Consider the following 135,044-nt stretch of genomic DNA (forward strand, 5'->3'; position numbering starts at 1 on the left):
TACAAGACCAGGGAGAGAGGTGGACCCCTGGGTAGCTTGCTGGGGTCAGAGGCCCCTAGGTTGAGGGCCAGGGGGGACCCTGGGGCCTCTACTGCAAGTCAAAGGACAGAGGTGGACCCCTGGGTAGCTTGCTGGGGTCAGAGGCCCCTAGGTGGAGGGCCAGGGGGCACCCTGTGGCCTCTACTGCAATTCCAGGGAAAGAGGTGCATCCCTGGGTAGCTTGCTGGGGTCAGAGGCCCCTAGGTGGAGGGCCAGGGGGCATCCTGGGGCCTCTACTGCAAGTCCAGGGAGAGAGGTGGACCCCTGGGTAGCTTGCTGGGGTCAGAGGCCCCTAGGTTGAGGGCCAAGGGGCACCCTGGGGCCTCTACTGCAAGTCCAGGGAGAGAGGTGGACCCCCGGGTAGCTTGCTGTGGTCAGAGGCCCCTAGGAGGAGGGCCAATGGGCACCCTGGGGGCCTGTACTGCAAGTCCAGGGAGAGAGGTGGACCCCTGGGCAGCTTCCTGCTGTCAGAGGCCCCTTGGTGGAGGGCCAGGGGGCATCCTGGGGCCTCTACTGCAAGTCCAGGGAGAGAGGTGGACCCCTGGGTAGCTTGCTGGGGTCAGAGGCCCCTAGGTTGAGGGCCAAGGGGCATCCTGGGGCCTCTACTGCAAGTCCAGGGAGAGAGGTGAACCCCTGGGTAGCTTGCTGGGGTCAGAGGCCCCTAGTTGGAGGGCCAGGGGGCACCCTGGGGCCTCCACTGCAAGTCCAGGGGGAGAGTTGGATCCCTGGGTAGCTTGCTGGGGTCAGAGGCCCCTATGTGGAGGGCCATGGGGCACCCTGGGCCTCTACTGCAAGTTCAGTGAGAGAGGTGGACCCCTGGGTAGGTTGCTGGGGTCAGAGGCCCCTAGCCGGGGGGCCAGGGCGCACCCTGGGGCCTCTAATACAAGACCAGGGAGAGAGGTGGACCCCTGGGTAGCTTGCTGGGGTCAGAGGCCCCTAGGTTGAGGGCCAGGGGGGACCCTGGGGCCTCTACTGCAAGTCAAAGGACAGAGGTGGACCCCTGGGTAGCTTGCTGGGGTCAGAGGCCCCTAGGTGGAGGGCCAGGGGGCACCCTGTGGCCTCTACTGCAATTCCAGGGAAAGAGGTGCATCCCTGGGTAGCTTGCTGGGGTCAGAGGCCCCTAGGTGGAGGGCCAGGGGGCATCCTGGGGCCTCTACTGCAAGTCCAGGGAGAGAGGTGGACCCCTGGGTAGCTTGCTGGGGTCAGAGGCCCCTAGGTTGAGGGCCAAGGGGCACCCTGGGGCCTCTACTGCAAGTCCAGGGAGAGAGGTGAACCCCTGGGTAGCTTGCTGGGGTCAGAGGCCCCTAGGCGGGGGGCCAGGGGGCACCCTAGGGATTCTACTGCAAGTTCAGTGAGAGAGGTGGACCCCTGGGTAGCTTGCTGGGGTCAGAGGCCCCTAGGTGGAGGGCCAGTGGGCAGCCTGGGGCCTCTACTGCTAGTCCAGTGAGAAAGGTGGACCCCTGGGTAGCTTGCTGGTGTCAGAGGCCCCTAGTTGAAGGGCCAGGGGGCACCCTAGGGTCTCTACTGCAAGTCCAGGGAGAGAAGTGGACCCCTGGGGAGCTTGCTGGGGTCAGAGGCCCCTAGGAGGAGGGCCAGGGTGCACCCTGTGGCCTCTACTGCAAGTCCAGGGAGAGAGGTGGACCCCTGGGTAGCTTGCTGGGGTCAGAGGCCCCTAGTTGGAGGGCCAGGGGGCACCCTGGGGCCTCTACTGCAAATCGAGGGAGAGAGGTGGACCCCTGGGTAGCTTGCTGTGGTCAGAGGCCCCTAGGAGGAGGGCCAATGGGCACCCTGGGGCCTGTACTGCAAGTCCAGGGAGAGAGGTGGACCCCTGGGCAGCTTCCTGCTGTCAGAGGCCCCTTGGTGGAGGGCCACGGGGCACCGTGGGGCCTCTACTGCAAGTCAAGTGAGAAAGGTGGACCCCTGGGTAGCTTGCTGTGGTCAGAGGCCCCTAGGAGGAGGGCCAGGGGGCACCCTGGGGCCTGTACTGCAAGTCCTGGGAGAGAGGTGGAAACTTGGGTAGCTTGCTGGGGTCAGAAGGCCCTAATTGGAGGGCCAGGGGGCACCCTAGGGCCTCTACTGCAAGTCCAGGGAGAGAGGTGGACCCCTGGGTAGCTTGATGTGGTCAGAGGCCCCTAGGAGGAGGGCCAGGGGGCACCCTGGGGCCTCTACTGCAAGTCCAGGGAGAGAGGTGGACCCCTGGGTAGCTTGCTGGGGTAAGAGGCACCTAGGTGGAGGGCCAGGGGGCATCCTGGGGCCTCTACTGCAAGTCCAGGGAGAGAGGTGGACCCCTGGGTAGCTTGCTGGGGTCAGAGGCCCCTAGGTTGAGGGCCTAGGGGCACCCTGGGGCCTCTACTGCAAGTCCAGGGAGAGAGGTGGACCCCTGGGTAGCTTGCTGGGGTCAGAGGCCCCTAGGTGAAGGGCCAGGGGGCACCCTGGGGCCTCTACTGCAAGTCCAGGGAGAGAGGTGGACCCCCGGGTAGCTTGCTGTGGTCAGAGGCCCCTAGGAGGAGGGCCAATGGGCACCCTGGGGCCTGTACTGCAAGTCCAGGGAGAGAGGTGGACCCCTGGGCAGCTTCCTGCTGTCAGAGGCCCCTTGGTGGAGGGCCACGGGGCACCGTGGGGCCTCTACTGCAAGTCAAGTGAGAAAGGTGGACCCCTGGGTAGCTTGCTGTGGTCAGAGGCCCCTAGGAGGAGGAACAGGGGGCACCCTGGGGCCTCTACTGCAAGTCCAGGGAGAGAGGTGGACCCCTGGGTAGCTTGCTGGGGTCAGAGGCCCCTAGGTGAAGGGCCAGGGGGCACCCTGGGGCCTCTACTGCAAGTCCAGGGAGAGAGGTGGACCCCTGGGTAGCTTGCTGTGGTCAGAGGCCCCTAAGAGGAGGGCCAATGGGCACCCTGGGGCCTGTACTGCAAGTCCAGGGAGAGAGGTGGACCCCTGGGCAGCTTCCTGCTGTCAGAGGCCCCTTGGTGGAGGGCCACGGGGCACCGTGGGGCCTCTACTGCAAGTCAAGTGAGAAAGGTGGACCCCTGGGTAGCTTGCTGTGGTCAGAGGCCCCTAGGAGGAGGGCCAGGGGGCACCCTGGGGCCAGTACTGCAAGTCCTGGGAGAGAGGTGGACCCTTGGGTAGCTTGCTGGGGTCAGAAGGCCCTAATTGGAGGGCCAGGGGGCACCCTAGGGCCTCTACTGCAAGTCCAATGAGAGAGGTGGACCCCTGGGTAGCTTGATGTGGTCAGAGGCCCCTAGGAGGAGGGCCAGGGGGCACCCTGGGGCCTCTACTGCAAGTCCAGGGAGAGAGGTGAACCCCTGGGTAGCTTGCTGGGGTCAGAGGCTCCTAGGCGGGGGGCCAGGGGGCACCCTAGGGATTTTACTGCAAGTTCAGTGAGAGAGGTGGACCCCTGGGTAGCTTCCTGGGGTCAGAGGCCCTTAGGTGGAGGGCCAGGGGGCAGCCTGGGGCCTCTACTGCTAGTCCAGGGAGAGAGGTGGACCCCAGGGTAGCTTGCTGGTGTCAGAGGCCCCTAGTTGAAGGGCCAAGGGGCACCCTAGGGTCTCTACTGCAAGTCCAGGGAGAGAGGTGGACCCCTGGGTAGCTTGCTGGGGTCAGAGGCCCCGAGGAGGAGGGCCAGGGTGCACCCTGTGGCCTCTACTGCAAGTCCAGGGAGAGAGGTGGACCCCTGGGTAGCTTGCTGGGGTCAGAGGCCCCTAGGTGGAGGGCCAGGGGGCACCCTGGGGCCACTACTGCAAGTCCAGGGAGAGAGGTAAACCCCTGGGTAGCTTGCTGGGGTCAGAGGCCCCTAGGCGTGGGGCCAGGGGGCACCCTAGGGATTCTACTGCAAGTTCAGTGAGAGAGGTGGACCCCTGGGTAGCTTGCTGGGGTCAGAAGCCCCTAGGAGGAGGGCCAATGGGCACCCTGGGGCCTGTACTGCAAGTCCAGGGAGAGAGGTTGACCCCTGGGTAGCTTGCTGGGGTCAGAGGCCCCTAGGTTGAGGGCCAAGGGGCACCCTGGGGCCTCTACTGCAAGTCCAGGGAGAGAGGTGAACCCTTGGGTAGCTTGCTGGGGTCAGAGGCCCCTAGGCGGGGGGCCAGGGGGCACCCTAGGGATTCTACTGCAAGTTCAGTGAGAGAGGTGGACCCCTGGGTAGCTTGCTGGGGTCAGAGGCCCCTAGGTGGAGGGCCAGTGGGCAGCCTGGGGCCTCTACTGCTAGTCCAGTGAGAAAGGTGGACCCCTGGGTAGCTTGCTGGTGTCAGAGGCCCCTAGTTGAAGGGCCAGGGGGCACCCTAGGGTCTCTACTGCAAGTCCAGGGAGAGAGGTGGACCCCTGGGTAGCTTGCTGGGGTCAGAGGCCCCTAGGAGGAGGGCCAGGGTGCACCCTGTGGCCTCTACTGCAAGTCCAGGGAGAGAGGTGGACCCCTGGGTAGCTTGCTGGGGTCAGAGGCCCCTAGGTGGAGGGCCAGGGGGCACCCTGGGGCCTCTACTGCAAGTCGAGGGAGAGAGGTGGACCCCTGGGTAGCTTGCTGTGGTCAGAGGCCCCTAGGAGGAGGGCCAATGGGCACCCTGGGGCCTGTACTGCAAGTCCAGGGAGAGAGGTGGACCCCTGGGCAGCTTCCTGCTGTCAGAGATCCCTTGGTGGAGGGCCACGGGGCACCGTGGGGCCTCTACTGCAAGTCAAGTGAGAGAGGTGGACCCCTGGGTAGCTTGCTGTGGTCAGAGGCCCCTAGGAGGAGGGCCAGTGGGCACCCTGGGGCCTGTACTGCAAGTCCTGGGAGAGAGGTGGACCCTTGGGTAGCTTGCTGGGGTCAGAAGGCCCTAATTGGAGGGCCAGGGGGCACCCTAGGGCCTCTACTGCAAGTCCAGGGAGAGAGGAGGACCCCTGGGTAGCTTGATGTGGTCAGAGGCCCCTAGGAGGAGGGCCAGGGGCACCCTGGGGCCTCTACTGCAAGTCCAGGGAGAGAGGTGGACCCCTGGGTAGCTTGCTGGGGTCAGAGGCCCCTAGGTGGAGAATCAGGGAGCACCCTGGGGCCTCTACTGCAAGTCCAGGGAGAGAGGTGAACCCCTGGGTAGCTTGCTGGGGTCAGAGGCCCCTAGGCGGGGGGCCAGGGGGCACCCTGGGACCTCTACTGCAAGTCCAGTGAGAGAGGTGGACCCCTGGATAGGTTGCTGGGGTCAGAGGCCCCTAGCCGGGCGGCCAGGGCGCACCCTGGGGCCTCTAATACAAGTCCAGGGAGAGAGGTGGACCCCTGGGTAGCTTGCTGGGGTCAGAGGCCCCTAGGTGGAGGGCCAGGGGGCAGCCTAAGGCCTCTACTGCTAGTCCAGTGAGAAAGGTGAACCCCTGGGTAGCTTGCTGGTGTCAGAAGCCCCTAGTTGAAGGGCCAGGGGGCACCCTTGGGTCTCTACTGCAAGTCCAGGGAGAGAGGTGGATCCCTGGGTAGCTTGCTGGGGTCAGAGGCCCCTAGGAGGAGGGCCAGGGGGCACCCTGTGGCCTCTACTGCAAGTCCAGGGAGAGAGGTGGACCCCTGGGTAGCTTGCTGGGGTCAGAGGCCCCTGGGTGGAGGGCCAGGGGGCACCCTGGGGCCTCTACTGCAAGTCGAGGGAGAGAGGTGGACCCCTGGGTAGCTTGCTGGGGTCAGAGGCCCCTAGGTGGAGATTCAGGGGCACCCTGGGGCCTCTACTGCAAGTTCAGGGAGAGAGGTGAACCCCTGGGTAGCTTGCTGGGGTCAGAGGCCCCTAGGCGGGGGGCCAGGGGGCACCCTAGGGATTCTACTGCAAGTTCAGTGAGAGAGGTGGACCCCTGGGTAGCTTGCTGGGGTCAGAAGCCCCTAGGAGGAGGGCCAATGGGCACCCTGGGGCCTGTACTGCAAGTCCAGGGAGAGAGGTTGACCCCTGGGTAGCTTGCTGGGGTCAGAGGCCCCTAGGTTGAGGGCCAAGGGGCACTCTGGGGCCTCTACTGCAAGTCCAGGGAGAGAGGTGAACCCTTGGGTAGCTTGCTGGGGTCAGAGGCCCCTAGGCGGGGGGCCAGGGGGCACCCTAGGGATTCTACTGCAAGTTCAGTGAGAGAGGTGGACCCCTGGGTAGCTTGCTGGGGTCAGAGGCCCCTAGGTGGAGGGCCAGTGGGCAGCCTGGGGCCTCTACTGCTAGTCCAGTGAGAAAGGTGGACCCCTGGGTAGCTTGCTGGTGTCAGAGGCCCCTAGTTGAAGGGCCAGGGGGCACCCTAGGGTCTCTACTGCAAGTCCAGGGAGAGAGGTGGACCCCTGGGTAGCTTGCTGGGGTCAGAGGCCCCTAGGAGGAGGGCCAGGGTGCACCCTGTGGCCTCTACTGCAAGTCCAGGGAGAGAGGTGGACCCCTGGGTAGCTTGCTGGGGTCAGAGGCCCCTAGGTGGAGGGCCAGGGGGCACCCTGGGGCCTCTACTGCAAGTCGAGGGAGAGAGGTGGACCCCTGGGTAGCTTGCTGTGGTCAGAGGCCCCTAGGAGGAGGGCCAATGGGCACCCTGGGGCCTGTACTGCAAGTCCAGGGAGAGAGGTGGACCCCTGGGCAGCTTCCTGCTGTCAGAGATCCCTTGGTGGAGGGCCACGGGGCACCGTGGGGCCTCTACTGCAAGTCAAGTGAGAGAGGTGGACCCCTGGGTAGCTTGCTGTGGTCAGAGGCCCCTAGGAGGAGGGCCAGGGGGCACCCTGGGGCCTGTACTGCAAGTCCTGGGAGAGAGGTGGACCCTTGGGTAGCTTGCTGGGGTCAGAAGGCCCTAATTGGAGGGCCAGGGGGCACCCTAGGGCCTCTACTGCAAGTCCAGGGAGAGAGGTGGACCCCTGGGTAGCTTGATGTGGTCAGAGGCCCCTAGGAGGAGGGCCAGGGGGCACCCTGGGGCCTCTACTGCAAGTCCAGGGAGAGAGGTGGACCCCTGGGTAGCTTGCTGGGGTAAGAGGCCCCTAGGTGGAGAATCAGGGGGCACCCTGGGGCCTCTACTGCAAGTCCAGGGAGAGAGGTGAACCCCTGGGTAGCTTGCTGGGGTCAGAGGCCCCTTAGGCGGGGGGCCAGGGGGCACCCTGGGGCCTCTACTGCAAGACCAGTGAGAGAGGTGGACCCCTGGATAGGTTGCTGGGGTCAGAGGCCCCTAGCCGGGCGGCCAGGGCGCACCCTGGGGCCTCTAATACAAGTCCAGGGAGAGAGGTGGACCCCTGGGTAGCTTGCTGGGGTCAGAGGCCCCTAGGTGGAGGGCCAGGGGGCAGCCTAAGGCCTCTACTGCTAGTCCAGTGAGAAAGGTGAACCCCTGGGTAGCTTGCTGGTGTCAGAGGCCCCTAGTTGAAGGGCCAGGGGGCACCCTTGGGTCTCTACTGCAAGTCCAGGGAGAGAGGTGGATCCCTGGGTAGCTTGCTGGGGTCAGAGGCCCCTAGGAGGAGGGCCAGGTTGCACCCTGTGGCCTCTACTGCAAGTCCAGGGAGAGAGGTGGACCCCTGGGTAGCTTGCTGGGGTCAGAGGCCCCTGGGTGGAGGGCCAGGGGGCACCCTGGGGCCTCTAATGCAAGTCGAGGGAGAGAGGTGGACCCCTGGGTAGCTTGCTGGGGTCAGAGGCCCCTAGGTGGAGAATCAGGGGCACCCTGGGGCCTCTACTGCAAGTCCAGGGAGAGAGGTGAACCCCTGGGTAGCTTGCTGGGGTCAGAGGCCCCTAGGCAGGGGGCCAGGGGGCACCCTAGGGATTCTAATGCAAGTTCAGTGAGAGAGGTGGACCCCTGGGTAGCTTGCTGGGGTCAGAAGCCCCTAGGAGGAGGGCCAATGGGCACCCTGGGGCCTCTACTGCAAGTCCAGGGGGAGAATTGGATCCCTGGGTAGCTTGCTGGGGTCAGAGGCCCCTAGGTGGGGGGCCAGGGGGCACCCTGGGGCCTCTACTGCAAGTCCAGGGAGAGAGGTGGACCCCTGGGTAGCTTGCTGGGGTCAGAGGCCCCTAGGTGGAGAATCAGGGGGCACCCTGGGGCCTCTACTGCAAGTCCAGGGAGAAAGGTGAACCCCTGGGTTGCTTGCTGGGATCGGAATCCCCTAGGTGGAGGGCCAGGAGGGACCCTGGGGCCTCTACTGCAAGTCAAGGGACAGAGGTGGACCCCTGGGTAGCTTGCTGGGGTCAGAGGCCCCTAGGTGGAGGGCCAGGGGGCACCCTGTGGCCTCTACTGCAATTCCAGGGAGAGAGGTGGACCCCTGGGTAGCTTGCTGTGGTCAGAGGCCCCTAGAAGGAGGGCCAGGGGGCACCCTGGGGCCTCTACTGCAAGTCCAGGGAGAGAGGTGGACCCCTGGGTAGCTTGCTGGGGTCAGAGGCCCCTGGGTGGAGAATCAGGGGGCACCCTGGGGCCTCTACTGCAAGTCAAGGGACAGAGGAGGACCCCTGGGTAGGTTGCTGCGGTCAGAGGCCCCTAGCCGGGGGGCCAGGGCAAACCCTAGGGCCTCTACTGCAAGTCCAGGGAGAGAGGTGGACCCCTGGGTAGCTTGCTGGGGTCAGAGGCCTCTAGGTGGAGGGCCAGGGGGGACCCTGGGGCCTCTACTGCAAGTCCAGGGAGAGAGGTGGACCCGTGGGTAGCTTGCTGGGGTCAGAGGCCCCTAAGTGAAGGGCCATGGGGGACCCTGGGGCCTCTACTGCAAGTCCAGGGGGAGAGGTGGATCCCTGTGTAGCTTGCTGGGGTCAGAGGCCCCTAGGTGGAGGGCCAGGGGGCACCCTGGGGCCTCCACTGCAAGTCCAGGGAGAGAGGTGGACCCCTGGGTAGCTTGCTGGGGTCAGAGGCCCCTAGGTGGAGGGCCAGGGGGCATCCTGGGGCCTCTACTGCAAGTCCAGGGAGAGAGGTGGACCCCTGGGTAGCTTGCTGGGGTCAGAGGCCCCTAGGTTGAGGGCCAAGGGGCACCCTGGGGCCTCTACTGCAAGTCCAGGGAGAGAGGTGAACCCCTGGGTAGCTTGCTGGGGTCAGAGGCCCCTAGTTGGAGGGCCAGGGGGCACCCTGGGGCCTCCACTGCAAGTCCAGGGGGAGAGTTGGATCCCTGGGTAGCTTGCTGGGGTCAGAGGCCCCTATGTGGAGGGCCATGGGGCACCCTGGGCCTCTACTGCAAGTTCAGTGAGAGAGGTGGACCCCTGGGTAGGTTGCTGGGGTCAGAGGCCCCTAGCCGGGGGGCCAGGGCGCACCCTGGGGCCTCTAATACAAGACCAGGGAGAGAGGTGGACCCCTGGGTAGCTTGCTGGGGTCAGAGGCCCCTAGGTTGAGGGCCAGGGGGGACCCTGGGGCCTCTACTGCAAGTCAAAGGACAGAGGTGGACCCCTGGGTAGCTTGCTGGGGTCAGAGGCCCCTAGGTGGAGGGCCAGGGGGCACCCTGTGGCCTCTACTGCAATTCCAGGGAGAGAGGTGCATCCCTGGTTAGCTTGCTGGGGTCAGAGGCCCCTAGGTGGAGGGCCAGGGGGCATCCTGGGGCCTCTACTGCAAGTCCAGGGAGAGAGGTGGACCCCTGGGTAGCTTGCTGGGGTCAGAGGCCCCTAGGTTGAGGGCCAAGGGGCACCCTGGGGCCTCTACTGCAAGTCCAGGGAGAGAGGTGAACCCCTGGGTAGCTTGCTGGGGTCAGAGGCCCCTAGGCGGGGGGCCAGGGGGCACCCTAGGGATTCTACTGCAAGTTCAGTGAGAGAGGTGGACCCCTGGGTAGCTTGCTGGGGTCAGAGGCCCCTAGGTGGAGGGCCAGTGGGCAGCCTGGGGCCTCTACTGCTAGTCCAGTGAGAAAGGTGGACCCCTGGGTAGCTTGCTGGTGTCAGAGGCCCCTAGTTGAAGGGCCAGGGGGCACCCTAGGGTCTCTACTGCAAGTCCAGGGAGAGAAGTGGACCCCTGGGGAGCTTGCTGGGGTCAGAGGCCCCTAGGAGGAGGGCCAGGGTGCACCCTGTGGCCTCTACTGCAAGTCCAGGGAGAGAGGTGGACCCCTGGGTAGCTTGCTGGGGTCAGAGGCCCCTAGTTGGAGGGCCAGGGGGCACCCTAGGGCCTCTACTGCAAGTCCAGGGAGAGAGGTGGACCCCTGGGTAGCTTGATGTGGTCAGAGGCCCCTAGGAGGAGGGCCAGGGGGCACCCTGGGGCCTCTACTGCAAGTCCAGGGAGAGAGGTGGACCCCTGGGTAGCTTGCTGGGGTAAGAGGCCCCTAGGTGGAGAATCAGGGGGCACCCTGGGGCCTCTACTGCAAGTCCAGGGAGAGAGGTGAACCCCTGGGTAGCTTGCTGGGGTCAGAGGCCCCTTAGGCGGGGGGCCAGGGGGCACCCTGGGGCCTCTACTGCAAGACCAGTGAGAGAGGTGGACCCCTGGATAGGTTGCTGGGGTCAGAGGCCCCTAGCCGGGCGGCCAGGGCGCACCCTGGGGCCTCTAATACAAGTCCAGGGAGAGAGGTGGACCCCTGGGTAGCTTGCTGGGGTCAGAGGCCCCTAGGTGGAGGGCCAGGGGGCAGCCTAAGGCCTCTACTGCTAGTCCAGTGAGAAAGGTGAACCCCTGGGTAGCTTGCTGGTGTCAGAGGCCCCTAGTTGAAGGGCCAGGGGGCACCCTTGGGTCTCTACTGCAAGTCCAGGGAGAGAGGTGGATCCCTGGGTAGCTTGCTGGGGTCAGAGGCCCCTAGGAGGAGGGCCAGGTTGCACCCTGTGGCCTCTACTGCAAGTCCAGGGAGAGAGGTGGACCCCTGGGTAGCTTGCTGGGGTCAGAGGCCCCTGGGTGGAGGGCCAGGGGGCACCCTGGGGCCTCTAATGCAAGTCGAGGGAGAGAGGTGGACCCCTGGGTAGCTTGCTGGGGTCAGAGGCCCCTAGGTGGAGAATCAGGGGCACCCTGGGGCCTCTACTGCAAGTCCAGGGAGAGAGGTGAACCCCTGGGTAGCTTGCTGGGGTCAGAGGCCCCTAGGCAGGGGGCCAGGGGGCACCCTAGGGATTCTAATGCAAGTTCAGTGAGAGAGGTGGACCCCTGGGTAGCTTGCTGGGGTCAGAAGCCCCTAGGAGGAGGGCCAATGGGCACCCTGGGGCCTGTACTGCAAGTCCAGGGAGAGAGGTGGACCCCTGGGCAGCTTCCTGCTGTCAGAGGCCCCTTGGTGGAGGGCCAGGGGGCACCCTAGGGCCTCTACTGCAAGTCCAGGGAGAGAGATGGACCCCTGGGTTGCTTGCTGGGGTCAGAAGCCCCTAGGTTGAGGGCCACGGGGCACCCTGGGGCCTCTACTGCAAGTCCAGGGGGAGAATTGGATCCCTGGGTAGCTTGCTGGGGTCAGAGGCCCCTAGGTGGGGGGCCAGGGGGCACCCTGGGGCCTCTACTGCAAGTCCAGGGAGAGAGGTGGACCCCTGGGTAGCTTGCTGGGGTCAGAGGCCCCTAGGTGGAGAATCAGGGGGCACCCTGGGGCCTCTACTGCAAGTCCAGGGAGAAAGGTGAACCCCTGGGTTGCTTGCTGGGATCGGAATCCCCTAGGTGGAGGGCCAGGGGGGACCCTGGGGCCTCTACTGCAAGTCAAGGGACAGAGGTGGACCCCTGGGTAGCTTGCTGGGGTCAGAGGCCCCCAGGTGGAGGGCCAGGGGGCACCCTGTGGCCTCTACTGCAATTCCAGGGAGAGAGGTGGACCCCTGGGTAGCTTGCTGTGGTCAGAGGCCCCTAGAAGGAGGGCCAGGGGGCACCCTGGGGCCTCTACTGCAAGTCCAGGGAGAGAGGTGGACCCCTGGGTAGCTTGCTGGGGTCAGAGGCCCCTGGGTGGAGAATCAGGGGGCACCCTGGGGCCTCTACTGCAAGTCAAGGGACAGAGGAGGACCCCTGGGTAGGTTGCTGCGGTCAGAGGCCCCTAGCCGGGGGGCCAGGGCAAACCCTAGGGCCTCTACTGCAAGTCCAGGGAGAGAGGTGGACCCCTGGGTAGCTTGCTGGGGTCAGAGGCCTCTAGGTGGAGGGCCAGGGGGGACCCTGGGGCCTCTACTGCAAGTCCAGGGAGAGAGGTGGACCCGTGGGTAGCTTGCTGGGGTCAGAGGCCCCTAAGTGAAGGGCCATGGGGGACCCTGGGGCCTCTACTGCAAGTCCAGGGGGAGAGGTGGATCCCTGTGTAGCTTGCTGGGGTCAGAGGCCCCTAGGTGGAGGGCCAGGGGGCACCCTGGGGCCTCCACTGCAAGTCCAGGGAGAGAGGTGGACCCCTGGGTAGCTTGCTGGGGTCAGAGGCCCCTAGGTGGAGGGCCAGGGGGCATCCTGGGGCCTCTACTGCAAGTCCAGGGAGAGAGGTGGACCCCTGGGTAGCTTGCTGGGGTCAGAGGCCCCTAGGTTGAGGGCCAAGGGGCACCCTGGGGCCTCTACTGCAAGTCCAGGGAGAGAGGTGAACCCCTGGGTAGCTTGCTGGGGTCAGAGGCCCCTAGTTGGAGGGCCAGGGGGCACCCTGGGGCCTCCACTGCAAGTCCAGGGGGAGAGTTGGATCCCTGGGTAGCTTGCTGGGGTCAGAGGCCCCTATGTGGAGGGCCATGGGGCACCCTGGGCCTCTACTGCAAGTTCAGTGAGAGAGGTGGACCCCTGGGTAGGTTGCTGGGGTCAGAGGCCCCTAGCCGGGGGGCCAGGGCGCACCCTGGGGCCTCTAATACAAGACCAGGGAGAGAGGTGGACCCCTGGTTAGCTTGCTGGGGTCAGAGGCCCCTAGGTTGAGGGCCAGGGGGGACCCTGGGGCCTCTACTGCAAGTCAAAGGACAGAGGTGGACCCCTGGGTAGCTTGCTGGGGTCAGAGGCCCCTAGGTGGAGGGCCAGGGGGCACCCTGTGGCCTCTACTGCAATTCCAGGGAGAGAGGTGCATCCCTGGGTAGCTTGCTGGGGTCAGAGGCCCCTAGGTGGAGGGCCAGGGGGCATCCTGGGGCCTCTACTGCAAGTCCAGGGAGAGAGGTGGACCCCTGGGTAGCTTGCTGGGGTCAGAGGCCCCTAGGTTGAGGGCCAAGGGGCACCCTGGGGCCTCTACTGCAAGTCCAGGGAGAGAGGTGAACCCCTGGGTAGCTTGCTGGGGTCAGAGGCCCCTAGGCGGGGGGCCAGGGGGCACCCTAGGGATTCTACTGCAAGTTCAGTGAGAGAGGTGGACCCCTGGGTAGCTTGCTGGGGTCAGAGGCCCCTAGGTGGAGGGCCAGTGGGCAGCCTGGGGCCTCTACTGCTAGTCCAGTGAGAAAGGTGGACCCCTGGGTAGCTTGCTGGTGTCAGAGGCCCCTAGTTGAAGGGCCAGGGGGCACCCTAGGGTCTCTACTGCAAGTCCAGGGAGAGAAGTGGACCCCTGGGGAGCTTGCTGGGGTCAGAGGCCCCTAGGAGGAGGGCCAGGGTGCACCCTGTGGCCTCTACTGCAAGTCCAGGGAGAGAGGTGGACCCCTGGGTAGCTTGCTGGGGTCAGAGGCCCCTAGTTGGAGGGCCAGGGGGCACCCTGGGGCCTCTACTGCAAGTCGAGGGAGAGAGGTGGACCCCTGGGTAGCTTGCTGTGGTCAGAGGCCCCTAGGAGGAGGGCCAATGGGCACCCTGGGGCCTGTACTGCAAGTCCAGGGAGAGAGGTGGACCCCTGGGCAGCTTCCTGCTGTCAGAGGCCCCTTGGTGGAGGGCCACGGGGCACCGTGGGGCCTCTACTGCAAGTCAAGTGAGAAAGGTGGACCCCTGGGTAGCTTGCTGTGGTCAGAGGCCCCTAGGAGGAGGGCCAGGGGGCACCCTGGGGCCTGTACTGCAAGTCCTGGGAGAGAGGTGGAAACTTGGGTAGCTTGCTGGGGTCAGAAGGCCCTAATTGGAGGGCCAGGGGGCACCCTAGGGCCTCTACTGCAAGTCCAGGGAGAGAGGTGGACCCCTGGGTAGCTTGATGTGGTCAGAGGCCCCTAGGAGGAGGGCCAGGGGGCACCCTGGGGCCTCTACTGCAAGTCCAGGGAGAGAGGTGGACCCCTGGGTAGCTTGCTGGGGTAAGAGGCACCTAGGTGGAGGGCCAGGGGGCATCCTGGGGCCTCTACTGCAAGTCCAGGGAGAGAGGTGGACCCCTGGGTAGCTTGCTGGGGTCAGAGGCCCCTAGGTTGAGGGCCTAGGGGCACCCTGGGGCCTCTACTGCAAGTCCAGGGAGAGAGGTGGACCCCTGGGTAGCTTGCTGGGGTCAGAGGCCCCTAGGTGAAGGGCCAGGGGGCACCCTGGGGCCTCTACTGCAAGTCCAGGGAGAGAGGTGGACCCCCGGGTAGCTTGCTGTGGTCAGAGGCCCCTAGGAGGAGGGCCAATGGGCACCCTGGGGCCTGTACTGCAAGTCCAGGGAGAGAGGTGGACCCCTGGGCAGCTTCCTGCTGTCAGAGGCCCCTTGGTGGAGGGCCACGGGGCACCGTGGGGCCTCTACTGCAAGTCAAGTGAGAAAGGTGGACCCCTGGGTAGCTTGCTGTGGTCAGAGGCCCCTAGGAGGAGGAACAGGGGGCACCCTGGGGCCTCTACTGCAAGTCCAGGGAGAGAGGTGGACCCCCGGGTAGCTTGCTGGGGTCAGAGGCCCCTAGGTGAAGGGCCAGGGGGCACCCTGGGGCCTCTACTGCAAGTCCAGGGAGAGAGGTGGACCCCTGGGTAGCTTGCTGTGGTCAGAGGCCCCTAAGAGGAGGGCCAATGGGCACCCTGGGGCCTGTACTGCAAGTCCAGGGAGAGAGGTGGACCCCTGGGCAGCTTCCTGCTGTCAGAGGCCCCTTGGTGGAGGGCCACGGGGCACCGTGGGGCCTCTACTGCAAGTCAAGTGAGAAGGGTGGACCCCTGGGTAGCTTGCTGTGGTCAGAGGCCCCTAGGAGGAGGGCCAGGGGGCACCCTGGGGCCTGTACTGCAAGTCCTGGGAGAGAGGTGGACCCTTGGGTAGCTTGCTGGGGTCAGAAGGCCCTAATTGGAGGGCCAGGGGGCACCCTAGGGCCTCTACTGCAAGTCCAATGAGAGAGGTGGACCCCTGGGTAGCTTGATGTGGTCAGAGGCCACTAGGAGGAGGGCCAGGGGGCACCCTGGGGCCTCTACTGCAAGTCCAGGGAGAGAGGTGGACCCCTGGGTAGCTTGCTGGGGTCAGAGGCCCCTAGGTAAAGGGCCAGGGGGCATCCTGGGGCCTCTACTGCAAGTCCAGGGAGAGAGGTGGACCCCTGGGTAGCTTGCTGGGGTCAGAGGCCCCTAGGTTGAGGGCCTAGGGGCACCCTGGGGCCTCTACTGCAAGTCCAGGGAGAGAGGTGGACCCGTGGGTAGCTTGCTGGGGTCAGAGGCCCCTAGGTGAAGGGCCAGGGGGCACCCTGGGGCCTCTACTGCAAGTCCAGGGAGAGAGGTGAACCCCTGGGTAGCTTGCTGGGGTCAGAGGCCCCTAGGCAGGGGGCTAGGGGGCACCCTAGGGATTCTACTGCAAGTTCAGTGAGAGAGGTGGACCCCTGGGTAGCTTGCTGGGGTCAGAGGCCCCTAGCTGGAGGGCCAGGGGGCAGCCTGAGGCCTCTACTGCTAGTCCAGTGAGAAAGGTGGACCCCTGGGTAGCTTGCTGGTGTCAGAGGCCCCTAGTTGAAGGGCCAGGGGGCACCCTAGGGTCTCTACTGCAAGTCCAGGGAGAGAGGTGGACCCCTGGGTAGCTTGCTGGGGTCAGAGGCCCCTAAGAGGAGGGCCAGGGTGCACCCTGTGGCCTCTACTGCAAGTCCAGGGAGAAAGGTGGACCCCTGGGTAGCTTGCTGGGGTCAGAGGCCCCTAGGTGGAGGGCCAGGGGGCACCCTGGGGCCTCTACTGCAAGTCAAGGGAGAGAGGTGGACCCCTGGGTAGCTTGCTGGGGTCAAAGGCCCCTAGGTGGAGAATCAGGGGCACCCTGGGGCCTCTACTGCAAGTCCATGGAGAGAGGTGAACCACTGGGTAGCTTGCTGGGGTCAGAATCCCCTAGGCGGGGGGCCAGGGGGCACCCTAGGGATTCTACTGCAAGTTCAGTGAGAGAGGTGGACCCCTGGGTAGCTTGCTGGTGTCAGAAGCCCCTAGGAGGAGGGCCAATGGGCACCCTGGGGCCTGTACTGCAAGTCCAGGGAGAGAGGTGGACCCCTGGGCAGCTTCCTGCTGTCAGAGGCCCCTTGGTGAAGGGCCAGGGGGCACCCTAGGGCCTCTACTGCAAGTCCAGGGAGAGAGATGGACCCCTGGGTTGCTTGCTGGGGTCAGAGGCCCCTAGGTTGAGGGCCACGGGGCACCCTGGGGCCTCTACTGCAAGTCCAGGGGGAGAATTGGATCCCTGGGTAGCTTGCTGGGGTCAGAGGCCCCTAGGTGGAGGGCCAGGGGGCACCCTGGGGCCTCTACTGCAAGTCCAGGGAGAGAGGTGGACCCCTGGGTAGCTTGCTGGGGTCAGAGGCCCCTAGGTGGAGAATCAGGGGGCACCCTGGGGCCTCTACTGCAAGTCCAGGGAGAGAGGTGAACCCCTGGGTTGCTTGCTGGGATCAGAGGCCCCTAGGTGGAGGGCCAGGGGGGACCCTGGGGCCTCTACTGCAAGTCAAGGGACAGAGGTGGACCCCTGGGTAGGTTGCTGGGGTCAGAGGCCCCTAGCCGGGGGGCCAGGGCACACCCTGGGGCCTCTAATACAAGTCCAGGGTGAGAGTCGGACCCCTGGGTAGCTTGCTGGGGTCAGAGGCCCCTAGGTGGAGGGCCAGGGGGGACCCTGGGGCCTCTACTGCAAGTCAAGGGACAGAGGTGGACCCCTGGGTAGCTTGCTGGGGTCAGAGGCCCCTAGGTGGAGGACAAGGGGGCACCCTGTGGCCTCTACTGCAATTCCAGGGAGAGAGGTGGATCCCTGGGTAGCTTGATGGGGTCAGAGGCCCCTAGGTGGAGGGCCAGGGGGCATCCTGGGGCCTCTAGTGCAAGTCCAGGGAGAGAGGTGGACCCCTGGGGAGCTTGCTGGGGTCAGAGGCCCCTAGGTTGAGGGCCAAGGGGCACCCTGGGGCCTCTACTGCAAGTCCAGGGAGAGAGGTGGACCCGTGGGTAGCTTGCTGTGGTCAGAGGCCCCTAGGTGAAGGGCCAGGGGGCACCCTGGGGCCTCTACTGCAAGTCCAGGGAGAGAGGTGAACCCCTGGGTAGCTTGCTGGGGTCAGAGGCTCCTAGGCGGGGGGCCAGGGGGCACCCTAGGGATTCTACTGCAAGTTCAGTGAGAGAGGTTGACCCCTGGGTAGCTTCCTGGGGTCAGAGGCCCTTAGGTGGAGGGCCAGGGGGCAGCCTGGGGCCTCTACTGCTAGTCCAGGGAGAGAGGTGGACCCCAGGGTAGCTTGCTGGTGTCAGAGGCCCCTAGTTGAAGGGCCAAGGGGCACCCTAGGGTCTCTACTGCAAGTCCAGGGAGAGAGGTGGACCCCTGGGTAGCTTGCTGGGGTCAGAGGCCCCGAGGAGAAGGGCCAGGGTGCACCCTGTGGCCTCTACTGCAAGTCCAGGGAGAGAGGTGGACCCCTGGGTAGCTTGCTGGGGTCAGAGGCCCCTAGGTGGAGGGCCAGGGGGCACCCTGGGGCCTCTACTGCAAGTCGAGGGAGAGAGGTGGACCCCTGGGTAGCTTGCTGTGGTCAGAGGCCCCTAGGAGGAGGGCCAATGGGCACCCTGGGGCCTGTACTGCAAGTCCAGGGAGAGAGGTGGACCCCTGGGCAGCTTCCTGCTGTCAGAGGCCCCTTGGTGGAGGGCCAGGGGGCACCCTAGGGCCTCTACTGCAAGTCCAGGGGGAGAATTGGATCCCTGGGTAGCTTGCTGGGGTCAGAGGCCCCTAGGTGGAGGGCCAGGGGGCACCCTGGGGCCTCTACTGCAAGTCCAGGGAGAGATGTGGACCCCTGGGTAGCTTGCTGGGGTCAGAGGCCCCTAGGTGGAGAATCAGGGGGCACCCTGGGGCCTCTACTTAAAGTCCAGGGAGAGAGGTGAACCCCTGGGTTGCTTGCTGGGGTCAGAGGCCCCTAGGTGGAGGGCCGGGGGGGACCCTGGGGCCTCTACTGCCAGTCAAGGGACAGAGATGGACCCCTGGGTAGCTTGCTGGGGTCAGAGGCCCCTAGGTGGAGGGCCAGGGGGCATCCTGGGGCCTCTACTGCAAGTCCAGGGAGAGAGGTGGACCCCTGGGTAGCTTGCTGGGGTCAGAGGCCCCTAGGTTGAGGGCCAAGGGGCACCCTGGGGCATCTACTGCAAGTCCAGGGAGAGAGGTGAACACCTGGGTAGCTTGCTGGGGTCAGAGGCCCCTAGTTGGAGGGCCAGGGGGCACCCTGGGGCCTCTACTGCAAGTCCAGGGAGAGAGGTGGACCCCTGGGTAGCTTGCTGGGGTCAGAGGCCCCTAGGTGGAGAATCAGGGGGCACCCTGGGGCCTCTACTGCAAGTCCAGGGAGAGAGGTGAAGCCCTGGGTAGCTTGCTGGGGTCAGAGGCCCCTAGGCGGGGGGCCAGGTGGCACCCTTGGACCTCTATTGCAAGTCCAGTGAGAGAGGTGGACCCCTGGGTAGCTTGCTGGGGTCAGAGGCCCCTAGGCGGGGGGCCTGGGCGCACCCTGGGGCCTCTAATACAAGTCCAGGGAGAGAGGTGGACCCCTGGGTAGCTTACTGGGGTCAGAGGCCCCTAGGTGGAGGGCCAGGGGGACCCTTGGGCCTCTACTGCAAGTCAAGGGAGAGAGGTGGACCCCTGGGTAGCTTGCTGGGGTCAGAGGACCCTAGGTTGAGGGCCACGGGGCACCCTGGGGCCTCCACTGCAAGTCCAGGGGGAGAGTTGGATTCCTGGGTAGCTTGCTGGGGTCAGAGGCCCCTATGTGGAGGGCCAGGGGGCACCCTGGGCCTCTACTGCAAGTTCAGTGAGAGAGGTGGACCCCTGGGTAGGTTGCTGGGGTCAGAGGCCCCTAGCCGGGGGGCCAGGGGGCACCCTAGGGATTCTACTGCAAGTTCAGTGAGAGAGGTGGACCCCTGGGTAGCTTGCTGGGGTCAGAGGCCCCTAGGTGGAGGGCCAGTGGGCAGCCTGGGGCCTCTACTGCTAGTCCAGTGAGAAAGGTGGACCCCTGGGTAGCTTGCTGGTGTCAGAGGCCCCTAGTTGAAGGGCCAGGGGGCACCCTAGGGTCTCTACTGCAAGTCCAGGGAGAGAGGTGGACCCCTGGGTAGCTTGCTGGGGTCAGAGACCCCTAGGAGGAGGGCCAGGGTGCACCCTGTGGCCTCTACTGCAAGTCCAGGGAGAGAGGTGGACCCCTGGGTAGCTTGCTGGGGTCAGAGGCCCCTAGGTGGAGGGCCAGGGGGCACCCTGGGGCCTCTACTGCAAGTCGAGGGAGAGAGGTGGACCCCTGGGTAGCTTGCTGTGGTCAGAGGCCCCTAGGAGGAGGGCCAATGGGCACCCTGGGGCCTGTACTGCAAGTCCAGGGAGAGAGGTGGACCCCTGGGCAGCTTCCTGCTGTCAGAGATCCCTTGGTGGAGGGCCACGGGGCACCGTGGGGCCTCTACTGCAAGTCAAGTGAGAGAGGTGGACCCCTGGGTAGCTTGCTGTGGTCAGAGGCCCCTAGGAGGAGGGCCAGGGGGCACCCTGGGGCCTGTACTGCAAGTCCTGGGAGAGAGGTGGACCCTTGGGTAGCTTGCTGGGGTCAGAAGGCCCTAATTGGAGGGCCAGGGGGCACCCAAGGGCCTCTACTGCAAGTCCAGGGAGAGAGGTGGACCCCTGGGTAGCTTGATGTGGTCAGAGGCCCCTAGGAGGAGGGCCAGGGGGCACCCTGGGGCCTCTACTGCAAGTCCAGGGAGAGAGGTGGACCCCTGGGTAGCTTGCTGGGGTCAGAGGCCCCTAGGTGGAGAATCAGGGGGCACCCTGGGGCCTCTACTGCAAGTCCAGGGAGAGAGGTGAACCCCTGGGTAGCTTGCTGGGGTCAGAGGCCCCTAGGCGGGGGGCCAGGGGGCACCCTGGGGCCTCTACTGCAAGTCCAGTGAGAGAGGTGGACCCCTGGATAGGTTGCTGGGGTCAGAGGCCCCTAGCCGGGCGGCCAGGGCGCACCCTGGGGCCTCTAATACAAGTCCAGGGAGAGAGGTGGACCCCTGGGTAGCTTGCTGGGGTCAGAGGCCCCTAGGTGGAGGGCCAGGGGGCAGCCTAAGGCCTCTACTGCTAGTCCAGTGAGAAAGGTGAACCCCTGGGTAGCTTGCTGGTGTCAGAGGCCCCTAGTTGAAGGGCCAGGGGGCACCCTTGGGTCTCTACTGCAAGTCCAGGGAGAGAGGTGGATCCCTGGGTAGCTTGCTTGGGTCAGAGGCCCCTAGGAGGAGGGCCAGGGTGCACCCTGTGGCCTCTACTGCAAGTCCAGGGAGAGAGGTGGACCCCTGGGTAGCTTGCTGGGGTCAGAGGCCCCTGGGTGGAGGGCCAGGGGGCACCCTGGGGCCTCTACTGCAAGTCGAGGGAGAGAGGTGGACCCCTGGGTAGCTTGCTGGGGTCAGAGGCCCCTAGGTGGAGATTCAGGGGCACCCTGGGGCCTCTACTGCAAGTCCAGGGAGAGAGGTGAACCCCTGGGTAGCTTGCTGGGGTCAGAGGCCCCTAGGAGTGGGGCCAGGGGGCACCCTAGGGATTCTACTGCAAGTTCAGTGAGAGAGGTGGACCCCTGGGTAGCTTGCTGGGGTCAGAAGCCCCTAGGAGGAGGGCCAATGGGCACCCTGGGGCCTGTACTGCAAGTCCAGGGAGAGAGGTTGACCCCTGGGTAGCTTGCTGGGGTCAGAGGCCCCTAGGTTGAGGGCCAAGGGGCACCCTGGGGCCTCTACTGCAAGTCCAGGGAGAGAGGTGAACCCTTGGGTAGCTTGCTGGGGTCAGAGGCCCCTAGGCGGGGGGCCAGGGGGCACCCTAGGGATTCTACTGCAAGTTCAGTGAGAGAGGTTGACCCCTGGGTAGCTTCCTGGGGTCAGAGGCCCCTAGGTGGAGGGCCAGGGGGCAGCCTGGGGCCTCTACTGCTAGTCCAGGGAGAGAGGTGGACCCCAGGGTAGCTTGCTGGGGTCAGAGGCTCCTAGGCAGGGGGCCAGGGGGCACCCTAGGGATTCTACTGCAAGTTCAGTGAGAGAGGTTGACCCCTGGGTAGCTTCCTGGGGTCAGAGGCCCTTAGGTGGAGGGCCAGGGGGCAGCCTGGGGCCTCTACTGCTAGTCCAGGGAGAGAGGTGGACCCCAGGGTAGCTTGCTGGTGTCAGAGGCCCCTAGTTGAAGGGCCAAGGGGCACCCTAGGGTCTCTACTGCAAGTCCAGGGAGAGAGGTGGACCCCTGGGTAGCTTGCTGGGGTCAGAGGCCCCGAGGAGAAGGGCCAGGGTGCACCCTGTGGCCTCTACTGCAAGTCCAGGGAGAGAGGTGGACCCCTGGGTAGCTTGCTGGGGTCAGAGGCCCCTAGGTGGAGGGCCAGGGGGCACCCTGGGGCCTCTACTGCAAGTCGAGGGAGAGAGGTGGACCCCTGGGTAGCTTGCTGTGGTCAGAGGCCCCTAGGAGGAGGGCCAATGGGCACCCTGGGGCCTGTACTGCAAGTCCAGGGAGAGAGGTGGACCCCTGGGCAGCTTCCTGCTGTCAGAGGCCCCTTGGTGGAGGGCCAGGGGGCACCCTAGGGCCTCTACTGCAAGTCCAGGGAGAGAGATGGACCCCTGGGTTGCTTGCTGGGGTAAGAGGCCCCTAGGTTGAGGGCCACGGGGCACCCTGGGGCCTCTACTGCAAGTCCAGGGGGAGAATTGGATCCCTGGGTAGCTTGCTGGGGTCAGAGGCCCCTAGGTGGAGGGCCAGGGGGCACCCTGGGGCCTCTACTGCAAGTCCAGGGAGAGATGTGGACCCCTGGGTAGCTTGCTGGGGTCAGAGGCCCCTAGGTGGAGAATCAGGGGGCACCCTGGGGCCTCTACTTCAAGTCCAGGGAGAGAGGTGAACCCCTGGGTTGCTTGCTGGGGTCAGAGGCCCCTAGGTGGAGGGCCGGGGGGGACCCTGGGGCCTCTACTGCCAGTCAAGGGACAGAGATGGACCCCTGGGTAGCTTGCTGGGGTCAGAGGCCCCTAGGTGGAGGGCCAGGGGGCACCCTGTGGCCTCTACTGCAATTCCAGGGAGAGAGGTGGATCCCTGGGTAGCTTGCTGGGGTCAGAGGCCCCTAGGTGGAGGGCCAGGGGGCATCCTGGGGCCTCTACTGCAAGTCCAGGTAGAGAGGTGGACCCCTGGGTAGCTTGCTGGGGTCAGAGGCCCCTAGGTTGAGGGCCAAGGGGCACCCTGGGGCCTCTACTGCAAGTCCAGGGAGAGAGGTGGACCCGTGGGTAGCTTGCTGGGGTCAGAGGCCCCTAAGTGAAGGGCCATGGGGGACCCTGGGGCCTCTACTGCAAGCCCAGGGGGAGAGGTGGATCCCTGTGTAGCTTGCTGGGGTCAGAGGCCCCTAGGTGGAGGGCCAGGGGGCACCCTGGGGCCTCTACTGCAAGTCCAGGGAGAGAGGTGGACCCCTGGGTAGCTTGCTGGGGTCAGAGGCCCCTAGGTGGAGGGCCAGGGGGCATCCTGGGGCCTCTACTGCAAGTCCAGGGAGAGAGGTGGACCCCTGGGTAGCTTGCTGGGGTCAGAGGCCCCTAGGTTGAGGGCCAAGGGGCACCCTGGGGCATCTACTGCAAGTCCAGGGAGAGAGGTGAACACCTGGGTAGCTTGCTGGGGTCAGAGGCCCCTAGTTGGAGGGCCAGGGGGCACCCTGGGGCCTCTACTGCAAGTCCAGGGAGAGAGGTGGACCCCTGGGTAGCTTGCTGGGGTCAGAGGCCCCTAGGTGGAGAATCAGGGGGCACCCTGGGGCCTCTACTGCAAGTCCAGGGAGAGAGGTGAAGCCCTGGGTAGCTTGCTGGGGTCAGAGGCCCCTAGGCGGGGGGCCAGGTGGCACCCTTGGGCCTCTATTGCAAGTCCAGTGAGAGAGGTGGACCCCTGGGTAGCTTGCTGGGGTCAGAGGCCCCTAGGCGGGGGGCCTGGGCGCACCCTGGGGCCTCTAATACAAGTCCAGGGAGAGAGGTGGACCCCTGGGTAGCTTACTGGGGTCAGAGGCCCCTAGGTGGAGGGCCAGGGGGACCCTTGGGCCTCTACTGCAAGTCAAGGGAGAGAGGTGGACCCCTGGGTAGCTTGCTGGGGTCAGAGGACCCTAGGTTGAGGGCCACGGGGCACCCTGGGGCCTCCACTGCAAGTCCAGGGGGAGAGTTGGATTCCTGGGTAGCTTGCTGGGGTCAGAGGCCCCTAGGTTGAGGGCCAAGGGGCACCCTGGGGCCTCTACTGCAAGTCCAGGGAGAGAGGTGAACCCCTGGGTAGCTTGCTGGGGTCAGAGGCCCCTAGGCGGGGGGCCAGGGGGCACCCTGGGGCCTCCACTGCAAGTCCAGGGGGAGAGTTGGATCCCTGGGTAGCTTGCTGGGGTCAGAGGCCCCTATGTGGAGGGCCATGGGGCACCCTGGGCCTCTACTGCAAGTTCAGTGAGAGAGGTGGACCCCTGGGTAGGTTGCTGGGGTCAGAGGCCCCTAGCCGGGTGGCCAGGGCGCACCCTGGGGCCTCTAATACAAGACCAGGGAGAGAGGTGGACCCCTGGGTAGCTTGCTGGGGTCAGAGGCCCCTAGGTGGAGGGCCAGGGGGGACCCTGGGGCCTCTACTGCAAGTCAAAGGACAGAGGTGGACCCCTGGGTAGCTTGCTGGGGTCAGAGGCCCCTAGGTGGAGGGCCAGGGGGCACCCTGTGGCCTCTACTTCAATTCCAGGGAGAGAGGTGCATCCCTGGGTAGCTTGCTGGGGTCAGAGGCCCCTAGGTGGAGGGCCAGGGGGCATCCTGGGGCCTCTACTGCAAGTCCAGGGAGAGAGGTGGACCCCTGGGTAGCTTGCTGGGGTCAGAGGCCCCTAGGTTGAGGGCCAAGGGGCACCCTGGGGCCTCTACTGCAAGTCCAGGGAGAGAGGTGAACCCCTGGGTAGCTTGCTGGGGTCAGAGGCCCCTAGGCGGGGGGCCAGGGGGCACCCTAGGGATTCTACTGCAAGTTCAGTGAGAGAGGTGGACCCCTGGGTAGCTTGCTGGGGTCAGAGGCCCCTAGGTGGAGGGCCAGTGGGCAGCCTGGGGCCTCTACTTCTAGTCCAGTGAGAAAGGTGGACCCCTGGGTAATTTGCTGGTGTCAGAGGCCCCTAGTTGAAGGGCCAGGGGGCACCCTAGGGTCTCTACTGCAAGTCCAGGGAGAGAAGTGGACCCCTGGGGAGCTTGCTGGGGTCAGAGGCCCCTAGGAGGAGGGCCAGGGTGCACCCTGTGGCCTCTACTGCAAGTCCAGGGAGAGAGGTGGACCCCTGGGTAGCTTGCTGGGGTCAGAGGCCCCTAGGTGGAGGGCCAGGGGGCACCCTGGGGCCTCTACTGCAAGTCGAGGGAGAGAGGTGGACCCCTGGGTAGCTTGCTGTGGTCAGAGGCCCCTAGGAGGAGGGCCAATGGGCACCCTGGGGCCTGTACTGCAAGTCCAGGGAGAGAGGTGGACCCCTGGGTAGCTTCCTGCTGTCAGAGGCCCCTTGGTGGAGGGCCACGGGGCACCGTGGGGCCTCTACTGCAAGTCAAGTGAGAAAGGTGGACCCCTGGGTAGCTTGCTGTGGTCAGAGGCCCCTAGGAGGAGGGCCAGGGGGCACCCTGGGGCCTGTACTGCAAGTCCTGGGAGAGAGGTGGACCCTTGGGTAGCTTGCTGGGGTCAGAAGGCCCTAATTGGAGGGCCAGGGGGCACCCTAGGGCCTCTACTGCAAGTCCAGGGAGAGAGGTGGACCCCTGGGTAGCTTGATGTGGTCAGAGGCCCCTAGGAGGAGGGCCAGGGGGCACCCTGGGGCCTCTACTGCAAGTCCAGGGAGAGAGGTGGACCCCTGGGTAGCTTGCTGGGGTCAGAGGCCCCTAGGTGGAGAATCAGGGGGCACCCTGGGGCCTCTACTGCAAGTCCAGGGAGAGAGGTGAACCCCTGGGTAGCTTGCTGGGGTCAGAGGCCCCTAGGCGGGGGGCCAGGGGGCACCCTAGGGATTCTACTGCAAGTTCAGTGAGAGAGGTGGACCCCTGGGTAGCTTGCTGGGGTCAGAAGCCCCTAGGAGGAGGGCCAATGGGCACCCTGGGGCCTGTACTGCAAGTCCAGGGAGAGAGGTGGACGCCTGGGCAGCTTCCTGCTGTCAGAGGCCCCTTGGTGGAGGGCTAGGGGGCACCCTAGGGCCTCTACTGCAAGTCCAGGGAGAGAGATGGACCCCTGGGTTGCTTGCTGGGGTAAGAGGCCCCTAGGTTGAGGGCCACAGGGCACCCTGGGGCCTCTACTGCAAGTCCAGGGGGAGAATTGGATCCCTGGGTAGCTTGCTGGGGTCAGAGGCCCCTAGGTGGAGGGCCAGGGGGCACCCTGGGGCCTCTACTGCAAGTCCAGGGAGAGAGGTGGACCCCTGGGTAGCTTGCTGGGGTCAGAGGCCCCTAGGTGGAGAATCAGGGGGCACCCTGGGGCCTCTACTGCAAGTCCAGGGAGAAAGGTGAACCCCTGGGTAGCTTGCTGGGGTCAGAGGCCCCTAGGCGGGGGGCCAGGGGGCACCCTGGGGCCTCTACTGCAAGTCCAGTGAGAGAGGTGGACCCCTGGATAGGTTGCTGGGGTCAGAGGCCCCTAGCCGGGCGGCCAGGGCGCACCCTGGGGCCTCTAATACAAGTCCAGGGAGAGAGGTGGACCCCTGGGTAGCTTGCTGGGGTCAGAGGCCCCTAGGTGGAGGGCCAGGGGGCAGCCTAAGGCCTCTACTGCTAGTCCAGTGAGAAAGGTGAACCCCTGGGTAGCTTGCTGGTGTCAGAGGCCCCTAGTTGAAGGGCCAGGGGGCACCCTTGGGTCTCTACTGCAAGTCCAGGGAGAGAGGTGGATCCCTGGGTAGCTTGCTTGGGTCAGAGGCCCCTAGGAGGAGGGCCAGGGTGCACCCTGTGGCCTCTACTGCAAGTCCAGGGAGAGAGGTGGACCACTGGGTAGCTTGCTGGGGTCAGAGGCCCCTGGGTGGAGGGCCAGGGGGCACCCTGGGGCCTCTACTGCAAGTCGAGGGAGAGAGGTGGACCCCTGGGTAGCTTGCTGGGGTCAGAGGCCCCTAGGTGGAGATTCAGGGGCACCCTGGGGCCTCTACTGCAAGTCCAGGGAGAGAGGTGAACCCCTGGGTAGCTTGCTGGGGTCGGAGGCCCCTAGGAGTGGGGCCAGGGGGCACCCTAGGGATTCTACTGCAAGTTCAGTGAGAGAGGTGGACCCCTGGGTAGCTTGCTGGGGTCAGAAGCCCCTAGGAGGAGGGCCAATGGGCACCCTGGGGCCTGTACTGCAAGTCCAGGGAGAGAGGTTGACCCTTGGGTAGCTTGCTGGGGTCAGAGGCCCCTAGGTTGAGGGCCAAGGGGCACCCTGGGGCCTCTACTGCAAGTCCAGGGAGAGAGGTGAACCCTTGGGTAGCTTGCTGGGGTCAGAGGCCCCTAGGCGGGGGGCCAGGGGGCACCCTAGGGATTCTACTGCAAGTTCAGTGAGAGAGGTGGACCCCTGGGTAGCTTGCTGGGGTCAGAGGCCCCTAGGTGGAGGGCCAGTGGGCAGCCTGGGGCCTCTACTGCTAGTCCAGTGAGAAAGGTGGACCCCTGGGTAGCTTGCTGGTGTCAGAGGCCCCTAGTTGAAGGGCCAGGGGGCACCCTAGGGTCTCTACTGCAAGTCCAGGGAGAGAGGTGGACCCCTGGGTAGCTTGCTGGGGTCAGAGGCCCCTAGGAGGAGGGCCAGGGTGCACCCTGTGGCCTCTACTGCAAGTCCAGGGAGAGAGGTGGACCCCTGGGTAGCTTGCTGGGGTCAGAGGCCCCTAGGTGGAGGGCCAGGGGGCACCCTGGGGCCTCTACTGCAAGTCAAGGGAGAGAGGTGGACCCCTGGGTAGCTTGCTGTGGTCAGAGGCCCCTAGGAGGAGGGCCAATGGGCACCCTGGGGCCTGTACTGCAAGTCCAGGGAGAGAGGTGGACCCCTGGGCAGCTTCCTGCTGTCAGAGATCCCTTGGTGGAGGGCCACGGGGCACCGTGGGGCCTCTACTGCAAGTCAAGTGAGAGAGGTGGACCCCTGGGTAGCTTGCTGTGGTCAGAGGCCCCTAGGAGGAGGGCCAGGGGGCACCCTGGGGCCTGTACTGCAAGTCCTGGGAGAGAGGTGGACCCTTGGGTAGCTTGCTGGGGTCAGAAGGCCCTAATTGGAGGGCCAGGGGGCACCCTAGGGCCTCTACTGCAAGTCCAGGGAGAGAGGTGGACCCCTGGGTAGCTTGATGTGGTCAGAGGCCCCTAGGAGGAGGGCCAGGGGGCACCCTGGGGCCTCTACTGCAAGTCCAGGGAGAGAGGTGGACCCCTGGGTAGCTTGCTGGGGTCAGAGGCCCCTAGGTGGAGAATCAGGGGGCACCCTGGGGCCTCTACTGCAAGTCCAGGGAGAGAGGTGAAACCCTGGGTAGCTTGCTGGGGTCAGAGGCCCCTAGGCGGGGGGCCAGGGGGCACCCTGGGACCTCTACTGCAAGTCCAGTGAGAGAGGTGGACCCCTGGATAGGTTGCTGGGGTCAGAGGCCCCTAGCCGGGCGGCCAGGGCGCACCCTGGGGCCTCTAATACAAGTCCAGGGAGAGAGGTGGACCCCTGGGTAGCTTGCTGGGGTCAGAGGCCCCTAGGTGGAGGGCCAGGGGGCAGCCTAAGGCCTCTACTGCTAGTCCAGTGAGAAAGTTGAACCCCTGGGTAGCTTGCTGGTGTCAGAGGCCCCTAGTTGAAGGGCCAGGGGGCACCCTTGGGTCTCTACTGCAAGTCCAGGGAGAGAGGTGGATCCCTGGGTAGCTTGCTGGGGTCAGAGGCCCCTAGGAGGAGGGCCAGGGTGCACCCTGTGGCCTCTACTGCAAGTCCAGGGAGAGAGGTGGACCCCTGGGTAGCTTGCTGGGGTCAGAGGCCCCTGGGTGGAGGGCCAGGGGGCACCCTGGGGCCTCTACTGCAAGTCGAGGGAGAGAGGTGGACCCCTGGGTAGCTTGCTGGGGTCAAAGGCCCCTAGGTGGAGATTCAGGGGCACCCTGGGGCCTCTACTGCAAGTCCAGGGAGAGAGGTGAACCCCTGGGTAGCTTGCTGGGGTCAGAGGCCCCTAGGCGGGGGGCCAGGGGGCACCCTAGGGATTCTACTGCAAGTTCAGTGAGAGAGGTGGACCCCTAGGTAGCTTGCTGGGGTCAGAAGCCCCTAGGAGGAGGGCCAATGGGCACCCTGGGGCCTGTACTGCAAGTCCAGGGAGAGAGGTTGACCCCTGGGTAGCTTGCTGGGGTCAGAGGCCCCTAGGTTGAGGGCCAAGGGGCACCCTGGGGCCTCTACTGCAAGTCCAGGGAGAGAGGTGAACCCTTGGGTAGCTTGCTGGGGTCAGAGGCCCCTAGGCGGGGGGCCAGGGGGCACCCTAGGGATTCTACTGCAAGTTCAGTGAGAGAGGTGGACCCCTGGGTAGCTTGCTGGGGTCAGAGGCCCCTAGGTGGAGGGCCAGTGGGCAGCCTGGGGCCTCTACTGGTAGTCCAGTGAGAAAGGTGGACCCATGGGTAGCTTGCTGGTGTCAGAGGCCCCTAGTTGAAGGGCCAGGGGGCACCCTAGGGTCTCTACTGCAAGTCCAGGGAGAGAGGTGGACCCTTGGGTAGCTTGCTGGGGTCAGAAGGCCCTAATTGGAGGGCCAGGGGGCACCCTAGGGCCTCTACAGCAAGTCCAGGGAGAGAGGTGGACCCCTGGGTAGCTTGATGTGGTCAGAGGCCCCTAGGAGGAGGGCCAGGGGGCACCCTGGGGCCTCTACTGCAAGTCCAGGGAGAGAGGTGGACCCCTGGGTAGCTTGCTGGGGTCAGAGGCCCCTAGGTGGAGAATCAGGGGGCACCCTGGGGCCTCTAATGCAAGTCCAGGGAGAGAGGTGAACCCCTGGGTAGCTTGCTGGGGTCAGAGGCCCCTAGGCGGGGGGCCAGGGGGCAGCCTAAGGCCTCTACTGCTAGTCCAGTGAGAAAGGTGAACCCCTGGGTAGCTTGCTGGTGTCAGAGGCCCCTAGTTGAAGGGCCAGGGGGCACCCTTGGGTCTCTACTGCAAGTCCAGGGAGAGAGGTGGATCCCTGGGTAGCTTGCTGGGGTCAGAGGCCCCTAGGAGGAGGGCCAGGTTGCACCCTGTGGCCTCTACTGCAAGTCCAGGGAGAGAGGTGGACCCCTGGGTAGCTTGCTGGGGTCAGAGGCCCCTGGGTGGAGGGCCAGGGGGCACCCTGGGGCCTCTACTGCAAGTCGAGGGAGAGAGGTGGACCCCTGGGTAGCTTGCTGGGGTCAGAGGCCCCTAGGTGGAGAATCAGGGGCACCCTGGGGCCTCTACTGCAAGTCCAGGGAGAGAGGTGAACCCCTGGGTAGCTTGCTGGGGTCAGAGGCCCCTAGGCGGGGGGCCAGGGGGCACCCTAGGGATTCTAATGCAAGTTCAGTGAGAGAGGTGGACCCCTGGGTAGCTTGCTGGGGTCAGAAGCCCCTAGGAGGAGGGCCAATGGGCACCCTGGGGCCTGTACTGCAAGTCCAGGGAGAGAGGTGGACCCCTGGGCAGCTTCCTGCTGTCAGAGGCCCCTTGGTGGAGGGCCAGGGGGCACCCTAGGGCCTCTATTGCAAGTCCAGGGAGAGAGATGGACCCCTGGGTTGCTTGCTGGGGTCAGAAGCCCCTAGGTTGAGGGCCACGGGGCACCCTGGGGCCTCTACTGCAAGTCCAGGGGGAGAATTGGATCCCTGGGTAGCTTGCTGGGGTCAGAGGCCCCTAGGTGGGGGGCCAGGGGGCACCCTGGGGCCTCTACTGCAAGTCCAGGGAGAGAGGTGGACCCCTGGGTAGCTTGCTGGGGTCAGAGGCCCCTAGGTGGAGAATCAGGGGGCACCCTGGGGCCTCTACTGCAAGTCCAGGGAGAAAGGTGAACCCCTGGGTTGCTTGCTGGGATCAGAATCCCCTAGGTGGAGGGCCAGGGGGGACCCTGGGGCCTCTACTGCAAGTCAAGGGACAGAGGTGGACCCCTGGGTAGCTTGCTGGGGTCAGAGGCCCCTAGGTGGAGGGCCAGGGGGCACCCTGTGGCCTCTACTGCAATTACAGGGAGAGAGGTGGACCCCTGGGTAGCTTGCTGTGGTCAGAGGCCCCTAGAAGGAGGGCCAGGGGGCACCCTGGGGCCTCTACTGCAAGTCCAGGGAGAGAGGTGGACCCCTGGGTAGCTTGCTGGGGTCAGAGGCCCCTGGGTGGAGAATCAGGGGGCACCCTGGGGCCTCTACTGCAAGTCAAGGGACAGAGGAGGACCCCTGGGTAGGTTGCTGCGGTCAGAGGCCCCTAGCCGGGGGGCCAGGGCACACCCTAGGGCCTCTACTGCAAGTCCAGGGAGAGTGGTGGACCCCTGGGTAGCTTGCTGGGGTCAGAGGCCCCTAGGTGGAGGGCCAGGGGGGACCCTGGGGCCTCTACTGCAAGTCCAGGGAGAGAGGTGGACCCGTGGGTAGCTTGCTGGGGTCAGAGGCCCCTAAGTGAAGGGCCATGGGGGACCCTGGGGCCTCTACTGCAAGTCCAGGGGGAGAGGTGGATCCCTGTGTAGCTTGCTGGGGTCAGAGGCCCCTAGGTGGAGGGCCAGGGGGCACCCTGGGGCCTCTACTGCAAGTCCAGGGAGAGAGGTGGACCCCTGGGTAGCTTGCTGGGGTCATAGGCCCCTAGGTGGAGGGCCAGGGGGCATCCTGGGGCCTCTACTGCAAGTCCAGGGAGAGAGGTGGACCCCTGGGTAGCTTGCTGGGGTCAGAGGCCCCTAGGTTGAGGGCCAAGGGGCACCCTGGGGCCTCTACTGCAAGTCCAGGGAGAGAGGTGAACCCCTGGGTAGCTTGCTGGGGTCAGAGGCCCCTAGTTGGAGGGCCAGGGGGCACCCTGGGGCCTCCACTGCAAGTCCAGGGGGAGAGTTGGATCCCTGGGTAGCTTGCTGGGGTCAGAGGCCCCTATGTGGAGGGCCATGGGGCACCCTGGGCCTCTACTGCAAGTTCAGTGAGAGAGGTGGACCCCTGGGTAGGTTGCTGGGGTCAGAGGCCCCTAGCCGGGTGGCCAGGGCGCACCCTGGGGCCTCTAATACAAGACCAGGGAGAGAGGTGGACCCCTGGGTAGCTTGCTGGGGTCAGAGGCCCCTAGGTGGAGGGCCAGGGGGGACCCTGGGGCCTCTACTGCAAGTCAAAGGACAGAGGTGGACCCCTGGGTAGCTTGCTGGGGTCAGAGGCCCCTAGGTGGAGGGCCAGGGGGCACCCTGTGGCCTCTACTTCAATTCCAGGGAGAGAGGTGCATCCCTGGGTAGCTTGCTGGGGTCAGAGGCCCCTAGGTGGAGGGCCAGGGGGCATCCTGGGGCCTCTACTGCAAGTCCAGGGAGAGAGGTGGACCCCTGGGTAGCTTGCTGGGGTCAGAGGCCCCTAGGTTGAGGGCCAAGGGGCACCCTGGGGCCTCTACTGCAAGTCCAGGGAGAGAGGTGAACCCCTGGGTAGCTTGCTGGGGTCAGAGGCCCCTAGGCGGGGGGCCAGGGGGCACCCTAGGGATTCTACTGCAAGTTCAGTGAGAGAGGTGGACCCCTGGGTAGCTTGCTGGGGTCAGAGGCCCCTAGGTGGAGGGCCAGTGGGCAGCCTGGGGCCTCTACTTCTAGTCCAGTGAGAAAGGTGGACCCCTGGGTAATTTGCTGGTGTCAGAGGCCCCTAGTTGAAGGGCCAGGGGGCACCCTAGGGTCTCTACTGCAAGTCCAGGGTGAGAAGTGGACCCCTGGGGAGCTTGCTGGGGTCAGAGGCCCCTAGGAGGAGGGCCAGGGTGCACCCTGTGGCCTCTACTGCAAGTCCAGGGAGAGAGGTGGACCCCTGGGTAGCTTGCTGGGGTCAGAGGCCCCTAGGTGGAGGGCCAGGGGGCACCCTGGGGCCTCTACTGCAAGTCGAGGGAGAGAGGTGGACCCCTGGGTAGCTTGCTGTGGTCAGAGGCCCCTAGGAGGAGGGCCAATGGGCACCCTGGGGCCTGTACTGCAAGTCCAGGGAGAGAGGTGGACCCCTGGGTAGCTTCCTGCTGTCAGAGGCCCCTTGGTGGAGGGCCACGGGGCACCGTGGGGCCTCTACTGCAAGTCAAGTGAGAAAGGTGGACCCCTGGGTAGCTTGCTGTGGTCAGAGGCCCCTAGGAGGAGGGCCAGGGGGCACCCTGGGGCCTGTACTGCAAGTCCTGGGAGAGAGGTGGACCCTTGGGTAGCTTGCTGGGGTCAGAAGGCCCTAATTGGAGGGCCAGGGGGCACCCTAGGGCCTCTACTGCAAGTCCAGGGAGAGAGGTGGACCCCTGGATAGCTTGATGTGGTCAGAGGCCCCTAGGAGGAGGGCCAGGGGGCACCCTGGGGCCTCTACTGCAAGTCCAGGGAGAGAGGTGGACCCCTGGGTAGCTTGCTGGGGTCAGAGGCCCCTAGGTGGAGAATCAGGGGGCACCCTGGGGCCTCTACTGCAAGTCCAGGGAGAGAGGTGAACCCCTGGGTAGCTTGCTGGGGTCAGAGGCCCCTAGGCGGGGGGCCAGGGGGCACCCTAGGGATTCTACTGCAAGTTCAGTGAGAGAGGTGGACCCCTGGGTAGCTTGCTGGGGTCAGAAGCCCCTAGGAGGAGGGCCAATGGGCACCCTGGGGCCTGTACTGCAAGTCCAGGGAGAGAGGTGGACGCCTGGGCAGCTTCCTGCTGTCAGAGGCCCCTTGGTGGAGGGCTAGGGGGCACCCTAGGGCCTCTACTGCAAGTCCAGGGAGAGAGATGGACCCCTGGGTTGCTTGCTGGGGTAAGAGGCCCCTAGGTTGAGGGCCACGGGGCACCCTGGGGCCTCTACTGCAAGTCCAGGGGGAGAATTGGATCCCTGGGTAGCTTGCTGGGGTCAGAGGCCCCTAGGTGGAGGGCCAGGGGGCACCCTGGGGCCTCTACTGCAAGTCCAGGGAGAGAGGTGGACCCCTGGGTAGCTTGCTGGGGTCAGAGGCCCCTAGGTGGAGAATCAGGGGGCACCCTGGGGCCTCTACTGCAAGTCCAGGGAGAAAGGTGAACCCCTGGGTTGCTTGCTGGGATCAGAATCCCCTAGGTGGAGGGCCAGGGGGGACCCTGGGGCCTCTACTGCAAGTCAAGGGACAGAGGTGGACCCCTGGGTAGCTTGCTGGGGTCAGAGGCCCCTAGGTGGAGGGCCAGGGGGCACCCTGTGGCCTCTACTGCAAGTCCAGGGAGAGAGGTGGACCCGTGGGTAGCTTGCTGGGGTCAGAGGCCCCTAAGTGAAGGGCCATGGGGGACCCTGGGGCCTCTACTGCAAGTCCAGAGGGAGAGGTGGATCCCTGTGTAGCTTGCTTGGCTCAGAGGCCCCTAGGTGGAGGGCCAGCGGGCACCCTGGGGCCTCTACTGCAAGTCCAGGGAGAGAGGTGGACCCCTGGGTAGCTTGCTGGGGTCAGAGGCCCCTAGGTGGAGGTCCAGGGGGCACCCTGGGGCCTCTACTGCAAGTCCAGGGAGAGAGGTGAACCCCTGGGTAGCTTGCTGGGGTCAGAGGCCCCTAGGCGGGTGGCCAGGGGCACCCTGCGGATTCTACTGCAAGTTCAGTGAGAGAGGTGGACCCCTGGGTAGCTTGATGGGGTCAGAGGCCCATTGTTGAAGGGCCAGGGGGCACCCTAGGGCCTCTACTGCAAGTCCAGGGAGAGAGGTGGACCCCTGGGTAGCTTGCTGGGGTCAGACGCCCCTAGGAGGAGGGCCAGGGGGCACCCTGTGGCCTCTACTGCAAGTCCAAGGAGAGAGGTGGACCCCTGGGTAGCTTGCTGAGGTCAGAGGCCCATAGGTGAAGGGCCAGGGCGCACCCTGGGGCCTCTAATACAAGTCCAGGGAGAGAGGTGGACCCCTGGGTAGCTTGCTGGGGTCAGAGGCCCCTAGGTGGAGGGCCAGGGGGGGACCTGGGGCCTCTACTGCAAGTCCAGTGAGAGACGTGGACCCCTGGGTAGCTTGCTGGGGTCAGAGGCCCCTAGGTTGAGGGCCACGGGGCACCCTGGGGCCTCTACTGCAAGTCCAGGGGGAGAGGTGGACCCCTGGGTAGCTTGATTGGGTCAGAGGCCCCTAGGTGGAGGACAAGGGGGCACCCTGTGGCCTCTACTGCAATTCCAGGGAGAGAGGTGGATCCCTGGGTAGCTTGATGGGGTCAGAGGCCCCTAGGTGGAGGGCCAGGGGGCATCCTGGGGCCTCTAGTGCAAGTCCAGGGAGAGAGGTGGACCCCTGGGGAGCTTGCTGGGGTCAGAGGCCCCTAGGTTGAGGGCCAAGGGGCACCCTGGGGCCTCTACTGCAAGTCCAGGGAGAGAGGTGGACCCGTGGGTAGCTTGCTGTGGTCAGAGGCCCCTAGGTGAAGGGCCAGGGGGCACCCTGGGGCCTCTACTGCAAGTCCAGGGAGAGAGGTGAACCCCTGGGTAGCTTGCTGGGGTCAGAGGCTCCTAGGCGGGGGGCCAGGGGGCACCCTAGGGATTCTACTGCAAGTTCAGTGAGAGAGGTTGACCCCTGGGTAGCTTCCTGGGGTCAGAGGCCCTTAGGTGGAGGGCCAGGGGGCAGCCTGGGGCCTCTACTGCTAGTCCAGGGAGAGAGGTGGACCCCAGGGTAGCTTGCTGGTGTCAGAGGCCCCTAGTTGAAGGGCCAAGGGGCACCCTAGGGTCTCTACTGCAAGTCCAGGGAGAGAGGTGGACCCCTGGGTAGCTTGCTGGGGTCAGAGGCCCCGAGGAGGAGGGCCAGGGTGCACCCTGTGGCCTCTACTGCAAGTCCAGGGAGAGAGGTGGACCCCTGGGTAGCTTGCTGGGGTCAGAGGCCCTTAGGTGGAGGGCCAGGGGGCACCCTGGGGCCTCTACTGCAAGTCGAGGGAGAGAGGTGGACCCCTGGGTAGCTTGCTGTGGTCAGAGGCCCCTAGGAGGAGGGCCAATGGGCACCCTGGGGCCTGTACTGCAAGTCCAGGGAGAGAGGTGGACCCCTGGGCAGCTTCCTGCTGTCAGAGGCCCCTTGGTGGAGGGCCAGGGGGCACCCTAGGGCCTCTACTGCAAGTCAAGGGAGAGAGATGGACCCCTGGGTTGCTTGCTGGGGTAAGAGGCCCCTAGGTTGAGGGCCACGGGGCACCCTGGGGCCTCTACTGCAAGTCCAGGGGGAGAATTGGATCCCTGGGTAGCTTGCTGGGGTCAGAGGCCCCTAGGTGGAGGGCCAGGGGGCACCCTGGGGCCTCTACTGCAAGTCCAGGGAGAGATGTGGACCCCTGGGTAGCTTGCTGGGGTCAGAGGCCCCTAGGTGGAGAATCAGGGGGCACCCTGGGGCCTCTACTTCAAGTCCAGGGAGAGAGGTGAACCCCTGGGTTGCTTGCTGGGGTCAGAGGCCCCTAGGTGGAGGGCCGGGGGGGACCCTGGGGCCTCTACTGCCAGTCAAGGGACAGAGATGGACCCCTGGGTAGCTTGCTGGGGTCAGAGGCCCCTAGGTGGAGGGCCAGGGGGCACCCTGTGGCCTCTACTGCAATTCCAGGGAGAGAGGTGGATCCCTGGGTAGCTTGCTGGGGTCAGAGGCCCCTAGGTGGAGGGCCAGGGGGCATCCTGGGGCCTCTACTGCAAGTCCAGGTAGAGAGGTGGACCCCTGGGTAGCTTGCTGGGGTCAGAGGCCCCTAGGTTGAGGGCCAAGGGGCACCCTGGGGCCTCTACTGCAAGTCCAGGGAGAGAGGTGGACCCGTGGGTAGCTTGCTGGGGTCAGAGGCCCCTAAGTGAAGGGCCATGGGGGACCCTGGGGCCTCTACTGCAAGCCCAGGGGGAGAGGTGGATCCCTGTGTAGCTTGCTGGGGTCAGAGGCCCCTAGGTGGAGGGCCAGGGGGCACCCTGGGGCCTCTACTGCAAGTCCAGGGAGAGAGGTGGACCCCTGGGTAGCTTGCTGGGGTCAGAGGCCCCTAGGTGGAGGGCCAGGGGGCATCCTGGGGCCTCTACTGCAAGTCCAGGGAGAGAGGTGGACCCCTGGGTAGCTTGCTGGGGTCAGAGGCCCCTAGGTTTAGGGCCAAGGGGCACCCTGGGGCATCTACTGCAAGTCCAGGGAGAGAGGTGAACACCTGGGTAGCTTGCTGGGGTCAGAGGCCCCTAGTTGGAGGGCCAGGGGGCACCCTGGGGCCTCTACTGCAAGTCCAGGGAGAGAGGTGGACCCCTGGGTAGCTTGCTGGGGTCAGAGGCCCCTAGGTGGAGAATCAGGGGGCACCCTGGGGCCTCTACTGCAAGTCCAGGGAGAGAGGTGAAGCCCTGGGTAGCTTGCTGGGGTCAGAGGCCCCTAGGCGGGGGGCCAGGTGGCACCCTTGGGCCTCTATTGCAAGTCCAGTGAGAGAGGTGGACCCCTGGGTAGCTTGCTGGGGTCAGAGGCCCCTAGGCGGGGGGCCTGGGCGCACCCTGGGGCCTCTAATACAAGTCCAGGGAGAGAGGTGGACCCCTGGGTAGCTTACTGGGGTCAGAGGCCCCTAGGTGGAGGGCCAGGGGGACCCTTGGGCCTCTACTGCAAGTCAAGGGAGAGAGGTGGACCCCTGGGTAGCTTGCTGGGGTCAGAGGACCCTAGGTTGAGGGCCACGGGGCACCCTGGGGCCTCCACTGCAAGTCCAGGGGGAGAGTTGGATTCCTGGGTAGCTTGCTGGGGTCAGAGGCCCCTAGGTTGAGGGCCAAGGGGCACCCTGGGGCCTCTACTGCAAGTCCAGGGAGAGAGGTGAACCCCTGGGTAGCTTGCTGGGGTCAGAGGCCCCTAGGCGGGGGGCCAGGGGGCACCCCAGGGATTCTACTGCAAGTTCAGTGAGAGAGGTGGACCCCTGGGTAGCTTGCTGGGGTCAGAGGCCCCTAGGTGGAGGGCCAGTGGGCAGCCTGGGGCCTCTACTTCTAGTCCAGTGAGAAAGGTGGACCCCTGGGTAATTTGCTGGTGTCAGAGGCCCCTAGTTGAAGGGCCAGGGGGCACCCTAGGGTCTCTACTGCAAGTCCAGGGAGAGAAGTGGACCCCTGGGGAGCTTGCTGGGGTCAGAGGCCCCTAGGAGGAGGGCCAGGGTGCACCCTGTGGCCTCTACTGCAAGTCCAGGGAGAGAGGTGGACCCCTGGGTAGCTTGCTGGGGTCAGAGGCCCCTAGGTGGAGGGCCAGAGGGCACCCTGGGGCCTCTACTGCAAGTCGAGGGAGAGAGGTGGACCCCTGGGTAGCTTGCTGTGGTCAGAGGCCCCTAGGAGGAGGGCCAATGGGCACCCTGGGGCCTGTACTGCAAGTCCAGGGAGAGAGGTGGACCCCTGGGTAGCTTCCTGCTGTCAGAGGCCCCTTGGTGGAGGGCCACGGGGCACCGTGGGGCCTCTACTGCAAGTCAAGTGAGAAAGGTGGACCCCTGGGTAGCTTGCTGTGGTCAGAGGCCCCTAGGAGGAGGGCCAGGGGGCACCCTGGAACTGTACTGCAAGTCCTGGGAGAGAGGTGGACCCTTGGGTAGCTTGCTGGGGTCAGAAGGCCCTAATTGGAGGGCCAGGGGGCACCCTAGGGCCTCTACTGCAAGTCCAGGGAGAGAGGTGGACCCCTGGATAGCTTGATGTGATCAGAGGCCCCTAGGAGGAGGGCCAGGGGGCACCCTGGGGCCTCTACTGCAAGTCCAGGGAGAGAGGTGGACCCCTGGGTAGCTTGCTGGGGTCAGAGGCCCCTAGGTGGAGAATCAGGGGGCACCCTGGGGCCTCTACTGCAAGTCCAGGGAGAGAGGTGAACCCCTGGGTAGCTTGCTGGGGTCAGAGGCCCCTAGGCGGGGGGCCAGGGGGCACCCTAGGGATTCTACTGCAAGTTTAGTGAGAGAGGTGGACCCCTGGGTAGCTTGCTGGGGTCAGAAGCCCCTAGGAGGAGGGCCAATGGGCACCCTGGGGCCTGTACTGCAAGTCCAGGGAGAGAGGTGGACGCCTGGGCAGCTTCCTGCTGTCAGAGGCCCCTTGGTGGAGGGCTAGGGGGCACCCTAGGGCCTCTACTGCAAGTCCAGGGAGAGAGATGGACCCCTGGGTTGCTTGCTGGGGTAAGAGGCCCCTAGGTTGAGGGCCACGGGGCACCCTGGGGCCTCTACTGCAAGTCCAGGGGGAGAATTGGATCCCTGGGTAGCTTGCTGGGGTCAGAGGCCCCTAGGTGGAGGGCCAGGGGGCACCCTGGGGCCTCTACTGCAAGTCCAGGGAGAGAGGTGGACCCCTGGGTAGCTTGCTGGGGTCAGAGGCCCCTAGGTGGAGAATCAGGGGGCACCCTGGGGCCTCTACTGCAAGTCCAGGGAGAAAGGTGAACCCCTGGGTTGCTTGCTGGGATCAGAATCCCCTAGGTGGAGGGCCAGGGGGGACCCTGGGGCCTCTACTGCAAGTCAAGGGACAGAGGTGGACCCCTGGGTAGCTTGCTGGGGTCAGAGGCCCCTAGGTGGAGGGCCAGGGGGCACCCTGTGGCCTCTACTGCAAGTCCAGGGAGAGAGGTGGACCCGTGGGTAGCTTGCTGGGGTCAGAGGCCCCTAAGTGAAGGGCCATGGGGGACCCTGGGGCCTCTACTGCAAGTCCAGAGGGAGAGGTGGATCCCTGTGTAGCTTGCTTGGCTCAGAGGCCCCTAGGTGGAGGGCCAGCGGGCACCCTGGGGCCTCTACTGCAAGTCCAGGGAGAGAGGTGGACCCCTGGGTAGCTTGCTGGGGTCAGAGGCCCCTAGGTGGAGGTCCAGGGGGCACCCTGGGGCCTCTACTGCAAGTCCAGGGAGAGAGGTGAACCCCTGGGTAGCTTGCTGGGGTCAGAGGCCCCTAGGCGGGTGGCCAGGGGGCACCCTGCGGATTCTACTGCAAGTTCAGTGAGAGAGGTGGACCCCTGGGTAGCTTGATGGGGTCAGAGGCCCATAGTTGAAGGGCCAGGGGGCACCCTAGGGCCTCTACTGCAAGTCCAGGGAGAGAGGTGGACCCCTGGGTAGCTTGCTGGGGACAGAGGCCCCTAGGAGGAGGGCCAGGGGGCACCCTGTGGCCTCTACTGCAAGTCCAAGGAGAGAGGTGGACCCCTGGGTAGCTTGCTGAGGTCAGAGGCCCATAGGTGAAGGGCCAGGGCGCACCCTGGGGCCTCTAATACAAGTCCAGGGAGAGAGGTGGACCCCTGGGTAGCTTGCTGGGGTCAGAGGCCCCTAGGTGGAGGGCCAGGGGGGGACCTGGGGCCTCTACTGCAAGTCCAGTGAGAGACGTGGACCCCTGGGTAGCTTGCTGGGGTCAGAGGCCCCTAGGTTGAGGGCCACGGGGCACCCTGGGGCCTCTACTGCAAGTCCAGGGGGAGAGGTGGACCCCTGGGTAGCTTGATGGGGTCAGAGGCCCCTAGGTGGAGGACAAGGGGGCACCCTGTGGCCTCTGCTGCAATTCCAGGGAGAGAGGTGGATCCCTGGGTAGCTTGATGGGGTCAGAGGCCCCTAGGTGGAGGGCCAGGGGGCATCCTGGGGCCTCTAGTGCAAGTCCAGGGAGAGAGGTGGACCCCTGGGGAGCTTGCTGGGGTCAGAGGCCCCTAGGTTGAGGGCCAAGGGGCACCCTGGGGCCTCTACTGCAAGTCCAGGGAGAGAGGTGGACCCGTGGGTAGCTTGCTGTGGTCAGAGGCCCCTAGGTGAAGGGCCAGGGGGCACCCTGGGGCCTCTACTGCAAGTCCAGGGAGAGAGGTGAACCCCTGGGTAGCTTGCTGGGGTCAGAGGCTCCTAGGCGGGGGGCCAGTGGGCACCCTAGGGATTCTACTGCAAGTTCAGTGAGAGAGGTTGACCCTGGGTAGCTTCCTGGGGTCAGAGGCCCTTAGGTGGAGGGCCAGGGGGCAGCCTGGGGCCTCTACTGCTAGTCCAGGGAGAGAGGTGGACCCCAGGGTAGCTTGCTGGTGTCAGAGGCCCCTAGTTGAAGGGCCAAGGGGCACCCTAGGGTCTCTACTGCAAGTCCAGGGAGAGAGGTGGACCCCTGGGTAGCTTGCTGGGGTCAGAGGCCCCTAGGTGGAGAATCAGGGGGCACCCTGGGGCCTCTACTGCAAGTCCAGGGAGAGAGGTGGACCCCTGGGTAGCTTGCTGGGGTCAGAGGCCCCTAGGTGGAGGGCCAGGGGGCACCCTGGGGCCTCTACTGCAAGTCCAGGGAGAGATGTGGACCCCTGGGTAGCTTGCTGGGGTCAGAGGCCCCTAGGTGGAGAATCAGGGGGCACCCTGGGGCCTCTACTTCAAGTCCAGGGAGAGAGGTGAACCCCTGGGTTGCTTGCTGGGGTCAGAGGCCCCTAGGTGGAGGGCCGGGGGGGACCCTGGGGCCTCTACTGCCAGTCAAGGGACAGAGATGGACCCCTGGGTAGCTTGCTGGGGTCAGAGGCCCCTAGGTGGAGGGCCAGGGGGCACCCTGTGGCCTCTACTGCAATTCCAGGGAGAGAGGTGGATCCCTGGGTAGCTTGCTGGGGTCAGAGGCCCCTAGGTGGAGGGCCAGGGGGCATCCTGGGGCCTCTACTGCAAGTCCAGGTAGAGAGGTGGACCCCTGGGTAGCTTGCTGGGGTCAGAGGCCCCTAGGTTGAGGGCCAAGGGGCACCCTGGGGCCTCTACTGCAAGTCCAGGGAGAGAGGTGGACCCGTGGGTAGCTTGCTGGGGTCAGAGGCCCCTAAGTGAAGGGCCATGGGGGACCCTGGGGCCTCTACTGCAAGCCCAGGGGGAGAGGTGGATCCCTGTGTAGCTTGCTGGGGTCAGAGGCCCCTAGGTGGAGGGCCAGGGGGCACCCTGGGGCCTCTACTGCAAGTCCAGGGAGAGAGGTGGACCCCTGGGTAGCTTGCTGGGGTCAGAGGCCCCTAGGTGGAGGGCCAGGGGGCATCCTGGGGCCTCTACTGCAAGTCCAGGGAGAGAGGTGGACCCCTGGGTAGCTTGCTGGGGTCAGAGGCCCCTAGGTTGAGGGCCAAGGGGCACCCTGGGGCATCTACTGCAAGTCCAGGGAGAGAGGTGAACACCTGGGTAGCTTGCTGGGGTCAGAGGCCCCTAGTTGGAGGGCCAGGGGGCACCCTGGGGCCTCTACTGCAAGTCCAGGGAGAGAGGTGGACCCCTGGGTAGCTTGCTGGGGTCAGAGGCCCCTAGGTGGAGAATCAGGGGGCACCCTGGGGCCTCTACTGCAAGTCCAGGGAGAGAGGTGAAGCCCTGGGTAGCTTGCTGGGGTCAGAGGCCCCTAGGCGGGGGGCCAGGTGGCACCCTTGGGCCTCTATTGCAAGTCCAGTGAGAGAGGTGGACCCCTGGGTAGCTTGCTGGGGTCAGAGGCCCCTAGGCGGGGGGCCTGGGCGCACCCTGGGGCCTCTAATACAAGTCCAGGGAGAGAGGTGGACCCCTGGGTAGCTTACTGGGGTCAGAGGCCCCTAGGTGGAGGGCCAGGGGGACCCTTGGGCCTCTACTGCAAGTCAAGGGAGAGAGGTGGACCCCTGGGTAGCTTGCTGGGGTCAGAGGCCCCTAGGTGGAGGGCCAGGGGGCACCCTGGGGCCTCTACTGCAAGTCCAGGGAGAGAGGTGGACCCCTGGGTAGCTTGCTGGGGTCAGAGGCCCCTAGGTGGAGGGCCAGGGGGCATCCTGGGGCCTCTACTGCAAGTCCAGGGAGAGAGGTGGACCCCTGGGTAGCTTGCTGGGGTCAGAGGCCCCTAGGTTGAGGGCCAAGGGGCACCCTGGGGCATCTACTGCAAGTCCAGGGAGAGAGGTGAACACCTGGGTAGCTTGCTGGGGTCAGAGGCCCCTAGTTGGAGGGCCAGGGGGCACCCTGGGGCCTCTACTGCAAGTCCAGGGAGAGAGGTGGACCCCTGGGTAGCTTGCTGGGGTCAGAGGCCCCTAGGTGGAGAATCAGGGGGCACCCTGGGGCCTCTACTGCAAGTCCAGGGAGAGAGGTGAAGCCCTGGGTAGCTTGCTGGGGTCAGAGGCCCCTAGGCGGGGGGCCAGGTGGCACCCTTGGGCCTCTATTGCAAGTCCAGTGAGAGAGGTGGACCCCTGGGTAGCTTGCTGGGGTCAGAGGCCCCTAGGCGGGGGGCCTGGGCGCACCCTGGGGCCTCTAATACAAGTCCAGGGAGAGAGGTGGACCCCTGGGTAGCTTACTGGGGTCAGAGGCCCCTAGGTGGAGGGCCAGGGGGACCCTTGGGCCTCTACTGCAAGTCAAGGGAGAGAGGTGGACCCCTGGGTAGCTTGCTGGGGTCAGAGGACCCTAGGTTGAGGGCCACGGGGCACCCTGGGGCCTCCACTGCAAGTCCAGGGGGAGAGTTGGATTCCTGGGTAGCTTGCTGGGGTCAGAGGCCCCTACGTGGAGGGCCAGGGGGCACCCTGGGCCTCTACTGCAAGTTCAGTGAGAGAGGTGGACCCCTGGGTAGGTTGCTGGGGTCAGAGGCCCCTAGCCGGGGGGCCAGGGGGCACCCTAGGGATTCTACTGCAAGTTCAGTGAGAGAGGTGGACCCCTGGGTAGCTTGCTGGGGTCAGAGGCCCCTAGGTGGAGGGCCAGTGGGCAGCCTGGGGCCTCTACTGCTAGTCCAGTGAGAAAGGTGGACCCCTGGGTAGCTTGCTGGTGTCAGAGGCCCCTAGTTGAAGGGCCAGGGGGCACCCTAGGGTCTCTACTGCAAGTCCAGGGAGAGAGGTGGACCCCTGGGTAGCTTGCTGGGGTCAGAGACCCCTAGGAGGAGGGCCAGGGTGCACCCTGTGGCCTCTACTGCAAGTCCAGGGAGAGAGGTGGACCCCTGGGTAGCTTGCTGGGGTCAGAGGCCCCTAGGTGGAGGGCCAGGGGGCACCCTGGGGCCTCTACTGCAAGTCGAGGGAGAGAGGTGGACCCCTGGGTAGCTTGCTGTGGTCAGAGGCCCCTAGGAGGAGGGCCAATGGGCACCCTGGGGCCTGTACTGCAAGTCCAGGGAGAGAGGTGGACCCCTGGGCAGCTTCCTGCTGTCAGAGATCCCTTGGTGGAGGGCCACGGGGCACCGTGGGGCCTCTACTGCAAGTCAAGTGAGAGAGGTGGACCCCTGGGTAGCTTGCTGTGGTCAGAGGCCCCTAGGAGGAGGGCCAGGGGGCACCCTGGGGCCTGTACTGCAAGTCCTGGGAGAGAGGTGGACCCTTGGGTAGCTTGCTGGGGTCAGAAGGCCCTAATTGGAGGGCCAGGGGGCACGCAAGGGCCTCTACTGCAAGTCCAGGGAGAGAGGTGGACCCCTGGGTAGCTTGATGTGGTCAGAGGCCCCTAGGAGGAGGGCCAGGGGGCACCCTGGGGCCTCTACTGCAAGTCCAGGGAGAGAGGTGGACCCCTGGGTAGCTTGCTGGGGTCAGAGGCCCCTAGGTGGAGAATCAGGGGGCACCCTGGGGCCTCTACTGCAAGTCCAGGGAGAGAGGTGAACCCCTGGGTAGCTTGCTGGGGTCAGAGGCCCCTAGGCGGGGGGCCAGGGGGCACCCTGGGGCCTCTACTGCAAGTCCAGTGAGAGAGGTGGACCCCTGGATAGGTTGCTGGGGTCAGAGGCCCCTAGCCGGGCGGCCAGGGCGCACCCTGGGGCCTCTAATACAAGTCCAGGGAGAGAGGTGGACCCCTGGGTAGCTTGCTGGGGTCAGAGGCCCCTAGGTGGAGGGCCAGGGGGCAGCCTAAGGCCTCTACTGCTAGTCCAGTGAGAAAGGTGAACCCCTGGGTAGCTTGCTGGTGTCAGAGGCCCCTAGTTGAAGGGCCAGGGGGCACCCTTGGGTCTCTACTGCAAGTCCAGGGAGAGAGGTGGATCCCTGGGTAGCTTGCTTGGGTCAGAGGCCCCTAGGAGGAGGGCCAGGGTGCACCCTGTGGCCTCTACTGCAAGTCCAGGGAGAGAGGTGGACCCCTGGGTAGCTTGCTGGGGTCAGAGGCCCCTGGGTGGAGGGCCAGGGGGCACCCTGGGGCCTCTACTGCAAGTCGAGGGAGAGAGGTGGACCCCTGGGTAGCTTGCTGGGGTCAGAGGCCCTTAGGTGGAGATTCAGGGGCACCCTGGGGCCTCTACTGCAAGTCCAGGGAGAGAGGTGAACCCCTGGGTAGCTTGCTGGGGTCAGAGGCCCCTAGGAGTGGGGCCAGGGGGCACCCTAGGGATTCTACTGCAAGTTCAGTGAGAGAGGTGGACCCCTGGGTAGCTTGCTGGGGTCAGAAGCCCCTAGGAGGAGGGCCAATGGGCACCCTGGGGCCTGTACTGCAAGTCCAGGGAGAGAGGTTGACCCCTGGGTAGCTTGCTGGGGTCAGAGGCCCCTAGGTTGAGGGCCAAGGGGCACCCTGGGGCCTCTACTGCAAGTCCAGGGAGAGAGGTGAACCCTTGGGTAGCTTGCTGGGGTCAGAGGCCCCTAGGCGGGGGGCCAGGGGGCACCCTAGGGATTCTACTGCAAGTTCAGTGAGAGAGGTGGACCCCTGGGTAGCTTGCTGGGGTCAGAGGCCCCTAGGTGGAGGGCCAGTGGGCAGCCTGGGGCCTCTACTGCTAGTCCAGTGAGAAAGGTGGACCCCTGGGTAGCTTGCTGGTGTCAGAGGCCCCTAGTTGAAGGGCCAGGGGGCACCCTAGGGTCTCTACTGCAAGTCCAGGGAGAGAGGTGGACCCCTGGGTAGCTTGCTGGGGTCAGAGGCCCCTAGGAGGAGGGCCAGGGTGCACCCTGTGGCCTCTACTGCAAGTCCAGGGAGAGAGGTGGACCCCTGGGTAGCTTGCTGGGGTCAGAGGCCCCTAGGTGGAGGGCCAGGGGGCACCCTGGGGCCTCTACTGCAAGTCGAGGGAGAGAGGTGGACCCCTGGGTAGCTTGCTGTGGTCAGAGGCCCCTAGGAGGAGGGCCAATGGGCACCCTGGGGCCTGTACTGCAAGTCCAGGGAGAGAGGTGGACCCCTGGGCAGCTTCCTGCTGTCAGAGATCCCTTGGTGGAGGGCCACGGGGCACCGTGGGGCCTCTACTGCAAGTCAAGTGAGAGAGGTGGACCCCTGGGTAGCTTGCTGTGGTCAGAGGCCCCTAGGAGGAGGGCCAGGGGGCACCCTGGGGCCTGTACTGCAAGTCCTGGGAGAGAGGTGGACCCTTGGGTAGCTTGCTGGGGTCAGAAGGCCCTAATTGGAGGGCCAGGGGGCACCCTAGGGCCTCTACTGCAAGTCCAGGGAGAGAGGTGGACCCCTGGGTAGCTTGATGTGGTCAGAGGCCCCTAGGAGGAGGGCCAGGGGGCACCCTGGGGCCTCTACTGCAAGTCCAGGGAGAGAGGTGGACCCCTGGGTAGCTTGCTGGGGTCAGAGGCCCCTAGGTGGAGAATCAGGGGGCACCCTGGGGCCTCTACTGCAAGTCCAGGGAGAGAGGTGAAACCCTGGGTAGCTTGCTGGGGTCAGAGGCCCCTAGGCGGGGGGCCAGGGGGCACCCTGGGACCTCTACTGCAAGTCCAGTGAGAGAGGTGGACCCCTGGATAGGTTGCTGGGGTCAGAGGCCCCTAGCCGGGCGGCCAGGGCGCACCCTGGGGCCTCTAATACAAGTCCAGGGAGAGAGGTGGACCCCTGGGTAGCTTGCTGGGGTCAGAGGCCCCTAGGTGGAGGGCCAGGGGGCAGCCTAAGGCCTCTACTGCTAGTCCAGTGAGAAAGGTGAACCCCTGGGTAGCTTGCTGGTGTCAGAGGCCCCTAGTTGAAGGGCCAGGGGGCACCCTTGGGTCTCTACTGCAAGTCCAGGGAGAGAGGTGGATCCCTGGGTAGCTTGCTGGGGTCAGAGGCCCCTAGGAGGAGGGCCAGGGTGCACCCTGTGGCCTCTACTGCAAGTCCAGGGAGAGAGGTGGACCCCTGGGTAGCTTGCTGGGGTCAGAGGCCCCTGGGTGGAGGGCCAGGGGGCACCCTGGGGCCTCTACTGCAAGTCGAGGGAGAGAGGTGGACCCCTGGGTAGCTTGCTGGGGTCAAAGGCCCCTAGGTGGAGATTCAGGGGCACCCTGGGGCCTCTACTGCAAGTCCAGGGAGAGAGGTGAACCCCTGGGTAGCTTGCTGGGGTCAGAGGCCCCTAGGCGGGGGGCCAGGGGGCACCCTAGGGATTCTACTGCAAGTTCAGTGAGAGAGGTGGACCCCTAGGTAGTTGCTGGGGTCAGAAGCCCCTAGGAGGAGGGCCAATGGGCACCCTGGGGCCTGTACTGCAAGTCCAGGGAGAGAGGTTGACCCCTGGGTAGCTTGCTGGGGTCAGAGGCCCCTAGGTTGAGGGCCAAGGGGCACCCTGGGGCCTCTACTGCAAGTCCAGGGAGAGAGGTGAACCCTTGGGTAGCTTGCTGGGGTCAGAGGCCCCTAGGCGGGGGGCCAGGGGGCACCCTAGGGATTCTACTGCAAGTTCAGTGAGAGAGGTGGACCCCTGGGTAGCTTGCTGGGGTCAGAGGCCCCTAGGTGGAGGGCCAGTGGGCAGCCTGGGGCCTCTACTGGTAGTCCAGTGAGAAAGGTGGACCCATGGGTAGCTTGCTGGTGTCAGAGGCCCCTAGTTGAAGGGCCAGGGGGCACCCTAGGGTCTCTACTGCAAGTCCAGGGAGAGAGGTGGACCCTTGGGTAGCTTGCTGGGGTCAGAAGGCCCTAATTGGAGGGCCAGGGGGCACCCTAGGGCCTCTACTGCAAGTCCAGGGAGAGAGGTGGACCCCTGGGTAGCTTGATGTGGTCAGAGGCCCCTAGGAGGAGGGCCAGGGGGCACCCTGGGGCCTCTACTGCAAGTCCAGGGAGAGAGGTGGACCCCTGGGTAGCTTGCTGGGGTCAGAGGCCCCTAGGTGGAGAATCAGGGGGCACCCTGGGGCCTCTAATGCAAGTCCAGGGAGAGAGGTGAACCCCTGGGTAGCTTGCTGGGGTCAGAGGCCCCTAGGCGGGGGGCCAGGGGGCAGCCTAAGGCCTCTACTGCTAGTCCAGTGAGAAAGGTGAACCCCTGGGTAGCTTGCTGGTGTCAGAGGCCCCTAGTTGAAGGGCCAGGGGGCACCCTTGGGTCTCTACTGCAAGTCCAGGGAGAGAGGTGGATCCCTGGGTAGCTTGCTGGGGTCAGAGGCCCCTAGGAGGAGGGCCAGGTTGCACCCTGTGGCCTCTACTGCAAGTCCAGGGAGAGAGGTGGACCCCTGGGTAGCTTGCTGGGGTCAGAGGCCCCTGGGTGGAGGGCCAGGGGGCACCCTGGGGCCTCTACTGCAAGTCGAGGGAGAGAGGTGGACCCCTGGGTAGCTTGCTGGGGTCAGAGGCCCCTAGGTGGAGAATCAGGGGCACCCTGGGGTCTCTACTGCAAGTCCAGGGAGAGAGGTGAACCCCTGGGTAGCTTGCTGGGGTCAGAGGCCCCTAGGCGGGGGGCCAGGGGGCACCCTAGGGATTCTAATGCAAGTTCAGTGAGAGAGGTGGACCCCTGGGTAGCTTGCTGGGGTCAGAAGCCCCTAGGAGGAGGGCCAATGGGCACCCTGGGGCCTGTACTGCAAGTCCAGGGAGAGAGGTGGACCCCTGGGCAGCTTCCTGCTGTCAGAGGCCCCTTGGTGGAGGGCCAGGGGGCACCCTAGGGCCTCTATTGCAAGTCCAGGGAGAGAGATGGACCCCTGGGTTGCTTGCTGGGGTCAGAAGCCCCTAGGTTGAGGGCCACGGGGCACCCTGGGGCCTCTACTGCAAGTCCAGGGGGAGAATTGGATCCCTGGGTAGCTTGCTGGGGTCAGAGGCCCCTAGGTGGGGGGCCAGGGGGCACCCTGGGGCCTCTACTGCAAGTCCAGGGAGAGAGGTGGACCCCTGGGTAGCTTGCTGGGGTCAGAGGCCCCTAGGTGGAGAATCAGGGGGCACCCTGGGGCCTCTACTGCAAGTCCAGGGAGAAAGGTGAACCCCTGGGTTGCTTGCTGGGATCAGAATCCCCTAGGTGGAGGGCCAGGGGGGACCCTGGGGCCTCTACTGCAAGTCAAGGGACAGAGGTGGACCCCTGGGTAGCTTGCTGGGGTCAGAGGCCCCTAGGTGGAGGGCCAGGGGGCACCCTGTGGCCTCTACTGCAATTACAGGGAGAGAGGTGGACCCCTGGGTAGCTTGCTGTGGTCAGAGGCCCCTAGAAGGAGGGCCAGGGGGCACCCTAGGGCCTCTACTGCAAGTCCAGGGAGAGAGGTGGACCCCTGGGTAGCTTGCTGGGGTCAGAAGCCCCTAGGAGGAGGGCCAATGGGCACCCTGGGGCCTGTACTGCAAGTCCAGGGAGAGAGGTGGACCCCTGGGCAGCTTCCTGCTGTCAGAGGCCCCTTGGTGGAGGGCCAGGGGGCACCCTAGGGCCTCTATTGCAAGTCAAGGGAGAGAGATGGACCCCTGGGTTGCTTGCTGGGGTCAGAAGCCCCTAGGTTGAGGGCCACGGGGCACCCTGGGGCCTCTACTGCAAGTCCAGGGGGAGAATTGGATCCCTGGGTAGCTTGCTGGGGTCAGAGGCCCCTAGGTGGGGGGCCAGGGGGCACCCTGGGGCCTCTACTGCAAGTCCAGGGAGAGAGGTGGACCCCTGGGTAGCTTGCTGGGGTCAGAGGCCCCTAGGTGGAGAATCAGGGGGCACCCTGGGGCCTCTACTGCAAGTCCAGGGAGAAAGGTGAACCCCTGGGTTGCTTGCTGGGATCAGAATCCCCTAGGTGGAGGGCCAGGGGGGACCCTGGGGCCTCTACTGCAAGTCAAGGGACAGAGGTGGACCCCTGGGTAGCTTGCTGGGGTCAGAGGCCCCTAGGTGGAGGGCCAGGGGGCACCCTGTGGCCTCTACTGCAATTACAGGGAGAGAGGTGGACCCCTGGGTAGCTTGCTGTGGTCAGAGGCCCCTAGAAGGAGGGCCAGGGGGCACCCTGGGGCCTCTACTGCAAGTCCAGGGAGAGAGGTGGACCCCTGGGTAGCTTGCTGGGGTCAGAGGCCCCTGGGTGGAGAATCAGGGGGCACCCTGGGGCCTCTACTGCAAGTCAAGGGACAGAGGAGGACCCCTGGGTAGGTTGCTGCGGTCAGAGGCCCCTAGCCGGGGGGCCAGGGCACACCCTAGGGCCTCTACTGCAAGTCCAGGGAGAGTGGTGGACCCCTGGGTAGCTTGCTGGGGTCAGAGGCCCCTAGGTGGAGGGCCAGGGGGGACCCTGGGGCCTCTACTGCAAGTCCAGGGAGAGAGGTGGACCCGTGGGTAGCTTGCTGGGGTCAGAGGCCCCTAAGTGAAGGGCCATGGGGGACCCTGGGGCCTCTACTGCAAGTCCAGGGGGAGAGGTGGATCCCTGTGTAGCTTGCTGGGGTCAGAGGCCCCTAGGTGCATGGCCAGGGGGCACCCTGGGGCCTCTACTGCAAGTCCAGGGAGAGAGGTGGACCCCTGGGTAGCTTGCTGGGGTCAGAGGCCCCTAGGTGGAGGGCCAGGGGGCATCCTGGGGCCTCTACTGCAAGTCCAGGGAGAGAGGTGGACCCCTGGGTAGCTTGCTGGGGTCAGAGGCCCCTAGGTTGAGGGCCAAGGGGCACCCTGGGGCCTCTACTGCAAGTCCAGGGAGAGAGGTGAACCCCTGGGTAGCTTGCTGGGGTCAGAGGCCCCTAGTTGGAGGGCCAGGGGGCACCCTGGGGCCTCCACTGCAAGTCCAGGGGGAGAGTTGGATCCCTGGGTAGCTTGCTGGGGTCAGAGGCCCCTATGTGGAGGGCCATGGGGCACCCTGGGCCTCTACTGCAAGTTCAGTGAGAGAGGTGGACCCCTGGGTAGGTTGCTGGGGTCAGAGGCCCCTAGCCGGGTGGCCAGGGCGCACCCTGGGGCCTCTAATACAAGACCAGGGAGAGAGGTGGACCCCTGGGTAGCTTGCTGGGGTCAGAGGCCCCTAGGTGGAGGGCCAGGGGGGACCCTGGGGCCTCTACTGCAAGTCAAAGGACAGAGGTGGACCCCTGGGTAGCTTGCTGGGGTCAGAGGCCCCTAGGTGGAGGGCCAAGGGGCACCCTGTGGCCTCTACTTCAATTCCAGGGAGAGAGGTGCATCCCTGGGTAGCTTGCTGGGGTCAGAGGCCCCTAGGTGGAGGGCCAGAGGGCATCCTGGGGCCTCTACTGCAAGTCCAGGGAGAGAGGTGGACCCCTGGGTAGCTTGCTGGGGTCAGAGGCCCCTAGGTTGAGGGCCAAGGGGCACCCTGGGGCCTCTACTGCAAGTCCAGGGAGAGAGGTGAACCCCTGGGTAGCTTGCTGGGGTCAGAGGCCCCTAGGCGGGGGGCCAGGGGGCACCCTAGGGATTCTACTGCAAGTTCAGTGAGAGAGGTGGACCCCTGGGTAGCTTGCTGGGGTCAGAGGCCCCTAGGTGGAGGGCCAGTGGGCAGCCTGGGGCCTCTACTTCTAGTCCAGTGAGAAAGGTGGACCCCTGGGTAATTTGCTGGTGTCAGAGGCCCCTAGTTGAAGGGCCAGGGGGCACCCTAGGGTCTCTACTGCAAGTCCAGGGAGAGAAGTGGACCCCTGGGGAGCTTGCTGGGGTCAGAGGCCCCTAGGAGGAGGGCCAGTGTGCACCCTGTGGCCTCTACTGCAAGTCCAGGGAAAGAGGTGGACCCCTGGGTAGCTTGCTGGGGTCAGAGGCCCCTAGGTGGAGGGCCAGGGGGCACCCTGGGGCCTCTATTGCAAGTCGAGGGAGAGAGGTGGACCCCTGGGTAGCTTGCTGTGGTCAGAGGCCCCTAGGAGGAGGGCCAATGGGCACCCTGGGGCCTGTACTGCAAGTCCAGGGAGAGAGGTGGACCCCTGGGTAGCTTCCTGCTGTCAGAGGCCCCTTGGTGGAGGGCCACGGGGCACCGTGGGGCCTCTACTGCAAGTCAAGTGAGAAAGGTGGACCCCTGGGTAGCTTGCTGTGGTCAGAGGCCCCTAGGAGGAGGGCCAGGGGGCACCCTGGGGCCTGTACTGCAAGTCCTGGGAGAGAGGTGGACCCTTGGGTAGCTTGCTGGGGTCAGAAGGCCCTAATTGGAGGGCCAGGGGGCACCCTAGGGCCTCTACTGCAAGTCCAGGGAGAGAGGTGGACCCCTGGATAGCTTGATGTGGTCAGAGGCCCCTAGGAGGAGGGCCAGGGGGCACCCTGGGGCCTCTACTGCAAGTCCAGGGAGAGAGGTGGACCCCTGGGTAGCTTGCTGGGGTCAGAGGCCCCTAGGTGGAGAATCAGGGGGCACCCTGGGGCCTCTACTGCAAGTCCAGGGAGAGAGGTGAACCCCTGGGTAGCTTGCTGGGGTCAGAGGCCCCTAGGCGGGGGGCCAGGGGGCACCCTAGGGATTCTACTGCAAGTTCAGTGAGAGAGGTGGACCCCTGGGTAGCTTGCTGGGGTCAGAAGCCCCTAGGAGGAGGGCCAATGGGCACCCTGGGGCCTGTACTGCAAGTCCAGGGAGAGAGGTGGACGCCTGGGCAGCTTCCTGCTGTCAGAGGCCCCTTGGTGGAGGGCTAGGGGGCACCCTAGGGCCTCTACTGCAAGTCCAGGGAGAGAGATGGACCCCTGGGTTGCTTGCTGGGGTAAGAGGCCCCTAGGTTGAGGGCCATGGGGCACCCTGGGGCCTCTACTGCAAGTCCAGGGGGAGAATTGGATCCCTGGGTAGCTTGCTGGGGTCAGAGGCCCCTAGGTGGAGGGCCAGGGGGCACCCTGGGGCCTCTACTGCAAGTCCAGGGAGAGAGGTGGACCCCTGGGTAGCTTGCTGGGGTCAGAGGCCCCTAGGTGGAGAATCAGGGGGCACCCTGGGGCCTCTACTGCAAGTCCAGGGAGAAAGGTGAACCCCTGGGTTGCTTGCTGGGATCAGAATCCCCTAGGTGGAGGGCCAGGGGGGACCCTGGGGCCTCTACTGCAAGTCAAGGGACAGAGGTGGACCCCTGGGTAGCTTGCTGGGGTCAGAGGCCCCTAGGTGGAGGGCCAGGGGGCACCCTGGGGCCTCTACTGCAAGTCCAGAGGGAGAGGTGGATCCCTGTGTAGCTTGCTTGGCTCAGAGGCCCCTAGGTGGAGGGCCAGCGGGCACCCTGGGGCCTCTACTGCAAGTCCAGGGAGAGAGGTGGACCCCTGGGTAGCTTGCTGGGGTCAGAGGCCCCTAGGTGGAGGTCCAGGGGGCACCCTGGGGCCTCTACTGCAAGTCCAGGGAGAGAGGTGAACCCCTGGGTAGCTTGCTGGGGTCAGAGGCCCCTAGGCGGGTGGCCAGGGGGCACCCTGCGGATTCTACTGCAAGTTCAGTGAGAGAGGTGGACCCCTGGGTAGCTTGATGGGGTCAGAGGCCCATAGTTGAAGGGCCAGGGGGCACCCTAGGGCCTCTACTGCAAGTCCAGGGAGAGAGGTGGACCCCTGGGTAGCTTGCTGGGGTCAGAGGCCCCTAGGAGGAGGGCCAGGGGGCACCCTGTGGCCTCTACTGCAAGTCCAAGGAGAGAGGTGGACCCCTGGGTAGCTTGCTGAGGTCAGAGGCCCATAGGTGAAGGGCCAGGGCGCACCCTGGGGCCTCTAATACAAGTCCAGGGAGAGAGGTGGACCCCTGGGTAGCTTGCTGGGGTCAGAGGCCCCTAGGTGGAGGGCCAGGGGGGGACCTGGGGCCTCTACTGCAAGTCCAGTGAGAGACGTGGACCCCTGGGTAGCTTGCTGGGGTCAGAGGCCCCTAGGTTGAGGGCCACGGGGCACCCTGGGGCCTCTACTGCAAGTCCAGGGGGAGAGGTGGACCCCTGGGTAGCTTGATGGGGTCAGAGGCCCCTCGGTGGAGAACCAGGGGGCACCCTGGGGCCTCTACTGCAAGTCCAGGGAGAGAGGTGAACCCCTGAATAGCTTGCTGGGGTCAGAGGCCCCTAGGCGGGGGGCCAGGGGGCACCCTGGGGCCTCTACTGCAAGTCCAGTGAGAGAGGTGGACCCCTGGGTAGATTGCTGGGGTCAGAGGCCCCTAGCCGGGGGGCCAGGGTGCACCCTGGGGTCTCTAATACAAGTCCAGGGAGAGAGGTGGACCCCTGGGTAGCTTGCTGGGGTCAGAGGCCCCTAGATGGAGGGCCAGGGGGAACCCTGGGGCGTCTACTGCAAGTCAAGGGACAGAGGTGGACCCCAGAGTAGCTTGCTGGGGTCAGAGGCCCCTAGGTGCAGGGCCATGGGGCACCCTGTGGCCTCTACTGCAATTCCAGGGAGAGAGGTGGATCCCTGGGTAGCTTGCTGGGGTCAGAGGCCCCTAGGTGGAGGGCCAGGGGGCATCCTGGGGCCTCTACTGCAAGTCCAGGGAGAGAGTTGAACCCCTGGGTAGCTTTCTGGGGTCAGAGGCCCCTAGGCGGGGGGCCAGGGGGCACCCTGGGGATTCTACTGCAAGTTCAGTGAGAGAGGTGGACCCCTGGGTAGCTTGCTGGGGTCAGAGGCCCCTAGGTGGAGGGCCAGGGGGCAGCCTGAGGCCTCTACTGCTAGTCCAGAGAGAAAGGTGGACCCCTGGGTAGCTTGCTGGTGTCAGAGGCCCCTAGTTGAAGGGCCAGGGGGCACCCTAGGGTCTCTACTGCAAGTACAGGGAGAGAGGTGGACCCCTGGGTAGCTTGCTGGGGTCAGAGGCCCCTAAGAGGAGGGCCAAGGTGCACCCTGTGGCCTCTACTGCAAGTCCAGGGAGAGAGGTGGACCCCTGGGTAGCTTGCTGGGGTCAGAGGCCCCTAGGTGGAGGGCCAGGGGGCACCCTGGGGCCTCTACTGCAAGTCGAGGGAGAGAGGTGGACCCCTGGGTAGCTTGCTGGGGTCAAAGGCCCCTAGGTGGAGAATCAGGGGCACCCTGGGGCCTCTACTGCAAGTCCAGGGAGAGAGGTGAACCCCTGGGTAGCTTGCTGAGGTCAGAGGCCCCTAGGCGGGGGGCCAGGGGGCACCCTAGGGATTCTACTGCAAGTTCAGTGAGAGAGGTGGACCCCTGGGTAGCTTGTTGGGGTCAGAAGCCCCTAGGAGGAGGGCCAATGGGCACCCTGGGGCCTGTACTGCAAGTCCAGGGAGAGAGGTGGACCCCTGGGCAGCTTCCTGCTGTCAGAGGCCCCTTGGTGAAGGGTCAGGGGGCACCCTAGGGCCTCTACTGCAAGTCCAGGGAGAGAGATGGACCCCTGGGTTGCTTGCTTGGGTCAGAGGCCCCTAGGTTGAGGGCCATGGGGCACCCTGGGGCCTCTACTGCAAGTCCAGGGGGAGAATTGGATCCCTGGGTAGCTTGCTGGGGTCAGAGGCCCCTAGGTGGAGGGCCAGGGGGCACCCTGGGGCCTCTACTGCAAGTCCAGGGAGAGAGGTGGACCCCTGGGTAGCTTGCTGGGGTCAGAGGCCCCTAGGTGGAGAATCAGGGGGCACCCTGGGGCCTCTACTGCAAGTCCAGGGAGAGAGGTGAACCCCTGGGTTTCTTGCTGGGATCAGAGGCCCCTAGGTGGAGGGCCAGGGGGGACCCTGGGGCCTCTACTGCAAGACAAGGGACAGAGGTGGACCCCTGGGTAGCTTGCTGGGGTCAGAGGCCCCTAGGTGGAGGGCCAGGGGGCACCCTGTGGCCTTTACTGCAATTCTAGGGAGAGAGGTGGACCCCTGGGTAGCTTGCTGTGGTCAGAGGCCCCTAGGAGGAGGAACATGGGGCACCCTGGGGCCTCTACTGCAAGTCCAGGGAGAGAGGTGGACCCCTGGGTAGCTTGCTGGGGTCAGAGGCCCCTAGGTGGAGAATCAGGGGGCACCCTGGGGCCTCTACTGCAAGTCAATGGACAGAGGTGGACCCCTGGGTAGGTTGCTGGGGTCAGAGGCCCATAGCCGGGGGGCCAGGGCACACCCTGGGGCCTCTAATACAAGTCCAGGGAGAGAGGTGGACCCCTGGGTAGCTTGCTGGGGTCAGAGGCCCTTAGGTGGAGGGCCAGGGGGCAGCCTGGGGCCTCTACTGCTAGTCCAGGGAGAGAGGTGGACCCCAGGGTAGCTTGCTGGTGTCAGAGGCCCCTAGTTGAAGGGCCAAGGGGCACCCTAGGGTCTCTACTGCAAGTCCAGGGAGAGAGGTGGACCCCTGGGTAGCTTGCTGGGGTCAGAGGCCCCGAGGAGTAGGGCCAGGGTGCACCCTGTGGCCTCTACTGCAAGTCCAGGGAGAGAGGTGGACCCCTGGGTAGCTTGCTGGGGTCAGAGGCCCCTAGGTGGAGGGCCAGGGGGCACCCTGGGGCCTCTACTGCAAGTCGAGGGAGAGAGGTGGACCCCTGGGTAGCTTGCTGTGGTCAGAGGCCCCTAGGAGGAGGGCCAATGGGCACCCTGGGGCCTGTACTGCAAGTCCAGGGAGAGAGGTGGACCCCTGGGCAGCTTCCTGCTGTCAGAGGCCCCTTGGTGGAGGGCCAGGGGGCACCCTAGGGCCTCTACTGCAAGTCCAGGGAGAGAGATGGACCCCTGGGTAGCTTGCTGGGGTAAGAGGCCCCTAGGTATAGGGCCACGGGGCACCCTGGGGCCTCTACTGCAAGTCCAGGGGGAGAATTGGATCCCTGTGTAGCTTGCTGGGGTCAGAGGCCCCTAGGTGGAGGGCCAGGGGGCACCCTTGGGCCTCTACTGCAAGTCCAGGGAGAGATGTGGACCCCTGGGTAGCTTGCTGGGGTCAGAGGCCCCTAAGTGGAGAATCAGGGGGCACCCTGGGGCCTCTACTTCAAGTCCAGGGAGAGAGGTGAACCCCTGGGTTGCTTGCTGGGGTCAGAGGCCCCTAGGTGGAGGGCCGGGGGGGACCCTGGGGCCTCTACTGCAAGTCAAGGGACAGAGGTGGACCCCTGGGTAGCTTGCTGGGGTCAGAGGCCCCTAGGTGGAGGGCCAGGGGGCACCCTGTGGCCTCTACTGCAATTCCAGGGAGAGAGGTGGATCCCTGGGTAGCTTGCTGGGGTCAGAGGCCCCTAGGTGGAGGGCCAGGGGGCATCCTGGGGCCTCTACTGCAAGTCCAGGTAGAGAGGTGGACCCCTGGGTAGCTTGCTGGGGTCAAAGGCCCCTAGGTTGAGGGCCGAGGGGCACCCTGGGGCCTCTACTGCAAGTCCAGGGAGAGAGGTGGACCCGTGGGTAGCTTGCTGGGGTCAGAGGCCCCTAAGTGAAGGGCCATGGGGGACCCTGGGGCCTCTACTGCAAGTCCAGGGGGAGAGGTGGATCCCTGTGTAGCTTGCTGGGCTCAGAGGCCCCTAGGTGGAGGGCCAGGGGGCACCCTGGGGCCTCTACTGCAAGTCCAGGGAGAGAGGTGGACCCCTGGGTAGCTTGCTGGGGTAAGAGGCCCCTAGGTTGAGGGCCAAGGGGCACCCTGGGGCCTCTACTGCAAGTCCAGGGAGAGAGGTGAACCCCTGGGTAGCTTGCTGGGGTCAGAGGCCCCTAGTTGGAGGGCCAGGGGGGACCCTGGGGCCTCTACTGCAAGTCAAAGGACAGAGGTGGACCCCTGGGTAGCTTGCTGGGGTCAGATGCCCCTAGGTGGAGGGCCAGGGGGCACCCTGTGGCCTCTACTGCAATTCCAGGGTGAGAGGTGCATCCCTGGGTAGCTTGCTGGGGTCAGAGGCCCCTAGGTGGAGGGCCAGGGGGCATCCTGGGGCCTCTACTGCAAGTCCAGGGAGAGAGGTGGACCCCTGGGTAGCTTGCTGGGGTCAGAGGCCCCTAGGTTGAGGGCCAAGGGGCACCCTGGGGCCTCTACTGCAAGTCCAGGGAGAGAGGTGGACCCGTGGGTAGCTTGCTGCGATCAGAGGCCCCTAGGTAAAGGGCCAGGGGGGCACCCTGGGGCCTCTACTGCAAGTCCAGGGAGAGAGATGAACCCCTGGGTAGCTGGCTGGGGTCAGAGGCCCCTAGGCGGGGGGCCAGGGGGCACCCTAGGGATTCTACTGCAAGTTCAGTGAGAGAGGTGGACCCCTGGGTAGCTTGCTGGGGTCAGAGGCCCCTATGTGGAGGGCCAGTGGGCAGCCTGGGGCCTCTACTGCTAGTCCAGTGAGAAAGGTGGACCCCTGGGTAGCTTGCTGGTGTCAGAGGCCCCTAGTTGAAGGGCCAGGGGGCACCCTAGGGTCTCTACTGCAAGTCCAGGGAGAGAGGTGGACCCCTGGGTAGCTTGCTGGGGTCAGAGGCCCCTAGGAGGAGGGCCAGGGTGCACCCTGTGGCCTCTACTGCAAGTCCAGGGAGAGAGGTGGACCCCTGGGTAGCTTGCTGGGGTCAGAGGCCCCTAGGAGGAGGGCCAATGGGCACCCTGGGGCCTGTACTGCAAGTCCAGGGAGAGAGGTGGACCCCTGGGCAGATTCCAGCTGTCAGAGGCCCCTTAGTGGAGGGCCACGGGGCACCCTGGGGCCTCTACTGCAAGTCAAGTGAGAGAGGTGGACCCCTGGGTAGCTTGCTGTGGTCAGAGGCCCCTAGGAGGAGGGCCAGGGGGCACCCTGGGGCCTGTACTGCAAGTCCTGGGAGAGAGGTGGACCCTTGGGTAGCTTGCTGGGGTCAGAAGGCCCTAATTGGAGGGCCAGGGGGCACCCTATGGCCTCTACTGCAAGTCCAGGGAGAGAGGTGGACCCCTGGGTACCTTGCTGTGGTCAAAGGCCCCTAGGAGGAGGGCCAGGGGGCACCCTGGGGCCTCTACTGCAAGTCCAAGGAGAGAGGTGGACCCCTGGGTAGCTTGCTGGGGTCAGAGGCCCCTGGGTGGAGAATCAGGGGGCACCCTGGGGCCTCTACTGCAAGTCCAGGGAGAGAGGTGAACCCCTGGGTTGCTTGCTGGGATCAGAGGCCCCTAGGTGGAGGGCCAGGGGGGACCCTGGGGCCTCTACTGCAAGTCAAGGGACAGAGGTGGACCCCTGGGTTGCTTGCTGGGGTCAGAGGCCCCTAGGTGGAGGGCCAGGGGGCACCCTGTGGCCTCTACTGCAATTCCAGGGAGAGAGGTGGACCCCTGGGTAGCTTGCTGTGGTCAGAGGCCCCTAGGAGGAGGGCCAGGGGGCACCCTGGGGCCTCTACTGCAAGTCCAGGGAGATATGTGGACCCCTGGGTAGCTTGCTGGGGTCAGAGGCCCCTAGGTGGAGAATCAGGGGGCACCCTGGGGCCTCTACTGCAAGTCAAGGGACAGAGGTGGACCCCTGGGTAGGTTGCTGGGGTCAGAGGCCCCTACCTGGGGGGCCAGGGGGCACCCTGGGGCCTCTACTGCAAGTCCAGTGAGAGAGGTGGACCCCTGGGTAGATTGCTGGGGTCAGAGGCCCCTAGCCGGGGGGCCAGGGTGCACCCTGGGGTCTCTAATACAAGTCCAGGGAGAGAGGTGGACCCCTGGGTAGCTTGCTGGGGTCAGAGGCCCCTAGATGGAGGGCCAGGGGGAACCCTGGGGCGTCTACTGCAAGTCAAGGGACAGAGGTGGACCCCAGAGTAGCTTGCTGGGGTCAGAGGCCCCTAGGTGCAGGGCCATGGGGCACCCTGTGGCCTCTACTGCAATTCCAGGGAGAGAGGTGGATCCCTGGGTAGCTTGCTGGGGTCAGAGGCCCCTAGGTGGAGGGCCAGGGGGCATCCTGGGGCCTCTACTGCAAGTCCAGGGAGAGAGTTGAACCCCTGGGTAGCTTTCTGGGGTCAGAGGCCCCTAGGCGGGGGGCCAGGGGGCACCCTGGGGATTCTACTGCAAGTTCAGTGAGAGAGGTGGACCCCTGGGTAGCTTGCTGGGGTCAGAGGCCCCTAGGTGGAGGGCCAGGGGGCAGCCTGAGGCCTCTACTGCTAGTCCAGTGAGAAAGGTGGACCCCTGGGTAGCTTGCTGGTGTCAGAGGCCCCTAGTTGAAGGGCCAGGGGGCACCCTAGGGTCTCTACTGCAAGTACAGGGAGAGAGGTGGACCCCTGGGTAGCTTGCTGGGGTCAGAGGCCCCTAAGAGGAGGGCCAAGGTGCACCCTGTGGCCTCTACTGCAAGTCCAGGGAGAGAGGTGGACCCCTGGGTAGCTTGCTGGGGTCAGAGGCCCCTAGGTGGAGGGCCAGGGGGCACCCTGGGGCCTCTACTGCAAGTCGAGGGAGAGAGGTGGACCCCTGGGTAGCTTGCTGGGGTCAAAGGCCCCTAGGTGGAGAATCAGGGGCACCCTGGGGCCTCTACTGCAAGTCCAGGGAGAGAGGTGAACCCCTGGGTAGCTTGCTGGGGTCAGAGGCCCCTAGGCGGGGGGCCAGGGGGCACCCTAGGGATTCTACTGCAAGTTCAGTGAGAGAGGTGGACCCCTGGGTAGCTTGTTGGGGTCAGAAGCCCCTAGGAGGAGGGCCAATGGGCACCCTGGGGCCTGTACTGCAAGTCCAGGGAGAGAGGTGGACCCCTGGGCAGCTTCCTGCTGTCAGAGGCCCCTTGGTGAAGGGTCAGGGGGCACCCTAGGGCCTCTACTGCAAGTCCAGGGAGAGAGATGGACCCCTGGGTTGCTTGCTTGGGTCAGAGGCCCCTAGGTTGAGGGCCACGGGGCACCCTGGGGCCTCTACTGCAAGTCCAGGGGGAGAATTGGATCCCTGGGTAGCTTGCTGGGGTCAGAGGCCCCTAGGTGGAGGGCCAGGGGGCACCCTGGGGCCTCTACTGCAAGTCTAGGGAGAGAGGTGGACCCCTGGGTAGCTTGCTGGGGTCAGAGGCCCCTAGGTGGAGAATCAGGGGGCACCCTGGGGCCTCTACTGCAAGTCCAGGGAGAGAGGTGAACCCCTGGGTTTCTTGCTGGGATCAGAGGCCCCTAGGTGGAGGGCCAGGGGGGACCCTGGGGCCTCTACTGCAAGACAAGGGACAGAGGTGGACCCCTGGGTAGCTTGCTGGGGTCAGAGGCCCCTAGGTGGAGGGCCAGGGGGCACCCTGTGGCCTTTACTGCAATTCTAGGGAGAGAGGTGGACCCCTGGGTAGCTTGCTGTGGTCAGAGGCCCCTAGGAGGAGGAACATGGGGCACCCTGGGGCCTCTACTGCAAGTCCAGGGAGAGAGGTGGACCCCTGGGTAGCTTGCTGGGGTCAGAGGCCCCTAGGTGGAGAATCAGGGGGCACCCTGGGGCCTCTACTGCAAGTCAATGGACAGAGGTGGACCCCTGGGTAGGTTGCTGGGGTCAGAGGCCCATAGCCGGGGGGCCAGGGCACACCCTGGGGCCTCTAATACAAGTCCAGGGAGAGAGGTGGACCCCTGGGTAGCTTGCTGGGGTCAGAGGCCCTTAGGTGGAGGGCCAGGGGGCAGCCTGGGGCCTCTACTGCTAGTCCAGGGAGAGAGGTGGACCCCAGGGTAGCTTGCTGGTGTCAGAGGCCCCTAGTTGAAGGGCCAAGGGGCACCCTAGGGTCTCTACTGCAAGTCCAGGGAGAGAGGTGGACCCCTGGGTAGCTTGCTGGGGTCAGAGGCCCCGAGGAGTAGGGCCAGGGTGCACCCTGTGGCCTCTACTGCAAGTCCAGGGAGAGAGGTGGACCCCTGGGTAGCTTGCTGGGGTCAGAGGCCCCTAGGTGGAGGGCCAGGGGGCACCCTGGGGCCTCTACTGCAAGTCGAGGGAGAGAGGTGGACCCCTGGGTAGCTTGCTGTGGTCAGAGGCCCCTAGGAGGAGGGCCAATGGGCACCCTGGGGCCTGTACTGCAAGTCCAGGGAGAGAGGTGGACCCCTGGGCAGCTTCCTGCTGTCAGAGGCCCCTTGGTGGAGGGCCAGGGGGCACCCTAGGGCCTCTACTGCAAGTCCAGGGAGAGAGATGGACCCCTGGGTAGCTTGCTGGGGTAAGAGGCCCCTAGGTATAGGGCCACGGGGCACCCTGGGGCCTCTACTGCAAGTCCAGGGGGAGAATTGGATCCCTGTGTAGCTTGCTGGGGTCAGAGGCCCCTAGGTGGAGGGCCAGGGGGCACCCTTGGGCCTCTACTGCAAGTCCAGGGAGAGATGTGGACCCCTGGGTAGCTTGCTGGGGTCAGAGGCCCCTAAGTGGAGAATCAGGGGGCACCCTGGGGCCTCTACTTCAAGTCCAGGGAGAGAGGTGAACCCCTGGGTTGCTTGCTGGGGTCAGAGGCCCCTAGGTGGAGGGCCGGGGGGGACCCAGGGGCCTCTACTGCAAGTCAAGGGACAGAGGTGGACCCCTGGGTAGCTTGCTGGGGTCAGAGGCCCCTAGGTGGAGGGCCAGGGGGCACCCTGTGGCCTCTACTGCAATTCCAGGGAGAGAGGTGGATCCCTGGGTAGCTTGCTGGGGTCAGAGGCCCCTAGGTGGAGGGCCAGGGGGCATCCTGGGGCCTCTACTGCAAGTCCAGGTAGAGAGGTGGACCCCTGGGTAGCTTGCTGGGGTCAAAGGCCCCTAGGTTGAGGGCCGAGGGGCACCCTGGGGCCTCTACTGCAAGTCCAGGGAGAGAGGTGGACCCGTGGGTAGCTTGCTGGGGTCAGAGGCCCCTAAGTGAAGGGCCATGGGGGACCCTGGGGCCTCTACTGCAAGTCCAGGGGGAGAGGTGGATCCCTGTGTAGCTTGCTGGGCTCAGAGGCCCCTAGGTGGAGTGCCAGGGGGCACCCTGGGGCCTCTACTGCAAGTCCAGGGAGAGAGGTGGACCCCTGGGTAGCTTGCTGGGGTAAGAGGCCCCTAGGTTGAGGGCCAAGGGGCACCCTGGGGCCTCTACTGCAAGTCCAGGGAGAGAGGTGAACCCCTGGGTAGCTTGCTGGGGTCAGAGGCCCCTAGTTGGAGGGCCAGGGGGGACCCTGGGGCCTCTACTGCAAGTCAAAGGACAGAGGTGGACCCCTGGGTAGCTTGCTGGGGTCAGATGCCCCTAGGTGGAGGGCCAGGGGGCACCCTGTGGCCTCTACTGCAATTCCAGGGTGAGAGGTGCATCCCTGGGTAGCTTGCTGGGGTCAGAGGCCCCTAGGTGGAGGGCCAGGGGGCATCCTGGGGCCTCTACTGCAAGTCCAGGGAGAGAGGTGGACCCCTGGGTAGCTTGCTGGGGTCAGAGGCCCCTAGGTTGAGGGCCAAGGGGCACCCTTGGGCCTCTACTGCAAGTCCAGGGAGAGAGGTGGACCCGTGGGTAGCTTGCTGCGATCAGAGGCCCCAAGGTAAAGGGCCAGGGGGGCACCCTGGGGCCTCTACTGCAAGTCCAGGGAGAGAGATGAACCCCTGGGTAGCTGGCTGGGGTCAGAGGCCCCTAGGCGGGGGGCCAGGGGGCACCCTAGGGATTCTACTGCAAGTTCAGTGAGAGAGGTGGACCCCTGGGTAGCTTGCTGGGGTCAGAGGCCCCTATGTGGAGGGCCAGTGGGCAGCCTGGGGCCTCTACTGCTAGTCCAGTGAGAAAGGTGGACCCCTGGGTAGCTTGCTGGTGTCAGAGGCCCCTAGTTGAAGGGCCAGGGGGCACCCTAGGGTCTCTACTGCAAGTCCAGGGAGAGAGGTGGACCCCTGGGTAGCTTGCTGGGGTCAGAGGCCCCTAGGAGGAGGGCCAGGGTGCACCCTGTGGCCTCTACTGCAAGTCCAGGGAGAGAGGTGGACCCCTGGGTAGCTTGCTGGGGTCAGAGGCCCCTAGGAGGAGGGCCAATGGGCACCCTGGGGCCTGTACTGCAAGTCCAGGGAGAGAGGTGGACCCCTGGGCAGATTCCAGCTGTCAGAGGCCCCTTAGTGGAGGGCCACGGGGCACCCTGGGGCCTCTACTGCAAGTCAAGTGAGAGAGGTGGACCCCTGGGTAGCTTGCTGTGGTCAGAGGCCCCTAGGAGGAGGGCCAGGGGGCACCCTGGGGCCTGTACTGCAAGTCCTGGGAGAGAGGTGGACCCTTGGGTAGCTTGCTGGGGTCAGAAGGCCCTAATTGGAGGGCCAGGGGGCACCCTATGGCCTCTACTGCAAGTCCAGGGAGAGAGGTGGACCCCTGGGTACCTTGCTGTGGTCAAAGGCCCCTAGGAGGAGGGCCAGGGGGCACCCTGGGGCCTCTACTGCAAGTCCAAGGAGAGAGGTGGACCCCTGGGTAGCTTGCTGGGGTCAGAGGCCCCTGGGTGGAGAATCAGGGGGCACCCTGGGGCCTCTACTGCAAGTCCAGGGAGAGAGGTGAACCCCTGGGTTGCTTGCTGGGATCAGAGGCCCCTAGGTGGAGGGCCAGGGGGGACCCTGGGGCCTCTACTGCAAGTCAAGGGACAGAGGTGGACCCCTGGGTTGCTTGCTGGGGTCAGAGGCCCCTAGGTGGAGGGCCAGGGGGCACCCTGTGGCCTCTACTGCAATTCCAGGGAGAGAGGTGGACCCCTGGGTAGCTTGCTGTGGTCAGAGGCCCCTAGGAGGAGGGCCAGGGGGCACCCTGGGGCCTCTACTGCAAGTCCAGGGAGATATGTGGACCCCTGGGTAGCTTGCTGGGGTCAGAGGCCCCTAGGTGGAGAATCAGGGGGCACCCTGGGGCCTCTACTGCAAGTCAAGGGACAGAGGTGGACCCCTGGGTAGGTTGCTGGGGTCAGAGGCCCCTACCTGGGGGGCCAGGGCACACCCTGGGGCCTCTAATACAAGTCCAGGTAGAGAGGTGGACCCCTGGGTAGCTTGCTGGGGTCAGAGGCCCCTAGGTGGAGGGCCAGGGGGGACCCTGGGGCCTCTACTGCAAGTCAAGGGACAGAGGTGGACCCCTGGGTAGCTTGCTGGGGTCAGAGGCCCCTAGGTGGAGGACCAGGGGGCACCCTGTGGCCTCTACTGCAATTCCAGGGAGAGAGGTGGATCCCTGGGTAGCTTGCTGGGGTCAGAGGCCCCTAGGTGGAGGGCCAGGGGGCATCCTGGGGCCTCTACTGCAAGTCCAGGGAGAGAGGTGGACCTCTGGGTAGCTTGCTGGGGTCAGAGGCCCCTAGGTTGAGGGCCAAGGGGCACCCTGGGGCCTCTACTGCAAGTCCAGGGAGAGAGGTGGACCCGTGGGTAGCTTGCTGGGGTCAGAGGCCCCTAGGTGAAGGGCCTGGGGGCACCCTGGGGCCTCTACTGCAAGTCCAGGGAGAGAGGTGAACCCCTGGGTAGCTTGCTGGGGTCAGAGGCTCCTAGGCGGGGAGACAGGGGGCACCCTAGGGAATCTACTGCAAGTTCAGTGAGAGAGGTGGACCCCTGGGTAGCTTCCTGGGGTCAGAGGCCCCTGGGTGGAGGGCCAGGGGGCAGCCTGGGGCCTCTACTGCTAGTCCAGTGAGAAAGGTGGACCCCTGGGTAGCTTGCTGGTGTCAGAGGCCCCTAGTTGAAGGGCCAGGGGGCACCCTAGGGTCTCTACTGCAAGTCCAGGGAGAGAGGTGGACCCCTGGGTAGCTTGCTGGGGTCAGAGGCCCGGAGGAGGAGGGCCAGGGTGCACCCTGTGGCCTCTACTGCAAGTCCAGGGAGAGAGGTGGACCCCTGGGTAGCTTGCTGGGGTCAGAGGCCCCTAGGTGGAGGGCCAGGGGGCACCCTGGGGCCTCTACTGCAAGTCGAGGGAGAGAGGTGGACCCCTGGGTAGCTTGCTGTAGTCAGAGGCCCCTAATAGGAGGGCCAATGGGCACCCTGGGGCCTGTACTGCAAGTCCAGGGAGAGAGGTGGACCCCTGGGCAGCTTCCTGCTGTCAGAGGCCCCTTGGTGGAGGGCCAGGGGGCACCCTAGGGCCTCTACTGCAAGTCCAGGGAGAGAGACGGACCCCTGGGTTGCTTGCTGGGGTAAGAGGCCCCTAGGTTGAGGGCCACGGGGCACCCTGGGGCCTCTACTGCAAGTCCAGGGGGAGAATTGGATCCCTGGGTAGCTTGCTGGGGTCAGAGGCCCCTAAGTGGAGGGCCAGGGGGCACCCTGGGGCCTCTACTGCAAGTCCAGGGAGAGAGGTGGACCCCTGGGTAGCTTGCTGGGGTCAGAGGCCCATAGGTGAAGGGCCAGGGGGTACCCTGGGGCCTCTACTGCAAGTCAAGGGACAGAGGTGGACCCTTGGGTAGCTTGCTGTTGTCAGAGGCCCCTAGGTGGAGGGCCAGGGGGCACCCTGTGGCCTCTACTGCAATTCCAGGGAGAGAGGTGGATCCCTGGGTAGCTTGCTGGGGTCAGAGGCCCCTAGGTGGAGGGCCAGGGGGCATCCTGGGGCCTCTACTGCAAGTCCAGGTAGAGAGGTGGACCCCTGGGTAGCTTGCTGGGGTTAGAGGCCCCTAAGTGAAGGGCCATGGGGGACCCTGGGGCCTCTACTGCAAGTCCAGGGGGAGAGGTGGTTCCCTGTGTAGCTTGCTGGGGTCAGAGGCCCCTAGGTGGAGGGCCAGGGGGCACCCTGGGGCCTCTACTGCAAGTCCAGGGAGAGAGGTGGACCCCTGGGTAGCTTGCTGGGGTCAGAGGCCCCTAGGTGGAGGTCCAGGGGGCACCCTGGGGCCTCTACTGCAAGTCCAGGGAGAGAGGTGAACCCCTGGGTAGCTTGCTGGGGTCAGAGGCCCCTAGGCGGGTGGCCAGGGGGCACCCTGCGGATTCTACTGCAAGTTCAGTGAGAGAGGTGGACCCCTGGGTAGCTTGATGGGGTAAGAGGCCCCTAGTTGAAGGGCCAGGGGGCACCCTAGGGCCTCTACTGCAAGTCCAGGGAGAGAGGTGGACCCCTGGGTAGCTTGCTGGGGTCAGAGGCCCCTAGGAGGAGGGCCAGGGGGCACCCTGTGGCCTCTACTGCAAGTCCATGGAGAGAGGTGGACCCCTGGGTAGCTTGCTGAGGTCAGAGGCCCATAGGTGAAGGGCCAGGGCGCACCCTGGGGCCTCTAATACAAGTCCAGGGAGAGAGGTGGACCCCTGGGTAGCTTGCTGGGGTCAGAGGCCCCTAGGTGGAGGGCCAGGGGGGGACCTGGGGCCTCTACTGCAAGTCCAGTGAGAGAGGTGGACCCCTGGGTAGCTTGCTGGGGTCAGAGGGCCCTAGGTTGAGGGCCACGGGGCACCCTGGGTCCTCTACTGCAAGTCCAGGGGGAGAGGTGGACCCCTGGGTAGCTTGCTGGGGTCAGAGGCACCTCGGTGGAAGGCCAGGGGGCACCCTGGGGCCTCTACTGCAAGTCCAGGGAGAGAGGTGAACCCCTGGGTAGCTTGCTGGGGTCAGAGGCCCCTAGGCGGGGGGCCAGGGGGCACCCTGGGGCCTCTACTGCAAGTCCAGTGAGAGAGGTGGACCCCTGGGTAGGTTGCTGGGGTCAGAGGCCCCTAGCCGGGGGGCCAGGGGGCACTCTGGGGCCTCTACTGCAAGTCGAGGGAGAGAGGTGGACCCCTGGGTAGCTTGCTGTGGTCAGAGGCCCCTAGGAGGAGGGCCAATGGGCACCCTGGGGCCTGTACTGCAAGTCCAGGGAGAGAGGTGGACCCCTGGGCAGCTTCCTGCTGTCAGAGGCCCCTTGGTGGAGGGCCAGGGGGCACCCTAGGGCCTCTACTGCAAGTCCAGGGAGAGAGATGGACCCCTGGGTTGCTTGCTGGGGTAAGAGGCCCCTAGGTTGAGGGCCACGGGGCACCCTGGGGCCTCTACTGCAAGTCCAGGGGGAGAATTGGATCCCTGGGTAGCTTGCTGGGGTCAGAGGCCCCTAGGTGGAGGGCCAGGGGGCACCCTGGGGCCTCTACTGCAAGTCCAGGGAGAGATGTGGACCCCTGGGTAGCTTGCTGGGGTCAGAGGCCCCTAGGTGGAGAATCAGGGGGCACCCTGGGGCCTCTACTTCATGTCCAGGGAGAGAGGTGAACCCCTGGGTTGCTTGCTGGGGTCAGAGGCCCCTAGGAGGAGGGCCAATGGGCACCCTGGGGCCTGTACTGCAAGTCCAGGGAGAGAGGTGGACCCCTGGGCAGCTTCCTGCTGTCAGAGGCCCCTTGGTGGAGGGCCAGGGGGCACCCTAGGGCCTCTACTGCAAGTCCAGGGAGAGAGATGGACCCCTGGGTTGCTTGCTGGGGTAAGAGGCCCCTAGGTTGAGGGCCACGGGGCACCCTGGGGCCTCTACTGCAAGTCCAGGGGGAGAATTGGATCCCTGGGTAGCTTGCTGGGGTCAGAGGCCCCTAGGTGGAGGGCCAGGGGGCACCCTGGGGCCTCTACTGCAAGTCCAGGGAGAGATGTGGACCCCTGGGTAGCTTGCTGGGGTCAGAGGCCCCTAGGTGGAGAATCAGGGGGCACCCTGGGGCCTCTACTTCAAGTCCAGGGAGAGAGGTGGACCCCTGGGTAGCTTGCTGGGGTCAGAGGCCCCTAGGTGGAGGGCCAGGGGGCACCCTGTGGCCTCTACTGCAATTCCAGGGAGAGAGGTGGATCCCTGGGTAGCTTGCTGGGGTCAGAGGCCCCTAGGTGGAGGGCCAGGGGGCATCCTGGGGCCTCTACTGCAAGTCCAAGTAGAGAGGTGGACCCCTGGGTAGCTTGCTGGGGTCAGAGGCCCCTAGGTGGAGAATCAGGGGGCACCCTGGGGCCTCTACTTCAAGTCCAGGGAGAGAGGTGAACCCCTGGGTTGCTTGCTGGGGTCAGAGGCCCCTAGGTGGAGGGCCGGGGGAGACCCTGGGGCCTCTACTGCAAGTCAAGGGAGAGAGGTGGACCCCTGGGTAGCTTGCTGGGGTCAGAGGCCCCTAGGTGGAGGGCCAGGGGGCACCCTGTGGCCTCTACTGCAATTCCAGGGAGAGAGGTGGATCCCTGGGTAGCTTGCTGGGGTCAGAGGCCCCTAGGTGGAGGGCCAGGGGGCATCCTGGGGCCTCTACTGCAAGTCCAGGTAGAGAGGTGGACCCCTGGGTAGCTTGCTGGGGTCAGAGGCCCCTAGGTTGAGGGCCAAGGGGCACCCTGGGGCCTCTACTGCAAGTCCAGGGAGAGAGGTGGACCCGTGGGTAGCTTGCTGGGGTCAGAGGCCCCTAAGTGAAGGGCCATGGGGGACCCTGGGGCCTCTACTGCAAGTCCAGGGGGAGAGGTGGATCCCTGTGTAGCTTGCTGGGGTCAGAGGCCCCTAGGTGGAGGGCCAGGGGGCACCCTGGGGCCTCTACTGCAAGTCCAGGGAGAGAGGTGGACCCCTGGGTAGCTTGCTTTGGTCAGAGGCCCCTTGATGGAGGGCCAGGGGGCATCCTGGGGCCTCTACTGCAAGTTAAGGGAGAGAGGTGGACCCCTGGGTAGCTTGCTGGGGTCAGAGGCCCCTAGGTTGAGGGCCAAGGGGCACCCTGGGGCCTCTACTGCTAGTCCAGGGAGAGAGGTGAACCCCTGGGTAGCTTGCTGGGGTCAGAGGCCCCTAGTTGGAGGGCCGGGGGGCACCCTGGGGCCTCTACTGCAAGTCCAGGTAGAGAGGTGGACCCCTGGGTAGCTTGCTGGGGTCAGAGGCCCCTAGGTGGAGAATCAGGGGGCACCCTGGGGCCTCTACTGCAAGTCCAGGGAGAGAGGTGAAGCCCTGGGTAGCTTGCTGGGGTCAGAGGCCCCTAGGCGGGGGGCCAGGTGGCACCCTGGGGCCTCTATTGCAAGTCCAGTGAGAGAGGTGGACCCCTGGGTAGCTTGCTGGGGTCAGAGGCCCCTAGGCGGGGGGCCTGGGCGCACCCTGGGGCCTCTAATACAAGTCCAGGGAGAGAGGTGGACCCCTGGGTAGCTTACTGGGGTCAGAGGCCCCTAGGTGGAGGGCCAGGGGGACCCTTGGCCCTCTACTGCAAGTCAAGGGAGAGAGGTGGACCCCTGGGTAGCTTGCTGGGGTCAGAGGACCCTAGGTTGAGGGCCACGGGGCACCCTGAGGCCTCCACTGCAAGTCCAGGGGGAGAGTTGGATCCCTGGGTAGCTTGCTGGGGTCAGAGGCCCCTATGTGGAGGGCCAGGGGGCACCCTGGGCCTCTACTGCAAGTTCAGTGAGAGAGGTGGACCCCTGGGTAGGTTGCTGGGGTCAGAGGCCCCTAGGAGGAGGGCCAGGGGCACCCTGTGGCCTCTACTGCATTTCCAGGGAGAGAGGTGGATCCCTGGTTAGCTTGCTGGGGTCAGAGGCCCCTAGGTGGAGGGCCAGGGGGCATCCTGTGGCCTCTACTGCATTTCCAGGGAGAGAGGTGGATCCCTGGTTAGCTTGCTGGGGTCAGAGGCCCCTAGGTGGAGGGCCAGGGGGCATCCTGGGGCCTCTACTGCAAGTCCAGGGAGAGAGGTGGACCTCTGGGTAGCTTGCTGGGGTCAGAGGCCCATAGGTTGAGGGCCACGGGGCACTCTGGGGCCTCTTCTGCAAGTCCAGGGGGAGAGGTGGACCCGTGGGTAGCTTGCTGGGGTCAGAGGCCCCTAGGTGAAGGGCAAGGGGGCACCCTAGGGCCTCTACTGCAAGTCCAGGGAGAGAGGTGGACCCCTGGGTAGCTTGCTGGGGTCAGAGGCCCCTAGGTGGAGGGCCAGGGGGCACCCTGGGGCCTCTACTGCAAGTCCAGGGAGAGAGGTGGACCCCTGGGTAGCTTGCTGGGGTCAGAGGCCCCTAGGTGGAGAATCAGGGGGCACCCTGGGGATTCTACTGCAAGTCCAGGGAGAGAGGTGAACGCCTGGGTTGCTTGCTGGGGTCAGAGGCCCCTAGGCGGGGGGCCAGGGGGCACCCTGGGGCCTCTACTGCAAGTCCAGTGAGAGAGGTGGACCCCTGGGTAGCTTGCTAGGGTCAGAGGCCCCTAGGCGGGGGGCCTGGGCGCACCCTGGGGCCTCTAATACAAGTCCAGGGAGAGAGGTGGACCCCTGGGTAGCTTACTGGGGTCAGAGGCCCCTAGGTGGAGGGCCAGGGGGACCCTTGGGCCTCTACTGCAAGTCAAGGGAGAGAGGTGGACCCCTGGGTAGCTTGCTGGGGTCAGAGGACCCTAGGTTGAGGGCCACGGGGCACCCTGGGGCCTCCACTGCAAGTCCAGGGGGAGAGTTGGATCCCTGGGTAGCTTGCTGGGGTCAGAGGCCCCTATGTGGAGGGCCAGGGGGCACCCTGGGCCTCTACTGCAAGTTCAGTGAGAGAGGTGGACCCCTGGGTAGGTTGCTGGGGTCAGAGGCCCCTAGGAGGAGGGCCAGGGGCACCCTGTGGCCTCTACTGCATTTCCAGGGAGAGAGGTGGATCCCTGGTTAGCTTGCTGGGGTCAGAGGCCCCTAGGTGGAGGGCCAGGGGGCATCCTGTGGCCTCTACTGCATTTCCAGGGAGAGAGGTGGATCCCTGGTTAGCTTGCTGGGGTCAGAGGCCCCTAGGTGGAGGGCCAGGGGGCATCCTGGGGCCTCTACTGCAAGTCCAGGGAGAGAGGTGGACCTCTGGGTAGCTTGCTGGGGTCAGAGGCCCATAGGTTGAGGGCCACGGGGCACTCTGGGGCCTCTACTGCAAGTCCAGGGGGAGAGGTGGACCCGTGGGTAGCTTGCTGGGGTCAGAGGCCCCTAGGTGAAGGGCAAGGGGGCACCCTAGGGCCTCTACTGCAAGTCCAGGGAGAGAGGTGGACCCCTGGGTAGCTTGCTGGGGTCAGAGGCCCCTAGGTGGAGGGCCAGGGGGCACCCTGGGGCCTCTACTGCAAGTCCAGGGAGAGAGGTGGACCCCTGGGTAGCTTGCTGGGGTCAGAGGCCCCTAGGTGGAGAATCAGGGGGCACCCTGGGGATTCTACTGCAAGTCCAGGGAGAGAGGTGAACGCCTGGGTTGCTTGCTGGGGTCAGAGGCCCCTAGGCGGGGGGCCAATGGGCACCCTGGGGCCTCTACTGCAAGTCCGGTGAGAGAGGTGGACCCCTGGGTAGCTTGCTAGGGTCAGAGGCCCCTAGGTGGAGGGCCGGGGGGCACCCTGGGGCCTCTACTGCAAGTCCAGTGAGAGAAGTGGACCCCTGGGTAGCTTGCTGGTGTCAGAGACCCCTAGTTGAAGAGCCAGGGGGCACCCTGGGTCCTCTAATACAAGACCAGGGAGAGAGGTGGACCCCTGGGTAGCTTGCTGGGGTCAGAGGCCCCTAGGTGGAGGGCCAGGGGGGACCCTGGGGCCTCTACTGCAAGTCAATGGACAGAGGTGGACCCCTGGGTAGCTTGCTGGGGTCAGAGGCCCCTAGGTGGAGGGCCAGGGGGCACCCTGTGGCCTCGACTGCAATTCCAGGGAGAGAGGTGCATCCCTGGGTAGCTTGCTGGGGTCAGAGGCCCCTAGGTGGAGGGCCAGGGGGCATCCTGGGGCCTCTACTGCAAGTCCAGGGAGAGAGGTGGACCCCTGGGTAGCTTGCTGGGCTCGGAGGCCCCTAGGTTGAGGGCCAAGGGGCACCCTGGGGCCTCTACTGCTAGTCCAGTGAGAAAGGTGGACCCCTGGGTAGCTTGCTGGTGTCAGAGGCCCCTAGTTGAAGGGCCAGGTGGCACCCTAGGGTCTCTACTGCAAGTCCAGGGAGAGAGGTGGACCCCTGGGTAGCTTGCTGGGGTCAGAGGCCCCTAGGAGGAGAGCCAGGGTGCACCCTGTGGCCTCTACTGCAAGACAAGGGAGAGAGGTGGACCCCTGGGTAGCTTGCTGGGGTCAGAGGCCCCTAGGTGGAGGGCCAGGGGGCACCCTGGGGCCTCTACTGCAAGTCGAGGGAGAGAGGTGGACCCCTGGGTAGCTTGCTGTGGTCAGAGGCCCCTAGGAGGAGGGCCAATGGGCACCCTGGGGCCTGTACTGCAAGTCCAGGTAGAGAGGTGGACCCCTGGGTAGCTTGCTGGGGTCAGAGGCCCCTAGGTTGAGGGCCGAGGGGCACCCTGGGGCCTCTACTGCAAGTCCAGGGAGAGAGGTGGACCCGTGGGTAGCTTGCTGGGGTCAGAGGCCCCTAAGTGAAGGGCCATGGGGGACCCTGGGGCCTCTACTGCAAGTCCAGGGGGAGAGGTGGATCCCTGTGTAGCTTGCTGGGCTCAGAGGCCCCTAGGTGGAGGGCCAGGGGGCACCCTGGGGCCTCTACTGCAAGTCCAGGGAGAGAGGTGGACCCCTGGGTAGCTTGCTGGGGTCAGAGGCCCCTAGGTGGAGGGCCAGGGGGCATCCTGGGGCCTCTACTGCAAGTCCAGGGAGAGAGGTGGACCCCTGGGTAGCTTGCTGGTGTAAGAGGCCCCTAGGTTGAGGGCCAAGGGGCACCCTGGGGCCTCTACTGCAAGTCCAGGGAGAGAGGTGAACCCCTGGGTAGCTTGCTGGGGTCAGAGGCCCCTAGTTGGAGGGCCAGGGGGCACCCTGGGGCCTCTACTGCAAGTCCAGGGAGAGAGGTGGACCCCTGGGTAGCTTGCTGGGGTCAGAGGCCCCTAGGTGGAGAATCAGGGGGCACCCTGGGGCCTCTACTGCAAGTCCAGGGAGAGAGGTGAAGCCCTGGGTAGCTTGCTGGGGTCAGAGGCCAATATGCGAGGGGCCAGGTGGCACCCTGGGGCCTCTATTGCAAGTCCAGTGAGAGAGGTGGACCCCTGGGTAGCTTGCTGGGGTCAGAGGCCCCTAGGCGGGGGGCCTGGGCGCACCCTGGGGCCTCTAATATAAGTCCAGGGAGAGAGGTGGACCCCTGGGTAGCTTACTGGGGTCAGAGGCCCCTAGGTGGAGGGCCAGGGGGACCCTTGGGCCTCTACTGCAAGTCATGGGAGAGAGGTGGACCCCTGGGTAGCTTGCTGGGGTCAGAGGACCCTAGGTTGAGGGCCACGGGGCACCCTGGGGCCTCCACTGCAAGTCCAGGGGGAGAGTTGGATCCCTGGGTAGCTTGCTGGGGTCAGAGGCCCCTATGTGGAGGGCCAGGGGGCACCCTGGGCCTCTACTGCAAGTTCAGTGAGAGAGGTGGACCCCTGGGTAGGTTGCTGGGGTCAGAGGCCCCTAGCCGGGGGGCCAGGGCGCACCCTGGGACCTCTAATACAAGACCAGGGAGAGAGGTGGACCCCTGGGTAGCTTGCTGGGGTCAGAGGCCCCTAGGTGGAGGGCCAGGGGGACCCTGGGGCCTCTACTGCAAGTCAAAGGACAGAGGTGGACCCCTGGGTAGCTTGCTGGGGTCAGATGCCCCTAGGTGGAGGGCCAGGGGGCACCCTGTGGCCTCTACTGCAATTCCAGGGAGAGAGGTGCATCCCTGGGTAGCTTGCTGGGGTCAGAGGCCCCTAGGTGGAGGGCCAGGGGGCATCCTGGGGCCTCTACTGCAAGTCCAGGGAGAGAGGTGGACCCCTGGGTAGCTTGCTGGGGTCAGAGGCCCCAAGGTTGAGGGCCAAGGGGCACCCTGGGGCCTCTACTGCAAGTCCAGGGAGAGAGGTGGACCCGTGGGTAGCTTGCTGCGATCAGAGGCCCCCAGGTAAAGGGCCAGGGGGGCACCCTGGGGCCTCTACTGCAAGTCCAGGGAGAGAGATGAACCCCTGGGTAGCTTGCTGGGGTCAGAGGCCCCTAGGCGGGGGGCCAGGGGGCACCCTAGGGATACTACTGCAAGTTCAGTGAGAGAGGTGGACCCCTTGGTAGCTTGCTGGGGTCAGAGGCCCCTATGTGGAGGGCCAGTGGGCAGCCTGGGGCCTCTACTGCTAGTCCAGTGAGAAAGGTGGACCCCTGGGTAGCTTGCTGGTGTCAGAGGCCCCTAGTTGAAGGGCCAGGGGGCACCCTAGGGTCTCTACTGCAAGTCCAGGGAGAGAGGTGGACCCCTGGGTAGCTTGCTGGGGTCAGAGGCCCCTAGGAGGAGGGCCAATGGGCACCCTGGGGCCTGTACTGCAAGTCCAGGGAGAGAGGTGGACCCCTGGGCAGATTCCAGCTGTCAGAGGCCCCTTGGTGGATGGCCACGGGGCACCCTGGGGCCTCTACTGCAAGTCAAGTGAGAGAGGTGGACCCCTGGGTAGCTTGCTGTGGTCAGAGGCCCCTAGGAGGAGGGCCAGGGGGCACCCTGGGGCATGTACTGCAAGTCCTGGGAGAGAGGTGGACCCTTGGGTAGCTTGCTGGGGTCAGAAGGCCCTAATTGGAGGGCCAGGGGGCACCCTATGGCCTCTACTGCAAGTCCAGGGAGAGAGGTGGACCCCTGGGTACCTTGCTGTGGTCAAAGGCCCCTAGGAGGAGGGCCAGGGGGCACCCTGGGGCCTCTACTGCAAGTCCAAGGAAAGAGGTGGACCCCTGGGTAGCTTGCTGGGGTCAGAGGCCCCTGGGTGGAGAATCAGGGGGCACCCTGGGGCCTCTACTGCAAGTCCAGGGAGAGAGTTGAACCCCTGGGTTGCTTGCTGGGATCAGAGGCCCCTAGGTGGAAGGCCAGGGGGGACCCTGGGGCCTCTACTGCAAGTCCAGGGAGAGAGATGAACCCCTGGGTAGCTTGCTGGGGTCAGAGGCCCCTAGGCGGGGGGCCGGGGGGCACCCTGGGGCCTCTACTGCAAGTCCAGTGAGAGAAGTGGACCCCTGGGTAGCTTGCTGGTGTCAGAGACCCCTAGTTGAAGAGCCAGGGGGCACCCTGGGTCCTCTAATACAAGACCAGGGAGAGAGGTGGACCCCTGGGTAGCTTGCTGGGGTCAGAGGCCCCTAGGTGGAGGGCCAGGGGGGACCCTGGGGCCTCTACTGCAAGTCAATGGACAGAGGTGGACCCCTGGGTAGCTTGCTGGGGTCAGAGGCCTCTAGGTGGAGGGCCAGGGGGCACCCTGTGGCCTCTACTGCAATTCCAGGGAGAGAGGTGCATCCCTGGGTAGCTTGCTGGGGTCAGAGGCCCCTAGGTGGAGGGCCAGGGGGCATCCTGGGGCCTCTACTGCAAGTCCAGGGAGAGAGGTGGACCCCTGGGTAGCTTGCTGGGCTCAGAGGCCCCTAGGTTGAGGGCCAAGGGGCACCCTGGGGCCTCTACTGCTAGTCCAGTGAGAAAGGTGGACCCCTGGGTAGCTTGCTGGTGTCAGAGGCCCCTAGTTGAAGGGCCAGGTGGCACCCTAGGGTCTCTACTGCAAGTCCAGGGAGAGAGGTGGACCCCTGGGTAGCTTGCTGGGGTCAGAGGCCCCTAGGAGGAGAGCCAGGGTGCACCCTGTGGCCTCTACTGCAAGTCCAGGGAGAGAGGTGGACCCCTGGGTAGCTTGCTGGGGTCAGAGGCCCCTAGGTGGAGGGCCAGGGGGCACCCTGGGGCCTCTACTGCAAGTCGAGGGAGAGAGGTGGACCCCTGGGTAGCTTGCTGTGGTCAGAGGCCCCTAGGAGGAGGGCCAATGGGCACCCTGGGGCCTGTACTGCAAGTCCAGGTAGAGAGGTGGACCCCTGGGTAGCTTGCTGGGGTCAGAGGCCCCTAGGTTGAGGGCCGAGGGGCACCCTGGGGCCTCTACTGCAAGTCCAGGGAGAGAGGTGGACCCGTGGGTAGCTTGCTGGGGTCAGAGGCCCCTAAGTGAAGGGCCATGGGGGACCCTGGGGCCTCTACTGCAAGTCCAGGGGGAGAGGTGGATCCCTGTGTAGCTTGCTGGGCTCAGAGGCCCCTAGGTGGAGGGCCAGGGGGCACCCTGGGGCCTCTACTGCAAGTCCAGGGAGAGAGGTGGACCCCTGGGTAGCTTGCTGGGGTCAGAGGCCCCTAGGTGGAGGGCCAGGGGGCATCCTGGGGCCTCTACTGCAAGTCCAGGGAGAGAGGTGGACCCCTGGGTAGCTTGCTGGGGTAAGAGGCCCCTAGGTTGAGGGCCAAGGGGCACCCTGGGGCCTCTACTGCAAGTCCAGGGAGAGAGGTGAACCCCTGGGTAGCTTGCTGGGGTCAGAGGCCCCTAGTTGGAGGGCCAGGGGGCACCCTGGGGCCTCTACTGCAAGTCCAGGGAGAGAGGTGGACCCCTGGGTAGCTTGCTGGGGTCAGAGGCTCCTAGGTGGAGAATCAGGGGGCACCCTGGGGCCTCTACTGCAAGTCCAGGGAGAGAGGTGAAGCCCTGGGTAGCTTGCTGGGGTCAGAGGCCAATATGCGAGGGGCCAGGTGGCACCCTGGGGCCTCTATTGCAAGTCCAGTGAGAGAGGTGGACCCCTGGGTAGCTTGCTGGGGTCAGAGGCCCCTAGGCGGGGGGCCTGGGCGCACCCTGGGGCCTCTAATATAAGTCCAGGGAGAGAGGTGGACCCCTGGGTAGCTTACTGGGGTCAGAGGCCCCTAGGTGGAGGGTCAGGGGGCACCCTGGGGCCTGTACTGCAAGTCCAGGGAGAGAGGTGGACCCCTGGGCAGATTCCAGCTGTCAGAGGCCCCTTGGTGGAGGGCCACGGGGCACCCTTGGGCCTCTACTGCAAGTCAAGTGAGAGAGGTGGACCCCTGGGTAGCTTGCTGTGGTCAGAGGCCCCTAGGAGGAGGGCCAGGGGGCACCCTGGGGCCTGTACTGCAAGTCCTGGGAGAGAGGTGGACCCTTGGGTAGCTTGCTGGGGTCAAAAGGCCCTAATTGGAGGGCCAGGGGGCACCCTATGGCCTCTACTGCAAGTCCAGGGAGAGAGGTGGACCCCTGGGTACCTTGCTGTGGTCAAAGGCCCCTAGGAGGAGGGCCAGGGGGCACCCTGGGGCCTCTACTGCAAGTCCAAGGAGAGAGGTGGACCCCTGGGTAGCTTGCTGGGGTCAGAGGCCCCTAAGTGGAGAATCAGGGGGCACCCTGGGGCCTCTACTGCAAGTCCAGGGAGAGAGGTGAACCCCTGGGTTGCTTGCTGGGATCAGAGGCCCCTAGGTGGAGGGCCAGGGGGGACCCTGGGGCCTCTACTGCAAGTCAAGGGACAGAGGTGGACCCCTGGGTTGCTTGCTGGGGTCAGAGGCCCCTAGGTGGAGGGCCAGGGGGCACCCTGTGGCCTCTACTGCAATTCCAGGGAGAGAGGTGGACCCCTGGGTAGCTTGCTGTGGTCAGAGGCCCCTAGGAGGAGGGCCAGGGGGCACCCTGGGGTCTCTACTGCAAGTCCAGGGAGATATGTGGACCCCTGGGTAGCTTGCTGGGGTCAGAGGCCCCTAGGTGGAGAATCAGGGGGCACCCTGGGGCCTCTACTGCAAGTCAAGGGACAGAGGTGGACCCCTGGGTAGGTTGCTGGGGTCAGAGGCCCCAAGCCGGGGGGCCAGGGCACACCCTGGGGCCTCTAATACAAGTCCAGGTAGAGAGGTGGACCCCTGGGTAGCTTGCTGGGGTCAGAGGCCCCTAGGTGGAGGGCCAGGGGGGACCCTGGGGCCTCTACTGCAAGTCAAGGGACAGAGGTGGACCCCTGGGTAGCTTGCTGGGGTCAGAGGCCCCTAGGTGGAGGACCAGGGGGCACCCTGTGGCCTCTACTGCAATTCCAGGGAGAGAGGTGGATCCCTGGGTAGCTTGCTGGGGTCAGAGGCCCCTAGGTGGAGGGCCAGGGCGCATCCTGGGGCCTCTACTGCAAGTCCAGGGAGAGAGGTGGACCTCTGGGTAGCTTGCTGGGGTCAGAGGCCCCTAGGTTGAGGGCCAAGGGGCACCCTGGGGCCTCTACTGCAAGTCCAGGGAGAGAGGTGGACCCGTGGGTAGCTTGCTGGGGTCAGAGGCCCCTAGGTGAAGGGCCTGGGGGCACCCTGGGGCCTCTACTGCAAGTCCAGGGAGAGAGGTGAACCCCTGGGTAGCTTGCTGGGGTCAGAGGCTCCTAGGCGGGGAGACAGGGGGCACCCTAGGGAATCTACTGCAAGTTCAGTGAGAGAGGTGGACCCCTGGGTAGCTTCCTGGGGTCAGAGGCCCCTGGGTGGAGGGCCAGGGGGCAGCCTGGGGCCTCTACTGCAAGTCCAGGGAGAGAAGTGGACCCCTGGGTAGCTTGCTGGGGTCAGAGGCCCAGAGGAGGAGGGCCAGGGTGCACCCTGTGGCCTCTACTGCAAGTCCAGGGAGAGAGGTGGACCCCTGGGTAGCTTGCTGGGGTCAGAGGCCCCTAGGTGGAGGGCCAGGGGGCACCCTGGGGCCTCTACTGCAAGTCGAGGGAGAGAGGTGGACCCCTGGGTAGCTTGCTGTAGTCAGAGGCCCCTAATAGGAGGGCCAATGGGCACCCTGGGGCCTGTACTGCAAGTCCAGGGAGAGAGGTGGACCCCTGGGCAGCTTCCTGCTGTCAGAGGCCCCTTGGTGGAGGGCCAGGGGGCACCCTAGGGCCTCTACTGCAAGTCCAGGGAGAGAGACGGACCCCTGGGTTGCTTGCTGGGGTAAGAGGCCCCTAGGTTGAGGGCCACGGGGCACCCTGGGGCCTCTACTGCAAGTCCAGGGGGAGAATTGGATCCCTGGGTAGCTTGCTGTGGTCAGAGGCCCCTAGGTGGAGGGCCAGGGGGCACCCTGGGGCCTCTACTGCAAGTCCAGGGAGAGAGGTGGACCCCTGGGTAGCTTGCTGGGGTCAGAGGCCCCTAGGTGGAGAATCAGGGGGCACCATGGGGCCTCTACTGCAAGTCCAGGGAGAGAGGTGAACCCCTGGGTTGCTTGCTGGGGTCAGAAGCCCCTAGGTGGAGGGCCAGGGGGTACCCTGGGGCCTCTACTGCAAGTCAAGGGACAGAGGTGGACCCTTGGGTAGCTTGCTGTTGTCAGAGGCCCCTAGGTGGAGGGCCAGGGGGCAACCTGTGGCCTCTACTGCAATTCCAGGGAGAGAGGTGGATCCCTGGGTAGCTTGCTGGGGTCAGAGTCCCCTAGGTGGAGGGCCAGGGGGCATCCTGGGGCCTCTACTGCAAGTCCAGGTAGAGAGGTGGACCCCTGGGTAGCTTGCTGGGGTTAGAGGCCCCTAGGTTGAGGGCCAAGGGGCACCCTGGGGCCTCTACTGCAAGTCCAGGGAGAGAGGTGGACCCGTGGGTAGCTTGCTGGGGTCAGAGGCCCCTAAGTGAAGGGCCATGGGGGACCCTGGGGCCTCTACTGCAAGTCCAGGGGGAGAGGTGGACCCCAGGGTAGCTTGCTGGTGTCAGAGGCCCCTAGTTGAAGGGCCAAGGGGCACCCTAGGGTCTCTACTGCAAGTCCAGGGAGAGAGGTGGACCCCTGGGTAGCTTGCTGGGGTCAGAGGCCCCGAGGAGGAGGGCCAGGGTGCACCCTGTGGCCTCTACTGCAAGTCCAGGGAGAGAGGTGGACCCCTGGGTAGCTTGCTGGGGTCAGAGGCCCCTAGGTGGAGGGCCAGGGGGCACCCTGGGGCCTCTACTGCAAGTCCAGGGAGAGAGGTAAACCCCTGGGTAGCTTGCTGGGGTCAGAGGCCCCTAGGCGTGGGGCCAGGGGGCACCCTAGGGATTCTACTGCAAGTTCAGTGAGAGAGGTGGACCCCTGGGTAGCTTGCTGGGGTCAGAAGCCCCTAGGAGGAGGGCCAATGGGCACCCTGGGGCCTGTACTGCAAGTCCAGGGAGAGAGGTTGACCCCTGGGTAGCTTGCTGGGGTCAGAGGCCCCTAGGTTGAGGGCCAAGGGGCACCCTGGGGCCTCTACTGCAAGTCCAGGGAGAGAGGTGAACCCTTGGGTAGCTTGCTGGGGTCAGAGGCCCCTAGGCGGGGGGCCAGGGGGCACCCTAGGGATTCTACTGCAAGTTCAGTGAGAGAGGTGGACCCCTGGGTAGCTTGCTGGGGTCAGAGGCCCCTAGGTGGAGGGCCAGTGGGCAGCCTGGGGCCTCTACTGCTAGTCCAGTGAGAAAGGTGGACCCCTGGGTAGCTTGCTGGTGTCAGAGGCCCCTAGTTGAAGGGCCAGGTGGCACCCTAGGGTCTCTACTGCAAGTCCAGGGAGAGAGGTGGACCCCTGGGTAGCTTGCTGGGGTCAGAGGCCCCTAGGAGGAGGGCCAGGGTGCACCCTGTGGCCTCTACTGCAAGTCCAGGGAGAGAGGTGGACCCCTGGGTAGCTTGCTGGGGTCAGAGGCCCCTAGGTGGAGGGCCAGGGGGCACCCTGGGGCCTCTACTGCAAGTCGAGGGAGAGAGGTGGACCCCTGGGTAGCTTGCTGTGGTCAGAGGCCCCTAGGAGGAGGGCCAATGGGCACCCTGGGGCCTGTACTGCAAGTCCAGGGAGAGAGGTGGACCCCTGGGCAGCTTCCTGCAGTCAGAGATCCCTTGGTGGAGGGCCACGGGGCACCGTGGGGCCTCTACTGCAAGTCAAGTGAGAGAGGTGGACCCCTGGGTAGCTTGCTGTGGTCAGAGGCCCCTAGGAGGAGGGCCAGTGGGCACCCTGGGGCCTGTACTGCAAGTCCTGGGAGAGAGGTGGACCCCTGGGTAGCTTGCTGGGGTCAGAAGGCCCTAATTGGAGGGCAAGGGGGCACCCTAGGGCCTCTACTGCAAGTCCAGGGAGAGAGGTGGACCCCTGGGTAGCTTGATGTGGTCAGAGGCCCCTAGGAGGAGGGCCAGGGGGCACCCTGGGGCCTGTACTGCAAGTCCTGGGAGAGAGGTGGACCCTTGGGTAGCTTGCTGGGGTCAGAAGGCCCTAATTGGAGGGCCAGGGGGCACCCTAGGGCCTCTACTGCAAGTCCAGGGAGAGAGGTGGACCCCTGGGTAGCTTGATGTGGTCAGAGGCCCCTAGGAGGAGGGCCAGGGGGCACCCTGGGGCCTCTACTGCAAGTCCAGGGAGAGAGGTGGACCCCTGGGTAGCTTGCTGGGGTCAGAGGCCCCTAGGTGGAGAATCAGGGAGCACCCTGGGGCCTCTACTGCAAGTCCAGGGAGAGAGGTGAACCCCTGGGTAGCTTGCTGGGGTCAGAGGCCCCTAGGCGGGGGGCCAGGGGGCACCCTGGGACCTCTACTGCAAGTCCAGTGAGAGAGGTGGACCCCTGGATAGGTTGCTGGGGTCAGAGGCCCCTAGCCGGGCGGCCAGGGCGCACCCTGGGGCCTCTAATACAAGTCCAGGGAGAGAGGTGGACCCCTGGGTAGCTTGCTGGGGTCAGAGGCCCCTAGGTGGAGGGCCAGGGGGCAGCCTAAGGCCTCTACTGCTAGTCCAGTGAGAAAGGTGAACCCCTGGGTAGCTTGCTGGTGTCAGAGGCCCCTAGTTGAAGGGCCAGGGGGCACCCTTGGGTCTCTACTGCAAGTCCAGGGAGAGAGGTGGATCCCTGGGTAGCTTGCTGGGGTCAGAGGCCCCTAGGAGGAGGGCCAGGGGGCACCCTGTGGCCTCTACTGCAAGTCCAGGGAGAGAGGTGGACCCCTGGGTAGCTTGCTGGGGTCAGAGGCCCCTGGGTGGAGGGCCAGGGGGCACCCTGGGGCCTCTACTGCAAGTCGAGAAAGAGAGGTGGACCCCTGGGTAGCTTGCTGGGGTCAGAGGCCCCTAGGTGGAGATTCAGGGGCACCCTGGGGCCTCTACTGCAAGTCCAGGGAGAGAGGTGAACCCCTGGGTAGCTTGCTGGGGTCAGAGGCCCCTAGGCGGGGGGCCAGGGGGCACCCTAGGGATTCTACTGCAAGTTCAGTGAGAGAGGTGGACCCCTGGGTAGCTTGCTGGGGTCAGAAGCCCCTAGGAGGAGGGCCAATGGGCACCCTGGGGCCTGTACTGCAAGTCCAGGGAGAGAGGTTGACCCCTGGGTAGCTTGCTGGGGTCAGAGGCCCCTAGGTTGAGGGCCAGGGTGCACCCTGTGGCCTCTACTGCAAGTCCAGGGAGAGAGGTGGACCCCTGGGTAGCTTGCTGGGGTCAGAGGCCCCTAGGTGGAGGGCCGGGGGGGACCCTGGGGCCTCTACTGCCAGTCAAGGGACAGAGATGGACCCCTGGGTAGCTTGCTGGGGTCAGAGGCCCCTAGGTGGAGGGCCAGGGGGCACCCTGTGGCCTCTACTGCAATTCCAGGGAGAGAGGTGGATCCCTGGGTAGCTTGCTGGGGTCAGAGGCCCCTAGGTGGAGGGCCAGGGGGCATCCTGGGGCCTCTACTGCAAGTCCAGGTAGAGAGGTGGACCCCTGGGTAGCTTGCTGGGGTCAGAGGCCCCTAGGTTGAGGGCCAAGGGGCACCCTGGGGCCTCTACTGCAAGTCCAGGGAGAGAGGTGGACCCGTGGGTAGCTTGCTGGGGTCAGAGGCCCCTAAGTGAAGGGCCATGGGGGACCCTGGGGCCTCTACTGCAAGCCCAGGGGGAGAGGTGGATCCCTGTGTAGCTTGCTGGGGTCAGAGGCCCCTAGGTGGAGGGCCAGGGGGCACCCTGGGGCCTCTACTGCAAGTCCAGGGAGAGAGGTGGACCCCTGGGTAGCTTGCTGGGGTCAGAGGCCCCTAGGTGGAGGGCCAGGGGGCATCCTGGGGCCTCTACTGCAAGTCCAGGGAGAGAGGTGGACCCCTGGGTAGCTTGCTGGGGTCAGAGGCCCCTAGGTTGAGGGCCAAGGGGCACCCTGGGGCATCTACTGCAAGTCCAGGGAGAGAGGTGAACCCCTGGGTAGCTTGCTGGGGTCAGAGGCCCCTAGTTGGAGGGCCAGGGGGCACCCTGGGGCCTCTACTGCAAGTCCAGGGAGAGAGGTGGACCCCTGGGTAGCTTGCTGGGGTCAGAGGCCCCTAGGTGGAGAATCAGGGGGCACCCTGGGGCCTCTACTGCAAGTCCAGGGAGAGAGGTGAAGCCCTGGGTAGCTTGCTGGGGTCAGAGGCCCCTAGGCGGGGGGCCAGGTGGCACCCTTGGGCCTCTATTGCAAGTCCAGTGAGAGAGGTGGACCCCTGGGTAGCTTGCTGGGGTCAGAGGCCCCTAGGCGGGGGGCCTGGGCGCACCCTGGGGCCTCTAATACAAGTCCAGGGAGAGAGGTGGACCCCTGGGTAGCTTACTGGGGTCAGAGGCCCCTAGGTGGAGGGCCAGGGGGACCCTTGGGCCTCTACTGCAAGTCAAGGGAGAGAGGTGGACCCCTGGGTAGCTTGCTGGGGTCAGAGGACCCTAGGTTGAGGGCCACAGGGCACCCTGGGGCCTCCACTGCAAGTCCAGGGGGAGAGTTGGATTCCTGGGTAGCTTGCTGGGGTCAGAGGCCCCTATGTGGAGGGCCAGGGGGCACCCTGGGCCTCTACTGCAAGTTCAGTGAGAGAGGTGGACCCCTGGGTAGGTTGCTGGGGTCAGAGGCCCCTAGCCGGGGGGCCAGGGGGCACCCTAGGGATTCTACTGCAAGTTCAGTGAGAGAGGTGGACCCCTGGGTAGCTTGCTGGGGTCAGAGGCCCCTAGGTGGAGGGCCAGTGGGCAGCCTGGGGCCTCTACTGCTAGTCCAGTGAGAAAGGTGGCCCCTGGGTAGCTTGCTGGTGTCAGAGGCCCCTAGTTGAAGGGCCAGGGGGCACCCTAGGGTCTCTACTGCAAGTCCAGGGAGAGAGGTGGACCCCTGGGTAGCTTGCTGGGGTCAGAGGCCCCTAGGAGGAGGGTCAGGGTGCACCCTGTGGCCTCTACTGCAAGTCCAGGGAGAGAGGTGGACCCCTGGGTAGCTTGCTGGGGTCAGAGGCCCCTAGGTGGAGGGCCAGGGGGCACCCTGGGGCCTCTACTGCAAGTCGAGGGAGAGAGGTGGACCCCTGGGTAGCTTGCTGTGGTCAGAGGCCCCTAGGAGGAGGGCCAATGGGCACCCTGGGGCCTGTACTGCAAGTCCAGGGAGAGAGGTGGACCCCTGGGCAGCTTCCTGCTGTCAGAGATCCCTTGGTGGAGGGCCACGGGGCACCGTGGGGCCTCTACTGCAAGTCAAGTGAGAGAGGTGGACCCCTGGGTAGCTTGCTGTGGTCAGAGGCCCCTAGGAGGAGGGCCAGGGGGCACCCTGGGGCCTGTACTGCAAGTCCTGGGAGAGAGGTGGACCCTTGGGTAGCTTGCTGGGGTCAGAAGGCCCTAATTGGAGGGCCAGGGGGCACCCAAGGGCCTCTACTGCAAGTCCAGGGAGAGAGGTGGACCCCTGGGTAGCTTGATGTGGTCAGAGGCCCCTAGGAGGAGGGCCAGGGGGCACCCTGGGGCCTCTACTGCAAGTCCAGGGAGAGAGGTGGACCCCTGGGTAGCTTGCTGGGGTCAGAGGCCCCTAGGTGGAGAATCAGGGGGCACCCTGGGGCCTCTACTGCAAGTCCAGGGAGAGAGGTGAACCCCTGGGTAGCTTGCTGGGGTCAGAGGCCCCTAGGCGGGCGGCCAGGGGGCACCCTGGGGCCTCTACTGCAAGTCCAGTGAGAGAGGTGGACCCCTGGATAGGTTGCTGGGGTCAGAGGCCCCTAGCCGGGCGGCCAGGGCGCACCCTGGGGCCTCTAATACAAGTCCAGGGAGAGAGGTGGACCCCTGGGTAGCTTGCTGGGGTCAGAGGCCCCTAGGTGGAGGGCCAAGGGGCAGCCTAAGGCCTCTACTGCTAGTCCAGTGAGAAAGGTGAACCCCTGGGTAGCTTGCTGGTGTCAGAGGCCCCTAGTTGAAGGGCCAGGGGGCACCCTTGGGTCTCTACTGCAAGTCCAGGGAGAGAGGTGGATCCCTGGGTAGCTTGCTTGGGTCAGAGGCCCCTAGGAGGAGGGCCAGGGTGCACCCTGTGGCCTCTACTGCAAGTCCAGGGAGAGAGGTGGACCCCTGGGTAGCTTGCTGGGGTCAGAGGCCCCTGGGTGGAGGGCCAGGGGGCACCCTGGGGCCTCTACTGCAAGTCGAGGGAGAGAGGTGGACCCCTGGGTAGCTTGCTGGGGTCAGAGGCCCCTAGGTGGAGATTCAGGGGCACCCTGGGGCCTCTACTGCAAGTCCAGGGAGAGAGGTGAACCCCTGGGTAGCTTGCTGGGGTCAGAGGCCCCTAGGAGTGGGGCCAGGGGGCACCCTAGGGATTCTACTGCAAGTTCAGTGAGAGAGGTGGACCCCTGGGTAGCTTGCTGGGGTCAGAAGCCCCTAGGAGGAGGGCCAATGGGCACCCTGGGGCCTGTACTGCAAGTCCAGGGAGAGAGGTTGACCCCTGGGTAGCTTGCTGGGGTCAGAGGCCCCTAGGTTGAGGGCCAAGGGGCACCCTGGGGCCTCTACTGCAAGTCCAGGGAGAGAGGTGAACCCCTGGGTAGGTTGCTGGGGTCAGAGGCCCCTAGCCGGGGGGCCAGGGGGCACCCTAGGGATTCTACTGCAAGTTCAGTGAGAGAGGTGGACCCCTGGGTAGCTTGCTGGGGTCAGAGGCCCCTAGGTGGAGGGCCAGTGGGCAGCCTGGGGCCTCTACTGCTAGTCCAGTGAGAAAGGTGGACCCCTGGGTAGCTTGCTGGTGTCAGAGGCCCCTAGTTGAAGGGCCAGGGGGCACCCTAGGGTCTCTACTGCAAGTCCAGGGAGAGAGGTGGACCCCTGGGTAGCTTGCTGGGGTCAGAGGCCCCTAGGAGGAGGGCCAGGGTGCACCCTGTGGCCTCTACTGCAAGTCCAGGGAGAGAGGTGGACCCCTGGGTAGCTTGCTGGGGTCAGAGGCCCCTAGGTGGAGGGCCAGGGGGCACCCTGGGGCCTCTACTGCAAGTCGAGGGAGAGAGGTGGACCCCTGGGTAGCTTGCTGTGGTCAGAGGCCCCTAGGAGGAGGGCCAATGGGCACCCTGGGGCCTGTACTGCAAGTCCAGGGAGAGAGGTGGACCCCTGGGCAGCTTCCTGCTGTCAGAGATCCCTTGGTGGAGGGCCACGGGGCACCGTGGGGCCTCTACTGCAAGTCAAGTGAGAGAGGTGGACCCCTGGGTAGCTTGCTGTGGTCAGAGGCCCCTAGGAGGAGGGCCAGGGGGCACCCTGGGGCCTGTACTGCAAGTCCTGGGAGAGAGGTGGACCCTTGGGTAGCTTGCTGGGGTCAGAAGGCCCTAATTGGAGGGCCAGGGGGCACCCAAGGGCCTCTACTGCAAGTCCAGGGAGAGAGGTGGACCCCTGGGTAGCTTGATGTGGTCAGAGGCCCCTAGGAGGAGGGCCAGGGGGCACCCTGGGGCCTCTACTGCAAGTCCAGGGAGAGAGGTGGACCCCTGGGTAGCTTGCTGGGGTCAGAGGCCCCTAGGTGGAGAATCAGGGGGCACCCTGGGGCCTCTACTGCAAGTCCAGGGAGAGAGGTGAACCCCTGGGTAGCTTGCTGGGGTCAGAGGCCCCTAGGCGGGCGGCCAGGGGGCACCCTGGGGCCTCTACTGCAAGTCCAGTGAGAGAGGTGGACCCCTGGATAGGTTGCTGGGGTCAGAGGCCCCTAGCCGGGCGGCCAGGGCGCACCCTGGGGCCTCTAATACAAGTCCAGGGAGAGAGGTGGACCCCTGGGTAGCTTGCTGGGGTCAGAGGCCCCTAGGTGGAGGGCCAGGGGGCAGCCTAAGGCCTCTACTGCTAGTCCAGTGAGAAAGGTGAACCCCTGGGTAGCTTGCTGGTGTCAGAGGCCCCTAGTTGAAGGGCCAGGGGGCACCCTTGGGTCTCTACTGCAAGTCCAGGGAGAGAGGTGGATCCCTGGGTAGCTTGCTTGGGTCAGAGGCCCCTAGGAGGAGGGCCAGGGTGCACCCTGTGGCCTCTACTGCAAGTCCAGGGAGAGAGGTGGACCCCTGGGTAGCTTGCTGGGGTCAGAGGCCCCTGGGTGGAGGGCCAGGGGGCACCCTGGGGCCTCTACTGCAAGTCGAGGGAGAGAGGTGGACCCCTGGGTAGCTTGCTGGGGTCAGAGGCCCCTAGGTGGAGATTCAGGGGCACCCTGGGGCCTCTACTGCAAGTCCAGGGAGAGAGGTGAACCCCTGGGTAGCTTGCTGGGGTCAGAGGCCCCTAGGAGTGGGGCCAGGGGGCACCCTAGGGATTCTACTGCAAGTTCAGTGAGAGAGGTGGACCCCTGGGTAGCTTGCTGGGGTCAGAAGCCCCTAGGAGGAGGGCCAATGGGCACCCTGGGGCCTGTACTGCAAGTCCAGGGAGAGAGGTTGACCCCTGGGTAGCTTGCTGGGGTCAGAGGCCCCTAGGTTGAGGGCCAAGGGGCACCCTGGGGCCTCTACTGCAAGTCCAGGGAGAGAGGTGAACCCTTGGGTAGCTTGCTGGGGTCAGAGGCCCCTAGGCGGGGGGCCAGGGGGCACCCTAGGGATTCTACTGCAAGTTCAGTGAGAGAGGTGGACCCCTGGGTAGCTTGCTGGGGTCAGAGGCCCCTAGGTGGAGGGCCAGTGGGCAGCCTGGGGCCTCTACTGCTAGTCCAGTGAGAAAGGTGGACCCCTGGGTAGCTTGCTGGTGTCAGAGGCCCCTAGTTGAAGGGCCAGGGAGCACCCTAGGGTCTCTACTGCAAGTCCAGGGAGAGAGGTGGACCCCTGGGTAGCTTGCTGGGGTCAGAGGCCCCTAGGAGGAGGGCCAGGGTGCACCCTGTGGCCTCTACTGCAAGTCCAGGGAGAGAGGTGGACCCCTGGGTAGCTTGCTGGGGTCAGAGGCCCCTAGGTGGAGGGCCAGGGGGCACCCTGGGGCCTCTACTGCAAGTCGAGGGAGAGAGGTGGACCCCTGGGTAGCTTGCTGTGGTCAGAGGCCCCTAGGAGGAGGTCAATGGGCACCCTGGGGCCTGTACTGCAAGTCCAGGGAGAGAGGTGGACCCCTGGGCAGCTTCCTGCTGTCAGAGATCCCTTGGTGGAGGGCCACGGGGCACCGTGGGGCCTCTACTGCAAGTCAAGTGAGAGAGGTGGACCCCTGGGTAGCTTGCTGTGGTCAGAGGCCCCTAGGAGGAGGGCCAGGGGGCACCCTGGGGCCTGTACTGCAAGTCCTGGGAGAGAGGTGGACCCTTGGGTAGCTTGCTGGGGTCAGAAGGCCCTAATTGGAGGGCCAGGGGGCACCCTAGGGCCTCTACTGCAAGTCCAGGGAGAGAGGTGGACCCCTGGGTAGTGTAGTGATCAGCGGTAAAGCCAGAAACTTGTGGAAATTAATTTCCAACATAAACAAATGCTGCAGAGTTACCACTAAACTCTGACCCTTTTCTTAAGCTCATCAGAAAGTGGCAATTGAGACCGTGACCATCTGTCTTTTGTTTATCTGAAAGACAAAGGTGTTAAGAGCCCAGGACTTGCTTCTTGATCCAATCAACTTTTGACATCGTCTCAAACTCAGAGATACACATGGATCAGTAAACTTGCATGTCACAAAAGAGACACGAATGGAAAATTTCACGTCATATACCTGTATATTCAAATGATCATGTATATATTTAATATGCACTGCTTGAAATACTTCACTGTATGAAACTTTGCTTATTAAGGTTTATATATGAATGCTTGGGTAAAGATCAACATTACATAGCGATGTTTAGACTCTATCTATTCCAAATAATGCCTTGGGTAAATTAGATGTGGTTTGGAAAGTGAATTATGCATAGGAAAATATTTAAGACTCTTAAATATTATCATAGTTAACCAGTGGACTATGACTATGCAAATGCAGGCCACATTATGGATGACACCTCCCAGTGACCAACTCACAGGATCATCCAATCACAATGCTGGATTTGAAAGGTGACATCCTTCAATACCGCCTTCCAGAGAAAGTATTAAAGACATTGCCGGTAAAAAGTCTGTTAAGGGTGGGTCCTAAAGAGTGTGTCCTAAAAGGTGGTCGAAGAGTGGTCAAAGTGTGGTTCATGGTGGTTTGCGGGGTTTTGTCCTAGACATCAGACCTTTTGCTGCGTGTTCCAGCAAGGATTTGGTAAATGGATTCACAGTGCTTTTTCCAAGGCGTCTGAACCATCGCATCAAGGCCACCACCTCCAAAAATCTGCGTGTCCCAGATTTCCAGGAACTCTACCTTCAAAGAAAAGGCATCGGCGTGTTCCCAGCATCGAACCACCACCTCCAGAAATCTCCAATTTCTGCGTGTTCCAGAAGATACAGATTTCTACGCTCAAGGATAAAGACGTCGGCGTGTTCCCGACATCGAACCACCACTTCTAGAAACCTCCAGTCTGTGTGTTCCAGAAGATACAGATTTCTACGCTCAATGATAAAGACGTCGGCGTGTCCCCGACATCAGACCACCACCTCCAGAAATCTCCAATTTCCGCGTGTTCCAGAAGATACAGATTTCTACGCTCAAGGATAAAGACGTCGGCGTGTTCCCGACATCGAACCACCACTTCTAGAAATCTCCAGTCTGCGTGTTCCAGAAACTACAGATTTCTTCCACCCAAAGCTCAAGAGAGCCAAATCTGCTCGTTTCATGCTTCAAGATCTGCAGGAAGATCCAACTTCTTCCATCCACTGCATCAAAGGCAGAAACGTAAATATTCCACTTTCCAACCCTTTAAATTAGACCTTGGCATAGTGTGTTTCAGTATAAAATATTCTAATTAATTAGATGTTTAAAACTGATATTCTTTAATAACAAAAACTTGCTCAGTTCTTTGTTATTGTAAAATAAGGTTTACTTTACCTTAACTTAATCACCTTCATCACTTGCCTATGCACTTCATTTATTGTACATTTAGTAATTGTAGTTACCCTTGATTACTATTTTGTTAATAAATACACATTTATTACAATTGTGTCTTCCTTGTGTTGATAATACAGAAAAAGGCTCTACAAGTCAAACGATCTCATTATCCTTCAGATTTGGCCAGATAATAAACTCCTCATTTGTATAATTTAACTAACAATATTTTATTGTTAATTATTTTGACAGTGGAAAGCTGTCTGGTGCCCCGTTTAAAAGGAGTTAGTTATCTGTTATATCTACATCATTTGGTCCCCTAAGGGAGATTGAAATATCAATATTAATATCAATACCGAAATATTGATTTTAATATTTGATAAATCCAATTATCACTACATATTTGGTGCCCCGTGTGAGGCCTGGCTTAGATTGAAATTGAGCCTTCTGTTTTATCAACACAATGTTTATGCACTAATAAAACTGCAATTGAGGTAACTTTAGCAGGAAACTATTTCAGTCATCAAATTTAGACAGTAACCAGTTGCCAGGTTCCCTTTAAGCCTGACTTGATTGTTGTCCCTGCTCAAATACTTGGTACTATTTATGAATAGGGTGTTTATGAAGTGATAAAAGTTTGTGATTTGCCATTAAGTCCTGAACCAACTTTATTATGGCAGAGATTTTCTGATTTCAAAATCAGTAAATCGTAGTCTTGTAATTCTGAATTATAACTGAATTGCTACTTGCATGTATAACAAAGGTTTGGTTCACCTTTTGAGTCTATTTAAATTCAGAGTGTCTTTGTGAAACCGGTCAGGCAACGTTAACACCTCTGACCATTCAGTGATAAGTGCTAAATTAATTAAGCCCCATTCAGTGTGTGACACCCATTGTCTTAGTTGTAGACTAGCCGGCACTTATGTGTTAAACATTCCACAGTTTACCTTGGTTGGGGGGTGCATTTATTTTATATAGAAAACACAAATTTATATATTAAATAAATATGGCTGATATAACAGTTGAAGCAGTGAGTCAAGCTGTAAAAGCTGCTCCATTTTTGAAGCTTCTTTTTAGCCTAGCACAAAATTTACCTGTACAACCAAATCAGGATATTTCCCTCCCCCAAGATCAGAACAAAGTTTTATATTTGAAGTTTGAGGAGCTCAAAAACGAACTGGCTGATTTGCGTAGGGATAATTTGAAGCTAAAAGCTGAGATATGTAGATTGTCTTCAGAGACAAAAAGCCTACATGCTATAACTGAGAGTCAGGAAGAACAGCTAGAAGGTGTGAAAACTGACATGGCCGCTCTGCAAACAGAGCTTGTCCAGACCCAAACTGACTTTTCAGCACAAACAGAGGAGTTAAATTCTCTGAGGTCTAGAGAAACTAGGACCAAAGCTGAAGTAAGATCAGCATTGCGTGACATTTCTGAGCTGAGAGAGAAGCAAGAAATGGACAAGGAAGATTGGATAAGAGAAATGGATTGGATTGTGGACCAGATTAGTGAATTTGAAGGAGCCAGACATTTTTCCCCCAAGCACCCTGAATCCCAAACCGAGCACCCCCGCTCCTTTGATTCAGCAGGTAGGGAACCCCTGTTGTGTAGCTTTGAAAACAGAAAGCGTTATCAGGGTAGTGATAATGTCAGAGCCCGTAGTGGTCTAAGCCCAAGTGCTGACCCATTTAGTAACTATGAAGTTGCATCCAACTCTCATAATACTGTCCTATCTCAACCTAAGTCTCCAAGTATGCCACCTCCAAGCGATCATTTGTCATTACTTAAGGAACTGGCATGTGACATTGAAGTGTTTAATCCTGAAACACCAGGAAACAGCATTGAGCTGTACCTTAAAGATGTCCATTTTGCCTTGTCATACCTCCCTGAGATTACTATGTCAGATAAACTTTTCATTTTGAGGACAACAACAACACAAGCTGTCCATAGTTTTATTGACAGGCAGAGTCCAGCAATTTCCAATGATTTCAATGAATTGTGCAAAGCCCTTGCAGCAGAATTTACTCTACATGAAAACCCCTATACCTCTCGTCTGTCAGCTTTTAAAATCAAGCAAGGCCGCCATGAGTCTCCTAGAGAGTACTATGAGCGTTTAAGAGAGATGTATTTTGCTGGTAAAGATTATCCTGATGCGGAGGAAGACCCTTTGTTCAAGCACCTGTTTGTTGCTAACCTTTACCCCACAGTTAGAAAACAGCTCGCACTTTTCAACATTGAAAAGACTTGGGCAAGTGAGTTGAGGCAACTTGCAATACGAGCTTGGGATAGTGGGAAGGTAAATGCAGATAGAAAGACCAAAGAATATGCTTACATTTCTGAACCTGGACAGGACAGAAAGAACAAAAAGTTTCCCGCACATTTGGATGTAGTGTCAGAACCTGACCAAAACAGGATTCCTAGCAAATACAAATTCTTCCCCCAATCAAAGTCCTTTGACAAGAATGCCAAAAAGCCCTCTGCTGGAGAGAAAAGGCAGCATAAGGACAGAAGGGAGAGTAGACAGAAAAGAAAGAGAGATGATCCAGGAAACAACTGGAATATGGGTAATGGAATTAGGCAGTCCAGAGGTTTTGAAAGTAGGCATGATGATGATTTATTATCAAAAATGCACAACATGCTTCAAGAGCACCTCAAAAGCCTTAATTCTGAGGAGCATAGCTCCACAGACAGAGACCAGGTTACCTCTGCTTGACCAGGTCAGGTCACCTTCCTCCCCACCTAATTCACACCTCAGAGAGTGAATGTCAGCCATAGGGAGGGAGACGAACAGGGCCTTCAAAGTCAGCAGACTTTTAATTGCCCCTGTCATCACATTCCTTTAATTCAGGAAAGGAGTCATAATTCTTTGTCTCAGTTGAAATATTCCAATCAGTCTCTAACTGTACATGCAAACTGATATTTTTTCTTCATGCCTTTGACAATCCTCTAGATGGTCAAACCAACAGACAAGACCACTCATAAACTAGTTACTTGGCACCTTATGTAAAATATTGCAAATCACAGCCAATGTTGTAAAAATTGTTGCTAGTTTCAGCCTTGCAATCTTTCCTTATAGGACATCCTTCCAAAGAGAAGAATAGTTTGATTGAACCTGTAGTACCGCTGCAGAAGCAGGCAGAACCTTCATATTTTAAACAGACCTTACCATACCATTAGCAGGGTAATTAAGATAATGGATGTCATATAGAATGTGACTTGACCCATTAGTTAGTCTGTAAAAGAATGCAAATTTTACTTAATGCCAAAGTGAGCTTTGCTCCTGATAAAATGGCAACACATGACATCATGTCATATTTGGTACCAAGTGAACTTGTTTAAGGAATCGGTCAGTCGGGCAAAGAAAGGAACTATGCATAATATGCAGGTGCACTCAGTGTACATCCTTGACAGTGCAACACCAAATTATGTCATTATCAAATTTGGTTTCTTGCTAAAGATGCTTTCGTTTCAGACAAACATTTTTCAGTATTCACTTCTAAAACTCATTGTCATGTAACTGTTAAGCCTCTTGCATAAAATTTCCATTTCCACATAAACTCTTCAAATAGTTCTTAAATTATTTGGAAATTCAGTCATATTACTGCTATGCCAATGGTCAAAAGGGAAAGTTAAGTGTTATGTTTTGTTCCTGTTTTACTTTATTCCATTGTCCAGATCAAAGACTTCAGTCCTCGATTCGAACAAGGAGGGGGGATGTAGTGATCAGCGGTAAAGCCAGAAACTTGTGGAAATTAATTTCCAACATAAACAAATGCTGCAGAGTTACCACTAAACTCTGACCCTTTTCTTAAGCTTATCAGAAAGTGGCAATTGAGACCGTGACCATCTGTCTTTTGTTTATCTGAAAGACAAAGGTGTTAAGAGCCCAGGACTTGCTTCTTGATCCAATCAACTTTTGACATCGTCTCAAACTCAGAGATACACATGGATCAGTAAACTTGCATGTCACAAAAGAGACACGAATGGAAAATTTCACGTCATATACCTGTATATTCAAATGATCATGTATATATTTAATATGCACTGCTTGAAATACTTCACTGTATGAAACTTTGCTTATTAAGGTTTATATATGAATGCTTGGGTAAAGATCAACATTACATAGCGATGTTTAGACTCTATCTATTCCAAATAATGCCTTGGGTAAATTAGATGTGGTTTGGAAAGTGAATTATGCATAGGAAAATATTTAAGACTCTTAAATATTATCATAGTTAACCAGTGGACTATGACTATGCAAATGCAGGCCACATTATGGATGACACCTCCCAGTGACCAACTCACAGGATCATCCAATCACAATGCTGGATTTGAAAGGTGACATCCTTCAATACCGCCTTCCAGAGAAAGTATTAAAGACATTGCCGGTAAAAAGTCTGTTAAGGGTGGGTCCTAAAGAGTGTGTCCTAAAAGGTGGTCGAAGAGTGGTCAAAGTGTGGTTCATGGTGGTTTGCGGGGTTTTGTCCTAGACATCAGACCTTTTGCTGCGTGTTCCAGCAAGGATTTGGTAATTGGATTCACAGTGCTTTTTCCAAGGCGTCTGAACCATCGCATCAAGGCCACCACCTCCAAAAATCTGCGTGTCCCAGATTTCCAGGAACTCTACCTTCAAAGAAAAGGCATCGGCGTGTTCCCAGCATCGAACCACCACCTCCAGAAATCTCCAATTTCTGCGTGTTCCAGAAGATACAGATTTCTACGCTCAAGGATAAAGACGTCGGCGTGTTCCCGACATCGAACCACCACTTCTAGAAATCTCCAGTCTGCGTGTTCCAGAAGATACAGATTTCTACGCTCAATGATAAAGACGTCGGCGTGTCCCCGACATCAGACCACCACCTCCAGAAATCTCCAATTTCTGCGTGTTCCAGAAGATACAGATTTCTACGCTCAAGGATAAAGACGTCGGCGTGTTCCCGACATCGAACCACCACTTCTAGAAATCTCCAGTCTGCGTGTTCCAGAAACTACAGATTTCTTCCACCCAAAGCTCAAGAGAGCCAAATCTGCTCGTTTCATGCTTCAAGATCTGCAGGAAAATCCAACTTCTTCCATCCACTGCATCAAAGGCAGAAACGTAAATATTCCACTTTCCAACCCTTTAAATTAGACCTTGGCATAGTGTGTTTCAGTATAAAATATTCTAATTAATTAGATGTTTAAAACTGATATTCTTTAATAACAAAAACTTGCTCAGTTCTTTGTTATTGTAAAATAAGGTTTACCTTACCTTAACTTAATCACCTTCATCACTTGCCTATGCACTTCATTTATTGTACATTTAGTAATTGTAGTTACCCTTGATTACTATTTTGTTAATAAATACACATTTATTACAATTGTGTCTTCCTTGTGTTGATAATACAGAAAAAGGCTCTACAAGTCACACGATCTCATTATCCTTCAGATTTGGCCAGATAATAAACTCCTCATTTGTATAATTTAACTAACAATATTTTATTGTTAATTATTTTGACAGTGGAAAGCTGTCTGGTGCCCCGTTTAAAAGGAGTTAGTTATCTGTTATATCTACATCATTTGGTCCCCTACGGGAGATTGAAATATCAATATTAATATCAATACCGAAATATTGATTTTAATATTTGATAAATCCAATTATCACTACAGTAGCTTGATGTGGTCAGAGGCCCCTAGGAGGAGGGCCAGGGGGCACCCTGGGGCCTCTACTGCAAGTCCAGGGAGAGAGGTGGACCCCTGGGTAGCTTGCTGGGGTCAGAGGCCCCTAGGTGGAGAATCAGGGGGCACCCTGGGGCCTCTACTGCAAGTCCAGGGAGAGAGGTGAAACCCTGGGTAGCTTGCTGGGGTCAGAGGCCCCTAGGCGGGGGGCCAGGGGGCACCCTGGGACCTCTACTGCAAGTCCAGTGAGAGAGGTGGACCCCTGGATAGGTTGCTGGGGTCAGAGGCCCCTAGCCGGGCGGCCAGGGCGCACCCTGGGGCCTCTAATACAAGTCCAGGGAGAGAGGTGGACCCCTGGGTAGCTTGCTGGGGTCAGAGGCCCCTAGGTGGAGGGCCAGGGGGCAGCCTAAGGCCTCTACTGCTAGTCCAGTGAGAAAGGTGAACCCCTGGGTAGCTTGCTGGTGTCAGAGGCCCCTAGTTGAAGGGCCAGGGGGCACCCTTGGGTCTCTACTGCAAGTCCAGGGAGAGAGGTGGATCCCTGGGTAGCTTGCTGGGGTCAGAGGCCCCTAGGAGGAGGGCCAGGGTGCACCCTGTGGCCTCTACTGCAAGTCCAGGGAGAGAGGTGGACCCCTGGGTAGCTTGCTGGGGTCAGAGGCCCCTGGGTGGAGGGCCAGGGGGCACCCTGGGGCCTCTACTGCAAGTCGAGGGAGAGAGGTGGACCCCTGGGTAGCTTGCTGGGGTCAAAGGCCCCTAGGTGGAGATTCAGGGGCACCCTGGGGCCTCTACTGCAAGTCCAGGGAGAGAGGTGAACCCCTGGGTAGCTTGCTGGGGTCAGAGGCCCCTAGGCGGGGGGCCAGGGGGCACCCTAGGGATTCTACTGCAAGTTCAGTGAGAGAGGTGGACCCCTGGGTAGCTTGCTGGGGTCAGAAGCCCCTAGGAGGAGGGCCAATGGGCACCCTGGGGCCTGTACTGCAAGTCCAGGGAGAGAGGTTGACCCCTGGGTAGCTTGCTGGGGTCAGAGGCCCCTAGGTTGAGGGCCAAGGGGCACCCTGGGGCCTCTACTGCAAGTCCAGGGAGAGAGGTGAACCCTTGGGTAGCTTGCTGGGGTCAGAGGCCCCTAGGCGGGGGGCCAGGGGGCACCCTAGGGATTCTACTGCAAGTTCAGTGAGAGAGGTGGACCCCTGGGTAGCTTGCTGGGGTCAGAGGCCCCTAGGTGGAGGGCCAGTGGGCAGGCTGGGGCCTCTACTGGTAGTCCAGTGAGAAAGGTGGACCCCTGGGTAGCTTGCTGGTGTCAGAGGCCCCTAGTTGAAGGGCCAGGGGGCACCCTAGGGTCTCTACTGCAAGTCCAGGGAGAGAGGTGGACCCTTGGGTAGCTTGCTGGGGTCAGAAGGCCCTAATTGGAGGGCCAGGGGGCACCCTAGGGCCTCTACTGCAAGTCCAGGGAGAGAGGTGGACCCCTGGGTAGCTTGATGTGGTCAGAGGCCCCTAGGAGGAGGGCCAGGGGGCACCCTGGGGCCTCTACTGCAAGTCCAGGGAGAGAGGTGGACCCCTGGGTAGCTTGCTGGGGTCAGAGGCCCCTAGGTGGAGAATCAGGGGGCACCCTGGGGCCTCTACTGCAAGTCCAGGGAGAGAGGTGAACCCCTGGGTAGCTTGCTGGGGTCAGAGGCCCCTAGGCGGGGGGCCAGGGGGCAGCCTAAGGCCTCTACTGCTAGTCCAGTGAGAAAGGTGAACCCCTGGGTAGCTTGCTGGTGTCAGAGGCCCCTAGTTGAAGGGCCAGGGGGCACCCTTGGGTCTCTACTGCAAGTCCAGGGAGAGAGGTGGATCCCTGGGTAGCTTGCTGGGGTCAGAGGCCCCTAGGAGGAGGGCCAGGTTGCACCCTGTGGCCTCTACTGCAAGTCCAGGGAGAGAGGTGGACCCCTGGGTAGCTTGCTGGGGTCAGAGGCCCCTGGGTGGAGGGCCAGGGGGCACCCTGGGGCCTCTACTGCAAGTCGAGGGAGAGAGGTGGACCCCTGGGTAGCTTGCTGGGGTCAGAGGCCCCTAGGTGGAGAATCAGGGGCACCCTGGGGCCTCTACTGCAAGTCCAGGGAGAGAGGTGAACCCCTGGGTAGCTTGCTGGGGTCAGAGGCCCCTAGGCGGGGGGCCAGGGGGCACCCTAGGGATTCTAATGCAAGTTCAGTGAGAGAGGTGGACCCCTGGGTAGCTTGCTGGGGTCAGAAGCCCCTAGGAGGAGGGCCAATGGGCACCCTGGGGCCTGTACTGCAAGTCCAGGGAGAGAGGTGGACCCCTGGGCAGCTTCCTGCTGTCAGAGGCCCCTTGGTGGAGGGCCAGGGGGCACCCTAGGGCCTCTACTGCAAGTCCAGGGAGAGAGATGGACCCCTGGGTTGCTTGCTGGGGTCAGAAGCCCCTAGGTTGAGGGCCACGGGGAACCCTGGGGCCTCTACTGCAAGTCCAGGGGGAGAATTGGATCCCTGGGTAGCTTGCTGGGGTCAGAGGCCCCTAGGTGGGGGGCCAGGGGGCACCCTGGGGCCTCTACTGCAAGTCCAGGGAGAGAGGTGGACCCCTGGGTAGCTTGCTGGGGTCAGAGGCCCCTAGGTGGAGAATCAGGGGGCACCCTGGGGCCTCTACTGCAAGTCCAGGGAGAAAGGTGAACCCCTGGGTTGCTTGCTGGGATCAGAATCCCCTAGGTGGAGGGCCAGGGGGGACCCTGGGGCCTCTACTGCAAGTCAAGGGACAGAGGTGGACCCCTGGGTAGCTTGCTGGGGTCAGAGGCCCCTAGGTGGAGGGCCAGGGGGCACCCTGTGGCCTCTACTGCAATTACAGGGAGAGAGGTGGACCCCTGGGTAGCTTGCTGTGGTCAGAGGCCCCTAGAAGGAGGGCCAGGGGGCACCCTGGGGCCTCTACTGCAAGTCCAGGGAGAGAGGTGGACCCCTGGGTAGCTTGCTGGGGTCAGAGGCCCCTGGGTGGAGAATCAGGGGGCACCCTGGGGCCTCTACTGCAAGTCAAGGGACAGAGGAGGACCCCTGGGTAGGTTGCTGCGGTCAGAGGCCCCTAGCCGGGGGGCCAGGGCACACCCTAGGGCCTCTACTGCAAGTCCAGGGAGAGAGGTGGACCCCTGGGTAGCTTGCTGGGGTCAGAGGCCCCTAGGTGGAGGGCCAGGGGGGACCCTGGGGCCTCTACTGCAAGTCCAGGGAGAGAGGTGGACCCGTGGGTAGCTTGCTGGGGTCAGAGGCCTCTAAGTGAAGGGCCATGGGGGACCCTGGGGCCTCTACTGCAAGTCCAGGGGGAGAGGTGGATCCCTGTGTAGCTTGCTGGGGTCAGAGGCCCCTAGGTGGAGGGCCAGGGGGCACCCTAGGGCCTCTACTGCAAGTCCAGGGAGAGAGGTGGACCCCTGGGTAGCTTGCTGGGGTCAGAGGCCCCTAGGTGGAGGGCCAGGGGGCATCCTGGGGCCTCTACTGCAAGTCCAGGGAGAGAGGTGGACCCCTGGGTAGCTTGCTGGGGTCAGAGGCCCCTAGGTTGAGGGCCAAGGGGCACCCTGGGGCCTCTACTGCAAGTCCAGGGAGAGAGGTGAACCCCTGGGTAGCTTGCTGGGGTCAGAGGCCCCTAGTTGGAGGGCCAGGGGGCACCCTGGGGCCTCCAATGCAAGTCCAGGGGGAGAGTTGGATCCCTGGGTAGCTTGCTGGGGTCAGAGGCCCCTATGTGGAGGGCCATGGGGCACCCTGGGCCTCTACTGCAAGTTCAGTGAGAGAGGTGGACCCCTGGGTAGGTTGCTGGGGTCAGAGGCCCCTAGGTGGAGGGCCAGGGGGCACCCTGGGGCCTCTACTGCAAGTCGAGGGAGAGAGGTGGACCCCTGGGTAGCTTGCTGTGGTCAGAGGCCCCTAGGAGGAGGGCCAATGGGCACCCTGGGGCCTGTACTGCAAGTCCAGGGAGAGAGGTGGACCCCTGGGCAGCTTCCTGCTGTCAGAGGCCCCTTGGTGGAGGGCCACGGGGCACCGTGGGGCCTCTACTGCAAGTCAAGTGAGAAAGGTGGACCCCTGGGTAGCTTGCTGTGATCAGAGGCCCCTAGGAGGAGGGCCAGGGGGCACCCTGGGGCCTGTACTGCAAGTCCTGGGAGAGAGGTGGACCCTTGGGTAGCTTGCTGGGGTCAGAAGGCCCTAATTGGAGGGCCAGGGGGCACCCTAGGGCCTCTACTGCAAGTCCAGGGAGAGAGGTGGATCCCTGGTTAGCTTGCTGGCGTCAGAGGCCCCTAGGTGGAGGGCCAGGGGGCATCCTGTGGCCTCTACTGCATTTCCAGGGAGAGAGGTGGATCCCTGGTTAGCTTGCTGGGGTCAGAGGCCCCTAGGTGGAGGGCCAGGGGGCATCCTGGGGCCTCTACTGCAAGTCCAGGGAAAGAGGTGGACCTCTGGGTAGCTTGCTGGGGTCAGAGGCCCATAGGTTGAGGGCCACGGGGCACTCTGGGGCCTCTACTGCAAGTCCAGGGGGAGAGGTGGACCCGTGGGTAGCTTGCTGGGGTCAGAGGCCCCTAGGTGAAGGGCAAGGGGGCACCCTAGGGCCTCTACTGCAAGTCCAGGGAGAGAGGTGGACCCCTGGGTAGCTTGCTGGGGTCAGAGGCCCCTAGGTGGAGGGCCAGGGGGCACCCTGGGGCCTCTACTGCAAGTCCAGGGAGAGAGGTGGACCCCTGGGTAGCTTGCTGGGGTCAGAGGCCCCTAGGTGGAGAATCAGGGGGCACCCTGGGGATTCTACTGCAAGTCCAGGGAGAGAGGTGAACGCCTGGGTTGCTTGCTGGGGTCAGAGGCCCCTAGGCGGGGGGCCAGGGGGCACCCTGGGGCCTCTACTGCAAGTCCAGTGAGAGAGGTGGACCCCTGGGTAGCTTGCTAGGGTCAGAGGCCCCTAGGTGGAGGGCCGGGGGGCACCCTGGGGCCTCTACTGCAAGTCCAGTGAGAGAAGTGGACCCCTGGGTAGCTTGCTGGTGTCAGAGCCTCTAGTTGAAGAGCCAGGGGGCACCCTGGGGCCTCTACTGCAAGTCAAGGGACAGAGGTGGACCCTTGGGTAGCTTGCTGTTGTCAGAGGCCCCTAGGTGGAGGGCCAGGGGGCACCCTGTGGCCTCTACTGCAATTCCAGGGAGAGAGGTGGATCCCTGGGTAGCTTGCTGGGGTCAGAGGCCCCTAGGTGGTGGGCCAGGGGGCATCCTGGGGCCTCTACTGCAAGTCCAGGTAGAGAGGTGGACCCCTGGGTAGCTTGCTGGGGTTAGAGGCCCCTAGGTTGAGGGCCAAGGGGCACCCTGGGGCCTCTACTGCAAGTCCAGGGAGAGAGGTGGACCCGTGGGTAGCTTGCTGGGGTCAGAGGCCCCTAAGTGAAGGGCCATGGGGGACCCTGGGGCCTCTACTGCAAGTCCAGGGGGAGAGGTGGATCCCTGTGTAGCTTGCTGGGGTCAGAGGCCCCTAGGTGGAGGGCCAGGGGGCACCCTGGGGCCTCTACTGCAAGTCCAGGGAGAGAGGTGGACCCCTGGGTAGCTTGCTGGTGTCAGAGGCCCCTAGGTGGAGGTCCAGGGGGCACCCTGGGGCCTCTACTGCAAGTCCAGGGAGAGAGGTGAACCCCTGGGTAGCTTGCTGGGGTCAGAGGCCCCTAGGCGGGTGGCCAGGGGGCACCCTGCGGATTCTACTGCAAGTTCAGTGAGAGAGGTGGACCCCTGGGTAGCTTGATGGGGTAAAAGGCCCCTAGTTGAAGGGCCAGGGGGCACCCTAGGGCCTCTACTGCAAGTCCAGGGAGAGAGGTGGACCCCTGGGTAGCTTGCTGGGGTCAGAGGCCCCTAGGAGGAGGGCCAGGGGGCACCCTGTGGCCTCTACTGCAAGTCCATGGAGAGAGGTGGACCCCTGGGTAGCTTGCTGAGGTCAGAGGCCCATAGGTGAAGGGCCAGGGCGCACCCTGGGGCCTCTAATACAAGTCCAGGGAGAGAGGTGGACCCCTGGGTAGCTTGCTGGGGTCAGAGGCCCCTAGGTGGAGGGCCAGGGGGGGACCTGGGGCCTCTACTGCAAGTCCAGTGAGAGAGGTGGACCCCTGGGTAGCTTGCTGGGGTCAGAGGGCCCTAGGTTGAGGGCCACGGGGCACCCTGGGGCCTCTACTGCAAGTCCAGGGGGAGAGGTGGACCCCTGGGTAGCTTGCTGGGGTCAGAGGCCCCTCGGTGGAAGGCCAGGGGGCACCCTGGGGCCTCTACTGCAAGTCCAGGGAGAGAGGTGAACCCCTGGGTAGCTTGCTGGGGTCAGAGGCCCCTAGGCGGGGGGCCAGGGGGCACCCTGGGGCCTCTACTGCAAGTCCAGTGAGAGAGGTGGACCCCTGGGTAGGTTGCTGGGGTCAGAGGCCCCTAGCCGGGGGGCCAGGGGGCACTCTGGGGCCTCTACTGCAAGTCGAGGGAGAGAGGTGGACCCCTGGGTAGCTTGCTGTGGTCAGAGGCCCCTAGGAGGAGGGCCAGTGGGCACCCTGGGGCCTGTACTGCAAGTCCAGGGAGAGAGGTGGACCCCTGGGCAGCTTCCTGCTGTCAGAGGCCCCTTGGTGGAGGGCCAGGGGGCACCCTAGGGCCTCTACTGCAAGTCCAGGGAGAGAGATGGACCCCTGGGTTGCTTGCTCGGGTAAGAGGCCCCTAGGTTGAGGGCCACGGGGCACCCTGGGGCCTCTACTGCAAGTCCAGGGGGAGAATTGGATCCCTGGGTAGCTTGCTGGGGTCAGAGGCCCCTAGGTGGAGGGCCAGGGGGCACCCTGGGGCCTCTACTGCAAGTCCAGGGAGAGATGTGGACCCCTGGGTAGCTTGCTGGGGTCAGAGGCCCCTAGGTGGAGAATCAGGGGGCACCCTGGGGCCTCTACTTCAAGTCCAGGGAGAGAGGTGAACCCCTGGGTTGCTTGCTGGGGTCAGAGGCCCCTAGGTGGAGGGCCGGGTGGGACCCTGGGGCCTCTACTGCAAGTCAAGGGACAGAGGTGGACCCCTGGGTAGCTTGCTGGGGTCAGAGGCCCCTAGGTGGAGGGCCAGGGGGCACCCTGTGGCCTCTACTGCAATTCCAGGGAGAGAGGTGGACCCCTGGGTAGCTTACTGGGGTCAGAGGCCCCTAGGTGGAGGGCCAGGGGGACCCTTGGGCCTCTACTGCAAGTCAAGGGAGAGAGGTGGACCCCTGGGTAGCTTGCTGGGGTCAGAGGACCCTAGGCGGGTGGCCAGGGGGCACCCTGCGGATTCTACTGCAAGTTCAGTGAGAGAGGTGGACCCCTGGGTAGCTTGATGGGGTAAGAGGCCCCTAGTTGAAGGGCCAGGGGGCACCCTAGGGCCTCTACTGCAAGTCCAGGGAGAGAGGTGGACCCCTGGGTAGCTTGCTGGGGTCAGAGGCCCCTAGGAGGAGGGCCAGGGGGCACCCTGTGGCCTCTACTGCAAGTCCATGGAGAGAGGTGGACCCCTGGGTAGCTTGCTGAGGTCAGAGGCCCATAGGTGAAGGGCCAGGGCACACCCTGGGGCCTCTAATACAAGTCCAGGGAGAGAGGTGGACCCCTGGGTAGCTTGCTGGGGTCAGAGGCCCCTAGGTGGAGGGCCAGGGGGGGACCTGGGGCCTCTACTGCAAGTCCAGTGAGAGAGGTGGACCCCTGGGTAGCTTGCTGGGGTCAGAGGGCCCTAGGTTGAGGGCCACGGGGCACCCTGGGGCCTCTACTGCAAGTCCAGGGGGAGAGGTGGACCCCTGGGTAGCTTGCTGGGGTCAGAGGCCCCTCGGTGGAAGGCCAGGGGGCACCCTGGGGCCTCTACTGCAAGTCCAGGGAGAGAGGTGAACCCCTGGGTAGCTTGCTGGGGTCAGAGGCCCCTAGGCGGGGGGCCAGGGGGCACCCTGGGGCCTCTACTGCAAGTCCAGTGAGAGAGGTGGACCCCTGGGTAGGTTGCTGGGGTCAGAGGCCCCTAGCCGGGGGGCCAGGGGGCACTCTGGGGCCTCTACTGCAAGTCGAGGGAGAGAGGTGGACCCCTGGGTAGCTTGCTGTGGTCAGAGGCCCCTAGGAGGAGGGCCAATGGGCACCCTGGGGCCTGTACTGCAAGTCCAGGGAGAGAGGTGGACCCCTGGGCAGCTTCCTGCTGTCAGAGGCCCCTTGGTGGAGGGCCAGGGGGCACCCTAGGGCCTCTACTGCAAGTCCAGGGAGAGAGATGGACCCCTGGGTTGCTTGCTGGGGTAAGAGGCCCCTAGGTTGAGGGCCACGGGGCACTCTGGGGCCTCTACTGCAAGTCCAGGGGGAGAATTGGATCCCTGGGTAGCTTGCTGGGGCCTCTACTGCAAGTCCAGGGAGAGATGTGGACCCCTGGGTAGCTTGCTGGGGTCAGAGGCCCCTAGGTGGAGAATCAGGGGGCACCCTGGGGCCTCTACTTCAAGTCCAGGGAGAGAGGTGAACCCCTGGGTTGCTTGCTGGGGTCAGAGGCCCCTAGGTGGAGGGCCGGGGGGGACCCTGGGGCCTCTACTGCAAGTCAAGGGACAGAGGTGGACCCCTGGGTAGCTTGCTGGGGTCAGAGGCCCCTAGGTGGAGGGCCAGGGGGCACCCTGTGGCCTCTACTGCAATTCCAGGGAGAGAGGTGGATCCCTGGGTAGCTTGCTGGGGTCAGAGGCCCCTAGGTGGAGGGCCAGGGGGCATCCTGGGGCCTCTACTGCAAGTCCAGGTAGAGAGGTGGACCCCTGGGTAGCTTGCTGGGGTCAGAGGCCCCTAGGTGGAGAATCAGGGGGCACCCTGGGGCCTCTACTTCAAGTCCAGGGAGAGAGGTGAACCCCTGGGTTGCTTGCTGGGGTCAGAGGCCCCTAGGTGGAGGGCCGGGGGGGACCCTGGGGCCTCTACTGCAAGTCAAGGGACAGAGGTGGACCCCTGGGTAGCTTGCTGGGGTCAGAGGCCCCTAGGTGGAGGGCCAGGGGGCACCCTGTGGCCTCTACTGCAATTCCAGGGAGAGAGGTGGATCCCTGGGTAGCTTGCTGGGGTCAGAGGCCCCTAGGTGGAGGGCCAGGGGGCATCCTGGGGCCTCTACTGCAAGTCCAGGTAGAGAGGTGGACCCCTGGGTAGCTTGCTGGGGTCAGAGGCCCCTAAGTGAAGGGCCATGGGGGACCCTGGGGCCTCTACTGCAAGTTCAGGGGGAGAGGTGGATCCCTGTGTAGCTTGCTGGGGTCAGAGGCCCCTAGGTGGAGGGCCAGGGGGCACCCTGGGGCCTCTACTGCAAGTCCAGGGAGAGAGGTGGACCCCTGGGTAGCTTGCTGGGGTCAGAGGCCCCTTGGTGGAGGGCCAGGGGGCATCCTGGGGCCTCTACTGCAAGTTAAGGGAGAGAGGTGGACCCCTGGGTAGCTTGCTGATGTCAGAGGCCCCTAGGTTGAGGGCCAGGGGGCATCCTGGGGCCTCTACTGCAAGTCCAGGGAGAGAGGTGGACCTCTGGGTAGCTTGCTGGGGTCAGAGGCCCATAGGTTGAGGGCCACGGGGCACTCTGGGGCCTCTACTGCAAGTCCAGGGGGAGAGGTGGACCCGTGGGTAGCTTGCTGGGGTCAGAGGCCCCTAGGTGAAGGGCAAGGGGGCACCCTAGGGCCTCTACTGCAAGTCCAGGGAGAGAGGTGGACCCCTGGGTAGCTTGCTGGGGTCAGAGGCCCCTAGGTGGAGGGCCAGGGGGGACCCTGGGGCCTCTACTGCAAGTCAAAGGACAGAGGTGGACCCCTGGGTAGCTTGCTGGGGTAAGAGGCCCCTAGGTGGAGGGCCAGGGGGCACCCTGTGGCCTCTACTGCAAATCCAGGGAGAGAGGTGCATCCCTGGGTAGCTTGCTGGGGTCAGAGGCCCCTAGGTGGAGGGCCAGGGGGCATCCTGGGGCCTCTACTGCAAGTCCAGGGAGAGAGGTGGACCCCTGGGTAGCTTGCTGGGGTCAGAGGCCCCTAGGTTGAGGGCCAAGGGGCACCCTGGGGCCTCTACTGCTAGTCCAGTGAGAAAGGTGGACCCCTGGGTAGCTTGCTGGTGTCAGAGGCCCCTAGTTGAAGGGCCAGGTGGCACCCTAGGGTCTCTACTGCAAGTCCAGGGAGAGAGGTGGACCCCTGGGTAGCTTGCTGGGGTCAGAGGCCCCTAGGAGGAGGGCCAGGGTGCACCCTGTGGCCTCTACTGCAAGTCCAGGGAGAGAGGTGGACCCCTGGGTAGCTTGCTGGGGTCAGAGGCCCCTAGGTGGAGGGCCAGGGGGCACCTTGGGGCCTCTACTGCAAGTCGAGGGAGAGAGGTGGACCCCTGGGTAGCTTGCTGTGGTCAGAGGCCCCTAGGAGGAGGGCCAATGGGCACCCTGGGGCCTGTACTGCAAGTCCAGGGAGAGAGGTGGACCCCTGGGCAGCTTCCTGCTGTCAGAGGCCCCTAGGAGGAGGGCCAGGGGGCACCCTGGGGCCTCTACTGCAAGTCCAGGGAGAGAGGTGGACCCCTGGGTAGCTTGCTGGGGTCAGAGGCCCCTAGGTGGAGAATCAGGTGGCACCCTGGGGCCTCTACTGCAAGTCCAGGGAGAGAGGTGAACCCCTGGGTAGCTTGCTGGGGTCTGAGGCCCCTAGGCGGGGGGCCAGGGGGCACCCTGGGGCCTCTACTGCAAGTCCAGGGAGAGAGGTGGACCCCTGGGTAGGTTGCTGGGGTCAGAGGCCCCTAGCCGGGCGGCCAGGGCGCACCCTGCGGCCTCTAATACAAGTCCAGGGAGAGAGGTGGACCCCTGGGTAGCTTGCTGGGGTCGGAGGCCCCTAGGTGGAGGGCCAGGGGGCAGCCTAAGGCCTCTACTGCTAGTCCAGTGAGAAAGGTGGACCCCTGGGTAGCTTGCTGGTGTCAGAGGCCCCTAGTTGAAGGGCCAGGGGGCACCCTAGGGTCTCTACTGCAAGTCCAGGGAGAGAGGTGGAACCCTGGGTAGCTTGCTGGGGTCAGAGGCCCCTAGGAGGAGGGCCAGGGTGCACCCTGTGGCCTCTACTGCAAGTCCAGGGAGAGAGGTGGACCCCTGGGTAGCTTGCTGGGGTCAGAGGCCCCTAGGTGGAGGGCCAGGGGGCACCCTGGGGCCTCTACTGCAAGTCGAGGGAGAGAGGTGGACCCCTGGGTAGCTTGCTGGGGTCAGAGGCCCCTAGGTGGAGAATCAGGGGCACCCTGGGGCCTCTACTGCAAGTCCAGGGAGAGTGGTGAACCCCTGGGTAGCTTGCTGGGGTCAGAGGCCCCTAGGCGGGGGGCCAGGGGGCACCCTAGGGATTCTACTGCAAGTTCAGTGAGAGAGGTGGACCCCTGGGTAGCTTGCTGGGGTCAGAAGCCCCTAGGAGGAGGGCCAATGGGCACCCTGGGGCCTGTACTGCAAGTCCAGGGAGAGAGGTGGACCCCTGGGCAGCTTCCTGCTGTCAGAGGCCCCTTGGTGGAGGGCCAGGGGGCACCCTAGGGCCTCTACTGCAAGTCCAGGGAGAGAGATGGACCCCTGGGTTGCTTGCTGGGGTAAGAAGCCCCTAGGTTGAGGGCCACGGGGCACCCTGGGGCCTCTACTGCAAGTCCAGGGGGAGAATTGGATCCCTGGGTAGCTTGCTGGGGTCAGAGGCCCCTAGGTGGAGGGCCAGGGGGCACCCTGGGGCCTCTACTGCAAGTCCAGGGAGAGAGGTGGACCCCTGGGTAGCTTGCTGGGGTCAGAGGCCCCTAGGTGGAGAATCAGGGGGCACCCTGGGGCCTCTACTGCAAGTCCAGGGAGAAAGGTGAACCCCTGGGTTGCTTGCTGGGATCAGAATCCCCTAGGTGGAGGGCCAGGGGGGACCCTGGGGCCTCTACTGCAAGTCAAGGGACAGAGGTGGACCCCTGGGTAGCTTGCTGGGGTCAGAGGCCCCTAGGTGGAGGGCCAGGGGGCACCCTGTGGCCTCTACTGCAATTCCAGGGAGAGAGGTGGACCCCTGGGTAGCTTGCTGGGGTCAGAGGCCCCTAGGTGGAGGTCCAGGGGGCACCCTGGGGCCTCTACTGCAAGTCCAGGGAGAGAGGTGAACCCCTGGGTAGCTTGCTGGGGTCAGAGGCCCCTAGGCGGGTGGCCAGGGGGCACCCTGCGGATTCTACTGCAAGTTCAGTGAGAGAGGTGGACCCCTGGGTAGCTTGCTGGGGTCAGAGGCCCCTAGTTGAAGGGCCAGGGGCACCCTAGGGCCTCTACTGCAAGTCCAGGGAAAGAGGTGGACCCCTGGGTAGCTTGCTGGGGTCAGAGGCCCCTAGGAGGAGGGCCAGGGGGCACCCTGTGGCCTCTACTGCAAGTCCAGGGAGAGAGGTGGACCCCTGGGTAGCTTGCTGAGGTCAGAGGCCCATAGGTGAAGGGCCAGGGCGCACCCTGGGGCCTCTAATACAAGTCCAGGGAGAGAGGTGGACCCCTGGGTAGCTTGCTGGGGTCAGAGGCCCCTAGGTGGAGGGCCAGGGGGGACCTGGGGCCTCTACTGCAAGTCCAGTGAGAGAGGTGGACCCCTGGGTCGCTTGCTGGGTTCAGAGGCCCCTAGGTTGAGGGCCACGGGGCACCCTGGGGCCTCTACTGCAAGTCCAGTGAGAGAGGTGGACCCCTGGGTTGCTTGCTGGGGTCAGAGGCCCCTAGGCGGGGGGCCAGGGGGCACCCTGGGGCCTCTACTGCAAGTCCAGTGAGAGAGGTGGACCCCTGGGTAGGTTGCTGGGGTAAGAGGCCCCTAGTCGGGGGGCCAGGGCGCACCCTGGGGCCTCTAATACAAGTCCAGGGAGAGAGGTGGACCCCTGGGTAGCTTGCTGGGGTCAGAGGCCCCTAGATGGAGGGCCAGGGGGGACCCTGGGGCCTCTACTGCAAGTCAAGGGACAGAGGTGGACCCCTGAGTAGCTTTCTGGGGTCAGAGGCCCCTAGGTGAAGGGCCAGGGGGCACCCTGGGGCCTCTACTGCAAGTCCAGGGAGAGAGGTGAACCCCTGGGTAGCTTGCTGGGGTCAGAGGCCCCTAGGCGGGGGGCCAGGGGGCACCCTAGGGATTCTACTGCAAGTTCAGTGAGAGAGGTGGACCCCTGGGTAGCTTGCTGGGGTCAGAGGCCCCTAGGTGGAGGGCCAGGGGGCAGCCTGAGGCCTCTACTGCTAGTCCAGTGAGAAAGGTGGACCCCTGGGTAGCTTGCTGGTGTCAGAGGCCCCTAGTTGAAGGGCCAGGGGGCACCCTAGGGTCTCTACTGCAAGTCCAAGGAGAGAGGTGGACCCCTGGGTAGCTTGCTGGGGTCAGAGGCCCCTAAGAGGAGGGCCAGGGTGCACCCTGTGGCCTCTACTGCAAGTCCAGGGAGAAAGGTGGACCCCTGGGTAGCTTGCTGGGGTCAGAGGCCCCTAGGTGGAGGGCCAGGGGGCACCCTGGGGCCTCTACTGCAAGTCAAGGGAGAGAGGTGGACCCCTGGGTAGCTTGCTGGGGTCAAAGGCCCCTAGGTGGAGAATCAGGGGCACCCTGGGGCCTCTACTGCAAGTCCATGGAGAGAGGTGAACCCCTCGGTAGCTTGCTGGGGTCAGAATCCCCTAGGCGGGGGGCCAGGGGGCACCCTAGGGATTCTACTGCAAGTTCAGTGAGAGAGGTGGACCCCTGGGTAGATTGCTGGGGTCAGAAGCCCCTAGGAGGAGGGCCAATGGGCACCCTGGGGCCTGTACTGCAAGTCCAGGGAGAGAGGTGGACCCCTGGGCAGCTTCCTGCTGTCAGAGGCCCCTTGGTGAAGGGCCAGGGGGCACCCTAGGGCCTCTACTGCAAGTCCAGGGAGAGAGATGGACCCCTGGGTTGCTTGCTGGTGTCAGAGGCCCCTAGGTTGAGGGCCACGGGGCACCCTGGGGCCTCTACTGCAAGTCCAGGGGGAGAATTGGATCCCTGGGTAGCTTGCTGGGGTCAGAGGCCTCAAGGTGGAGAATCAGGGGGCACCCTGGGGCCTCTACTGCAAGTCCAGGGAGAGAGGTGAACCCCTGGGTTGCTTGCTGGGATCAGAGGCCCCTAGTTTGAGGGCCAGGGGGGACCCTGGGGCCTCTACTGCAAGTCAAGGGACAGAGGTGGACCCCTGGGTAGCTTGCTGGGGTCAGAGGCCCCTAGGTGGAGGGCCAGGGGGCACCCTGTGGCCTTTACTGCAATTCCAGGGAGAGAGGTGGACCCCTGGGTAGCTTGCTGTGGTCAGAGGCCCCTAAGAGGAGGAACAGGGGGCACCCTGGGGCCTCTACTGCAAGTCCAGGGAGAGAGGTGGACCCCTGGGTAGCTTGCTGGGGTCTGAGGCCCCTAGGTGGAGAATCAGGGGGCACCCTGGGGCCTCTACTGCAAGTCAAGGGACAGAGGTGGACCCCTGGGTAGGTTGCTGGGGTCAGAGGCCCCTAGCCGGGGGACCAGGGCACACCCTGGGGCCTCTACTGCAAGTCCAGGTAGAGAGGTGGACCCCTGGGTAGCTTGCTGGGGTCAGACGCCCCTAGGTTGAGGGCCAAGGGGCACCCTGGGGCCTCTACTGCAAGTCCAGGGAGAGAGGTGGACCCGTGGGTAGCTTGCTGGGGTCAGAGGTCTCTAAGTGAAGGGCCATGGGGGACCCTGGGGCCTCTACTGCAAGTCCAGGGGGAGAGGTGGATCCCTGTGTAGCTTGCTGGGGTCAGAGGCCCCTAGGTGGAGGGCCAGGGGGCACCCTGGGGCCTCTACTGCAAGTCCAGGGAGAGAGGTGGACCCCTGGGTAGCTTGCTTGGGTCAGAGGCCCCTAGGTGGAGGGCCAGGGGGCATCCTGGGGCCTCTACTGCAAGTCTAGGGAGAGAGGTGGACCCCTGGGTAGCTTGCTGGGGTCAGAGGCCCCTAGGTTGAGGGCCAAGGGGCACCCTGGGGCCTCTACTGCAAGTCCAGGGAGAGAGGTGTACCCCTGGGTAGCTTGCTGGGGTCAGAGGCCCCTAGTTGGAGGGCCAGGGGGCACCCTGGGGCCTCTACTGCAAGTCCAGGGAGAGAGGTGGACCCCTGGGTAGCTTGCTGGGGTCAGAGGCCCCTAGGTGGAGAATCAGGGGGCACCCTGGGGCCTCTACTGCAAGTCCAGGGAGAGAGGTGAAGCCCTGGGTAGCTTGCTGGGGTCAGAGGCCCCTAGGCGGGGGGCCAGATGGCACCCTGGGGCCTCTATTGCAAGTCCAGTGAGAGAGGTGGACCCCTGGGTAGCTTGCTGGGGTCAGAGGCCCCTAGGCGGGGGGCCTGGGCGCACCCTGGGGCCTCTAATACAAGTCCAGGGAGAGAGGTGGACCCCTGGGTAGCTTACTGGGGTCAGAGGCCCCTAGGTGGAGGGCCAGGGGGACCATTGGGCCTCTACTGCAAGTCAAGGGAGAGAGGTGGACCCCTGGGTAGCTTGCTGGGGTCAGAGGACCCTAGGTTGAGGGCCACGGGGCACCCTGGGGCCTCCACTGCAAGTCCAGGGGGAGAGTTGGATCCCTGGGTAGCTTGCTGGGGTCAGAGGCCCCTATGTGGAGGGCCAGGGGGCACCCTGGGCCTCTACTGCAAGTTCAGTGAGAGAGGTGGACCCCTGGGTAGATTGCTGGGGTCAGAGGCCCCTAGCCGGGGGGCCAGGGCGCACCCTGGGGCCTCTAATACAAGACCAGGGAGAGAGGTGGACCCCTGGGTAGCTTGCTGGGGTCAGAGGTCCCTAGGTGGAGGGCCAGGGGGCATCCTGGGGCTTCTACTGCAAGTCCAGGGAGAGAGGTGGACCCCTGGGTAGCTTGCTGGCGTCAGAGGCCCCTAGGTTGAGGGCCAAGGGGCACCCTGGGGCCTCTACTGCAAGTCCAGGGAGAGAGGTGGACCCCTGGGTAGCTTGCTGGGGTCAGAGGCCTCAGGTTGAGGGCCAAGGGGCACCCTGGGGCATCTACTGCAAGTCCAGGGAGAGAGGTGAACCCCTGGGTAGCTTGCTGGGGTCAGAGGCCCCTAGGCGGGGGGGCCAGGGGGCACCCTAGGGATTCTACTGCAAGTTCAGTGAGAGAGGTGGACCCCTGGGTAGCTTGCTGGGGTCAGAGCCCCCTAGGTGGAGGGCCAGTGGGCAGCCTGGGGCCTCTACTGCTAGTCCAGTGAGAAAGGTGGACCCCTGGGTAGCTTGCTGGTGTCAGAGGCCCCTAGTTGAAGGGCCAGGGGGCACCCTAGGGTCTCTACTGCAAGTCCAGGGAGAGAAGTGGACCCCTGGGTAGCTTGCTGGGGTCAGAGGCCCCTAGGAGGAGGGCCAGGGTGCACCCTGTGGCCTCTACTGCAAGTCCAGGGAGAGAGGTGGACCCCTGGGTAGCTTGCTGGGGTCAGAGGCCCCTAGGTGGAGGGCCAGGGGGCACCCTGGGGCCTCTACTGCAAGTCGAGGGAGAGAGGTGGACCCCTGGGTAGCTTGCTGTGGTCAGAGGCCCCTAGGAGGAGGGCCAATGGGAACCCTGGGGCCTGTACTGCAAGTCCAGGGAGAGAGGTGGACCCCTGGGCAGCTTCCTGCTGTCAGAGGCCCCTTTGTGGAGGGCCACGGGGCACCGTGGGGCCTCTACTGCAAGTCAAGTGAGAGAGGTGGACCCCTGGGTAGCTTGCTGTGGTCAGAGGCCCCTAGGAGGAGGGCCAGGGGGCACCCTGGGGCCTGTACTGCAAGTCCTGGGAGAGAGGTGGACCCTTGGGTAGCTTGCTGGGGTCAGAAGACCCTAATTGGAGGGCCAGGGGGCACCCTAGGGCCTCTACTGCAAGTCCAGGGAGAGAGGTGGACCCCTGGGTAGCTTGATGTGGTCAGAGGCCCCTAGGAGGAGGGCCAGGGGGCACCCTGGGGCCTCTACTGCAAGTCCAGGGAGAGAGGTGGACCCCTGGGTAGCTTGCTGGGGTCAGAGGCCCCTAGGTGGAGAATCAGGGGGCACCCTGGGGCCTCTACTGCAAGTCCAGGGAGAGAGGTGAACCCCTGGGTAGCTTGCTGGGGTCAGAGGCCCCTAGGCGGGGGGCCAGGGGGCACCCTGGGGCCTCTACTGCAAGTCCAGTGAGAGAGGTGGACCCCTGGGTAGGTTGCTGGGGTCAGAGGCCCCTAGCCGGGCGGCCAGGGCGCACCCTGGGGCCTCTAATACAAGTCCAGGGAGAGAGGTGGACCACTGGGTAGCTTGCTGGGGTCAGAGAACCCTAGGTGGAGGGCCAGGGGGCAGCCTAAGGCCTCTAATGCTAGTCCAGTGAGAAAGGTGGACCCCTGGGTAGCTTGCTGGTGTCAGAGGCCCCTAGTTGAAGGGCCAGGGGGCACCCTAGGGTCTCTACTGCAAGTCCAGGGAGAGAGGTGGATCCCTGGGTAGCTTGCTGGGGTCAGAGGCCCCTAGGAGGAGGGCCAGGGTGCACCCTGTGGCCTCTACTGCAAGTCCAGGGAGAGAGGTGGACCCCTGGGTAGTTTGCTGGGGTCAGAGGCCCCTGGGTGGAGGGCCAGGGGGCACCCTGGGGCCTCTACTGCAAGTCGAGGGAGAGAGGTGGACCCCTGGGTAGCTTGCTGGGGTCAGAGGGCCCTAGGTGGAGAATCAGGGGCACCCTGGGGCCTCTACTGCAAGTCCAGGGAGAGAGGTGAACCCTTGGGTAGCTTGCTGGGGTCAGAGGCCCCTAGGCGGGGGGCCAGGGGGCACCCTAGGGATTCTACTGCAAGTTCAGTGAGAGAGGTGGACCCCTGGGTAGCTTGCTGGGGTCAGAAGCCCCTAGGAGGAGGGCCAATGGGCACCCTGGGGCCTGTACTGCAAGTCCAGGGAGAGAGGTGGACCCCTGGGTAGCTTGCTGTGGTCAGAGGCCCCTAGGAGGAGGGCCAGGGGGCACCCTGGGGCCTCTACTGCAAGTCCAGGGAGAGAGGTGGATTCCTGGGTAGCTTGCTGGGGTCAGAGGCCCCTAGGTGGAGAATCAGGGGGCACCCTGGGGCCTCTACTGCAAGTCAAGGGACAGAGGAGGACCCCTGGGTAGGTTGCTGGGGTCAGAGGCCCCTAGCCGGGTGGCCAGGGCACACCCTAGGGCCTCTACTGCAAGTCCAGGGAGAGAGGTGGACCCCTGGGCAGCTTCCTGCTGTCAGAGGCCCCTTGGTGAAGGGCCAGGGGGCACCCTAGGGCCTCTACTGCAAGTCCAAGGAGAGAGATGGACCGCTGGGTTGCTTGCTGGGGTCAGAGGCCCCTAGGTGGAGGGCCAGGGGGCAGCCTGAGGCCTCTACTGCTAGTCCAGTGAGAAAGGTGGACCCCTGGGTAGCTTGCTGGTGTCAGAGGCCCCTAGTTGAAGGGCCAGGGGGCACCCTAGGGTCTCTACTGCAAGTCCAGGGAGAGAGGTGGACCCCTGGGTAGCTTGCTGTGGTCAGAGGCCCCTAGGAGGAGGGCCAGGGGGCACCCTGGGGCCTGTACTGCAAGTCCTGGGAGAGAGGTGGACCCTTGGGTAGCTTGCTGGGGTCAGAAGGCCCTAATTGGAGGGCCAGGGGGCACCCTAGGGCCTCTACTGCAAGTCCAGGGAGAGAGGTGGACCCCTGGGTAGCTTGATGTGGTCAGAGGCCCCTAGGAGGAGGGCCAGGGGGCACCCTGGGGCCTCTACTGCAAGTCCAGGGAGAGAGGTGGACCCCTGGGTAGCTTGCTGGGGTCAGAGGCCCCTAGGTGGAGAATCAGGGGGCACCCTGGGGCCTCTACTGCAAGTCCAGGGAGAGAGGTGAACCCCTGGGTAGCTTGCTGGGGTTAGAGGCCCCTAGGCGGGGGGCCAGGGGGCACCCTGGGGCCTCTACTGCAAGTCCAGTGAGAGAGGTGGACCACTGGGTAGGTTGCTGGGGTCAGAGGCCCCTAGCCGGGCGGCCAGGGCGCACCCTGGGGCCTCTAATACAAGTCCAGGGAGAGAGGTGGACCCCTGGGTAGCTTGCTGGGGTCAGAGGCCCCTAGGTGGACGGCCAGGGGGCAGCCTAAGGCCTCTACTGCTAGTCCAGTGAGAAAGGTGGACCCCTGGGTAGCTTGCTGGTGTCAGAGGCCCCTAGTTGAAGGGCCAGGGGGCACCCTAGGGTCTCTACTGCAAGTCCAGGGAGAGAGGTGGATCCCTGGGTAGCTTGCTGGGGTCAGAGGCCCCTAGGAGGAGGGCCAGGGTGCACCCTGGGGCCTCTACTGCAAGTCAAGGGACAGAGGAGGACCCCTGGGTAGGTTGCTGGGGTCAGAGGCCCCTAGCCGGGTGGCCAGGGCACACCCTAGGGCCTCTACTGCAAGTCCAGGGAGAGAGGTGGACCCCTGGGTAGCTTGCTGGGGTCAGAGGCCCCTAGGTGGAGGGCCAGGGGGGACCCTGGGGCCTCTACTGCAAGTCAAGGGACAGAGGTGGACCCCTGGGTAGCTTGCTGGGGTCAGAGGCCCCTAGGTGGAGGGCCAGGGGGCAGCCTGAGGCCTCTACTGCTAGTCCAGTGAGAAAGGTGGACCCCTGGGTAGCTTGCTGGTGTCAGAGGCCCCTAGTTGAAGGGCCAGGGGGCACCCTAGGGTCTCTACTGCAAGTCCAGGGAGAGAGGTGGACCCCTGGGTAGCTTGCTGTGGTCAGAGGCCCCTAGGAGGAGGGCCAGGGGGCACCCTGGGGCCTGTACTGCAAGTCCTGGGAGAGAGGTGGACCCTTGGGTAGCTTGCTGGGGTCAGAAGGCCCTAATTGGAGGGCCAGGGGGCACCCTAGGGCCTCTACTGCAAGTCCAGGGAGAGAGGTGGACCCCTGGGTAGCTTGCTGGGGTCAGAGGCCCCTAGGTGGAGAATCAGGGGGCACCCTGGGGCCTCTACTGCAAGTCCAGGGAGAGAGGTGAACCCCTGGGTAGCTTGCTGGGGTTAGAGGCCCCTAGGCGGGGGGCCAGGGGGCACCCTGGGGCCTCTACTGCAAGTCCAGTGAGAGAGGTGGACCCCTGGGTAGGTTGCTGGGGTCAGAGGCCCCTAGCCGGGCGGCCAGGGCGCACCCTGGGGCCTCTAATACAAGTCTAGGGAGAGAGGTGGACCCCTGGGTAGCTTGCTGGGGTCAGAGGCCCCTAGGTGGAGGGCCAGGGGGCAGCCTAAGGCCTCTACTGCTAGTCCAGTGAGAAAGGTGGACCCCTGGGTAGCTTGCTGGTGTCAGAGGCCCCTAGTTGAAGGGCCAGGGGGCACCCTAGGGTCTCTACTGCAAGTCCAGGGAGAGAGGTGGATCCCTGGGTAGCTTGCTGGGGTCAGAGGCCCCTAGGAGGAGGGCCAGGGTGCACCCTGTGGCCTGTACTGCAAGTCCAGGGAGAGAGGTGGACCCCTGGGTAGTTTGCTGGGGTCAGAGGCCCCTGGGTGGAGGGCCAGGGGGCACCCTGGGGCCTCTACTGCAAGTCGAGGGAGAGAGGTGGACCCCTGGGTAGCTTGCTGGGGTCAGAGGGCCCTAGGTGGAGAATCAGGGGCACCCTGGGGCCTCTACTGCAAGTCCAGGGAGAGAGGTGAACCCTTGGGTAGCTTGCTGGGGTCAGAGGCCCCTAGGCGGGGGGCCAGGGGGCACCCTAGGGATTCTACTGCAAGTTCAGTGAGAGAGGTGGACCCCTGGGTAGCTTGCTGGGGTCAGAAGCCCCTAGGAGGAGGGCCAATGGGCACCCTGGGGCCTGTACTGCAAGTCCAGGGAGAGAGGTGGACCCCTGGGTAGCTTGCTGTGGTCAGAGGCCCCTAGGAGGAGGGCCAGGGGGCACCCTGGGGCCTCTACTGCAAGTCCAGGGAGAGAGGTGGACCCCTGGGTAGCTTGCTGGGGTCAGAGGCCCCTAGGTGGAGAATCAGGGGGCACCCTGGGGCCTCTACTGCAAGTCAAGGGACAGAGGAGGACCCCTGGGTAGGTTGCTGGGGTCAGAGGCCCCTAGGCGGGGGGCCAGGGGGCACCCTGGGGCCTCTACTGCAAGTCCAGTGAGAGAGGTGGACCCCTGGGTAGGTTGCTGGGGTCAGAGGCCCCTAGCCGGGCGGCCAGGGCGCACCCTGGGGCCTCTAATACAAGTCCAGGGAGAGAGGTGGACCCCTGGGTAGCTTGCTGGGGTCAGAGAACCCTAGGTGGAGGGCCAGGGGGCAGCCTAAGGCCTCTAATGCTAGTCCAGTGAGAAAGGTGGACCCCTGGGTAGCTTGCTGGTGTCAGAGGCCCCTAGTTGAAGGGCCAGGGGGCACCCTAGGGTCTCTACTGCAAGTCCAGGGAGAGAGGTGGATCCCTGGGTAGCTTGCTGGGGTCAGAGGCCCCTAGGAGGAGGGCCAGGGTGCACCCTGTGGCCTCTACTGCAAGTCCAGGGAGAGAGGTGGACCCCTGGGTAGTTTGCTGGGGTCAGAGGCCCCTGGGTGGAGGGCCAGGGGGCACCCTGGGGCCTCTACTGCAAGTCGAGGGAGAGAGGTGGACCCCTGGGTAGCTTGCTGGGGTCAGAGGGCCCTAGGTGGAGAATCAGGGGCACCCTGGGGCCTCTACTGCAAGTCCAGGGAGAGAGGTGAACCCTTGGGTAGCTTGCTGGGGTCAGAGGCCCCTAGGCGGGGGGCCAGGGGGCACCCTAGGGATTCTACTGCAAGTTCAGTGAGAGAGGTGGACCCCTGGGTAGCTTGCTGGGGTCAGAAGCCCCTAGGAGGAGGGCCAATGGGCACCCTGGGGCCTGTACTGCAAGTCCAGGGAGAGAGGTGGACCCCTGGGTAGCTTGCTGTGGTCAGAGGCCCCTAGGAGGAGGGCCAGGGGGCACCCTGGGGCCTCTACTGCAAGTCCAGGGAGAGAGGTGGATTCCTGGGTAGCTTGCTGGGGTCAGAGGCCCCTAGGTGGAGAATCAGGGGGCACCCTGGGGCCTCTACTGCAAGTCAAGGGACAGAGGAGGACCCCTGGGTAGGTTGCTGGGGTCAGAGGCCCCTAGCCGGGTGGCCAGGGCACACCCTAGGGCCTCTACTGCAAGTCCAGGGAGAGAGGTGGACCCCTGGGCAGCTTCCTGCTGTCAGAGGCCCCTTGGTGAAGGGCCAGGGGGCACCCTAGGGCCTCTACTGCAAGTCCAAGGAGAGAGATGGACCGCTGGGTTGCTTGCTGGGGTCAGAGGCCCCTAGGTGGAGGGCCAGGGGGCAGCCTGAGGCCTCTACTGCTAGTCCAGTGAGAAAGGTGGACCCCTGGGTAGCTTGCTGGTGTCAGAGGCCCCTAGTTGAAGGGCCAGGGGGCACCCTAGGGTCTCTACTGCAAGTCCAGGGAGAGAGGTGGACCCCTGGGTAGCTTGCTGTGGTCAGAGGCCCCTAGGAGGAGGGCCAGGGGGCACCCTGGGGCCTGTACTGCAAGTCCTGGGAGAGAGGTGGACCCTTGGGTAGCTTGCTGGGGTCAGAAGGCCCTAATTGGAGGGCCAGGGGGCACCCTAGGGCCTCTACTGCAAGTCCAGGGAGAGAGGTGGACCCCTGGGTAGCTTGATGTGGTCAGAGGCCCCTAGGAGGAGGGCCAGGGGGCACCCTGGGGCCTCTACTGCAAGTCCAGGGAGAGAGGTGGACCCCTGGGTAGCTTGCTGGGGTCAGAGGCCCCTAGGTGGAGAATCAGGGGGCACCCTGGGGCCTCTACTGCAAGTCCAGGGAGAGAGGTGAACCCCTGGGTAGCTTGCTGGGGTTAGAGGCCCCTAGGCGGGGGGCCAGGGGGCACCCTGGGGCCTCTACTGCAAGTCCAGTGAGAGAGGTGGACCACTGGGTAGGTTGCTGGGGTCAGAGGCCCCTAGCCGGGCGGCCAGGGCGCACCCTGGGGCCTCTAATACAAGTCCAGGGAGAGAGGTGGACCCCTGGGTAGCTTGCTGGGGTCAGAGGCCCCTAGGTGGACGGCCAGGGGGCAGCCTAAGGCCTCTACTGCTAGTCCAGTGAGAAAGGTGGACCCCTGGGTAGCTTGCTGGTGTCAGAGGCCCCTAGTTGAAGGGCCAGGGGGCACCCTAGGGTCTCTACTGCAAGTCCAGGGAGAGAGGTGGATCCCTGGGTAGCTTGCTGGGGTCAGAGGCCCCTAGGAGGAGGGCCAGGGTGCACCCTGTGGCCTCTACTGCAAGTCCAGGGAGAGAGGTGGACCCCTGGGTAGTTTGCTGGGGTCAGAGGCCCCTGGGTGGAGGGCCAGGGGGCACCCTGGGGCCTCTACTGCAAGTCGAGGGAGAGAGGTGGACCCTTGGGTAGCTTGCTGGGGTCAGAGGGCCCTAGGTGGAGAATCAGGGGCACCCTGGGGCCTCTACTGCAAGTCCAGGGAGAGAGGTGAACCCTTGGGTAGCTTGCTGGGGTCAGAGGCCCCTAGGCGGGGGGCCAGGGGGCACCCTAGGGATTCTACTGCAAGTTCAGTGAGAGAGGTGGACCCCTGGGTAGCTTGCTGGGGTCAGAAGCCCCTAGGAGGAGGGCCAATGGGCACCCTGGGGCCTGTACTGCAAGTCCAGGGAGAGAGGTGGACCCCTGGGTAGCTTGCTGTGGTCAGAGGCCCCTAGGAGGAGGGCCAGGGGGCACCCTGGGGCCTCTACTGCAAGTCCAGGGAGAGAGGTGGACCCCTGGGTAGCTTGCTGGGGTCAGAGGCCCCTAGGTGGAGAATCAGGGGGCACCCTGGGGCCTCTACTGCAAGTCAAGGGACAGAGGAGGACCCCTGGGTAGGTTGCTGGGGTCAGAGGCCCCTAGCCGGGTGGCCAGGGCACACCCTAGGGCCTCTACTGCAAGTCCAGGGAGAGAGGTGGACCCCTGGGTAGCTTGCTGGGGTCAGAGGCCCCTAGGTGGAGGGCCAGGGGGGACCCTGGGGCCTCTACTGCAAGTCAAGGGACAGAGGTGGACCCCTGGGTAGCTTGCTGGGGTCAGAGGCCCCTAGGTGGAGGGCCAGGGGGCAGCCTGAGGCCTCTACTGCTAGTCCAGTGAGAAAGGTGGACCCCTGGGTAGCTTGCTGGTGTCAGAGGCCCCTAGTTGAAGGGCCAGGGGGCACCCTAGGGTCTCTACTGCAAGTCCAGGGAGAGAGGTGGACCCCTGGGTAGCTTGCTGTGGTCAGAGGCCCCTAGGAGGAGGGCCAGGGGGCACCCTGGGGCCTGTACTGCAAGTCCTGGGAGAGAGGTGGACCCTTGGGTAGCTTGCTGGGGTCAGAAGGCCCTAATTGGAGGGCCAGGGGGCACCCTAGGGCCTCTACTGCAAGTCCAGGGAGAGAGGTGGACCCCTGGGTAGCTTGCTGGGGTCAGAGGCCCCTAGGTGGAGAATCAGGGGGCACCCTGGGGCCTCTACTGCAAGTCCAGGGAGAGAGGTGAACCCCTGGGTAGCTTGCTGGGGTTAGAGGCCCCTAGGCGGGGGGCCAGGGGGCACCCTGGGGCCTCTACTGCAAGTCCAGTGAGAGAGGTGGACCCCTGGGTAGGTTGCTGGGGTCAGAGGCCCCTAGCCGGGCGGCCAGGGCGCACCCTGGGGCCTCTAATACAAGTCTAGGGAGAGAGGTGGACCCCTGGGTAGCTTGCTGGGGTCAGAGGCCCCTAGGTGGAGGGCCAGGGGGCAGCCTAAGGCCTCTACTGCTAGTCCAGTGAGAAAGGTGGACCCCTGGGTAGCTTGCTGGTGTCAGAGGCCCCTAGTTGAAGGGCCAGGGGGCACCCTAGGGTCTCTACTGCAAGTCCAGGGAGAGAGGTGGATCCCTGGGTAGCTTGCTGGGGTCAGAGGCCCCTAGGAGGAGGGCCAGGGTGCACCCTGTGGCCTGTACTGCAAGTCCAGGGAGAGAGGTGGACCCCTGGGTAGTTTGCTGGGGTCAGAGGCCCCTGGGTGGAGGGCCAGGGGGCACCCTGGGGCCTCTACTGCAAGTCGAGGGAGAGAGGTGGACCCCTGGGTAGCTTGCTGGGGTCAGAGGGCCCTAGGTGGAGAATCAGGGGCACCCTGGGGCCTCTACTGCAAGTCCAGGGAGAGAGGTGAACCCTTGGGTAGCTTGCTGGGGTCAGAGGCCCCTAGGCGGGGGGCCAGGGGGCACCCTAGGGATTCTACTGCAAGTTCAGTGAGAGAGGTGGACCCCTGGGTAGCTTGCTGGGGTCAGAAGCCCCTAGGAGGAGGGCCAATGGGCACCCTGGGGCCTGTACTGCAAGTCCAGGGAGAGAGGTGGACCCCTGGGTAGCTTGCTGTGGTCAGAGGCCCCTAGGAGGAGGGCCAGGGGGCACCCTGGGGCCTCTACTGCAAGTCCAGGGAGAGAGGTGGACCCCTGGGTAGCTTGCTGGGGTCAGAGGCCCCTAGGTGGAGAATCAGGGGGCACCCTGGGGCCTCTACTGCAAGTCAAGGGACAGAGGAGGACCCCTGGGTAGGTTGCTGGGGTCAGAGGCCCCTAGCCGGGTGGCCAGGGCACACCCTAGGGCCTCTACTGCAAGTCCAGGGAGAGAGGTGAACCCCTGGGTAGCTTGCTGGGGTCAGAGGCCCCTAGGTGGAGGGCCAGGGGGGACCCTGGGGCCTCTACTGCAAGTCAAGGGACAGAGGTGGACCCCTGGGTAGCTTGCTGGGGTCAGAGGCCCCTAGGTGGAGGACCAGGGGGCACCCTGTGGCCTCTACTGCAATTCCAGGGAGAGAGGTGGATCCCTGGGTAGCTTGCTGGGGTCAAGCCCCTAGGTGGAGGGCCAGGGGGCATCCTGTGGCCTCTACTGCAAGTCCAGGGAGAGAGGTGGACCTCTGGGTAGCTTGCTGGGGTCAGAGGCCCCTAGGTTGAGGGCCAAGGGGCACCCTGGGGCCTCTACTGCAAGTCCAGGGAGAGAGGTGGACCCGTGGGTAGCTTGCTGGGGTCAGAGGCCCCTAGGTGAAGGGCCAGGGGGCACCCTGGGGCCTCTACTGCAAGTCCAGGGAGAGAGGTGAACCCCTGGGTAGCTTGCTGGGGTCAGAGGCTCCTAGGCGGGGGGCCAGGGGGCACCCTAGGGATTCTACTGCAAGTTCAGTGAGAGAGGTGGACCCCTGGGTAGCTTCCTGGGGTCAGAGGCCCCTAGGTGGAGGGCCAGGGGGCAGCCTGGGGCCTCTACTGCTAGTCCAGTGAGAAAGGTGGACCCCTGGGTAGCTTGCTGATGTCAGAGGCCCCTAGTTGAAGGGCCAGGGGGCACCCTAGGGTCTCTACTGCAAGTCCAGGGAGAGAGGTGGACCCCTGGGTAGCTTGCTGGGGTCAGAGGCCCCGAGGAGGAGGGCCAGGGTGCACCCTGTGGCCTCTACTGCAAGTCCAGGGAGAGAGGTGGACCCCTGGGTAGCTTGCTGTGGTCAGAGGCCCCTAGGTGGAGGGCCAGGGGGCACCCTGGGGCCTGTACTGCAAGTCCAGGGAGAGAGGTGGACCCCTGGGCAGCTTCCTGCTGTCAGAGGCCCCTTGGTGGAGGGCCAGGGGGCACCCTAGGGCCTCTACTGCAAGTCCAGGGAGAGAGACGGACCCCTGGGTTGCTTGCTGGGGTAAGAGGCCCCTAGGTTGAGGGCCACGGGGCACCCTGGGGCCTCTACTGCAAGTCCAGGGGGAGAATTGGATCCCTGGGTAGCTTGCTGGGGTCAGAGGCCCCTAGGTGGAGGGCCAGGGGGCACCCTGGGGCCTCTACTGCAAGTCCAGGGAGAGAGGTGGACCCCTGGGTAGCTTGCTGGGGTCAGAGGCCGCTAGGTGGAGAATCAGGGGGCACCCTGGGGCCTCTACTGCAAGTCCAGGGAGAGAGGTGGACCCCTGGGTAGCTTGCTGTGGTCAGAGGCCCCTAGGAGGAGGGCCAGGGGGCACCCTGGGGCCTCTACTGCAAGTCCAGGGAGAGAGGTGGACCCCTGGGTAGCTTGCTGGGGTCAGAGGCCCCTAGGTGGAGAATCAGGGGGCACCCTGGGGCCTCTACTGCAAGTCAAAGGACAGAGGAGGACCCCTGGGTAGGTTGCTGGGGTCAGAGGCCCCTAGCCGGGTGGCCAGGGCACACCCTAGGGCCTCTACTGCAAGTCCAGGGAGAGAGGTGAACCCCTGGGTAGCTTGCTGGGGTCAGAGGCCCCTAGGTGGAGGGCCAGGGGGGACCCTGGGGCCTCTACTGCAAGTCAAGGGACAGAGGTGGACCCCTGGGTAGCTTGCTGGGGTCAGAGGCCCCTAGGTGGAGGACCAGGGGGCACCCTGTGGCCTCTACTGCAATTCCAGGGAGAGAGGTGGATCCCTGGGTAGCTTGCTGGGGTCAAGCCCCTAGGTGGAGGGCCAGGGGGCATCCTGTGGCCTCTACTGCAAGTCCAGGGAGAGAGGTGGACCTCTGGGTAGCTTGCTGGGGTCAGAGGCCCCTAGGTTGAGGGCCAAGGGGCACCCTGGGGCCTCTACTGCAAGTCCAGGGAGAGAGGTGGACCCGTGGGTAGCTTGCTGGGGTCAGAGGCCCCTAGGTGAAGGGCCAGGGGGCACCCTGGGGCCTCTACTGCAAGTCCAGGGAGAGAGGTGAACCCCTGGGTAGCTTGCTGGGGTCAGAGGCACCTAGGCGGGGGGCCAGGGGGCACCCTAGGGATTCTACTGCAAGTTCAGTGAGAGAGGTGGACCCCTGGGTAGCTTCCTGGGGTCAGAGGCCCCTAGGTGGAGGGCCAGGGGGCAGCCTGGGGCCTCTACTGCTAGTCCAGTGAGAAAGGTGGACCCCTGGGTAGCTTGCTGATGTCAGAGGCCCCTAGTTGAAGGGCCAGGGGGCACCCTAGGGTCTCTACTGCAAGTCCAGGGAGAGAGGTGGACCCCTGGGTAGCTTGCTGGGGTCAGAGGCCCCGAGGAGGAGGGCCAGGGTGCACCCTGTGGCCTCTACTGCAAGTCCAGGGAGAGAGGTGGACCCCTGGGTAGCTTGCTGTGGTCAGAGGCCCCTAGGTGGAGGGCCAGGGGGCACCCTGGGGCCTGTACTGCAAGTCCAGGGAGAGAGGTGGACCCCTGGGCAGCTTCCTGCTGTCAGAGGCCCCTTGGTGGAGGGCCAGGGGGCACCCTAGGGCCTCTACTGCAAGTCCAGGGAGAGAGACGGACCCCTGGGTTGCTTGCTGGGGTAAGAGGCCCCTAGGTTGAGGGCCACGGGGCACCCTGGGGCCTCTACTGCAAGTCCAGGGGGAGAATTGGATCCCTGGGTAGCTTGCTGGGGTCAGAGGCCCCTAGGTGGAGGGCCAGGGGGCACCCTGGGGCCTCTACTGCAAGTCCAGGGAGAGAGGTGGACCCCTGGGTAGCTTGCTGGGGTCAGAGGCCGCTAGGTGGAGAATCAGGGGGCACCCTGGGGCCTCTACTGCAAGTCCAGGGAGAGAGGTGAACCCCTGGGTTGCTTGCTGGGGTCAGAGGCCCCTAGGTGGAGGGCCAGGGGGGACCCTGGGGCCTCTACTGCAAGTCAAGGGACAGAGGTGGACCCCTGGGTAGCTTGCTGGGGTCAGAGGCCCCTAGTTGGAGGGCCAGGGGGCAACCTGTGGCCTCTACTGCAATTCCAGGGAGAGAGGTGGATCCCTGGGTAGCTTGCTGGGGTCAGAGGCCCCTAGGTGGAGGGCCAGGGGGTATCCTGGGGCCTCTACTGCAAGTCCAGGTAGAGAGGTGGACCCCTGGGTAGCTTGCTGGTGTTAGAGGCCCCTAGGTTGAGGGCCAAGGGGCACCCTGGGGCCTCTACTGCAAGTCCAGGGAGAGAGGTGGACCCGTGGGTAGCTTGCTGGGGTCAGAGGCCCCTAAGTGAAGGGCCATGGGGGACCCTGGGGCCTCTACTGCAAGTCCAGGGGGAGAGGTGGATCCCTGTGTAGCTTGCTGGGGTCAGAGGCCCCTAGGTGGAGGGCCAGGGGGCACCCTGGGGCCTCTACTGCAAGTCCAGGGAGAGAGGTGGACCCCTGGGTAGCTTGCTGGGGTCAGAGGCCCCTAGGTGGAGGTCCAGGGGGCACCCTGGGGCCTCTACTGCAAGTCCAGGGAGAGAGGTGAACCCCTGGGTAGCTTGCTGGGGTCAGAGGCCCCTAGGCGGGTGGCCAGGGGGCACCCTGCGGATTCTACTGCAAGTTCAGTGAGAGAGGTGGACCCCTGGGTAGCTTGATGGGGTCAGAGGCCCCTAGTTGAAGGGCCAGGGGGCACCCTAGGGCCTCTACTGCAAGTCCAGGGAGAGAGGTGGACCCCTGGGTAGCTTGCTGGGGTCAGAGGCCCCTAGGAGGAGGGCCAGGGGGCACCCTGTGGCCTCTACTGCAAGTCCAAGGAGAGAGGTGGACCCCTGGGTAGCTTGCTGAGGTCAAAGGCCCATAGGTGAAGGGCCATGGCGCACCCTGGGGCCTCTAATACAAGTCCAGGGAGAGAGGTGGACCCCTGGGTAGCTTACTGGGGTCAGAGGCCCCTAGGTGGAGGGCCAGGGGGGGACCTGGGGCCTCTACTGCAAGTCCAGTGAGAGACGTGGACCCCTGGGTAGCTTGCTGGGGTCAGAGGCCCCTAGGTTGAGGGCCACGGGGCACCCTGGGGCCTCTACTGCAAGTCCAGGGGGAGAGGTGGACCCCTGGGTAGCTTGCTGGGGTCAGAGGCCCCTCGGTGGAGGGCCAGGGGGCACCCTGGGGCCTCTACTGCAAGTCCAGGGAGAGAGGTGAACCCCTGGGTAGCTTGCTGGGGTCAGAGGCCCCTAGGCGGGGGGCCAGGGGGCACCCTGGGGCCTCTACTGCAAGTCCAGTGAGAGAGGTGGACCCCTGGGTAGGTTGCTGGGGTCAGAGGCCCCTAGCCGGGGGGCCAGGGTGCACCCTGGGGCCTCTAATACAAGTCCAGGGAGAGAGGTGGACCCCTGGGTAGCTTGCTGGGGTCAGAGGCCCCTAGATGGAGGGCCAGGGGGAACCCTGGGGCGTCTACTGCAAGTCAAGGGACAGAGGTGGACCCCTGAGTAGCTTGCTGGGGTCAGAGGCCCCTAGGTGGAGGGCCATGGGGCACCCTGTGGCCTCTACTGCAATTCCAGGGAGAGAGGTGGATCCCTGGGTAGCTTGCTGGGGTCAGAGGCCCCTAGGTGGAGGGCCAGGGGGCATCCTGGGGCCTCTACTGCAAGTCCAGGGAGAGAGGTGGACCCCTGGGTAGCTTGCTGGGGTCAGAGGCCCCTAGGTTGAGGGCCAAGGGGCACCCTGGGGCCTCTACTGCAAGTCCAGGGAGAGAGGTGGACCCGTGGGTAGCTTGCTGGGGTCAGAGGCCCCTAGGTGAAGGGCCAGGGGGCACCCTGGGGCCTCTACTGCAAGTCCAGGGAGAGAGGTGAACCCCTGGGTAGCTTTCTGGGGTCAGAGGCCCCTAGACGGGGGGCCAGGGGGCACCCTAGGGATTCTACTGCAAGTTCAGTGAGAGAGGTGGACCCCTGGGTAGCTTGCTGGGGTCAGAGGCCCCTAGGTGGAGGGCCAGGGGGCAGCCTGAGGCCTCTACTGCTAGTCCAGTGAGAAAGGTGGACCCCTGGGTAGCTTGCTGGTGTCAGAGGCCCCTAGTTGAAGGGCCAGGGGGCACCCTAGGGTCTCTACTGCAAGTCCAGGGAGAGAGGTGGACCCCTGGGTAGCTTGCTGGGGTCAGAGGCCCCTAAGAGGAGGGCCAGGGTGCACCCTGTGGCCTCTACTGCAAGTCCAGGGAGAGAGGTGGACCCCTGGGTAGCTTGCTGGGGTCAGAGGCCCCTAGGTGGAGGGCCAGGGGGCACCCTGGGGCCTCTACTGCAAGTCGAGGGAGAGAGGTGGACCCCTGGGTAGCTTGCTGGGGTCAAAGGCCCCTAGGTGGAGAATCAGGGGCACCCTGGGGCCTCTACTGCAAGTCCAGGGAGAGAGGTGAACCCCTGGGTAGCTTGCTGGGGTCAGAGGCCCCTAGGCGGGGGGCCAGGGGGCACCCTAGGGTTTCTACTGCAAGTTCAGTGAGAGAGGTGGACCCCTGGGTAGCTTGCTGGGGTCAGAAGCCCCTAGGAGGAGGGCCAATGGGCACCCTGGGGCCTGTACTGCAAGTTCAGGGAGAAAGGTGGACCCCTGGGCAGCTTCCTGCTGTCAGAGGCCCCTTGGTGAAGGGCCAGGGGGAACCCTAGGGCCTCTACTGCAAGTCCAGGGAGAGAGATGGACCCCTGGGTTGCTTGCTGGGGTCAGAGGCCCCTAGGATGAGGGCCACGGGGCATCCTGGGGCCTCTACTGCAAGTCCAGGGGGAGAATTGGATCCCTGGGTAGCTTGCTGGGGTCAGAGGCCCCTAGGTGGAGGGCCAGGGGGCACCCTGGGGCCTCTACTGCAAGTCCAGGGAGAGAGGTGGACCCCTGGGTAGCTTGCTGGAGTCAGAGGCCCCTAGGTGGAGAATCAGGGGGCACCCAGGGGCCTCTACTGCAAGTCCAGGGAGAGAGGTGAACCCCTGGGTTGCTTGCTGGGATCAGAGGCCCCTAGGTGGAGGGCCAGGGGGGACCCTGGGGCCTCTACTGCAAGACAAGGGACAGAGGTGGACCCCTGGGTAGCTTGCTGGGGTCAGAGGCCCCTAGGTGGAGGGCCAGGGGGCACCCTGTGGCCTTTACTGCAATTCTAGGGATAGAGGTGGACCCCTGGGTAGCTTGCTGTGGTCAAAGGCCCCTAGGTGGAGAATTAGGGGGCACCCTGGGGCCTCTACTGCAAGTCAAGGGACAGAGGTGGACCCCTGGGTAGCTTGCTGGGGTCAGAGGCCCCTAGGTTGAGGGCCGAGGGGCACCCTGGGGCCTCTACTGCAAGTCCAGGGAGAGAGGTGGACCCGTGGGTAGCTTGCTGGGGTCAGAGGCCCCTAAGTGAAGGGCCAGGGGGGACCCTGGGGCCTCTACTGCAAGTCCAGGGGGAGACGTGGATCCCTGTGTAGCTTGCTGGGGTCAGAGGCCCCTAGGTGGAGGGCCAGGGGGCACCCTGGGGCCTCTACTGCAAGTCCAGGGAGAGAGGTGGACCCCTGGGTAGGTTGCTGGGGTCAGAGGCCCCTAGCCGGGCGGCCAGGGCGCACCCTGGGGCCTCTAATACAAGTCCAGGGAGAGAGGTGGACCCCTGGGTAGCTTGCTGGGGTCAGAGGCCCCTAGGTGGAGGGCCAGGGGGCAGCCTAAGGCCTCTACTGCTAGTCCAGTGAGAAAGGTGGACCCCTGGGTAGCTTGCTGGTGTCAGAGGCCCCTGGGTGGAGGGCCAGGGGGCACCCTGGGGCCTCTACTGCAAGTCGAGGGAGAGAGGTGGACCCCTGGGTAGCTTGCTGGGGTCAGAGGCCCCTAGGTGGAGAATCAGGGGCACCCTGGGGCCTCTACTGCAAGTCCAGGGAGAGAGGTGAACCCTTGGGTAGCTTGCTGGGGTCAGAGGCCCCTAGGCGGGGGGCCAGGGGGCACCCTAGGGATTCTACTGCAAGTTCAGTGAGAGAGGTGGACCCCTGGGTAGCTTGCTGGGGTCAGAAGCCCCTAGGAGGAGGGCCAATGGGCACCCTGGGGCCTGTACTGCAAGTCCAGGGAGAGAGGTGGACCCCTGGGCAGCTTCCTGCTGTCAGAGGCCCCTTGGTGGAGGGCCAGGGGGCACCCTAGGGCCTCTACTGCAAGTCCAGGGAGAGAGATGGACCCCTGGGTTGCTTGCTGGGGTAAGAGGCCCCTAGGTTGAGGGCCACGGGGCACCCTGGGGCCTCTACTGCAAGTCCAGGGGGAGAATTGGATCCCTGGGTAGCTTGCTGGGGTCAGAGGCCCCTAGGTGGAGGGCCAGGGGGCACCCTGGGGCCTCTACTGCAAGTCCAGGGAGAGAGGTGGACCCCTGGGTAGCTTGCTGGCGTCAGAGGCCCCTAGGTGGAGAATCAGGGGGCACCCTGGGGCCTCTACTGCAAGTCCAGGGAGAAAGGTGAACCCCTGGGTTGCTTGCTGGGATCAGAATCCCCTAGGTGGAGGGCCAGGGGGGACCCTGGGGCCTCTACTGCAAGTCAAGGGACAGAGGTGGACCCCTGGGTAGCTTGCTGGGGTCAGAGGCCCCTAGGTGGAGGGCCAGGGGGCACCCTGTGGCCTCTACTGCAATTCCAGGGAGAGAGGTGGACCCCTGGGTAGCTTGCTGTGGTCAGAGGCCCCTAGGAGGAGGGCCAGGGGGCACCCTGGGGCCTCTACTGCAAGTCCAGGGAGAGAGGTGGACCCCTGGGTAGCTTGCTGGGGTCAGAGGCCCCTAGGTGGAGAATCAGGGGGCACCCTGGGGCCTCTACTGCAAGTCAAGGGACAGAGGAGGACCCCTGAGTAGGTTGCTGGGGTCAGAGGCCCCTAGCCGGGTGGCCAGGGCACACCCTAGGGCCTCTACTGCAAGTCCAGGGAGAGAGGTGGATCCCTGGGTAGCTTGCTGGGGTCAGAGGCCCCTAGGTGGAGGGCCAGGGGGCATCCTGGGGCCTCTACTGCAAGTCCAGGGAGAGAGGTGGACCTCTGGGTAATTTGCTGGGGTCAGAGGCCCCTAGGTTGAGGGCCAAGGGGCACCCTGGGGCCTCTACTGCAAGTCCAGGGAGAGAGGTGGACCTGTGGGTAGCTTGCTGGGGTCAGAGGCCCCTAGGTGAAGGGCCAGGGGGCACCCTGGGGCCTCTACTGCAAGTCCAGGGAGAGAGGTGAACCCCTGGGTAGCTTGCTGGGGTCAGAGGCTCCTAGGCGGGGGGCCAGGGGGCACCCTAGGGATTCTACTGCAAGTTCAGTGAGAGAGGTGGACCCCTGGGTAGCTTCTTGGGGTCAGAGGCCCCTAGGTGGAGGGCCAGGGGGCAGCCTGGGGCCTCTACTGCTAGTCCAGTGAGAAAGGTGGACCCCTGGGTAGCTTGCTGATGTCAGAGGCCCCTAGTTGAAGGGCCAGGGGGCACCCTAGGGTCTCTACTGCAAGTCCAGGGAGAGAGGTGGACCCCTGGGTAGCTTGCTGGGGTCAGAGGCCCCGAGGAGGAGGGCCAGGGTGCACCCTGTGGCCTCTACTGCAAGTCCAGGGAGAGAGGTGGACCCCTGGGTAGCTTGCTGGGGTCAGAGGCCCCTAGGTGGAGGGCCAGGGGGCACCCTGGGGCCTCTACTGCAAGTCGAGGGAGAGAGGTGGACCCCTGGGTAGCTTGCTGTGGTCAGAGGCCCCTAGGAGGAGGGCCAATGGGCACCCTGGGGCCTGTACTGCAAGTCCAGGGAGAGAGGTGGACCCCTGGGCAGCTTCCTGCTGTCAGAGGCCCCTTGGTGGACGGCCAGGGGGCACCCTAGGGCCTCTACTGCAAGTCCAGGGAGAGAGACGGACCCCTGGGTTGCTTGCTGGGGTCAGAGGCCCCTAGGTTGAGGGCCACGGGGCACCCTGGGGCCTCTACTGCAAGTCCAGGGGGAGAATTGGATCCCTGGGTAGCTTGCTGGGGTCAGAGGCCCCTAGGTGGAGGGCCAGGGGGCACCCTGGGGCCTCTACTGCAAGTCCAGGGAGAGAGTTTGACCCCTGGGTAGCTTGCTGGGGTCAGAGGCCCCTAGGTGGAGAATCAGGGGGCACCCTGGGGCCTCTACTGCAAGTCCAGGGAGACAGGTGAACCCCTGGGTTGCTTGCTGGGGTCAGAGGCCCCTAGGTGGAGGGCCAGGGGGGACCCTGGGGCCTCTACTGCAAGTCAAGGGACAGAGGTGGACCCCTGGGTAGGCTGCTGGGGTCAGAGGCCCCTAGGTGGAGGGCCAGGGGGCACCCTGTGGCCTCTACTGCAAGTCCAGGGAGAGAGGTGGATCCCTGGGTAGCTTGCTGGGGTCAGAGGCCCCTAGGTGGAGGGCCAGGGGGTATCCTGGGGCCTCTACTGCAAGTCCAGGTAGAGAGGTGGACCCCTGGGTAGCTTGCTGAGGTCAGAGGCCCATGGGTGAAGGGCCAGGGCGCACCCTGGGGCCTCTAATACAAGTCCAGGGAGAGAGGTGGACCCCTGGGTAGCTTGCTGGGGTCAGAGGCCCCTAGGTGGAGGGCCAGGGGGGGACCTGGGGCCTCTACTGCAAGTCCAGTTAGAGACGTGGACCCCTGGGTAGCTTGCTGGGGTCAGAGGCCCCTAGGTTGAGGGCCACGGGGCACCCTGGGGCCTCTACTGCAAGTCCAGGGGGAGAGGTGGACCCCTGGGTAGCTTGCTGGGGTCAGAGGCCCCTCGGTGGAGGGCCAGGGGGCACCCTGGGGCCTCTACTGCAAGTCCAGGGAGAGAGGTGAACCCCTGGGTAGCTTGCTGGGGTCAGAGGCCCCTAGGCGGGGGGCCAGGGGGCACCCTGGGGCCTCTACTGCAAGTCCAGTGAGAGAGGCGGACCCCTGGGTAGGTTGCTGGGGTCAGAGGCCCCTAGCCGGGGGGCCAGGGCGCACCCTGGGGCCTCTAATACAAGTCCAGGGAGAGAGGTGGACCCCTGGGTAGCTTGCTGGGGTCAGAGGCCCCTAGATGGAGGGCCAGGGGGAACCCTGGGGCGTCTACTGCAAGTCAAGGGACAGAGGTGGACCCCTGAGTAGCTTACTGGGGTCAGAGGCCCCTAGGTGGAGGGCCATGGGGCACCCTGTGGCCTCTACTGCAATTCCAGGGAGAGAGGTGGATCCCTGGGTAGCTTGCTGGGGTCAGAGGCCCCTAGGTGGAGGGCCAGGGGGCATCCTGGGGCCTCTACTGCAAGTCCAGGGAGAGAGGTGGACCCCTGGGTAGCTTGCTGGGGTCAGAGGCCCCTAGGTTGAGGGCCAAGGGGCACCCTGGGGCCTCTACTGCAAGTCCAGGGAGAGAGGTGAACCCCTGGGTAGCTTGCTGGGGTCAGAGGCCCATAGGTGGAGTGCCAGGGGGCAGCCTGGGGCCTCTACTGCTAGTCCAGTGAGAAAGGTGGACCCCTGGGTAGCTTGCTAATGTCAGAGGCCCCTAGTTGAAGGGCCAGGGGGCACCCTAGGGTCTCTACTGCAAGTCCAGGGAGAGAGGTGGACCCCTGGGTAGCTTGCTGGGGTCAGAGGCCCCGAGGAGTAGGGCCAGGGTGCACCCTGTGGCCTCTACTGCAAGTCCAGGGAGAGAGGTGGACCCCTGGGTAGCTTGCTGGGGTCAGAGGCCCCTAGGTGGAGGGCCAGGTGGCACATTGGGGCCTCTACTGCAAGTCGAGGGAGAGAGGTGGACCCCTGGGTAGCTTGCTGTGGTCAGAGGCCCCTAGGAGGAGGGCCAATGGGCACCCTGGGGCCTGTACTGCAAGTCCAGGGAGAGAGGTGGACCCCTGGGCAGCTTCCTGCTGTCAGAGGCCCCTTGGTGGAGGGCCAAGGGGCACCCTAGGGCCTCTACTGCAAGTCCAGGGAGAGAGACGGACCCCTGGGTTGCTTGCTGGTGTAAAAGGCCCCTAGGTTGAGGGCCACGGGGCACCCTGGGGCCTCTACTGCAAGTCCAGGGGGAGAATTGGATCCCTGGGTAGCTTGCTGGGGTCAGAGGCCCCTAGGTGGAGGGCCAGGGGGCACCCTGGGGCCTCTACTGCAAGTCCAGGGAGAGAGGTGGACCCCTGGGTAGCTTGCTGGGGTCAGAGGCCCCTAGGTGGAGAATCAGGGGGCACCCTGGGGCCTCTACTGCAAGTCCAGGGAGAGAGGTGAACCCCTGGGTTGCTTGCTGGGGTCAGAGGCCCCTAGGTGGAGGGCCAGGGGGGACCCTGGGGCCTCTACTGCAATTCCAGGGAGAGAGGTGGATCCCTGGGTAGCTTGCTGGGGTCAGAGGCCCCTAGGTGGAGGGCCAGGGGGTATCCTGGGGCCTCTACTGCAAGTCCAGGTAGAGAGGTGGACCCCTGGGTAGCTTGCTGGTGTTAGAGGCCCCTAGGTTGAGGGCCAAGGGGCACCCTGGGGCCTCTACTGCAAGTCCAGGGACAGAGGTGGACCCCTGGGTAGCTTGCTGGGGTCAGAGGCCCCTAGGTGGAGGGCCAGGGGGCACCCTGTGGCCTTTACTGCAAGTCCAGGGAGAGAGGTGGACCCCTGGGTAGCTTGCTGGGGTCAGAGGCCCCTAGGTGGAGGGCCAGGGGGCACCCTGGGGCCTCTACTGCAAGTCCAGGGAGAGAGGTGGACCCCTGGGTAGCTTGCTGGGGTCAGAGGCCCCTAGGTGGAGAATCAGGGGGCACCCAGGGGCCTCTACTGCAAGTCCAGGGAGAGAGGTGAACCCCTGGGTTGCTTGCTGGGATCAGAGGCCCCTAGGTGGAGGGCCAGGGGGGACCCTGGGGCCTCTACTGCAAGACAAGGGACAGAGGTGGACCCCTGGGTAGCTTGCTGGGGTCAGAGGCCCCTAGGTGGAGGGCCAGGGGGCACCCTGTGGCCTTTACTGCAATTCTAGGGATAGAGGTGGACCCCTGGGTAGCTTGCTGTGGTCAGAGGCCCCTAGGAGGAGGAACATGGGGCACCCTGGGGCCTCTACTGCAAGTCCAGGGAGAGAGGTGGACCCCTGGGTAGCTTGCTGGGGTCAGAGGCCCCTAGGTGGAGAATCAGGGGGCACCCTGGGGCCTCTACTGCAAGTCAAGAGACAGAGGTGGACCCCTGGGTAGGTTGCTGGGGTCAGAGGCCCATAGCCGGGGGGCCAGGGCACACCCTGGGGCCTCTAATACAAGTCCAGGGAGAGAGGTGGACCCCTGGGTAGCTTGCTGGGGTCAGAGGCCCCTAGGTGGAGGGCCAGGGGGGGACCTGGGGCCTCTACTGCAAGTCCAGTGAGAGACGTGGACCCCTGGGTAGCTTGCTGGGGTCAGAGGCCCCTAGGTTGAGGGCCACGGGGCACCCTGGGGCCTCTACTGCAAGTCCAGGGGGAGAGGTGGACCCCTGGGTAGCTTGCTGGGGTCAGAGGCCCCTCGGTGGAGGGCCAGGGGGCACCCTGGGGCCTCTACTGCAAGTCCAGGGAGAGAGGTGAACCCCTGGGTAGCTTGCTGGGGTCAGAGGCCCCTAGGCGGGTGGCCAGGGGGCACCCTGCGGATTCTACTGCAAGTTCAGTGAGAGAGGTGGACCCCTGGGTAGCTTGATGGGGTCAGAGGCCCCTAGTTGAAGGGCCAGGGGGCACCCTAGGGCCTCTACTGCAAGTCCAGGGAGAGAGGTGGACCCCTAGGTAGCTTGCTGGGGTCAGAGGCCCCTAGGAGGAGGGCCAGGGGGCACCCTGTGGCCTCTACTGCAAGTCCAAGGAGAGAGGTGGACCCCTGGGTAGCTTGCTGAGGTCAGAGGCCCATAGGTGAAGGGCCAGGGCGCACCCTGGGGCCTCTAATACAAGTCCAGGGAGAGAGGTGGACCCCTGGGTAGTTTGGTGGGGTCCGAGGCCCCTAGGAGGAGGGCCAGGGGGCACCCTGTGGCCTCTACTGCAAGTCCAAGGAGAGAGGTGGACCCCTGGGTAGCTTGCTGAGGTCAGAGGCCCATAGGTTAAGGGCCAGGGCGCACCCTGGGGCCTCTAATACAAGACCAGGGAGAGAGGTGGACCCCTGGGTAGCTTGCTGGGGTCAGAGGCCCCTAGGTGGAGGGCCAGGGGGGGACCTGGGGCCTCTACTGCAAGTCCAGTGAGAGACGTGGACCCCTGGGTAGCTTGCTGGGGTCAGAGGCCCCTAGGTTGAGGGCCACGGGGCACCCTGGGGCCTCTACTGCAAGTCCAGGGGGAGAGGTGGACCCCTGGGTAGCTTGCTGGGGTCAGAGGCCCCTCGGTGGAGGGCCAGGGGGCACACTGGGGCCTCTACTGCAAGTCCAGGGAGAGAGGTGATCCCCTGGGTAGCTTGCTGGGGTCAGAGGCCCCTAGGCGGGGAGCCAGGGGGCACCCTGGGGCCTCTACTGCAAGTCCAGTGAGAGAGGTGGACCCCTGGGTAGGTTGCTGGGGTCAGAGGCCCCTAGCCGGGGGGCCAGGGCGCACCCTGGGGCCTCTAATACAAGTCCAGGAAGAGAGGTGGACCCCTGGGTAGCTTGCTGGGGTCAGAGGCCCCTAGATGGAGGGCCAGGGGGAACCCTGGGGCGTCTACTGCAAGTCAAGGGACAGAGGTGGACCCCTGAGTAGCTTGCTGGGGTCAGAGGCCCCTAGGTGGAGGGCCATGGGGCACCCTGTGGCCTCTACTGCAATTCCAGGGAGAGAGGTGGATCCCTGGGTAGCTTGCTGGGGTCAGAGGCCCCTAGGTGGAGGGCCAGGGGGCATCCTGTGGCCTCTACTGCAAGTCCAGGGAGAGAGGTGGACCCCTGGGTAGCTTGCTGGGGTCAGAGGCCCCTAGGTTGAGGGCCAAGGGGCACCCTGGGGCCTCTACTGCAAGTCCAGGGAGAGAGGTGGACCCGTGGGTAGCTTGCTGGGGTCAGAGGCCCCTAGGTGAAGGGCCAGGGGGCACCCTGGGGCCTCTACTGCAAGTCCAGGGAGAGAGGTGAACCCCTGGGTAGCTTTCTGGGGTCAGAGGCCCCTAGGCGGGGGGCCAGGGGGCACCCTAGGGATTCTACTGCAAGTTCAGTGAGAGAGGTGGACCCCTGGGTAGCTTGCTGGGGTCAGAGGCCCCAAGGTGGAGGGCCAGGGGGCAGCCTGAGGCCTCTACTGCTAGTCCAGTGAGAAAGGTGGACCCCTGGGTAGCTTGCTGGTGTCAGAGGCCCCTAGTTGAAGGGCCAGGGGGCACCCTAGGGTCTCTACTGCAAGTCCAGGGAGAGAGGTGGACCCCTGGGTAGCTTGCTGGGGTCAGAGGCCCCTAATAGGAGGGCCAGGGTGCACCCTGTGGCCTCTACTGCAAGTCCAGGGAGAGAGGTGGACCCCTGGGTAGCTTGCTGGGGTCAGAGGCCCCTAGGTGGAGGGCCAGGGGGCACCCTGGGGCCTCTACTGCAAGTCGAGGGAGAGAGGTGGACCCCTGGGTAGCTTGCTGGGGTCAAAGGCCCCTAGGTGGAGAATCAGGGGCACCCTGGGGCCTCTACTGCAAGTCCAGGGAGAGAGGTGAACCCCTGGGTAGCTTGCTGGGGTCAGAGGCCCCTAGGCGGGGGGCCAGGGGGCACCCTAGGGATTCTACTGCAAGAACAGTGAGAGAGGTGGACCCCTGGGTAGCTTGCTGGGGTCAGAAGCCCCTAGGAGGAGGGCCAATGGGCACCCTGGGGCCTGTACTGCAAGTTCAGGGAGAGAGGTGGACCCCTCGGCAGCTTCCTGCTGTCAGAGGCCCCTTGGTGAAGGGCCAGGGGGCACCCTAGGGCCTCTACTGCAAGTCCAGGGAGAGAGATGGACCCCTGGGTTGCTTGCTGGGGTCAGAGGCCCCTAGGTTTAGGGCCACGGGGCACCCTGGGGCCTCTACTGCAAGTCCAGGGGGAGAATTGGATCCCTGGGTAGCTTGCTGGGGTCAGAGGCCCCTAGGTGGAGGGCCAGGGGGCACCCTGGGGCCTCTACTGCAAGTCCAGGGAGAGAGGTGGACCCCTGGGTAGCTTGCTGGGGTCAGAGGCCCTAGGTGGAGAATCAGGGGGCACCCAGGGGCCTCTACTGCAAGTCCAGGGAGAGAGGTGAACCCCTGGGTTGCTTGCTGGGATCAGAGGCCCCTTGGTGGAGGGCCAGGGGGGACCCTGGGGCCTCTACTGCAAGACAAGGGACAGAGGTGGACCCCTGGGTAGCTTGCTGGGGTCAGAGGCCCCTAGGTGGAGGGCCAGGGGGCACCCTGTGGCCTTTACTGCAATTCTAGGGATAGAGGTGGACCCCTGGGTAGCTTGCTTTGGTCAGAGGCCCCTAGGAGGAGGAACATGGGGCACCCTGGGGCCTCTACTGCAAGTCCAGGGAGAGAGGTGGACCCCTGGGTAGCTTGCTGGGGTCAGAGGCCCCTAGGTGGAGAATCAGGGGGCACCCTGGGGCCTCTACTGCAAGTCAAGAGACAGAGGTGGACCCCTGGGTAGGTTGCTGGGGTCAGAGGCCCATAGCCGGGGGGCCAGGGCACACCCTGGGGCCTCTAATACAAGTCCAGGGAGAGAGGTGGACCCCTGGGTAGCTTGCTGGGGTCAGAGGCCCTTAGGTGGAGGGCCAGGGGGCAGCCTGGGGCCTCTACTGCTAGTCCAGGGAGAGAGGTGGACCCCAGGGTAGCTTGCTGGTGTCAGAGGCCCCTAGTTGAAGGGCCAAGGGGCACCCTAGGGTCTCTACTGCAAGTCCAGGGAGAGAGGTGGACCCCTGGGTAGCTTGCTGGGGTCAGAGGCCCCGAGGAGGAGGGCCAGGGTGCACCCTGTGGCCTCTACTGCAAGTCCAGGGAGAGAGGTGGACCCCTGGGTAGCTTGCTGGGGTCAGAGGCCCCTAGGTGGAGGGCCAGGGGGCACCCTGGG

The sequence above is a fragment of the Danio rerio genome, chromosome 14 (genome assembly GCF_052040795.2).
Source record: "Danio rerio strain M-AB ecotype USA chromosome 14, GRCz13ab, whole genome shotgun sequence".
Lineage (NCBI taxonomy): Eukaryota > Metazoa > Chordata > Actinopteri > Cypriniformes > Danionidae > Danio > Danio rerio.